Source organism: Sciurus vulgaris (assembly GCF_902686455.1).
Source record: "Sciurus vulgaris genome assembly, chromosome: 5".
In the NCBI taxonomy this organism is placed as follows: Eukaryota; Metazoa; Chordata; class Mammalia; order Rodentia; family Sciuridae; genus Sciurus; species Sciurus vulgaris.
The window spans coordinates 12,836,187-12,980,365 of NC_136465.1; the positions used below are offsets into that span (position 1 = coordinate 12,836,187).

The 144,179-nt window shown below is 38.5% G+C and overlaps 2 protein-coding genes across 5 annotated transcripts; both read right to left on the bottom strand.

The window, feature by feature from the left end:
* Nucleotides 1-19,430: 19,430 nt before the first annotated feature.
* On the bottom strand, nt 19,431-34,364 carry ADAMDEC1 (ADAM like decysin 1). The gene is made up of 14 exons (XM_079140489.1): nt 34,259-34,364; nt 31,850-31,968; nt 30,863-30,939; nt 30,042-30,120; nt 28,435-28,511; nt 27,067-27,253; nt 26,832-26,894; nt 26,012-26,083; nt 25,551-25,720; nt 25,119-25,200; nt 24,298-24,428; nt 23,284-23,461; nt 21,760-21,845; nt 19,431-20,505 (listed from the first exon to the last, which is right to left on the bottom strand). Exons 1-14 carry the CDS (start codon nt 34,305-34,307, stop codon nt 20,499-20,501), a joined length of 1,377 nt encoding a protein of 458 aa, XP_078996615.1. The 5' UTR covers nt 34,308-34,364; the 3' UTR covers nt 19,431-20,498.
* A 15,854-nt stretch (nt 34,365-50,218) lies between these two features.
* On the bottom strand, nt 50,219-107,184 carry ADAM28 (ADAM metallopeptidase domain 28). 4 transcript variants are annotated; one of them, XM_079142274.1, is made up of 23 exons: nt 107,040-107,184; nt 101,615-101,718; nt 99,270-99,346; nt 97,356-97,434; nt 96,168-96,244; nt 94,416-94,608; nt 91,497-91,568; nt 90,529-90,600; nt 85,967-86,136; nt 83,516-83,600; nt 79,397-79,527; nt 78,083-78,260; nt 76,561-76,650; nt 73,735-73,930; nt 68,930-69,032; nt 66,892-67,051; nt 63,913-63,993; nt 63,510-63,588; nt 55,323-55,431; nt 54,091-54,169; nt 53,029-53,125; nt 52,605-52,667; nt 51,507-51,626 (listed from the first exon to the last, which is right to left on the bottom strand). In XM_079142274.1, coding segments are annotated over exons 1-23 (2,349 nt in total). In that variant the 5' UTR covers nt 107,092-107,184; the 3' UTR covers nt 51,507-51,624. The 4 variants fall into 4 exon arrangements, with proteins under 4 accessions (XP_078998399.1, XP_078998401.1, XP_078998402.1 ...); XM_079142273.1 differs by lacking the exon at nt 52,605-52,667 and having other exon boundaries at nt 50,219-51,626; XM_079142275.1 differs by lacking the exon at nt 53,029-53,125 and having other exon boundaries at nt 51,460-51,626.
* Nucleotides 107,185-144,179: the final 36,995 nt, after the last annotated feature.

The following is a 144,179-nucleotide window of genomic DNA, read 5'->3' on the forward strand; positions in this document are numbered from 1 at the left end:
TAAGTCAGGATTGTTGTCATGCTTGATGTCTAATGTCTTTTCTATATCAAGATGCTTTGGTCCACGTTTTAAATTTTTTTTTCCTTTTGTTAGGCTTCCTTTATTATAGTAAAAAATTTTCACTTGAAAAATGAAAGATAAATGTAATAATGAGAAACTGAGGGCATTTTGTCACTCTCCTAGTTTTCGTTTCACAAATGGAAAACCATAAATTTATTAATTAGCATGCATCGTAAATCTCAGCTAATAAATGCAGCAAGAAGTTTTAAAAAGAAAAAAACCGAATCATGCTGTCAGGTAAAGAGATGAGCTTATTCCTGGGGAGTGGCAGGCCTTGCGTTAGCAGTGTATAATTTCACCCTTTAATTCCAGTAATCACATTCCTTAGCTAAGGACATGGAGCAGATTAGTATTTCTAGAGTTTGGGTGGCCTCGTTGTAATGTAGGTATAACAGTGATTTCTACACAGGATCACTAAGTAAACTAAATACAATAATCAACAAAAAGAGCATGCATATGTATAACTATCAATTTTGTCAAAGAGTGGATGTTATTCTGTACCTTCAAGTTAATTCTGTTTCACTACCACCTTGAGGAACGCACTGTCCTCAGAGAGAGCCAAGTGACTTCCCAGTGTGGACTAAAAGCCTCATGGTGACAGAGTGTGAAATAGTCTGATCAGATTTCAGGCTGCCCCTGTGGATGAGCAGGCCCAGGGAGAGCATTCCCGTGTCCCTCCGCCACACATTCCTGCAGGACTGAGCCATCTCCCCCTCTCTCCTGCACCCTCCCACATCCCTCCCAGGATCTAGTGTCAGTGATGAACTCGTTCTGATTCACTGAAAAAACAGAAGATCAGAAGAAGATCAGAAGAGCTTCTGCAAGCTCCCACCACGTCCACCCACCTTCCTGTGCCCAGATCCCCTGATGGCTGGGCCTTGCTCTCAGTGAGCACCAGCATCTCTACCAGAACCTGAGGCCCCAGTCCCTGTCCCCTCCTGAAGGACCTGTCAGCAGCAGGCAGGTCCCTCCTTCATCTTCCCTTCCCCTCAGTCCTAGAGAATGTCCCCAGGCAAAGAATCAAGGTCTCACTTTCTTCATCTCCAAAAGTGTCATAGTAAATCTCTTCAGTTCAAATTCCCTGCCAGCAACAGCGGTTCTCAAAATGTTCTCCCAGAGTCAACGCTGACCACCGTCCCTGTTCTTCTCATCATTATCTCTAAGTCACCCCATCAGAGTTACATTGCTCATGTATTTATGTGATACTAGTGTGAAGAAGCCCCCATCCCACCAGTCACATCAAAGTACAGCATATCATTCATGTACACTAATAATACTTGATAAGGATAATAAATGGCGATCTCACTCTCTTACAGATTTACTGTGTAATGAAGGCAAGGCACTATTTCTAGGGTTCTGTGAACTTGGCAAGGCATATGGTTTTATCGTTATTTTAGAGTGTGCTCCTTGATGAAAAAGAGTTTTCTGTAAAACAGTCACCTGGTCACGCCAGCAGCAATCTCGCACACTTCCTGTTTGTGGAAGGGCACTCTGTGGTGTTTGTATCATGACCAGGTAGCCTGTGGAGGCTTCCTCAGGTGTCCTGTTAAGACATGGTCCATCTACCTGTGTAGCATGCAATGCAGAGAGTTTTGCCTGTTATCAAGTACTACATCTCCAATGTCCAGAATTGTCCCTCATATGGTAGACATTCAGTAGATACTTGTAGCAAAAGTTATTCATGGACTGTTGTTCATGTCCTTTTAGTCTATATATTTTTTTCAAGAATCCAAGTATCATGAACGAGTTTCTGAGACTAGATTCCTCTGCACTTCTGCAGATGATTTTCTAGCAGCATGTTCAGCCAAATATAAGACTTAAGTTCCCATGTCCAGCTGCTAGTTGCAAACTATTTTATAACCATCCACTAAAAGGGACTAGGGACCTCACCATTAGTCCACTGACCTTGTGATGATTGGCCCAGTCTTGGCACCGTGGACTCTTTTATTGTCACACTGTGCCGGTTCTCCTACACGACTCTTTCATCCTCCTACGGTTTCAGCTGAAACAACTTTTTCAAAGCTGACTGAGCAGAACTCAGGAAGCACTTGTTATTCCATGGTGGCTTCATGACAGTCCTTGCTCCATGTCCTTCTCCGTCAACTTGATGATATGATCAGCCCCTCTAGAACACGGGGCTCCCCAGTCTGGCTCCGTATTCTCCATGACACCATTCCTCTTCCCTGACCGTGAACACGGTGCCCACCTCTGCCCAGCTGTCTGTAGCTAGGTGTGGTGAGCAGCTTGGGGAGAGTTTCCCCTTTTCTCTTTGCTTGTTAGGGTGGTCTAGTCACAGAAAGCTCTGAGGTGCTAAGTTTATTTGTTGGTTTAGATCTTAAAGTAACATCCACAGGGCTGGGGAGCTAGCTCAGTCGGTAGAGCGCTTCCTTGCAAGCACAAGGCCCTGGGTTCCACCCCCAGCACTGCAAAAAAAAAAAAAAAAAAAGTAACAGCCACAAAAAGAAGTCACGAGTCCTCTGCCTATGACTACCTCAAAATATTTGCAAATGATGAGCAAAATTAGGAATCATTAGTAAAATTTTCATTTTATCTTCAGACATATGTGAAAGTTTCTTGAAAACAGAAACTGTGACTCATATCCGTATGCCCTTTGCTCGGTCTAACACCACGAGTCGAGTCCAAGCGTACCGAGTCTCCTGTAGGAGACTCAAATAGGAGCTTAATAATTTGATTATTTTACCTTAACTTTATTGCTACCAATTGTGACTGCAAAAAGGAAGGTGTTCACTGCAGCCTTCCTTTTTCTCTAGTAAAATCTGGAACACTCTTGGTCTCTGTAGAGTAAGCCCAAGACTGCTTAAAAGCCCCAGAATTAGCTGATTATTTGTGGGCTGTCAAGTGCTGGGAGCCAAAGTCATATTCCAATTTCTAATAACGCGGACATCCATCGTGCTCTTCTGGAAACAGAAGAGAAGACCATGGCATCTCCGTGATCTGCCCTTTCAAGGCCGCAGATTGCTCTCACCCACAACGGTACCTTCCGGCACTGCGAGATCTCTGTGTGCCTGGAGTAGCAGCACGCCACTGATCAAGGGTCAGAGGCTGAGTATGCCCACAAACCTGTGCCAGGAACCCCCCACTGCTAAGGTCGTCACCCGAGAAAGCTTTGGAGGGCACTTGGGCACCCAGAGGTTCCTTAGGTCAGAATGCACACATTTGATTCAGGTTCAAATTAACCCCTCCAGCAAGGATGAAATAAAACTGATATGCTGAGCTTCCCCTCTGTAAGGCACCTGCTCATTCAGTGTGAACAATAATTGTTAGCTATTACTGAGACATTGTGCACATGGAAACCTGAGGCTCGAGAGAGAAATTCAAAGACAAGCAGCAAACAGTGGAGCTTTCTGCAAGCCCAGGTCTCTAGGACAATTAGTTTATAAGGTTTCTACTATTCTATTCTGTCTCTCAGTGCCAAGTATCATAGAAAATTCCTTTAATTAAGGCATCGATTTCTAGAATATACAAAGAACTCAAAAAACTTAACACCAAAAAAAAACCCAATAAATCAATGGGCAAAGGAACTGAACAGACCCTTCTCAAAAAAAGAAATACAAGGTTAACAAATACATGAAAAACTGTTCAACACTTCAGCAATTAGGGAAATGCACATTAAAACCACACTGAGATTTCATCCCACTCCAGTCAGAATGACAATTATCAAGAATACAAGTAACAATAAATGGTGAGGATGTGGGGAGAAGGGTACGTTCACACACTGCAGATGGGAATGCAAATTAGCACAACCACTCTGGAAAGCAGTATGGAGAGTCCTCAGAAAACTTGCAGTGGAACCACAATATGACCCAGTTATCCCAGTCTTTGGTATATACACAAAGGACTTAAAAATCACCATACTACAGTGGTACAGCCACATCAATGTTTATAGCAGCCCAATTCACAATAGCCAAGCTATGGAACCAACCTATGTGCCCTTCAACAGATGAACTGATAAAGAAAATGTGGTATATATCCACAATATAATACTACTCAGTCATAAAAAAGAATGAAATTATGCATTTGCCGGTAAATGGATAGAACTGGAGACTATCATGCTAAGTGAAATAAGCCAATCCCCAAAAAAACCAAAGGCTGAATGTTTTCTCTGATATGCAGATGATAACACACAATAAGGGAGGGTGGGGAGGGTAAGAAAAGAAATTTCTTGGATCAGACAAAGGGAAGGAAGGGAAGGGAAGGGAGGGGGAATGGGAATAGGAAATAGAGTAGAACGAATCAGACATAACTTTCCTATGTTCATGTATGAATACAGAACAAGTGTAACTCCACATCATATGCAACCACAAGAATGGGGAGTTATATTCCATGTGTGTATAATATGTCAAAATACATTCTACTGTCCTATAAAAAGAACAAATAAAAATAATAAATCTCAAACTTATGTTAAAAAAATTAGTGCTAGGCAGATTAAACTCCAAGGAAATAAACATCAGACTTAAATGCATAGCCATGAAATGCTTTGCTTCAGGAGAGGCCTTCTAGAGTGGACTTTCTATAATTACACACCTGCATCCACAAGTCACTATTTTATTACATGGACGGCATAAAAGAGAAAAAGAGGAATCATTTTCCCAAGAATATATTTCTGTCTTGAATTATTTTTTGTCCCTAGAAGTTTCTTGTATTACATTTTAATTATGAAGAGCTGAAAGAAGAATTTGGAGAACAGAAGGAGCAGAAGACCTCTCCGACAGCCATGTAACAGCACTGCAGGAATGATCAATGGGAGACACACACACACACACACACACACACACAAACATATACATAACATATATACACACATATATACATAAATGAAAAGAGCAAGGAAAAGAATAATGTCACTATGAAAAAATAAATAAAAAATCTAGACATCACTCCTGAGCCTGGACAGAATGAAAATAACCTCTCTCAGTGACATTTACTAACATCGTCTTTCACTGATGGAGCACTGACTGGATCTTACACACACAGCTAGACAATAAATCTCTGTTCAGTCCTCCAAAGATCACAACATAGAATTATGCTTCCTCCCGTGCTTGTGACCGTGTTCCCCTCTGTGTGGTGGGCTTGGTGTTGGTGGGGATTTCACAGAGGAGCAAACACATGCAACAGTCCAGTCCCACCCAGGTACTAAGTGAGCAGGAGGGTTCCAACTCAAGCCTCTCCTGCAAAGTCAGAGTTTGGTCAGAAGACCACGTTAACTCTTTCAAAGGTAGATAACTTCGTAAAACCCAAATATCTTTCTCCTGCCAAAACTTCTGATTCATAGCAATTAGAAATTTCATGTGAGTAATGGAAAACAAAAAGGTAACTGGAAACATACACTTCTGAAGAAGCATAAACCTCATCAGCCCAAGGATCGATATGTGTCCTAGACATGCATTTTTCTAAAATTAGCTCCAAATCCATTAAGGTTGTTAGGTAGTGAAGGTTTTTTCCTAGCTCTAAAATGTTCTGTTCCTAATAAAAAATCTGACTCCAACCACGTGCTCTGGAAAAAGCACTTTCAAAGAGTAGAATTACTGAAAGAGTGAGTGTTTTTAAGTCAACCCAATGAGGTTTTCTCTCTAATCTACAGACAGAATATTTTGGTTCTCTGTTTCTAGAAGCTTTTTTTTTTTTTTTTTTTTTTTTTTTTTTTTTACTTCCCAAGTAAATGCAAAACAAAAACAAAACCAACAAACAAGGTAGTTACTTTTTTTTTTTTTTTTGGAATAAAAATAATGAATTAGCTTTATACCTTTGTTTTCTGTGTGAACATATGCAGGTCTATATGTAGACACATTTTATCCTAGAGAAACAGTTAGCTAAGAAACTAAGTTGATTTCTGGGATTTCCTCAAAAAGAGAATTTCAAGGACTTTACCAGAAGTACTTAGGTTTACTTTTCTCATTAATATTTATTTTACAGGTTTGCTGTTAGATTTCTGTGGAATGCAGAAAAAATACTTCTGAATTTCTGAAAATTTGGAATTTTCTGAATAAAATTCACGCGTATTTCGTATCCTAGGCTAAGAGCAAGGCTTGGGAGCCTGATTTGCAATAGGGTGGTAGTGGAGGAATTCAGAGGAGTACCTGGCTGGAGGTTGGAGTCCCAGGACCTTGGAGACTTACCCAGCCCCTGGATGCTGGGCATTTCTGGCCCTCAGAATGTATTTTCAAAATATCAAAAGATTATGGTGAAAATCCAAGGTCTTTCCCATTCTATGTGAGAGAAGGGAAGTTGTTCTCCCTTCTTTGGGATGAGGTCAAGGAAGCCCCGAGAAGACCCAGGTCTCTGGGTTCCTTGCCTAGGGACTGTTTGGCCCTCACATGAGAGGTCTTCCCATCTGGCTGTCATTGGGTCCTCCCAGGTAAGGACTGCAGCAAGAAGCAATGTTATTATTATGTAAACGCTGATAACCAACCTCACTCCCACCTACACCTCTATGCACATTGAGAATAAAGATAAGAATGAATATTAAATACCTGAGGTTCACTTTTCTTCTTTACTTCTTTCCCATTTATGTTTTCATATGCCATTGTGAGCTACTTTAAACTCTTTTTTAAAAACTAGGAGTAAGCAGGTTGGTGTAGATAAGAAAAGAACTTGGATAAAGAGATGAAATAGAGATGGAAAGACAAAGACAGAAAGAGATCCAGAAGTTAAGAAGCAAGATCTGATATTTATTTTTACTAGTTCTGCACTGAGGGATTTTGACTAAGTGTTATATGTAGGATAAATAAAGCTAATTTAAGTTTGCAAGTGATAAGTTAAATATTTGACTATATTAATTGGAGATCTCATTAATCTTTTAAAATTAAATGCATGAAAATTTTCCAATCTCCACAGATTTCAGGAAGAATCATTGAAGATATACATTAACAAACCAGCTTCCTAGTATAATCAAATATTTTCACATAAATGAGAATTACTATAATTTTAATTCATTACTCCAGTTTTTTTTGTTTATGGGATTTAAAAGTGAAAAGCATAAAATAATTATCAATCTCTGATAGTGTACTTACTGTGCATAATGATATAATTTGTGACATAAATTATATACAATGAGAGAAGGGCAGAAATAGAAAGTTGGTATTAATTTAAATTAGGCTATTATGACCTTAGAATATTATATATGTAATCTCCAGGGTAAACCAAAAGAAAATTGCTCTAGATTATACACACAAGAGAGTAACAGGGAATTAAAATACTTAACTACAAAAAAAAAAAAAAAATCAACTTAACTCAAACACAGGCAGTAAAGAAGGAAATCATGAACAAAATGAATTAGACCAAAAAAAATTACAAAATGATAACAGTAAGTCTATTCCTTTCAGTCATCATTTTCAGTGTAAATGGGATAAAGTCCTCAATCATAGATAGGTAACTAATAATTTTTAAAAAAACAGTGTCCAACTGTATGCTCTCCACAGGAAACTCCTTTATCTAAGAATCAGGTTGAATGTGGAAGGATAGAAAGACAGCATATGTAGCCATCGAGTACCAACAAGAGATTCAAGTCAAGAACTTACGAAAACAAGCAAGGACAATGGAAGTATCCAATCTCTAGGATAATATGACAACTGTAAACATCCACACAGCAGGGCCAGGAAATACGTGAAACATTAATGAAATTTCAGAGAGAAATGGATTGCTCAGCAGTAATAGCAGGAGACTTCTGCACCCAACTTTTCACAATGAAGAGACCAACAGGAAACAGGGGAACTGAGCATCACTATAGACCAGCTGGATCTAATATGCATATGGAAAACTCCATCCAATTACATATGAACACTCAAGTGCACATGAACACTCTCCAGGATAAACCACGTATTGGCGGCAAAACAAATCTTATAAAATTAAAAAAAAAAAAAAAAAAACCAACAACAACTGAATCATACCAAGTATCTTCACATGTCACAACACAATGAAAACTAGAAAAACAATAGCAGAAAATAAATTGGAAAACCCATAATTGTACGAACATTTAGTCACACACTCTTGAACAACCAACACAAAGGGAATTAGAGATGGGTGAGGAGGTGCACACCTGTAACCCCAGCAGATCGGGAGGCTGAGACAGGAGGATCTCAAGTTCAAAGCCAGCCTCAGCAAAAGCCAGGCGCTAAGCAACTCAATGAGACCCTGTCTCTAAATAAAATACAAAATAGGGATATGGATGTGGCTCAGTAGTTGAGTGTCCCTGGGTTCAATCCCTGGTAAACTGCCCCCACCCAAATAAAAAGAGGAATCAGAAAATGTACTGAGACCAATGCAAAGGAAAACCCATACCCAAACTTACAGGACACAAGAAAGACAGTCCCAAGAGAGAAATTTATAATTGTAAATACATAAAAAAGGAAGAAAGATCCAAAATTGGAAACCTAAATTTACACCTAAATAACTAGAAAAAGAATAAACTAAGTTGCAAGCTATCAGAGGGTTGTGGGACCCTGGTCTTTTCTTTTTTTTTTACAAGAAGTGAATGGTTTTGCTTTCCACATGTCCCTGTCTTGATGCGCCGCCACAGACCTGAAGCCACAGGGTCATTCAGTTATAAACTGGAACCTCCACAACCATGGGAAAAAAACAAACATTTTCTTTTTATAAGTGATCATCTCACGTATTTGTTATAGTAACAGAAAACTGACCAACACAAGTTTCGAAGCAACTAGTTATAAAGAAATAGTCACTGCAGCAATATATGACTCTCTCCAACAATGTGAGTGAAATAAACTGGGCACAGAGCATATGATTTCCTTTGTTTACCTAGAAAAGATCAACTTAATTGATGGTCATGGATAAGGGATCAGTCATGCACGATTGGTTCCTGGGGTGAGACGGAGGCTGAAAGGGAAGAGACGTGAAGAATGGATAATGGAAGCGTGTCATGTGTTGATTGGGAGAGTGGTTACATTTTGTCAAAGTTTTTTGAACTATGCTGTTCAAGTAATTGCATTTTATTATGTGTAAATTATAACTCAAAGAAGTTGATTAAAACTACGTGTGTGTGTGCGCACATGTGTGTGTGAGCACCTGTGGAAGGAGCTAGAAACTAGGGGAGAATTCTGTCTTCTAGTCCAAATGTTGGGTGAATGGATGCAAATGTTGGTCTATCTAGTGGTCACTCCATGGCTTGTCCTCAACCTCAGGAAAAATCAGGGACGAAAGGTAGAGAGAGAAGCCTTGAACTATTTACAGCGTTCCAACACAAAACACTACCTGCTTAAAACTGGGTTTTTAATAACCAGGGCAAATTTGTGATCTTCCCATCTTTGCCTAGAAATCTTCAAGTTCTGGTAATTCTTAGGCCTGTTCCTCAAGAAAATCCTGCTTCCTGACAGGAGGGGAAGTTCTTTATTTCCGACAGCAGGGGTCAGAATTGCCTAATAAAAGAGAAGCACGCTGCGTGTTTCAGTACAAAAGAGAAAGGCACTAACCACCTCCTAATGGAGCTTTAAAATTCATTCCCAACACCCATTGCTTCTGCTCACAGGTAACATGCTAATGAGCTGCAGTATTAATTTAGTAGTTGTTGAAAGAAAAAAAGGGACACTATCTGCCTCATAGTGTTTGTGTGTGTGTGTGTGTGTGTGTGTGTGTGTGTGTGTGTGTGTGTAATACACCGCAAGCTGCATCCCAACTTGAGGTTAAAATGTGGAAGTGTTCCATGGAAGAAACATGAGGACTAACCCTCTGCTGTTTGAAGGTCTCAGTGAGTCCCACACCCTCTGCCCTCGCTTCCTAGCTTGTCAACATTCCTGTGCCCACGTCTGCCTTCCTCCAACAGAGGCTCCCGGGCACAGAGCCAATGCCAGCTGGTGGGTGCCTGAGACAATGGTGCAGCCTGTGGAGGCAGCAGGGCCCGCGATGGCGGATGGTGCTGGGCACTGAGCTGCTCGCTGATTGGACAGGCGACACTGTTCCCTTCAGCTTGCGCATGCGAGGCAGTCAGGAGGGCAAGAAGCATTTCTCCCTGCCCTCTGTTCTCGGTGCTGGCGGGCCTGCCACTTGGCCCATAGTAGGAATTCAGGGAAAACCGCCAGCTACCCACCTCTGGATGATGATCCACAGCCAACAGGACCTTCACCTGCCACAGTCCACAGAAGAGCCCACCTTTCTGTGCCTTCACTATAAATCCTGTTTGCGTGGGATTTTTCTTTTACAAAAGGAAACGAGTACTTCAGTTGGCAGGGGAGTCGCGCACTCGATCCAGAGCCCCCATTTAGCTCAGTCTTTCCGTTGGTGGTGTTCTTTTGCTGGACAGCAGCTGCACATCTAGAAAGATGCTCTCAGGGTGGCCCTGGTGTGTTCCAGGCACAAGGGCGTTTTCTGTAAATCTATTGTTTCTTTTATTCTTCTGTTTATCTCGTGAGGGGAAGAAGTAGTACCCTAAACAGATATGTAAGAAATAATAAAATAAATCAGAAAAATAGTGATCCTGTAAATTGTCTATCAATGAACTTGGGATTTAATGTTTTCTCCATGAAAGCTGCTCTCTCCCAGATAAGAGCTGGAAGGTCCATTCTCCAAACTTAAACACTGGGCTAAAATCGATGCCTAAGCAAACTACAGATGATGTCTCTGACTTGGAAGAAGGAGAAGAGAGGACGGACCATACACTTGTCGACCTGGGTGGGAGGTAGTGTGTGTGGTCCAGAGGGTTGTCGCATGGTGACATTAGGGTAGAGCGGGATGCCAGGGCGTGGAACAAGGCTCCCAGGCCTGGCCCAGACCCGATAAGGGCTGGTGGTAACTGAACTGGCTGCACAAGCTGCTTCAGGATTTGTCATTGGTGTCAAAATAATGGGACATGTCAATGGAGGACAATAAGCTAACTTAACAAGGTCACAGGATGGAGTCATAAATCAAGGAACAGGACAGAGAGGCCAGAAATGGGTTCTCACACATTTGCTCATTGATTTTTTTTTTTTTTTTTTTTTTCTGTCTTGACAAATGTTCTAGGGTAATTCAGTGGGAACAATACTATTTTTCAACAAATGCTTCTAGAACAACTGGTTATATTTGGAAGAAATGAACACTGGACTTTACCAAGCAACACACGAGAACGTGTACCTCTGTGTAGAGGCCAAAAGAATGTAAGTACTGAAAGAAAACCTAAGAAAATCTGAGCAAGCAAGGGGGGAGGACGAAGTGTTAGTTCAGAGCAGAGAAGAAGTATAAAAGGGGGCAAGGGATAAATCAGATTTCATCAAAATTAAAAAAAACTTTCAGCCTTGCAGAGACAACATAAAAAAAATGAAAAAGTGGCCCTAGCCAGGGAGAAATATTCGCATACATATTTCTGATCGATGTGGTATGTTTGCAGTACACATATGAAATAGGGGACTTGGGTCTGGAGTGCTGGTTCCACAGACCTTCACAGGTAGGTGGAAGGTAATCATCGTGAGCCCTGAGGTTCGACCTGGGCGAGAAATCAGGCAGGCTCGAGCTCCCCGGAAAAGCCACCCAAGAAGTCATTCTGCTTTTCTGGCTTGAGGCTGAGGTTGAGGAGAATGTGTAGGATGTAAAAACTAACTTATTCATAACTTTGCCTCCGACTATAGGGGAGGAAGGAAAATTTAAAGAACCTTAAAATTTAAAATCGTAAATTAAAAAAAATCAGTAGTGCATTATAGTTATACATAATATTGGGGTTCATTTTGACATAATTATATAAACATGGAATATAATTCACTCTAATTTAGTCCCAGGACCAATTTTAATTCTCAGGAAGAACAGATAATGTGCCACCTTGCCAGTTATGTCCCTAATAACTAAACTCAGGAAGGCTGACTAATGCAAGTCTGTTTGGCGGGGCTGGGCAGACTTCTGTGGGACTGCTGAGCTGAAGGAAGCTCCGGGCGGGGCCAGGCACACTGGGGGGAAGTGACATGCTCTGTCACTGCAGAAAGAAACTGTCCCCAAGGTCTTTAACACAGGCCTCTGGTGCCTCTAATCCATTTCCCTTCTGTTTATATCCCTGGGCAATGCATGGTCTTCTCTTTCTGGACTCCTGGCCAGGGACAAAATACCAGTCCTCTGGAGTGTATCTATCTCTGGACAGGGATCACTGACAACCATTTCCAGCGTAGGTAGTGCTGCTGTTGCCAAAAGCTCCATCCTTGTCCCCGATGCCAATTCAACAATGAGGGCACGGTTTTGAGAAAAAGGAAGAAGAAGGTTTATTGCTTTGGAACTCCTGTCCCGGAGACTGTGTGGTTCTCTCCATCAGGAGGGACAGGGGCGTTTTAAAGGAACTCTGCAGGATTACATTCCAGGTGCACTCTGGTAGGGGGGCCCAGGGTGACCGGAACTGTGTTAACATTCACTTGTTACTTTTGAAGATATTCACATGCTAGATCCTCTGGCAGGCATCTCCTTCCTGCGGGGCACAGATAGCTCAGGGTCATCTTGTCCCCTGCCCCCAGGTTAGGGAGAGGGAGAGGGAGAAGAGGAAAGAGAAAATTGGTCCCGTTAAAAAATAAGCCTCAGAGTTAAATTGAAAAGGTGAAGTGGACCACTGTTAAGTTTCTCTCTTAATAACACACCCTGAGTAATGAAAAATAAATCTCCTTTCTTTGGTTTCCCTTAGCAAACTAAAGGAAAGGCAAAGCTATTTCAGGAAAAACAAAACAAAACAAAAAAACTTTACACCTAATAACAAGAAGGGTCGTATCGTTGTGGAGGATTTAACGGGGATGCAGACGAGGACTCTGCTGCAGTAAGCATCATGACCACAGGAGGGCGCACAAAGCTCTAGATTTTGTGAACAAAGGTCTGAGTTGGCTTGGAGTTCACAAAAAGAGGCTTGCCCTGAGGCTCTGCTTAGCTTCCAGAACCAAGGTGCGCCCACCCATCTGCATTCTGGGGGACTATGCATTGCTCGCAACACTGCACTGGTCACTGCCTCCCTGATGCAAGAAAAGGCAAGGTAGAGAGCATGCGAATGCAGGGAAAGATCAGAAGTCCCTGGTCCAGAAGTCCCTGCAGCTCAGCGGGACAAGCTGGAGAAGCGCTCCCTCTGCGCTGGGGGCACAGCGGCCCCTGGCGGGGAAACCCCTGTCACTGGCTAATTGGCTCCAAACGGAAAGCATTCATGAAAGAGAACTGCCTACAGGGAAGTGAGCCTATAAATTCCCTGAGAGCTGATGGGAATGGCTCATAAATAAGATTTTTAGGAATAAAGGGGATCAGAAGCCGAGGAAGAAAGATTAGGTAATCAGTAATAAGATGGAATTCCCCACTTGGAAATCAAGAGGAGAGAGGGTGCTGGGCGCCCTACATAGTTACCAGTCCTTTGGGCTAAAGTTTGTCCTAAGAGCTGATTGGCGTACTTTGGAAAGATACCTCCAGGTTTGTGTTTTCTAACACTATTGATTTTGTATTTTTCTTAAGTATAGTGATTTTTTTTTTCCTGCGAAAGCCCTTTATTTGATTTAGCTTCATAGTTTTCCTCTAAGATGTGTGCGTAAAAAGAAGCAATACCTATCTCGAGTCCCAGAAGGTGGTTCTGCAGAAGAAAGCGGGCGGGCCCCAGCCAGAGGCCGCCTTCTCCCGGGGGCAGGCCTGCCTCGCTGCACGTTGGAGGTGGAGGTGCGGGGTGAGCGAGGCGCTGGTCGGCCGCTTTGTCAATGCGCAAGCACCAAGGCGTGCTTGGAACCACCACCGCGGCCTAGCACCAGGCGGAGAATCTTATGGGCCGCAGTCACGTCGCTGCTCATTTTTTATGGAAATGTCCTCGTGCCGCGCCTGGCTGGATTTGAGGTGCGAAACATGTTTCTTCTAACTGCCTGGTTCCAAAGTGATTGATGAGTACTGAATTCTCGTGCTTTCTGTCTCCTCTCAGCTCCTCTCCACCTGCCCTTGAACTTATTGCCTACCCTTTGCCCTGATTCCTTGTTGCTTTATGTCCGTGGTCCTTAGCGTACCTGGGACGGAGGGCTCTCTCTCTCTCTGTCTCTCAACCTCCAAGCTCTGTGGGGACTCTTTCTTCCTGTGGGCTTATCTTTTCTTGCCTGTCCTCCTGTGTCTATGAACATACCAAAACCCAGATTAATATGATTTCAAATGAAAAAATTCTGCCCTTCTAGGCAGTGGTGGGATCAGGAAGGGATAAACTAAAAAACTGTAACTCTTCCATCGTTTGATATTGTTATGATACCCCTGTTTACCGGTGAGGAGTTCTGCTTCCTCAGGTGTTGAAGTATAACATCAGAGAAGCACGCCAAGGCAAGCAAACTAAGCAGGTTTTACTTAAAAGTACTAATAATACAGACTTCTCCCAGGAGGGAGAAGGAGGCCATGGCCCATGTTCTAGAATCCCAAGAAGTGAGCTTGCCCTACATCTTTATAGGTTAAGTTCTCTTGTTCTCCAGTTCTCTCACCCCTTATCTCTCCTTCCTGCCTGTGTGACTAGGCCAGGTTTTGCAGGAGAGATGCATAAAGTGAGAAGGGGATGGGGCAGGGGGAGGGCCAAAGTGATTCAGCCAGGCAAGGGCCCAGGGGGCATTAATTAGCAGCTCCTTGCCTGCAGTCCCACACAACACATGCTCTGCTCAGCTGGGCCAAGTCAATTTGATCATGTGAAGCTGTGTAGTTTAGAAGGTTCAGAATTTATTTTCCAGAGTGAAAGTAGTGATATCGCCATTTACTGGTGACAAGTTCTTCTTCCTCAAATGTTGAAGTTTGAACACTAGAGAAGCACGCCAAGGCAAGCATATTAAGCAGGTTTTATTTAAAAGTAGTAACAATTCAGACTTCTCCCTGGAGGGAGAAGGGGGCCATGGCTGATATTCGAGAGTCTCAAGAAGTGAGTGTGCCCTGCAACTCTTATAGATTAGGGTCTTCTTTGTTCTGTTCTCTCCCCCCTTATCTCTCCTCCCTGTCCTTTCTGGGTTTTATGGAGACTTTAATAGTAGGCATGACTGATAGCACCTTTGGTCATTGGTGATCAGTCTTCAGCTCCTCTCTCCTGGGAGAGCAGTGCTGACTAGGTCCAGGAGTTGCCAGTGACATACCAAAAAAGGTGAGCAGCAGGGGGAAGGGTCACAGGGAGGATTCAGGCAGGTAGGGGCCCAGGGAGCATTAATTAGCAATTCCCTGTCTGCAGCATTTTGGGAGGGGTATTTACGCAGGTAACCTTGGTGATCAAAAGGGGCCTGGAGACACTGACATTCCAATCTCCCAGGGGCAGTCTCCAACCTCCAAATGCAGATGGCTTTCCTGGCCCCCATTTCCTGGATTTGACTCAATCCCCTATTTTTACACTAACTGTCTGTCCCCAATTCTGGCTTCCGTAGGAAGAGCATCCTGGAATATAAGGAGAAGTGGTATCAAGGGGGAATAAGGGATCAAAAGAGTCCACAGACACAGAAAGTAAGCCAGAGGTCAGAAAAAGCCACCAGCTCTGGCAGAGAGAAGGCTATGGAGGAGATTTAGCAGTGGAGTGAGTTAGAGACACATTTTCAAGGAGCTAAGGAAGGACAATGTGGTAAGGAAATGCAGGGGACTAAAAATAGCTCTCTCCTCCACCCTCAAAGAGTACTTGACTGGGACTCCCTGTAACACATGGCAGACTAACAGGAGAAAAACAAACACACGTTTAACAACATGTATGACTCCTGTGCACGTGGACAATGACTCAGAAATGGGTTGTCTTCAGAGAGGCCTGAAAAGAAGGCTCTGATGTCCGCCCAGTCCTCTCTTTTCTGGAGCTGTCTGTGGAGAGGGTTCCTCCCACGATTCTCTAGGAGGCCTTTTTTTCCATATTAGAACAGGAAGTGGAGGCAGAGAGAGGCCAGGGGAAGTAAGAAGGGACAAGGGAAAGCAAAAGAGCAGCTGAGGAGGATTTGAGGAGAAGGTTTTAGGAAAAGGGAGGGGAGGAGTGACCAAAGAGAGAGGTGAGAATAGAAAAAGAAGATGCTGATTGCTGAAGTCAGTAAAGAGAAAGAGTTCTCCAGTGGAGGGAGTCAACGCCAGAGCAGTCAAGCTGGAAATGAGCAGGAAAATACGGTGAAAGAGTTTGCATTGAAATGAAAAACTCACCCTCTTAGAGGCAGCCCCAGGGAAAGAGCACATGGCCCAGTTGTCAGGGATATTTGGTCCTGGTAGAGATGAGGACTCAGCAAGGCCCGGTGCCAACAAAGGAAGACATTGGGTCTGGGAGAGCTTCGGTGCATCTCCACAGGAAGAGCAGTCAGTCTGTGAGAAGAGGAGGGAGAGGATGAGCCAACACAGCCAATGTGGGGGGCATTTCAGAAGCCCAACAGGAGCTTGATTAAAGAAACCCTGAAGAACAATGGAAACCTTGCTGAATTTATCCAAATGAATGGCAGTGCAGCCAGACAGGTCTAAGTAGCGGAAGGTGGTGCTACCAAGATCAGGTGAGGTTAGAGCATCAGAGCCTACCTGGAAAGGCAGGGGTGGACCAGGGAGACAGGGATTATGGGATTCCAGGCAGGCAACAGCCAAGACAGGGCAAAGGTAGAGACAGCAAGACAAAGATCAGTAAAATGGAACACGTTATATCTCAGGAATGGACACAAGTGGGAGAGTTGTAGGACTTGAGAGAGAAACCACCATAGAAAGAAATTCCAGTTTTATAATCTTGGAATTAATTTCTAATTGGCAGCACTCAAGGTTTTCAAGGATTGCTGAAAGAGGCGAGGTCAAATTGATCTCACTGGTCTTCCAGAAGGTCTGAAATTTATGAGGCTAAAAATATGTTAGAGGTTATTTTTGTTGTTCTTCAGATATCACACCTTAACTTATAATAGAAGTAACATATTTGGTCTCTTCCCCTTTTGCTGGAAAAATCAGCAAAACCGTGTGATTGGAAGGTTGGAACTTCCAGCACTGTCCTCCAAGGAGAGAGGAGCTGAAGACTGATCAATGGCCAAAGGTGCTATCAGTCATGCCTACTATTAAAGTCTCCATAAAAACCAGAAAGGACAGGGTTTGTAGAGTTTCTCGATTACCGAACACTCAGCAGTTCCTAAAAGATGCTGGGCCTGAAGGGGGCATGAAAACTTTGACCCTTCCCTATGCCTCCCCCTAAGCATCTCTTCCATCTAACTGTTCTTCTGTATCCTTTGTAACATCCTCTGAAATAAACCAGTAAATGTGTTTCCTTGGTTCTGTGAGCTTCTCTAGCAATTAATTGAACCCATGGAAGGGGTGGTGGGAATCTTGATATAGAGCTGATTGAGCATAAGGCAGGTCACAGCCTGGGCCTCACACCATATTCTTATGTCTATAGATGAGGTCAGCATGCTCCTCTGAGCTCTTCTCACACACAACTCTCTCTCTCTCTCCCTCCCATCCTTACTATCCCCTATTATCTTTTTCTCAGTTCTCAGGATTAACTGGGCATTCAATAGACCAGCAAAATGGTACCACACTAAGCGAAAGAGTCTGGGTTATTGGGCTGACTTGGCTTTTTCATTAAATAAGTATGTGCTTTTCACAGTAGTTCTCTTATGGATTGGAAAGAATACTTCCACAGGAATGTAAATTATTTCATTTTCATGAATCTTAACATTTGTTTGCATATTGTCAAAATTCCAAGTTTGAATTTGCTAATGCAATTATGGTTGTTGCTGTACTTTGTTCTTGCTGTTGGATGTGGACTTCAGATTATTTCCTTCCTAAAGCAAATATACATATTTTTTTCCCCGCAGGAGAATGCGTCACACAATCTGTTCTCTCATCTTCATTTTTAAAATTTTTCTCCACTCTCAGTAAAGCTCAATAATCACGCTTCTGACTCATTTTTTTTTAGATAGACTACTTTGAAATTTGAGAGAATTATAAATGTGTACGGAACTTAAAATTACCTGTCACCTAAGGCTTTGTTTCTTTCTATTATTATCCTGAAAATATTTCATGTGCAGACAACTGTTTTCTTCAAATAAAAATTCTGTGGGAGAAAAAAAAATACTCTTTGCCTATCTTATCTGTTCATTACTTAGTCATGTGCTGGGTATGCGGTATAGATTGAAAAGCTTCCATCTAGAACACACCTATTATGGAACAGTATGTGTAATTGAAAAATGTGCTTTTCGGTTAGCAAAGAAGGGTAAATTGGTTTATCCTTATGTGAACTCAGTTTTCTTCTGCTAAATTATACTTTCGATTTCACATGTATATTATAGGGCTGAGTACTGTTCACTTTAACAATAAACTTCTAGTGTCAGGCACTTTGGCCACGGAGCAAGTTTAGCACTTTCAATTTTACCTTTAGAAAGCAAATTACTGAACACTATCCATGGACACCAGTGCTTTGAGCTCATGTGTACTTTCCAGCATCATCCTGGATTCTTTTGGGATTTACAACAGGTAAGTCTCAATATATAAAGTTCCTCCTGGGAGCATCCATCTCAGGGGATACTCCCATCTGATTCCAGGATAAAACGGTGGACACCCAGCAGGAGAACTTGAGATGTGAATCTGAGTTCTATGCTTGTCATAAGCTTTCTTATAGAACCTTAGATAAGTCACTTATTAACCCCTTTGGCCAAATTTTCTCCAATAAAATAAATTAATGCACATCTCATCCATTTCATTATCAAACTTGATAAAAGAAGTTAAAATACTTTGAAAATTCATGCACTGAACAGATGCAAGATGTGTTTTGCTTTTGCTATGGTTGAAAAAAGAACTATACCTACGAAACTTGTGAGTTGTTAAAATGCATGCTGTGTAAGAGTTAGATGGTATGCACACTGCCAGACTTCAAAGCAAACCATCCAGATGTTTGGGCTACCAACATGCCAATCATCTGCAAGTTTTCAAAATAGTGTTTAATTCTTTATCTTAGTAATGCATTCTTTTTTCCTGAATAATTTCCTGACCCCCTGAGAAATTCAATGGGAATATTTTATTTAAATTGGTTATTTGATGATATATCAATAATGCCCAAACTTTTAAAATTGCCCAAATCTCTAATTCAGCTTCCTGGGGGGGAAAAAAGGAGGGGAATATTTCATGGCAAATATGGAATCATTACAAAGTTGAAATTCATATGAGAGAACTTTTTAATTAGGTAAGGACTTAGGACTTAGACTTTAAAAACACTTAAAATTACGAGCTATCCTTCCTCCAAAATATCCACCAGCTTTCAGTACATGCATATGATTAGGCAGAATTGGAAAGGCCTTCCCTACTCCAGCCCCTCTCCAGCCACCCAGATCTACACTGTGTTTAGCAATTGAGGCAGAATGTTGTTTAAGGTAGGCAATAACTAGGGGCTTGACTACTACAAAAATCCCCCCTTTTTAAATGACCATACAGAAAAACCTCAGAAAACTGTATTTTTATTGGTACTATCATTTATGAGATGAATAGATGAACGAAGCCGTCCTTCTACCCTCCATTGACATGCAAGCAAGGTGGTCTTCTCCAATTAAACTTTGTATCTGATAGTTAAAGAGATGCATGAAAGATTATGCTTCACAAAAATAAGAAAATGTTTATGTTTAATTAATCTTCACATGAAATAGCAAAACATCATACTGACAAGACACAGCAAGGTGCATGCTGAGCAGTGTCAAGACACCTGAGCTCTGCTCTGCCTTCTGCTACTGAAGCCTGCACCCACCAGGTGGTACGGCTTCTTCATAGGTTATACTAATAAAAAGAAAGTAAGGTTAAGTACAAGTCACTTGCAATTTTTTACAATTTTGTATTGACTGAATAATTCAGTAGTACGTTTTGAAGTACCTTGGTCAAAGGATCATTTTGTTTTGCTCTCCAAAGAGCAAGGCGAAGCCACAGATTCGTGGTCCTTGGAAATGCATGGAAGTAGGCAACTTCTCTAAGTACATCCATTTATTGGATGACTGAATGGGTAAGCATACAGAAAGCAGAATCACAGAAGAAAAGCAAATCCTCTGGGGAGTGATCCTAAGACTTCCAGGGACACCAGAATCCATGGGTGCTGAAGTTCCTTATAAAAAAGGGCACAGTGTTTGCACATGACCTGCACAGATTCTCTGTGCATTCCTTTTTTTTTTTTTTTTTTTTTTTTTTTTTTTTTGTGGTGCCGGGGATTGAACCCAGGGCCTTATGCATAGGAGGCAAGCACTCTACCAACTGAGCTATATCCCCAACCCTCCCATAAACTTTAAATGACCTCTAGATTACTTTCATGCCTCATAGAACATTGATGCTATGTCAATAGTTATATTTATACCGTATAGCTCAGGGAATAACGACAAGAACAACAGTCTATATGCTCAGTATAGATGCAACTGTTTTTTCCAAATATTTTTTATCTGTGGTTAATTGAATCTATGAATGCAGAACCCAGAATCCAGAAGCTGCCCGTATATCAAGGTACAAAGGTGAAAATATACAAGACTCCTGGCATGGTTAGAGTTCTCGATTCTTGTCCTGGCAAAGCAAACTGTCAATGAAGTAGACTCTTTGATTCATGTTCTGATTTAAAAAAAAAGAAAGAAAGAAAAAAGTTTTGAGGCCATCATTATTGTAAATTATAATTTTTTTATAATTTAACATTGAAAATGGAAAGTTTTAGAGTTTAAATAATACTGACAACCCTAATGAGATATAATATCATTTGCTCCAATTAACAGGTGAGAAAACAAATTAAGTAACTTGGCTTACAGTCTCAAGTTAGTACTTGATAGAATTAAAAGGCTAGAATTTAACTGTCTTAAATCCATCTTCAAATATTTTTCAGGGTAATAAACAGCCTATCTTACACAATGAGAGACATGCCAACCTGTCATTCCAAACCACTAAAGAGTTGGGTGGATTTTCTTTTCTTTCTTTCTTTTTTGTTTCTCTCTCCTGCTCCACTCCTCCTTTTTTGATATGCCGGGTTTCTGACCCAGGCACAATTTCCAGAATTCCCTGTAGAGCAGACCCACTAGAGTTCACAGGGGTGATATTTCATGGGGCTTGGTGAGTAAAGGAAGGACAGTCTTTGGCTTTTGACCTTGCTGGTTCTTTCCTGAGGAAGTGGTCATCAATGTTATTTGAGTCAATTGTTTTCTTTATGCTTTTCTCTGCAGTTGAAGTTTCAAAAGAGATTATGGAAAAGGAGTAATTTTTTCTATATAATGTATCCTGAATCTTTCCTTCTTTAAGATTTTTATTATTCTTGCTGCCATTTTTGAATTCAGAGACATTTTGTACTGAAGCAAATACCAAGTACCAAATTCCAAGCAAATGGACTCTATAAGACACGAAATTGAATATCTGGGTTTTGGCTCATTGAGACACTTTAAAGGGAATAAAATTGCCAAGTCTTACATCATGTTCTCAAATGCTATTGACTTTCTGCCTACCTTGCAAATTAGAGCCATGAACTCTTAACCAAGAATAAAATGTGCTCATCCATCAAGTCTTTAAAAAAAACACACTTTTCTTCTCCTCATCTTAGCTTGTATTAAACTCATCATCATCCATCAGAAAATCCTACAGTTTCTGGTGCGGACTTCAGCAGCCCTGACTTCACTTCGAAGTGGTCCCTTTTCTCATTTTCTTGATGCCCACCCGCACAGTCCTACGTATTTATAACACCTATTTCTCCTCTCCAAAATTGAGTCATTTTCAAACTACAAAATAAGTTGTGTTCTAGTGTATTACAGTGTCAGTGAAGCATTGTCCTCAAACCTGAAATAATAGTGAGAAAATATTTGGGAACAATGGAGCAGAAGGCCTCACGTGTTGTGGTTCAGAGTCTCTTCCCCACACTCAGGTCCAGGTGTCAGGTGGCAGGTGGTGGCCTCACAACAGGGGTCCGTGCATTCCTTCAAAGCACACACAGACAGGGACAATGGTTCAGTGTGTTCTTCCCCCAGAATAGGTGCACAGGATTTAGGGGCAAGATGGCAATGAAGCGAAATTTCACAATTCATACTAAACAACTCTGTTACACCAATTCCAGTGGGAATGACCATGGAAAGGTAATGATAGGAAAAAATATTAGAAACAATGAAAACTGTCTCTTCAAAAACCAAAAATAGAATGATCTAAGAATTTCCTAAATCAGTTTGGTTGGGGTGATATTACATGTACATTAATTGAAATCTTCAAGGGAGACAATTTCTGCACTACTCAAATAGTTTGAAATTGGAAAAAAAAAATTAAATCCTGAACTCATTTTACCTAGCCCACAACATTCTGACAATGAGGCTGAGGGGGTCACGTATACTATTCTCATCGAAGAATATAAATGCAAAAACTTAAATATGATATTAGTAAAATAAAACCCCATTTTATTAAGGAAACAACTCTCCATCACAACTGTGGGTTTTCTTCACTACAAGGGCAGCTGTCTGCACAGAAAAGACAATATAATCCATCCTATTAAGACACTGAGTGGAGAAAACCACTATAGTTCTCTTCAGTGGTCAATGGCAGATAGCTGACAAGCTTCAGCAGCCATTACTCAACCTCTTAAGTATTATCTATCACACAGGAAAGCTGTAGCCAACACGATGCATAGTTACCGTGAAGAAAATCTAGGTGACAACTTGTAAAAGAACATTCCATAAATGAAGGACAAGGAGGACTTATGTTCTGTGCTCTTATGGAAATTCTAAGAAATAGCTCAAGACAGGGAAAATATATAAAGGAATAGGAATTGAAAAGTACAGATCATATTTCCATTGTTTGTATGGGGCACAATTCTTTATCTGGAGGAAAATGGAGGGTCAACTTAAAAATGTTTGATGAGTCATTAAGAGAGCATCAAAATTAGTAATAAAGTAGAACCTAAATAAAAAAATATTGCACATCCAGCAAAAAAGAAAAATCATTTAGAACAAACTTTTAAAATGTGCAAGCACTACATGAACAAGATGCTTCCTGAGAAACTTTGAAGTCAGTTCTTTCTTTTAAGACAATAGTTAATAGTGTGGAAATATCAGTGACCTTGAGATCAAAGCCAGGATTTTATGGGAATATGTCTGTGAAGATCATAGACAACATATTAGTGTTAGCAATTTACTACTTTACCCTTAACTTCACATGATAATGTCATAACTTTAGCCTGGGATTTGAAGTGCTTTTTGAAAGAAAACTAAAATGAATAGCAAAATAAAGTCAACTTTTTGCTCTGATATCAAGTTTATCTTTAGAATTTCTAAAAGATCATTATAAAAAGAAAAGAAAAAATGACACTGCATAATTGGATTACCCTAGTAGACCTCTAAGATTTTTTTTAGACCTCATGTATGTTCATACCTTAGGAGAGCCACAATCACAATCTTCTCCCGTTTCCAGAAGTTGGTTCCTACACACAGGTTCTGTTATTATATTTTTAGGTAGAGGTGCTTGCAGTATGCACTTTGGTTTTTGAGATAAAAGGTATTTTTGAAAATTTGAGCGGCAGGATGTACTGAAATCCTTTGGAAATTTTGAACTGCAACCAGAAAAATACTCAGAAGTAACATGATATACAATGTAATGGTTTTTTTGTGATAAGTGAATATGAAAATCTAACATATTTAACTACATTATCTGGTTCAATGGAAATTGCAAATTTAGTAACTGTTAAGGACTGACTGCATGGTATTGTATCTGGTGAGTAGTGGAGCTAACTGCAATTTTTTTTTTTTTCCTAGAGACTCAGACAAAGAGGTAGAAGAATTTAATTTCCCATGTAGATTGAGCACTTTCCTAAACAACAACAGCAACTTCTCTTTTTGTTACCATCCTCTCATCTCAGGCCGAGGAATGAGTGTAAGAGATACTAACAATGGCCCAGTGAAAGAAAATATCTGTAGGCTTCAAGATTCCAACACATTTCTTCCTCTTTGTGAACATCTCAGGAACAAGGCATGATTTATTCATTTTTTTTCTATCCCAAGTCCTTGCAAAGTGACTGGCCTTAATAAGTAATTCATAAATGTTGCAAAAGTGGATTGCTAGATTAATTGATTAATTGATGATCTGTCTATATGCAGGTACAGTTATCATCTTGGTTAGGCTAATGTTTTCAGAAGCTATGGGATTACTTTAAGTTAAAGTAATTTTAAGTTAAAATAATGCAGTCATCATAATTAGATGCTTTATCTTTGTATATGTAGAAATCTTAAGGAATGAGATGTGATATTGTGCCTAAAGAGACTGGAGTTTGAATTAACAGGATACGGAGCCTTTGGGGGGAAAAATACCCATCCAACACATGCAGAGTGCATATGAATTCTTTAAGATTTGGAAAAAAAAAATTTTGACTTTAGGGTGACATGATCTTACCTCAGATATTGACACATCACACAACTGTCAGAGGGGCACTTGGTGGTGTACGGAATATCAGGCATGCCGAGAACATGGCCTAGCTCATGTGACATTACTCCTACAAGAGCGACATTATTTTTTCTTTTAGCCTGGAAAAAAAAAAATAGAAACATCTGTCACTTCTTATTTTAAGTACTTTTTTCTCAATTGTTGTCAATATGCAGCACTTAAAAGAATAGCTTGAGGGATGGAAAAGATTGTCATCAAGCCCCTCTCCCACCGTTGCCCGCTGCCTAAGGCTGAATGAACCTGAAATGGTTGGATCGTAGGAATCCTGTCACTGAGTCGGTCAGTACTCCATTAGTGTTTGTGTAAGTTCTTAGTAATCAGTTACCAAAGTAATTACATTGTCCACAGAAAGTCAAAATAGGTGTCCTAATTGGACTCAAAGTTCTATAAAAACTGTTACCGTGATGACATCACAGGCAGGCTTGGCTACAGGACACCTGCATGCACCTTCCTTCCCTGGATGTCCTCTTTGGTCACAGATACCAAATGACTAATTTAGAGTAATATCTGGCCACAGAGGGCACCTGGCTCCCATTTCGGTCTCAACACTCCTGCTGTATCCCTTAACACCAACGTCAGCGTGACCCCCTCCGTCAGGACTGATGTTTCATAATCCAGGGACTCTTCAGGGCAAAGATCCACCAGGAGTTTCCGTTCTACTTGTGCTGATTGGTTCAGCAAATGTTCCCTGTGCCTACTTTGAGCAAAGCATCCTAGGCATCTTCACAGAGATACAGAACCACAGGGGACGTTGGTGTAAGTTTACAAACCTCAATGACAGCAACTGAAGATGAGGAGCACAGGGAGTTGGAGGCTGCCATCCCCACACGGCGGTTGTTGAAGCCAATTCCACTGTGTGAAAGGCACAGAAACACCATCACAGCCTGCTTTTGGTAACCACGAGCTTTTGTTACTGAGGTTATAGATTTCCCTGGCTGCCTAGCCTTTTTAAGGGCCTCAGTGCAGCTTGTACTACCCCAGAGCTGTATAATGGCCAAGCATGATCATCTCACGGCCAAGAGCCCACGTATCCATTGCACGGGGACCTCCAGAATCTCACAGGTGAATTGTTAATGGCAGGAGGTCAGGACTTCTCACAACTGATTGGGAAAATATGAGTGAGCACGAATCTCTGCCATGGCACCTTGGGGATGACTATCCACTCTGCCCACGTTCACCTGCCCTGGCCAGCACGCACTCACCTGAGAAGCTGCGCGTGGTCGTGGATCTTCTTCTTGCCCAGGGTAGAACGATGCCACTTCAGGAAGCTGTTGAAGGTGGTGCTTATGTCGGGGACCACCTTTATCTTGTCAGCATCCGACCAGACCTCCATACCAACCAAGGCCACATGGACATCGATAGTATTATAGATCTGTGGAAAGAACAGTTCGGATTCCTTTAGTGTTTCAGAGCTTTTGCTGACCACACATGATGGATCGAGAGATGCACCATGATTGATGGGTTTTCAATTTGTAAAGAGAAACATGAAAAGTTGCCTTTGCTGCAGTGTGTGCGATTTTACCTTGATGTGGGCTGTTGCTTTGCTAAAATGTCTCCAAACTGCTGCTCTTAAAGCACTGTGACTCGCCTGATTGCTTAAAAGCAGTTGCAGAAGCCCCAGGCCCACACGTGGAAACACAAGCTTACATGGCAGGTGTCTTACCACATTGAGTAGGTTCAGCACGTCGAACACAAAGCTCCTCATCACAGTCAGATTCCCCTGGTACATCTTATACTGCAAAATGCAAAGCACAAGGTACAATTGAAAAGCAAATTAAGGTGAAGTGGCTGATGGGGGACAGGGTCTCACATTTATGGAAAAATTACCTGTTTTAACATAATTGACAGGTATTCACATTATGGCTACTTAGGACAATCTTACATAGGGCTGTTTCAACAAATTCTATCTCAAATGTGAGAGTTTGGGGATAAGATGAAAGTGAGGCATTCAGGAAATTGCAGTGCTGTTCATCTTTAAGTAGAATGTGTCAAATTAATAACTTAAGATGTTTTGAAACCAATTCGATATTAATTAAAATTTGAACACAAAGTAATATTTACTAGGTAAGAATGTAATCCCAGTAATTTTTCCTCTATATAAGTAAAATTTGTAAGTTATGTGTAGTTTTGTATCTAATTTATATTTATAGGCTATATTAAACATATTTATATGTTATTTTAATAGATTAAAGTACATTAATCTAAATTACTTAAATTACCTTCATTTAATCTTTTAATAACCTGTATTTTATGTTATTTTTGCTTTTGTGGTTGATGGCCAGGAGTTACATGGTATTAAGGATCTGTAGTGTCAGGTGTATTAAAGGGGAAGGTGATTCAAACCTACTGCTGACAAGGCAGGTAGGGAAGCCAAGAAGACCAGGTGCGTATCAGGCACTGTTAGCAGAAATGGGAGACTTTTGCTTAATAGCTAAGCTTACCGTGGAACATGGTGTCCAAAAGCCACAACATTTCATACTCACAAAGGCATTGTCCAGCACCAAAAAGAGATCGATGAACTTCCGTGCCTGAAGAATGTCTTCTTGCTTTACAAAGAACAAAAGAACATGGTCAATCATTATCTTTATCCTACAAGATTCGAATGCTTACATCACACATTTCTTATCTTGGAAAGAAATGAAGGATAAGTAATAAATGACAGCATGCCAGTACATCACGTGTGACAGCTGAGATAATCGACTGGCAGAAAATACTCACCCCTGGGCTTTTGAGGGACCGAGAAGTTCGAATATGCCCTTGTCTCCTGCCAATAGTTCTTGTGCCACAGGTGTGATTTGCTGTGTCTAATTCTTCCTGGTTGTATGTAAAAATGGCATGTTCTCTCTGGTCTGTGCTCCTCTGAGGTTTGATCAGGTATCTTTGACCGTGATGGGTGAAGTATCCCCTGTGAAGCACAGAGACCGTATTTCAGAATCTCCTCACACACACACTGCTCAGAACACATGGATACCTCTCCCCCATCTCAATTCGACACACACAGTTGTCACCCACACATCTTTCAGCTAACTTTTGTTGATTTAAATTGTAATCAGCATTTGTCCATATTTAAATGAAGCCCATGCTATTTACCCAGAAAAGTCTGAAGAATTACTAAAATGAAGCAATCTCAAAGAATTTGGAATTTACACCATGAGCTCAATAAGTTATTTCCATAGTTTGTTTATTAATTTAACAATTATTTCTTAATAGAGAAATATAATAGGGAATGGAGTAAAGGAATATAATGGGGAATGGAGTAAAAGAATGTTTAGAAACCAAGAGCCCCAGAGGGGAGAAAGAGGATTTGTAGACCAGCCAGAGTAACATTTTGGGATTAGCAGTAGCTTAAAGAATTTCTCTTTCTAGAAAGCCAATTAGTTCAGAAAGAGAAAGTGAGTCCATGTTGTGTAATATTATAAATTATAATATTATAAAATATAATATTATAAACCCAATGCAAAAGTCATGAAAATGTATTTATGAAAATATGATATGGGAAAAACAGGTTAAGTATGAACCATATTGGTAAAGCAATTATGTGTTTTATTCATCTCAATCATGTGTGAAAGGTATACTTGTCCATATGCATAAAAAGCTACAGAAATGAAAAATGTTAGTAATAGTGATCATTCAGAGGTAAAATTTTGCAGTAGCTACTGTTTTCTTATTTGTGCTTTTTCTTACTCTGTATTTTTCCTAATTGGCAAGAATTACTAGTGCAGACAGAAATACAGATGCATACGCATTAAAAAAATTAAGTTTAGCAGAGAAAATTGCAGGTTAGAATCTTAAAGAAAGAAGACAAGATTGCTTCAGAGTTTAGATGAACTTGGAAGTGGACCCAGATATCACCAAGATCCAGAGTGTAGGTCTCTTGCTTAAACAGAGCTGGGCCTGACTTCTAGAGCATCAGTTATGAAACTATTGTGTGTTGCTTCATTTTTCACTTCAACCACATATATTCAGCAATTAGTGATGAAGAAAATAAGTCACCAAAATAGAAAAGAAGACATAATGTCTAGGAAGACTCAATTCTGTATAACAAAAATGTTACTTAATATTTAATATTTTTAATATGCTTCTCACCTCAACCCATCACAGGTACTAATGCTGGCAACGGAATCCTTTTCATTGAGGATGTGACCTTCATAGTAACAGTGTTTCTGGAGTGGAAAAGACATATGCTTTAGATATAGACATAAACGAAGAAAGTTCATGAACCATAGTGATGGGAACAGCCGCCATCTTGAATATGTGGGAAAGTACAAGTAGCAGTTCCCAGAAACAAAAACAGTGAGAACATCAGAAATTTTCTGAATTGCTCCACAACCGACCCTGGAAACTCTCCATATTTGGTGTCTGGTGTCTGACACTAATTTACACTAAGGCAAATTTGAGGAGATTGCACTTAAGAGGATTCATGATGAAAGCGAATGTTGCCCCTAAGTGGCCAGTCCCCTGGGTGGGGGAAATTGTGGTACTGCTGGTAGGCCCTCAGGTCATGGGTCCTTAGGAAATAGTTTCCCTGTGTTGAGTCCCCAAAGACACTGTGCATCAACCTGTTAGCAAAACAAGGCATATTGTTTTCAAGACATTGGAATCCTCAAGAGGTCACGCCACCATCTTGAGATCCTCAAACCGACAGGTTTAATTCAGCAACTTTAATTGGTCTTTTAGTGGAATTCCTTTAATAGACTTCAATCTCCAGAACATTGGTCTTCAATGAGAAATTCACATGATTGATGGTTCACATCAGCCAAGTAGGGGGCCACTAAACATGGAGTGATTTTTGTAAGCTAATGAATAATCTGTGGTTCAAAATAAATGGTCTTTTTGCACAGTATGAAATTCCATGTGTGTGTGTGTGTGTGTGTGTGTGTGTGTGTGTGTGTGTCCCATCCTTTGGAAGAAACCATTGTCAATGTTTTCTGATAGAAGACAGAAAATGTGCTACATTAACATATCCTCAGTCATTAATATTTGAGCTTGGATGATTTTTCAGATACTCCCTTATGAGAACAAATGTTAGCAAACATCCAGATATCCATGAAATGAGAGCTTTGATTAAAGAAGGGAACAAAGAGCCTTTTGATCACAAATGTCGCATCTGATTCTGGGGGTTCTTTTTGCTTGTTTTTTTCTTTACAGAGACACGTGTTCAGGGTGCCGTGGAAAATGGCTCTGAGAAACTCTCTCAGCTTTCAGTACTTCTGGAAAGAACCTTTTGTATATTCTTTCTGCTCTTCTCTGATTCTCCATATAGTGGATCTCTACGTCTGAGCTGGACCTTAGCACTGGTATGTAGGATGGTATTTTAACTAGATATAAGCATATTAATTCAATAATTAAAATTCCATCACTGACCCTAGGATAAATGAATGTATCTTCAGGAAATAGTAAACAGTGACTCAAGGATTCAATTACCTAAAGGGGAGACTATTTCTATCCTACAGTTAAATTGATCTAGGGACAAGTGGACTTGTGGTTGCTCCTAAAAATAAAATATAGAAACCTCTTATTACTCCTACCATCTAAAAAGTGACTGTGATTTTCCACCTATTGTCTCACTGGTCACAGATGAGCATCTTGATTTTACATCATTTGATTTTTTTTAAAAAAGAGTTATCCATGGACCTATTCATTTTCCAAGCCAGGGGCAGATCCCAGGAATCCCAGGAAGCAGGAGACCTTACCACGCTCTGAGAGCTTCTGGTGATTTTCTCGCCTGCAGAGGAATAGTATGTCTCCGAGTAGTCTGGCCCCAGGAGATGCCTTTAGGGAGCAAAAAGCTGCATGACATACTCAGCATGGTAACAAAGGTGTTTTAGCTGACATGATCTTCAACACTAAGGGTATAATGATGTCTCTGATAGGAAATCATTGACCTTTGACCATTGGTCCTTTTCCATCATTGGAACTCTGCTACCGAAGCCAATCAGAGCATTAGTTATATCTAATAAATCTAAGGGGAGAAATGCCCTCAAACTGCTTCTCAGCTATAGATTCTTTACCTTAAATGAGTCAGTTTAGGATTTTTTTTTTTTTTTTTTTTTCACCAAGGACACAGCCATTAGGAATTTCTACAGGGTTCTGGGTCACAAGTGTGGGTAAAGAACCACTGCTTCCCTGAAGAACTTCACTTCCTGCTATGGAAGTTGGGGGAGCCCCATCTCCTGGAATCTATCTCAAGTGTGTGCACCCTGATTCAGACTCGGACATAACGTTCTTACAAAAGTACTGACAAATCACATCAAAGGTTGGAGCTGACCTGAGCAGAAAAGATTTTCAGTACATTTTGGAAAATTCCAAGAAGAAAGTCATTTATATGTGTGGCTCTTTTATACTTTGCATATCATTTTCTAAGAAAGTATCAACCCTCCTAGATAACATTAATCCAAATTAATATCACCTAAAGCTCAACGTGCTTCATGTCTTCCATTTCCACCCGCAAGACTTGTTCCCCACATTCTTGTAATATGATCTAGTGATTTGACCGTCTGGAAGTACAACTTACTTGGTTTTTTGCAGGTGAAGGATGATTTCTTCTCCATTTAAGATAATCTGATACTGAACTTCAGATGCATGTATGTCCTGAAAATATTTAATGTATAAACATTTCATACAATTTGTATTTCTGAGTCTACTTAAAAAATAATAATATAAGTGATATATACAGTCTATGTCAAGAGAACAATCATAAATATATAGAAGCTAAATGTAGTTCTTTTATGCCTTCAAAATACCTAAAATACAACACAACTTGCATATTAAGGCAGATTGCCTGAAAGTTCAGTTATATGGCAGTCAAACTAACCAATGAAATTAGCCCTAATATGTGAGATAGGATCTTTTTGTTTTCACTAATGTACAGTAGGCTTTCCTGTGTACTGTAATAGATCACCAATAAGATGCTAATAAGGCATGCATTTTTACTTCAAAATCAATTCGAACATACTAAAGGTAACCAATCAAATGCTAAAAATAAATAAATAAATAAATAGGATGAAAATTACAAAATGAGGGGAAAATTACAAAATGAGGGGAAAATTTGCAAGAATGTAATAATCAAAGAGTTCATAACTTTAATAAGTAAAGTGATAACATTACAAACTATTGAGATAAAGTTAAATTATCCAATATAGACAAAATGTCTGAGGAAAAGGGGAGCCACTGGGAAAAGGGGAGATGGTGAGGTTGGAGAGTCTCATTTCTTTCTAGAAATGGCTGCCCTTCCGAGGACCTTTTCTTTCTCTCCTATGAATTTGCAGAACGGTTCAGGCATCTTTATCCTTTTCTATCAAGTGAGGCAGTTAACTCCTGTGACTCAACTGTAAAGGCATGCTAGAAGTCAGATGCTGTGTCTCGGACAAGGGCAGCTGGACATGTGGACTTGAAGCCAGAATAGCTGGAGTTAACTGTGACGTCACTTCTCCTGGTAAAAAGGCTCTTTCCTGGTCTCCCTGGGTGACTGTGCAATCCACCAGTCCTTCACACCACTTACCTCTTTGCCTCGCCTCTCGGTGTGGTTGTTTTCCATCCTTCCTTTGTGTGAAATGTGTAGTAGTTTGGGATAAACTATCTCATGGAGGGTTATTCCAGGAGTTTGCTTTATGACCATGGCTAGAGAAAGAGAGAACATTGATTTAAGAAACTGAAAGCTTTGTATTCTGTTTTCTTTTGATTTGGTTGGTTGCCTTGTTGAAAGGACAGGGAAGACTGGAGTGTCAACATGAAGAACAAGTTGATTCTCTTGTTTTAGCTTTGATTATAGAGTCCCCTGCCCCAACTCTAAGAAAATCTAAATACGATGAGAATTCCTTGGGTGACCTCTGTATGTGCAAGCTCTGGACCACATGACCAGGGAAGTCAGCCTTGGACTAAGAACAGGCTGTGAACCAGGAGGGCTGCTGCTGCCTCTTGTAATTCAGTCCCTTCTTCCTCTACAATCCCCTTCAAAACTGTGATATCTTTTTCCTTCCAAAGTTCTCAGGGACCTCCGCTTTCCTTTTCTATGTCTCTGTCTCACAGCAGTTTAATGCCTGAGTACTTACTCCAAAAATCAAATTTTTCTTTGGCAGGTAGAACCTGATTCTTAGGAGGGACTCTAGCAGCAGTGATTTTGCTCCCTGGGTGACAATAAACTATGATGCGCTTTGCCTCATTAGCATTTCCTCTCAAGACTGCAGATTCTGCAGGAAATAAGGTTTTTGTAGAGTGCTGTTGGAGGAATTTGAAAGTCCCAAGGAGCACGTAGCAACATTGTTTATAAACAAAGGCTCCTCCTTGATGGACTCCAATTTACACCACATAATTTCCCATTGTTTACAAACAGTAGGAAAAACCCTCATATTGGAACCAAAAGATGCTGTCTTATACTCTAAATAAATGACCTCGCTTTGTCTTATCACTTCTTATCTAGGAGATTTTCATAAAACTTGAGTGAGATAAAATGCATAAAATCATTTAGCACTGTGTTGGGGAAATGGCAGTACACCTTGTGTACCTTTTCTGTACCTTTTGATCATTCAATCATTCATATCAAGTCAGTCTTATTTTCTAATGCTCACGTTTTCACACATTAGTGTCTGGGTTCAAAGCCAGATTCTCTTGCCCTGTGACAGCAGGTGTGACTTAGGGACACCAAGTAGTCTACACCTGGCTGATGTGGAGGAACACGTTCCCTGTTCCCTGGAGGGAACAGTAAAGGAAGAATTCCCTTCTAGATAACTCCCAATTATCTTCCATGATACTTTCCTGAGAATAGTTCGTTATGTGCTAAAAGGAGAAAATAAAACGAAGACTGGGTTAGAGCTCAGTGGTGGTAAAACAAAGCTTTTATGAGGCCCTGGGTTCAATCAGCAGCGAAACAATAACAAAAAAGAACGACGGAATTAGCAGAATTATTCAGCAAGTGACACCATTTCAGAACATTCTTGCTAAGTTATTAAGCAAAACATAAACTCATTGTCAACTAGGAACACCAAGTTTCTAGCACTTGACTAAACGAACTTGAAAAATCTTCAATGATCTGTATGAATGTGAAGTATAATTATTAGTTTAATAATGATTGTATTTTATCTTTTCTTTGTGTTTACAGCTGAGCAATGTGAGAAACACATCTGGAATATCAGCTATTTCTTCTTATGGTGCTAGCCCTGTGTAAGCAGCCTTTCAGAGCACCATTAAGCAAGTGATAATTTTGTGGTGAGTTTGTAGAAGTCCTTATTAGGTCCTTTAACTCTTCTAGGGTGAGATTTGCATCAAATGTGTTTATATATGGAAATGTGCAGGTTTGCAGCACTTGACTTTCGACATGATCGTCACATAACCATTAGTGAAATAATGATCAATGGCAAAGTGAGCTTCATTTGTATGTGGCATAGTAAGGGTGTATATAATGGCCACCAAGTCAGCTGCTCTGTCAATAATTAACCTCAAAGAGAGAGTTTTATCTCAGAAACTGGTCCTTTTGACTTGTTGTTCTACTTTTGAGAACGTTTCTTGTGAAAATTTCCAGAAAATGCCAAAAAACAGCCTGATTCATGAAGATATTAATAAAATTTGTTTACTAGTATAAAGATATAAACAGAGAAAGAAGTAAATTTTTGCTTCTTATAACTTAGAACATATTGTGCAAACATGAATTTCATTTACCAAAATATTTGATAATTTGACAAAATTTGATAAGATTTAGAATATATGTTTTATATAGTAATTTAAAACATCTTTACCCAAAAAGTTATTTTAAAATACATATATAGATGCAGTTTGCTTTTGTAAAGAAAGAGGTAGGAAGTGTACTAAAACAAAACAGTATTGATCTTTGAATCATGAGAACATATCAAGGGTACTTTAAACATTCCTCAAATAATTATGGTTTTATATAAGATGCCAATATAATTGTGCTTACCTTGTGTTTGAACCATGAGCCAGAGTATAGAAAGCAGGACCTGAGACATGCTGGCTATCACAGGTAGCTGAGGACAAAATGTGGTCTCCTCAACTGACTGTTTATCTTCCTCTGGTTCTCTTTATAATCCGAGAAAGAAAATAAGACCCAGAACTTTTCTCCTGAGAATGAGGAATGTTTCCTCACTGTGTTGGGAAATTGCCAAGAAACACTGTCAGATCTTGAGAATGTTCCTCATTTTTGAGAGGTATTTATGTCTGGGGCTCTTGCTCATTAAGCACACACATCTGGATAGCAGCTAGCCTTGGGTCCTCTTGGAATGACGGAAATAGGCATACCCAGAGGGAGGCACCCAAGAGAACACTTACACACTTATTCACACATCTACAAATAGAGAAAATGTATCAATGTTCTGTATACATTTCAAAAGATTGGCACAAAGAACTGAGAATCTAAAATACAAGCACCTAGCAAAGTCTTGCAGCCAGGATATTGTATATCTCTCTGATTCTCATTTTTCTTAATGTGAAAAAGAGATACTGGTAGTACAACTACTCTAAGTTTGTTACAAAAATCTCATCTGGCATTATACATACACACATGCATGTGCAGTACATGGGACTATAAACAAATGTGCAAAAGTAAATTATTTTGGAAATGTCAGCATCAATCATCCTATATCCTGCTTAGGAAGTATGTCTCAGGTGTACTGTGAGTTTTATCTCAGAAAAATAATATTTGCATAGTCATAAATAGTCAAAAATATATTGAGGGAAAAATGCTGATCATCCCTTGGTCTTACATCAAGAAATGACTTCTGTTACCATTTTGACAATTAATTTTCATCTATTTTTATGCAATAATTAAAAGAAAAGAAACAAAGGAAAATTAATCTTATGATACAAAGGGTTTAGCAACCTGATGTTTTTGGCATAGTACTTTAACATAAGAATTTTTGTCATATTAAATATTGATTTTTCAATGCAATATTTTATTGCACAGTGTGCATAGGTTATGTGTGGTTGTGTGTATTTCTTTGATTTCTGGGATAAATTCCTACAGGTGGTGTTATCTAGTTAAAAATGGTAAATCAGTTAGAGGTTGTTGGAATACATTGACCCAGTGCTTTCCAGAGAGTTAATCCCAAATTAAATTTTCATTTTAAAGGTGTCTGAAAACCTATGTTCACTAACTGCTGAACTATACTTTTTGCTGGTACATTTGGAAGGTTCCTAGCATTCAATTGTAAGTTTTGATGTCACTGTCCTTTTTATTGTGCTTTTGTTCCTCTATCTTCCTTTGAAGTAATAGCTTTTTCTCTTTATTTTTAAATTTCTTTTGCTTATCTAAAAGATAGACATTCCACTTATATCCTTTTCCAGTTACCATTAACATTTTAGGAAAGTATAGTATTAATTAGTATATTTAACATCAAATATTTAAAAAGAGAGCCTGGAACTGTTCTGCACTTATAAGCACCCTGTTCTCTACCACTTTCCTGTGGTTGTGAAATATTTTTACATTGACCATGATTTTTCACCCCCATGTAAATCATCATTTTTTTGTATATTTTATACAGACCAGGCTTCTGGAAATCACATATTTTCCAACTTCTTTGTTCAACGGTTCATGTAGCATCCTTTTTAAAAAATTAGACTTTCTTCTTTGCGAAACATATTCTTTAATAATATGCTAAATTATTTTTATATATTTTGTTAATTAAAATTTTAGTAAATTAAAGTTTTTTGGAGTAGCTACCTTCACGGTTTTTAACAATTTTTCTGAGAGTGTATTTCTTCATTTTATTCTTTAATGGTAGCTTAGTTGGGAGTTTTAGGATAACGAGTCTCTCTGAACTTTGAAGATATTATTTAACCCATGTTTGATAACTATCACTGTTGATCATTCTGATTTCAGTCTTGGTAATGGATATTAATTTTTGTTTACCAATGATACAACTAGGATTATTTGCTAGGTTAGTTAAACATTTATTGGAATCATGCTAAATTTAAGTTTATATTAAGTTACAACTACCTTTCTGTGTATTCCAAGATGTCTCTGTTAGAATCCCTGCTATTGAGATTTTCCTGCAACAAATCTAAAAATGGAGACACCTACAAACACATACACATGGGAAGTCCTGTGTTTGAGGTCTGGAAATTGTGTTCAGATAGACATCAGGTGGTGAATGAAAGAATGAAATAATATTAGAGAAGGAACAGAGGAGTTGGGTATAAAAGATAAGATGTGGTGTGTAGAAAATCATAAAGTTTATTGAACTCCAGTATGTTTCCCAGGATTGGGACATAACTTAAAAGGTAATAGGTATATAGTATAAAGCTTATGGTATATGCAGGGGCCAAGTTACAAGAAGAAAATGTCAGTGACCTTAAAAGAGAAGATGCATACTTGAGAAATACTTAGTTCATAAATCTGTCAGACTTGCTGATTAATTGAAGGTAGTAAGTGAGGGAGACAGAGGAATTTGGAATGAGTTCGAGGGTTCTGCTTGAGCAAAATATGACTTTCACAGAAGACATCTTCCAATTGGTGGGTTGATGGGAGTTGCACTTTGTCAACTCTTTAAAGACTGAAAGTAAATCTCCATGTGTGCTCTTGAGCACGGCATTTTCAAGATAATAAATGTTTAAAAATATTCAGTGAACATATACACTATGAAAGAAGTTTGAAAATACTCTCTGGGATTCTGATGTTTATTAGATAACCTTATATCATTCAATAAATTAAGACAGTAGAAATAACAGTGAGGAAATTGTTTACTCGGTGTGTCTGGAGGGAATGAGAAATGGCGCATATACAAACCATTATTGATTATAATATTCAAGGATTGACTAAACACTGGACTTAATTTGTGACCATAAAACTAAGAAGTCATGACCAACATCCTGATTACGAGAATTTTGTTCCCATAAAACTTATAACTTAACATTTTGGAATATTTTGTAATAAAGTATTTTTGATGATTTGTGAAAGATGTTTAAATATGGTCTACCTAGAAAGGAAAATAAATAGAAACATTCAAGAAAGTTACCATTATCCCTGGTGCATTTAAAGACTTTTGCATACATTATTTTAAATTAAGCATCATAACAATAGTTATAAATAGTTCTAATAGTAATTCTCACATTGTCGATGACTCAGAGATGTTCAGTGATTAACTTTAAATTACCTAGAAGGTCTTTAATGCACATTTCCTAAGTCATTAGGTGGAAAAAGAAGTGCTTGATATAAGAACTAAAGAATTTCAAGAATTTTTAGCAAATGATCTCCATGATGGCTTCAATTGTCTCAAGAGGCCTAGTCCAAGACAACAAGTGGGCAGGAGTCAGAGGGTTGGGTGAGTGGTTCGAGATGGGAAGTAATGCTGTACCCTTGCTCTGAACTACTCTTTTCTGACCAGGAATCTAATTTTTTTTTTTTTTTCAGTACTGGGGATCTCCCATTTATTTTTGACCCAATAGGGTAGGGGTCATGTCCCTGCCTTAGTTGGTATATCAGCATATTGGAATTACCTAATCGATTTTCCAACCTGGACTTGTCCAGACCCTCAAACCTTCTGGAAATCCCTGGTAGATTACCAGTATTGACCAGTTACACAGTCTTAATTTGGCAATTGTGAATAGTGCTGCAGGAAACATGGATCTGGAGGTAGCATTGTGTGTGTGTGTGTGTGTGTGTGTGTGTATGTGTATGTGTGTGTGTGTGTGTGTGTGTGTGCATTTGGTGGCCATTTGTATTTCTTCCTTTGTGAAGTGTCTATTCAAATCACTTGTCCATTTTTAAATTGGATTCCTTGCTTTTTCTGTTACAGTTTTTTGAGTTCCTGGATAGACTCTGGATACTAATCCTTTCTCAGATGAATATTTGGCAAACATCTTCTCCCATTCTGCAGGTCGTCTGTTCACTCTGATGAGTGTTCCCTGTGCTCTACAGAAGCTTTTTAGTGTAATGTAATCCCATTTGTCTATTTTTGCCTTCCTGTTTTTACAGTCATGTCCAAAAAATCATTGCCTATACCAATGTCTTGAAGGGTTTTTCTTATGTCTTCTTCTAGTGGTTTGATAATTTTAATTCTTTTGCTTGAGTTTTAATCCATAGTGAGTTGAATATTGTGCAGGGTGAATGGTAGTGGTCAAGATTCAATCTTCCACCTGTGGACAAGTAGTTTTCCAGCACTATTCATTGAAGAGGTTCTCCTTATCCAATATGTTTTGGTGCCTTTCTCCAGAATCAGTTGGCTATAGATGTGTGGGTTTACTTCTGGCATCTTTGTTTCTGTTTCTCTGATTTATGTACCAGTTTCAATGCTGGCGTCATGCTTTGATTACTATAGCTCTGTAATATGCTTTGAAATTCAGTATTTTGATACCTCCTACTTTGTTTTGTTCAAGATTGCTTTGGCCATTTTGGGTCTTTAGTGTTTCCATATTTCCTTTAGTATTGTTTTTCCTATTTCTGTGAAAAATGCTATTGGTATTTTCATGGAGACTGCATTGAATCTGCGAATTGCTTTGTGGAGTGTGATCATTTTAACCGTATTGACTACACTGAATCCATGAACATGGGAGAATCCTTCCAAACCAATTGTGTGAGGCCAGCATGACCTGGATACCAAACCAGATCACAACACAATAAGAAAAAACAGCAAAAAGTAAACAAAAGAGAAAATTAAAGACCAACATCCTTAATAAACAGAGACTTAAAAAATCCCCAGTGAAATGCTAGCAAATTGAATGCAACAGCACATTAAGAAGATTATTCTCCATGACCAAGAGTGATGTATTCCAGGAACGCAAAAGTGGTTCCCTATTTGCAAATCAACAAATGTAATACCTCACATCACAGAATGAAGGATAAAAAAAAAATGTTCCTTTGAATAGATGCAGAAAAAAAAACTTAATAAAATTTATCATTCCTTCATGACTAAAAACCCTGAACAAATTGTGGATCAAAGATTATACCCCAACATAATGCAGACTCTATGACAAACCAATAACCAAGGTTTACTAAATGGGGAAAATCTGAAAGCATTTCCTTTAAGATCTAAGCAAGATGAGGATGATCACTCTCACACTCTCTTTCAATGCATTATTGCAAGTTTTAACCAGAGCAGTTAAGAAAGAGAAAGATATAAAAGGTAATAAATAGGAAGGGAGAAAATTAAATTATTCTAATTTGTGGATGATATGACTCTTTATATAGAAAAAACTAAAGACGTCACTGAAAGCGTATTAGAGCTGATAAACCAGTTCAGTAAAGTTGCAGGACAAAAATCAACAGACAAAAACCTGGAGCATTTTATACACATTTAAGAACTTGCTGAGTAAATGAAAGAAATTCCATTTGTGATAGTTGAAAAAAAAATACCTTGGAATAGATTAAATCAGGAAATGAAAGAATTCTACAATGAAAATCATAAAACATGGATAAAAGAAATTGGGTGGCAAAGCTACTTGAGGTGTCAGGCTCATTTCTCTGGCATGGTGCTGCACAGCTTCCCTACCACCCTGGTTTCATTCCTGAGTCCAGTGGAACTGGTCCATGTGGCTGTAGGTAGACACACAGCCCTATGTGATCAATACATTCTTTTCCTCCTTGACCCTCTCACAAAATTGTCAAGCTGCCTCATATTTCAAGTGAAATATGCATGTGTAGGTACAATTATTATTTATTAATATTTTTTTGGTACCAGGGATTGAACTCAGGGGCACTCAACCTCTGAGCCACAATCCCAGCCCTATTTTATATTTTATTTAGAGACAGGGTCTCACTGAGTTGCTTAGTGCCTCACCGTTGCTGAGGCTGACTTTGAACTCACGATCTTCCTGCCTCTGCCTCCCCAGCTGATGGGATTACAGATGTGCGACACTGCGCCTGGCAGGCAGTTGCAATATTAAACCCGCTCCCACTCGCACATTTCCCCAAGGAATTCTTTCAGTTTTTAAGATTTCTTCTGGGACCAAAACAAACAAACAAAATGTGCCCCACCAGCAATTTTCTTGAAAGCCCTGACTTTTATTCTTAAAGGAAGGTGAAGATACCCTGTTTTCTATTCCCATTAATTTTACATAGAACTAGATTGTTCAGTTGACTGGGCCCTTAGAAGTTCCATTTCAGTATAAAACCTCAAGTTTTCAGCCTAGCTATCTTTCTTCCCCTTCACCTCTCCATTCTGTGTGTTCAGAAAGAAGTGGAAGTCTAACCCAAACAGTTCCTGTGGCTTTTGTGGTGAGACGCTTTTGCACGAAGCGCCACGCTTGCTGTTCTGTTGCAGGATGCAGGTCATCTGAGTCAGTCCCAGGGGGACTTGCCATCCAAAGGGAAGCTAGAGGACTCAAAGCTAATTTCTATTTGTGGCATTATCTCCAGTTTTTCCAGGAAAAAAGGAAATTGGATCTGTCAAAAGGTGAGGTCTGACAAATAAGCTTGTGAAAATGTTCCACCTAACGTGTCATTAGGGATTTCACAGGAAACAACCGTGAGATCCTCCTGCACTTCTCTTAGAATGGCCCAAATCCGGAACCCTGATAGCACCAAAGGCAGATGTTGGTGAAGTTACGTAGTCCATTCTGATGTTCACTTTTGACCAGGAACCTTTATTCCATGAAGAACGCTTTCTGCGTTGAATTCTGGAAATGAAGAAAATCATGCATTCCTTTACTGCTATTTATTTTACTCTAAACATAATGAATTACAAATAAAATAACTACAGAGTAAAGAGAAAAATATAACACTCTGTATATATGTCCGTGACTTAAAAAGGTCAATAAGTCTGAGAATGAGTCCATAGAAAGATAGATTTCATTCTCTCATGTATTTCTTTAGTTTCATTTTTTAAAAAAAATCCTATTATCTAGATTTTAGCATTTCCACATCTATCTTCTATAATTTCTGGAGATAATCAAATAGTTGAGATTTGGAAAGACATTTGTAAATGTGCAATGATGCAGAATGTCACTAAAATCACCGTGTTTTCAAACATGAAGTCCTTCAATGGCAAATTTATTGACTTTGGGATATATTTTTTAAAAATACTTTACTCTAAAAATAGGAGAAAGTATTGTTTGTTTGGTGATGGTATGAATAACGGCTTCCCAAAGCATGGTAGGCACTTCAGTTGGGAAATACTGACTCTGTTCCCCGGGGCAGTGCTCAGAGTCTCTGCTGAAGTGTTGGAAGGATGACCTAATTCAAGCTATCTCTTGCTCTCTGTTGGGGTGATTTTCTGAATGGGTCTGACAGCATGTGCGTCGAGAAAGCAGCTAATTATCTGCATGTATGGCAAGCACAGGGGTTCCCAGGTGAGTCTAGGCACAAGATGCAGCCAGGTTCTCTGGATAAAAACTTCCTTCAGGTCCCAGAAACAGGAAGAGCTGTGCTCCCTCCGATCCAATGATTAAACTATATTTGGCTGGGTGGTTTTGCTTTGTTTATGTGATTTTACTGTCCTTGGTTGTGGTGTGTTTATTCTAACTTTATGGACACTGTAAATCTTATGTCAGTCCTGTTTACTTCTCTTGTCTGTTTACTTTTTTATTCATTTTTGAGTAGTTTGGAGTAAAAGTTGGAGCTCATACTTAAACATGCAGCATGGTGTTACTTTATACTTCATGTGTCTCATCTGACCTATGGCTTTGTGACCTCTGTAATTTCATGTTTCCTAATTTTCTTAACTGTTGCTTTCCCTTTTGTGTTATGCTTTCTTGAGTTTCCTAAATTTGTGCACACATAAATGTGTGGGTATTTTTAATGAAGATGGTATATGTAAATAAATAAGGCATTAAAAATAAATTAAAATGTTTGATTCACTGTGCTCTTGATATTCTGATTTGCAATTCCCCTAGTCATTTTGTCCCTTTTCCAGAATTAAGAGCAGTTAGTCACATTATCTCGCTAGAATTCTGGTTTTCTCTTTTTCCGTTATAGGTCTAATAAATCATCTATAACTCAAGATTTAAATGACACATCTTAAACAAGACTCTCATGCTTCTCCTGATGAACGTTTCCTCTGTACGTCCGTATTTTACTTCCATATTTCTTAGAACTAGGCTGGACGACAGGGAGAGACATTAATCTTTTTACCCCCAGTCTGGACTTAGTAAATGGAGACTTTGTAAATGTTTTTATTAAAGAGCTAAAGAAAACAACCAGATAGGCATAAATTGCACAATGAATCAAACTCATAATCTAAACAGAACACATTTTATTACTTTATTTATTGAATATTTATCATTTTCCAGGATTGTGCTGATCATGAGTAACAGAATCGTGGGCAGGGAGGATGGAAATGATTTTCAAGAGTGGGTCGTCAAATCGAATACAGATCATAATATACGCCTGTATATTTTTGTTACCACCTTATGCTACCCTGATTATTTGCATCATTGAATTTATAATTGTGATTATTTTATTCTTAGAAGCTTTGCAAATTCTGTGCTTATTGATTTGACCAAAATATAACTTCAAAGGCATCACAAAATGCAGCCTCAAATCTAGGACTTCTCAAATTTGTTCGAGAAGTTCTAGCTGAGCTTGGACTTCATATAAGGGGAGGAAACTGATAAGGCACATGGAGGAAAATGCTAAAAGCACATCAGAGGGAGACTAGAAGTCCAATGAAGTAAAGGATCACAGATGAAATATGCACAAATAATGAGTAAGTCTTCCCCCACATCTACTTCCTGCTCAAAGATGAAGAGCCTGTAGAGAGAAGCTTTTGTCACTGGAAAACTCAATGTCAGTCATTCTCCAGACAGTCGTTGATAAATGCATGTCATCAAGGACTTGGACCTCTTATCTCTGTTTAGCTTTATATTTTTATACTGCCCTTACATGTTTCTTAGAATTGCTCTATGCTACTCAGCTATTCATCACAATAACAATACCTGAGATAATCAGCCTCTAAAGAGAAAGGCTCATTTTGGCTCACCATTTTGGAGGTTTCAGTCCATGGCCACTTGGCCTGTTGCTTTGGACTTGGGTGAGAGGCAGCACATCATGGCAGGGTGAGAGACAAAGCAAAGCAGCTCACCTTATGACTGTGTGCAGAAGAGACCACAAGAAGAGACTAGGGTCCTGCAGTCACCTTCAAGAACCCTCCCTGGTGCCCTGAAGACCTGAAGACCTCTCACTAGGCCCACCTGTTCAGGGTTCCACCAAATCCCCATAGCTCTACGCCGAGGACCAACCATTTACTGCATGGACCTTTGGGAACTACTTGGCATCCAAACCACAGCATGCTCTGTGGAAATTGGCAAGTCACGAACTCCTAATTCCATTTTACAGATGGAAAACTGTATACTCAAAGAAATTAAATTATTTGCATAAGGATGGAAAGGTAGTTACTGGCAGAGCCTGAAGATTTCATTTCTGTTCATGTTCATTCTGCTGTGATTTCATTTCTGTCCACCTCGTCCCCTCCCACACCAAAAATTTATTTTCCTGTGATTTCTTGCTTTCTCTTCTTTGTATTTCCACTACATCTTCTTTTAGACTTCAGTTTTATAGTGGATCTGCTAAGTCTTCCTATTAGCATGAAAAACTAAAACATTTTGTCTGGACTTAGCTGCAAATTCCATGTCAATTGTAGTTACATGTCCCCAAAGACACACAAGTCTCTGTGAGCTATGTCACAGCAGTTTAAGGGTTTAGAAGGTTAATTTGGTGAAAGGCATTGACTTATAAGGGAAAAGTACTATCTGCTGAGTCGTAACACAGCCTACGAATTGAGGCCTTCTCATGAGAAATGCAACAACTTTTACAGTTAAGTGACTCATACCTTCTTTCATCAAAGTAATTGGGACATCAGGACAAGACTGTTAAGTACGGTCACATTTGTGTCACTTTATTTTCCACTCAGATAAGTTTCTGAACTTCCTTAAGGTTTGCACATCTTGTATTTCAACATTGAACCGACCCAGACGCAACAACAGCAACTTTGGACGTGGCTCTTATTAACAAGAAGGAAATACCCCAATTGAAAGTGAGGTTCTAAAATACTAGCAATATTGTGTATAATATGATCAACTTAAAAATGTTTTCCATACAAGAAGTCCAGATTAAAATAAAAAATTGATCAAACTATGTTATATGCATGCATGAATAAACCACAGTGAACTCACTGTTCTGTATAATTATTATGTACCAATAAAAAAGAACTATAAAGCACTATTTCAGCTAGAAAATGAACAAAGATAAAAATGCTAATGGGCTCAATGTTAATGAGGTTGTGGAGCCACAGAAATAGTCTCCAGTTGTCTTAAGGGGGAAGTAAATCGATGAAAATATAAATATATGAAAGAGAATTAGCTCATTCAACCTTAAAAAGGAATAAAATCCTGACACACATCACAACATATATGAACCTTGAAGTATTATACCGAGGGAAATATGCCTGATGTGTAAAAAAAATATATTGTATAATTCCACTTATACGAGGCACCCAGAATAGGCAAATTCACAGAGACAGAAAGTAGAATGGAGGCTACCAGGGACTGGGAAAGGACTAATAAAAAGTTATTTTTAATGGGAAAAGATAAAAACTGGAGAGGATGTGGGGTAAAAGATTCACTCATACATTCAGTGGGACTGCAAATGAGTTAATCACTTTGGAAGACAGTATGGCAATTCCTCAGAAGACAAGGAAGGGAACCAACATATGATCCAGCTATTCCACACCTTGGTGTTTATCCAAAAGAACTAAAATCAACATATTATAGTGTTACAGGTACATCAACTTTTATAGCAATGCAATCAATAATAGCCAAGTTATGGAACCAGCCTAGGTGCCTGATAATAGATGAATGGAATAAGAAAATGTCATATATATACACTCAGCCATAGAGAAGAATGAAATTATGTGTGTCATTTGCTGATAAATGGATGGATCTGGAGAACATCATGTTAAGTGAAATAAGCCAGACTCCGAAATTCAAGGTCTCCTCTCATATGTGAAAACTAGAGCAAAATAAGGTATAACATAAAGACCAGTAGGGGTGGGAGGACAGGAACCCATGAAAACAGAAGGGAGATCACTGAAGTAGAGCAAGGAGATGAGGAGGAGGGAGGAGGAGGGACAGTAAAGAAAGGAACCGTTGAATGAAATTGACCAAACTATGCTATGTACACCTGTGAATGAATCACAGTGAATTTTACTTTCATGGGCATTTATAAAGCACCAATTAGAAAAATGAATAAGTAGAAGATCAGTAGAGTAGAGGAAGGGGAAGAGGGTGAGAGAGGAGGGGAGGGGAAGAGAGCGGAGGTGCAGGAGACTGAAATTGAGCAAAATATTCCATGCATGTATGGTTATGTCAAAATGAAGCCCACTATTATGTATAACCATAAGGCACTAATATAAACATGTTTAAAAATAGAGGCCATAGAATAATTGTAACTTTCCCCCTTGATTATGATTACTTCACAAGGTTTCAGGTTGCACGGTCATTTGTAGAGCATTGTACTGCTATGCAAAGTGTCTGCATTAAATAAAACGCAGTACACACAAAAATGATATTCTGTTCCAGAAATCGATAATGGTCATGGCTGCACAACATTATGAATGTACAGAAGGCTACTGAATGGCTACTGAAAACTGGCAAAAATGCTAAATTTCATGTGTATTTTACCAGAGTAAGAAATGTTTAGGGGAAAAACAGAATTTTATGTGACTGAAGCAAGAGAACGTGGATCGAGGGTGGGTGGTTGTGCAATCAGGAATTCCAGCTCATGTCATTCAGAATAACTGAATCACAGACACGGAACATGTGTCTCACCTCCCGGCTATCATTCATCTCATGCTGATACTACCATTTTCACCAAACCAAATTCGAGCCAGCAACTGGTCCCACTGCCGTGGCTTCCTGACCCACTCACCCTTACTGCAGTGTCCACCAATGCTCCACCTTTCCCTCATTATATTATAAACTCCTGATTCAAAGCTCTGGGAAGGTGTGTCTGAAAAGTAGATTCTCCATCCCAACTAGGCTGTCACAGCAAGGAAGCAGGAAAAGAGCACGCAGAATTCTTTTGGTGGCTGCCATTTCAAGGGAACCCTATTTCCACCTACACTTTCATTGTGGGAATTTTGCAGGCATGGGTGTGCTAAAACAGGTAGATCTTAAGAATGAGAATATTTATTGCTGTGATTTGTGTTTCACTCTTATGAGTCTTGTGAAATAATAATTGTTGTTTTAATTAAGGTTAATATGACTACCCTTTGACAGCAATAAATCCATTTTGAGCTTTCTCTTGAAAGCTCTAACTGACCCACGTTGATGGCTGATAGTCACCCTTGACTAATTTTGCCCCAGTATGCTAAGGTGAGAGTTGATGTCCAGTAGTCCTCCTTCTAAAATGGACTGCTTGAACCTGAGATAATACACCTTCCAGGACTATAGAAAACCAGACTTCATACTGCCATTTAAACACATCTCACTGTTACACTACTCTTTTCTATTCTGTCTGGAAAAGCATTGTCAATTACAAGCCCTGCCCAAGTGAATAGTCCTTTGACTTTATCTTGGGCAACTTGAGGACATTGCAAGCCTGGATGAGTGCCACCTTGGCAAGAATGGTCTCTCCAGACCAACGGGACAATTTCTTCTGCACAGTGTTTGTTATTAGCACTCTGTGCTTGACTAATTTTCTTTTACCTGTTTCTTCCTATATTTTCATATATATTCCTTTGTTTTTTTTTATGTAGGCTGCTTTTTGTGTGCATTACAATAAACTGATTCATTTGGAAACTATCTTTACCTCACTTGGCTTGACTAAAGGATGAAAGGACCTGCTCTTCCTGGAGAAAGCACAATTCTCCAGGTTAAAATTGTCATCAGCTACTGTGAAATGGACCACCCTGGCTGGTGCATCATTCCCAAAGGAACACTTTCATAAATTACCAATTAAAATTTAAATTCAAATAAACTTTCTAGAGGAAAAAAAAATTACAATAATTACAAAGTGTAGCCAAAACCTGGGAAACTTTCAAGGCAACCATGAAGCAGATAAAATAGTATCTGGAGAAAATAAGTAGAAGTAGTGGACCTTGTGTTGGGCTGCCCAGATCCCCAATTAACATGGAAGAAGTAATTTCCCAATTGTCATCTGGGTTTCCAACAGGCAGCATTCAGTCTTCCTTGGAAATACTTTAGCTAAATAAAATCATCTTTCCCAAGGTCACATCCCTTTTGGTTGTAGCTTGTACCTGAGACAGACTGATCTTAGAAAATAAAAGCTTTTCCTCTTTGTCTCAGCCTAGCTCCATTCTAAAGGACCAACCCAGGATCAGGCATGAAGTGGTATCACCCAAAAGCTCATGTGTAAGACAATGCAAGAATGTTCAGAGGTGAAAAGATCAGGTTATGAGAGCTGTGACCTAATCAAAGTCTTAATCCACTGATATGGATTGAAGGTCACTGGGGGTGTGCCCTTGGAGTATATAATTTGTCCCTGGTGAGTGGAGCTCTTTCTCTGCCACCTGATTGCCACACCCTGAGCTGCTTTTCTCCTTCACATCCTTCCACCAGGATGCTCTGCCTCACCTTGGGCCTGAAGCTCTGGAGTCAGACCTCTATGGACTGAGACCTCTGAAACTGTGAGTTGAATAAACTTTTCCTCCTCTAATTGTTTTTGCCAGGTCTTTTGGTCACAGCCATGAAAAAGCCTGACTAAAACAGCGGGATTTGCTAAGGCCTTGATTGGGACACATGAATTCCAAGTTCTTCCTTTGCCTTTCCTGCTTCCTCCACTCCATTACACACATGGTGTGCCTGAAAATGTCTCCTAATCAACTTCTTGCATGCTAAAATCTATCTGAAAATCTGTATCCCCAGAAACTCAAACTGCAGTACAGAGAACTGCTGGAAAATGACATGGACATGGTTGTCCACCACTACACGATTTTAGCTGTAAACATTTTGGAGATGGCTTCAAGGTTGAATATGCAAATAGCACAATTATAGAATACTTTAAAATCAGCAAAGAGGAAGACTGAGCATATAAAACGTAAACTCAGAAATGTGGAAGATAAACTTAAGGAATTTTCCAAAAACATCAAGGAAACACGAACAAAGTGAGAGGAAAACGTGAGAAATGAGAAGAATGGCATTCAGAGATTTCCAGCAGCTAATGGGAGCTCCTACAGAACAGAAAACAAACGAAGGAGAACAGAGAAGGAGAAAGAAAATAAAAAAGTTTGCAATGATGACAGCCTTTTACATCCAGTAGCTAATTTCCCCTAACTCTCTCTGGAGCATTTGCATCATTTGATCCTACTGCTTTGGATCAATTGCCTGTTGCTACATGTCAAATTACTCCTAAACCATAGCAGCTTGAAAGAACACAGATTTATTATTCCACAGTGTCTGTGGTGTGGAATCAAGGAAAAATCTATCCCAGTCTTCAGCCCTGAGTCCCTCACAAGGTTGTAGTCAAGATGCGTCTAGGAAGGAATCGGCTTTGAGCTCATTTAGCGTTTTTTTTTTTTTTTTTTTCCAAATTTAGTTCCTCAAGCCTGCTGAACTGAGAGGACCTGTTCCTCACCGTTGGCCCAAAGTCAACCTCAGACCCTTATCCTGCGGGAGTGATTGTTGATAATGTGAATACATATCAATAATAATAAAAGCCTCTTCCATTTCTGATTGCCATCAACTAAAATTTGCTTTGCTTTCCTTATGCATACTTCATTACTTTGTTCAAAGTTAAAAGCACTCCCAAAAGTCACAAGAGAAGTGTTAACAATTTGATAAGGTGCTAAGCAGTGGAGAGAAATTTCATGGTGCCTCAGTGCACCTGAATAAGAACATAAGTCATACTGTTTAGAAAAACAAATACAGATGGTTAAAACAGCTGATGAGAACAGGTTTGGTGGAATATCAACATCCGTTCAATGCGAATTGAGTGGAATTTCCACAAGTTAGTCAGCTGCAGATCTCGGTTTGGAAACAGGCCCGTGAGTCAGCACTTGCTTTAACTGTTTGAACTGCTGTCAGCTGTCATCAGCTCCCAAGGTGGCTTTGCAGAGCAAGCTTATGGTAAGGAAAGGCTTTCCTGTTATCGTCCTAGGGTTGCCTATCTCCAAAAGGGACCTAGCGTGCTTCTGCTCCATGGACACTGTGGCATCATTTAAGGAACATCCGGGAAAGGTCAAACATCTCTCCCTGTGATTTATTTCTAGCGTTGGCCATGATAGATGATGGCTACTTGAAAATTTGTGGGTTTAAGATTTCCATTTCATCAATTTTAAAAAGGATAAAGTGAATCTATGGCTGGGAGCAGGTATTAAAGCGAAGAACAAACAGAAAACCAGTCAAGATTCAGAGGCTGCTCATGAGTAGATTGTGGCTTTATCGGAAATGGGGATTTAGTTTGGGGTCAGGACAGGGTATTCTGAAGTTTTAAACTGCCGACTCAGCTAGCTGTTTAAAGTTGTCTTGTGTAAACTCCCGGATGGAAAGAAAGGTTCCAACAAGGGTTTTTTTGGTGAGCTGTGCACTTGCAGGGGATCGAACTTCACTCTTTCATGGTTGTTCTTCTTTTTAGAGATACATAGCAGTAAAGTGTATTTTGACATATTATACATACATGGAGTATCACTTATTCTAATTAAGACATATTCTTGTGGCTGTACCTGATGTGGTGTCTCACTCAAGGGGATTTATCCAGATCCCCATACTAGAAGAGTACGTGGACTTCTCATGCGCAAAGTTCCTCCTGAAAAGAAAAGCCGGTAGGGGCCAGGTGGGTGAGGGGAATGGATGAAACAGACAGAGTGTAGGAGAAAAAGAGGCACCCTGATGAAGGACACAGCTGCTTTGTTAGTCTGGATGACTCGTCTTGCAGGTGAGAGAAAACCCAACTCAAAATGCTTCAAACAATAAAGAAAATTTATTAGAAATATAGCCTGAAGCCCCAGTAAAGTATGGGGTGACTCCAGCAGGTATTAGTCTACCAATTCAGGAACATCAGTAATAAGACCAAGTTTTCTTCTTTGAATCTTTCTTTCCATCTTCTTCAGCATAACATCTTGTCTTCACAATCACAGGCCAGCTGCAGCAGTAGCAGATGCCACCATCCCAAAGAGAAAATGAGGACGCGGTTCCCAGAAATCCCCAACACACCTCCTCTATCATCTCACTGGGGGATAAGGGAGAGTTGAATGTCCCCCTCCAGATCAACCACTGGCATGAAAATTAGGATCATTTCAACTGAGTTAAAGTGACAAGAACTTATCCAGGGGATGGTTAGGATCATCTTATCTAAAAATGAACGGTGGATAAAATTGGGGTTCTGAAAGCAAAGAAGGGGAGATATTAGCCATTCAACCAGGGATATTTGCTCCACCATCTGTCCACTAAGCTATATCTGATCGGTGCCATGTGATTCCAGCATTCACAAACTGATTACTTTTTAAAAACTTGGAATTTTAATGTTTACATAAGGTCTCCCACTTTTTAAAATGTTGGTAATAAATTCAAAACATTTTAAAACACTGTGTGGTCAACATCTTTCAGGCCAAATAAAAGACATCTGTAGTCCAAACATAGTCCGCAGGTCACTAGTTTGTAAACACTGGTTTATGCTACTGGTTTATTTGACTGAAACTTTCTCTATTTTAGAAAGTAAAGTTCAGTTTTACCATGTTAGTAACCGAATTATACAAATATCAATGGCAGTTTTTCTTAATTAGGAAGGTTTTACTCAACTCCAGAAAATCTCAAATGACACAGTTAATAAATATTTCAGAAAATAATGTAGGCAGGAGACACATCACATGGAAGAGACAACATTTGCAGAATTTTCACCTTAACTGAGGGTTTTAATTTGACAAGTTAACTATTAAAACAATCGAGAAATCACGATTCATTTCACAATGAATGTGCATTTTCCCCTTCCCTTCCGGTCGGTCCCCCATGATTTTTGTTTGTTTTCAGTAAAGGATGCATTAATTACCATCAAAGGAGCAAATTAAGGTGTTTAAAGAACACTCAAGCAACTAGTTAGCATAATAGTAAAAAGAGAAGATGTCTAGGAAAAAAAATCAACTAGAGACTTAAAGTTCATACACATTTCTTTAAAATCATCTTCCTTTCCGTGACTACATATAAAATTTTTGCAATTGATACATGTGCTCTCAGGAGGAAGGCTTTCTTGAGAAATTTTACTTAATTTTACTTATCTCTTCAAAGGTAGAGCAGGAGTCAGGAAACTTTAACTTCCTTGAGTGTAAGGGGCACATAGTGAGAAAGTAAGTGTGTTTCTCTGTCCTCCAGAGTTTCAAGACTTCCCATTTCATTATGGGTCCATTGATTCTTCTTTAGCTGTTGCTTCACACTTTTGGAGTTGAGTTCTAAAAAAGATAAAACTGTTAATTAACTTTTCATAAAAATTTAAATCTCTTATGCATACATGTAACTTGGAACAATTAGGAAGCTAAAACCAATTCTCTGAAATCCTGCTTCCTAATTTGTAGATTACTGGAAACATCAACAGTGAAGAAATGGACACATGGGAGGGAATGAACAAAAGAGGAGGGAAATATCATCCTGGGGTCCAAAGATTCATCTGGACAGTTAGCATAATATGGAAAGGATAGGTGACCAGGTGAAGTTATGGGATGTGGGCCATTATTTTCTGGGAGGCTGAGTCCATTCTTGCTGTCCTTAGGGACTATTCCTGAGAACATGGGGAAATTGGGGTCACCATAGCTTTCTAGCTCAGACACGTCCATCTTCTTCTTGGTTATTGGCCAAACTCAGAAGCACGATTTTCATGTTAGCACTCACCTGACAATCAACAAGTACTTCTTAGTGAGCTTCTAAGAACACATGGTTGGAACTTTTTCCCTTGTTAGTAAGAATGACACAATATTATAATAATTTGACCATGGATATCTTATGCTAGGTACAGATATTGGCTTATCATTGAAAACAGTAGTGACTGTGAGCTAAATTAGATGCACAAAATAATGGTATTATTTCATTAGAAATGCAATGCTTTTTCCATCTTAGCAGAATTATTTTCCTTCATTAATTTATTCTTTACCCCTCTTCACTCATTAAATTCTACCCAACCTCAGGGGCCAGTCAAATTCCAACTACTCAGTCAATGTATCCTCCTCTTCCTTAATCACTTTAAACCCATTCATTTTCTCCTCTTTGTGTTTTCACACTAATATTTATAGAAACCCCAGGACAAAGGTGCTAGGATGTGTTAGGTCACCCTGCAATGTACATGCCCCAGTAAGGAACCCAAAAATTTAGACCCCATATTCCCAATGAGTTCAAGAGACATTTAAAAAAATCACCAGTGACCACCTGATACTCACAAGGAACAAAGAAGTTACAGAGGTAGGAATTGGTGGTGGTGGAAAATCCGGCTTTGTGATTAGCTAGTAAGAAGACAAAAAATAATAATAATAATAATAATTCAGCGATAAGGTCTTGAAAACAGAAGTCTTAATGAAAAGGTTTAAATTGTTTTCAGAAATGGAGACTATTCTAAACCCGTGCATTGCTTTCACATTGGGGCACACATGTAATTCAGGCATAGTCAATGACAATGGAAGACAGTTACAATGGACTGAGTATTTGTGTCTCCTCACAATTTCATATGTTGAAGCCCTAATCCCTATGTGACGGTGCATGGAGGTGGGGCCTTTGGGAGGTACATAGGATTTCAGGGTGGAGTTCTCAGGTAGGATTAATGCCTTTACAAGAGAAGACACAAAGAGACCATCTCTCTTTGCCTACCATGTGAGGACAGTGGGAAAGCAGCTGTCTCCAAGTCAGGAAGTAGACTCTTGCCAAGTACCAAATCTGCCAGCATCTCCATCTTGGACTTTCCATCCTCCAGAACAGTGACAAATGTTGTTTAAGTCACTTTTTGTTATAGCAACCCAAAGTGACCAAGAATGGTGCTTTACAAAACAGATGGGTGCTGTTCTTGTAAAGATTAATCCATTTTCCAATCCTTGCATTCAGGTCTAATGCTTAAATTAGGAATATAGTGAAGAGGTGCACATTCTCATACTTTTCATTTTCAAAAAGTTTTGCAGAAGAATTTGTATTTTATATTATATTCCACAAGTTTCAACATTCTTCTGAAGAAATAATTGGGCATCATGGATTGTGTCTTTCACTAGTATCTCTTTGAGGTTGAACTGGGTGGTACAGAGAAGCTGTTAACTCTATAGGCAGAGCAAATACATGCAGCTTCATCTGACTCATCCAAAAATAAACAAGCATATTTTGAAATGAAACCATTGGCTTCTTAAGTACAGCTTCCAGTAAGTGGTCTTCTCAAGGTCTGGTAGCTAAGAGCCAAATTGACACTAAGAGACCAGAGAGGAAGTCACAATCCCCAGTGGTGCCCAGAGTGACGAAGGCAAGTTTTAATCAGAAACACAAATACCAATGTTATTATCACTAACCAACATCAGCTAAAACCTCTAGCCATGTAGAACATGACCAGGGCATTAAGGGTTATACATATTGCATATATTATTACACAAATGTATAAATCACCTTATCTATTGGGACATTTGTCCAACGAATAGGGAATCAACCCAGAGTACAGAGGAGAAAGAGACAGGAAGAGACAACTGTTCTCATTGTTCTTTACTCTCTAAATTCCATGAACCTAACCAAATAACTCCCGCCTTTTCAGGATTCTTTTGCATTAACAAAAGGCAGATTTGGGTTGACTTGAGAAAACACTGCAGGGCAGAAGTGGTAAGTATGGGTCAGGACAGGAGAGTGCAAAAAAAATCACAAACTGGGGTCTCGGCAAGCAGAGCGCAAACTAGAATTCACCTCTTGGGGTTGAATGGCCTTCACCATCTGAGGTTTACTCTTCTGCATGTGTGGCCCCATGTCAGGGGGAGAGAGTGGCCTGAAAGCAAAGACACGGTATTAATCCACAGCACTTCCTGTGGCATGCTGGGGAAGTAATGGAAGATAACCCACCGTGTCATGCCCGGTTATTGACTGGGTTTTTATTTGCTTCCTAGAACATTCTTCAGCTTCTAGTTCCCTGTTGTACAGTTGTTCTGTAATTCATAACCATCCTTAATACTTTTATTTTTCATTTCCCACAGAGTCCATTAGTAATGGTGTTAAAGCCAATTTTTAAATCTGAATTATGTCATTTCATTATTTTTATTCATTCAATTTATTTATTTATTTATTTATTTATTTATTTATTTATTTATTTATTTATTTATTTGAGGGGTATCAGGGTTTGAACTCAGGGGCACTCAAACACTGAGCCACATCCTCAGACCTCTTCTTATTTAATTTAGAGACAGGATCTCACTGAGTTGCTTAGCACCTCACTGTTGCTGAGGCTGGCTTTGAATTTGCAATTCTCCTGTCTCAGCCTCCTGAGCCACTGGGATTACAGGCATGAGCCACGGTGCCCAGCTCATTTAATACATATTGAAGATTTATTATGATTGAATAAATTAGTCTTTAAAAATGTTAAAAAGATTCTATTTGGTCAAGACCATGTTTAGAAGACAGATCTAGATGCAAATCAAAGCTCTATCATTGACTTGGCAAGACTGTAAATTCATTATCCTCTCTGAGCTTGTTTCCACATCAGTAAAAACAATCCTTGCAGAATTTTAAGGATTCATAGTTGTCATCTTTTCATCTCTAAAATGGAAGTAATAGTAGTGACTTCATGAAGCTCTTGTGAGGATTAAATGAGATAGTGGATCTAAAAGGGCTTGACACTATGTTTATCCTATAGTTAGTGATGAATAATTGCTAGATGCTGAATTCTTTTAATAAATGCAACAGCTTTTAATAATGAAAGTTAATTCCACTCTTATTATTCATTATAAATATAGTGACTAACAAAAGACTAAAATACTTCTTGCTATGAAGGATTTCCTAGGAAAAGGGATACCCAAACTCTGGTCCAAAATGAATGTGTATTTGTGCATGTATGAAAAAAACCAAAATTAAACTTGAGAGTTTGGGTCAGATGCTTAACTTGAAAGTGCAGTAGGGATTAAAGCCACAGAAGAATAAAGGTTTACCTCTGGACTTTCTTCTCCTTTCTTCTGGCACTTTGGTGCCGGATTGCTATGGCAACCACCACAAATATGACTGCCACTGGGAATAGCACTCCCACCACAATGGAAAAATCTGCAACAGAAGGGACAGGTGGAAACTGCATCTGCACACCACGCCGGTGAGTGCTTCGCCTGTGCAAAAGCCATCTCCCCCTCCCCAGATAAACCTGCGTTCCCTGGAGAATCTCTCACAGCCAATGGAATGAAACGTACTTTGACCATGACTATTGTGTTAATATCTATAAAGAGAAAATAAAGGGGAAATCGGTAGGGAGCATTTAATTTGAGATAGGAAAAGCATCACACCACTGAGGATTCTTTGAAGGGTGATGTTGACATGATAGGTAAATGAGGGCCTGGAGATGAGAAGAAAATGCAAAGTCAGGAGGAAGTCAGAGAGGAATGAGATGCTTTTGAAACTCCACCTTGGAAGGAAACCAGCAAAAGAAAACGAAGCCTTCAAATTATATTTCTCTCAGCCACAAATAAGGAGCTGAGGTATTAGTCAGAAAACTGATACAGACCTAACTGTTTTCCTGATATTTGTTGTTTATTGGAATTCCTGGTCAGAAAATAAATTACATGACCCTGGCAACTAGGGAGTGGTTTGAACAAATATTCCTGTGTCTATATGGTGTTTTCTCTTTTACAATGTCTGCAAGGTCAAGTATTCGTTTCTCTTACAGTAATTAGAAACCACAAGAGACCAGGAGGTACAAGTCTGAAGAGCAAGGCAAAGAGATGCCGCTCTCATTGCAGAGATCCGCAAACCTGTCACAAGATAACTTGTTATAACTGGATTCAGGGGTGCACACCTGTAATCCCAGCTACTCTGGAGGCTGAGGCCAGAGGATGGCAAGTTCAAAGCCAGCCTCAGCAACTTAGTGAGATCCTGTTTCAAATAAATAATAAATAACCAGGGATGTAGCACAGTGGTAAAGCACTCCTGGGTTCAGTCCCCAACATAAAAAAAAAAAAAGTTAATTGTTGTATAAAAGTAAGAAAAATTCACAATTGTGAGCATACAGGCAGATGGAAGTAGATATATCAAAAGTAAAATTTTAGGCAAGATAATGATGGCAGTTCAAATCTCCCCATCTTCCATAAAAATTACTTTTTAATAAAGTAAAAAGAAAATAAAGCTTGTAGGCTTTTACGTTAGATACGATATAGACACCTTCAGAATGTATTTGAACTAAAAATGGGATTGTAATTTTACTTTCAGAATAGCAACATATCAGAGGAACTAAAGAGGAAGTTGGCAGGGCTTCACGAACATCCCTAATTTGAAGGCACTTGGTCTGGAGGTAAAGTTGGGGTGTAGACAGTTAGGAGTATAGTAACAGAAACTGGGTGCTCAGTTTAAAATGGAAATAATTGAAGAGGATATCTAGTCTCCTTTATTCTGATAATGGTAGTCTAGAAAATTTGGATCAATCTTCTCACTAAAAAGAATAAAAAAAGAGCAAACAAAATGCTTCGTAAGATGCGGGAAATGCTGAAAAAAATTAATTAAAAAAACTGGAGAAATGCTAGAGATGAAGGAGAGGGCAGGAATCTAGAGACAGAAATGAAAATGATTCTGTACAGAGTTTAGAAATGCAGAAATGAATGAAGAGCAAATGAGACCCCGTATGTAAACTGTGGACTTTGGGTGATAATGAAGTCAGTTAATTGACTGTAATAAATGCACCACTCTGGTGCTGGATGTGATAGTGGGAGTGGCTGTGTGTGCCAGGAGGCAGGGGGCATGAAGGGGTCTCTGCACTTTCTGTTCGATTTTGATGTGAACCTAAAATTGTTCTAAAAATAAAATCTATTTTTAAAAATCAGATGAAGAAGAACTTTTTAGGATAAGCACTAAAAGAGCATAAAAGAAAGGCATAACCAAGTTAAGAAAATGAAATGATTACAGTACAGTACATAAGAAAGAAAAAGAAAAAAAAACAGAAAAGGCAAGACAAATAGAAACTATATAATTATGGATTTATATCTAAATATATCAGCACACATATATATATATAAAATCAGTACCCCAGATAAATTGAAAAAAGAAAAATTAAGACTACAAAGAAAAAGCCAGGAAGGTCTGAGACTAAAACCTGAAGAGAAATATTTGCATGCTTTTTTCCTTTTAATAAAAGACAGAAATAAAGAGAATTGAGAAAAAAATGAAAGTAAAAGTATGGAAAAATGTCATACTATATACAAACACAAAAAGAAATATGGTTTAGTTAAATTAGTTTGCAGGAGATTTTGACTTTTAAATGCAAGAAATGCTGCAGATGTACACAGAATAATTTCACAATGATGAAGTTGCTAATTCACCCGGAAGACATGAAATCTAAACTTGCATGCGATGATAATATGGTCACTAACAGAACTAGAAGGAGCATTAACCAAATTCGCAATTATGCCCTGCACTGTAATTGGTAGAAGAAATATAATATCAGTAGGGATGAACGTATGTGCAACGCAGTCAAGCATCTTGGCACACAAATATCCAGAAAGCACTGCAAAACACAAGTTCAGAATGCACAACCTCTCTGTGCACAGATTTTTACAAACAAGAACACGAGGAGCCACAAAGCCAGCCTCAACACTCAACATAGTCTCCACACAATATGTTCTCTGATCAATACATAATGTGAAGTATTAACAGTAACAACAATATCCCCACATTCATGCATATTTAGAAGTATACATCTATTTCAAGAGTCAAAGAAGAAAGCCAGTGAGAAATAGAAAATAATTTGAACTGAATAATAATGAAAATATCTGTACTATGTGGACTACAACCCAAGGGATCCTTAGAGGAAAATACTTATATTTGTAATCTTAAAAGGATGGATTTTAAAGGAAGTCTGAAAATAATCAGTCAACAACAATCTCAAGAAATTTTTCTAAAAGATGAAATAAACTTAAGGAATTCAAATGGAATAGTATGAAGTAGAAATTAATGAAGTAGCAAACAAATAAAAAATAAAACATAAAGCAAAATATTAAACTTTTAAAAGATTCTGTTTTCATATATACATATTGAAAAATAATGCTTTAATGATATTCAAAAGTTAAGTGGGCATTAGGAGCAACCTCATGCCAAAATGTTTTAATTTTGATAAAACAAGAAAATATTTAAACTAATAAATGAATTTAGCAATGCTGTAGGATATGAAATTGATACATAATAATTAGTGGCTTTTCTATACACCAGTTGCAAAATACCTGAAATAGAAATTGGGAAAGCAATTCCATTTACAATAGCTCTAAATAATACCAAGGAATAAATTTAATCAAAGAGGTAAAAGATCTTCACAATAAGAACTAAAAAGCATTTATGAAAGAAACTGAAGAGGTCCCCCCAAATAGAAAGATATTCTATGTTCATTGGTTGAAAGAATCGATATTGTTAAAATGTCCATACTACCCAAAGTGGTCTACAGATACAATGCAGTCCCTATCAAAATACCTATTGCATTATTCACAGAATAAGAAGAAAACTCTTAAAATTCGTATAGAACCACACACACACACACACACACACACACACACCACACCACACACAAAATACCCAAGTAGTAAAATAATGTAGAATAAAAAGAACAGAGTTGGAGGCACTACATTATGTGACTTCAAAATATCCTATAAAGTCATAATAATCAAAACAGCATGGGAGAAATAGTAAAGATAAGAGCAGAATTAATTTGAATAGAGACAAATAATACAAAGATCAATGAAATTAAATATTGTTTCTTTGAAAAGATAAAAGAAAATTGACAAAACTTTAGCCAAAATAACCCAAATAAAGAGAGAGAAGACTCAAATAAATAAAATTAAAATTGAAAAAGTAGAGGTTACAGCAGATATCACTGAAATTCAAAAGGTCATTGGGACATATTTTGAAAATATATTGGAAGATATAGTAGAAATGGAAAAAAAGAAGATCCAGACACATATGATCTACTATATTGAAACAGGAGGATTTTTAAAAACTAACAAGATCAATAAAAAGTAATAAAATTTAAGCAAAAATAAAAAGTCTCCCAACAAAGATGAGAACCAAATGGATTCACTGCTAAATTTTAACAAATTGTTAAAGAAGAACTGATATCAAGACTACTTAAATTACACCATACAGTAGAAAAGAAAGGAGCCCTTTCAAACTCACTCTAAGAAGACAGTATTATCCTGCTAAAAATCACCTGATAAAGGCACATTAAAAAATGAACTCTATAGACTAATATCCCTGATAAACATAGATGCAAAAATCCACCGTAAAAGGCTTGTGAATCAAAGTCATCCATTAAACAGATCATAGGCCATGATCAAGTTTGCTTCATTTCAGGCTGCAAGGATGGTTCAATATATGCAAATCAATAAGTGTAATATTCAATATACATAGACTCAAGGATACAATCTCATGGTCATCTTAACAGGCTCTGGAAAAGCCTTTGACAAAATTCAACATCTCCTCCTGATGAAAACCAGAATAAGTTAGGTATGGGAGGATCATACTTCATTTTAATAAAGTCTACCTACAACAAACCCTTAGATAACGTATTACCGAATGGGGAAAAATAAACGACATTTCCTCTAAAATCAGAAACAAGACAAGGCTATCCACTCTCACCATTCATATTAAATATACTATCAGAAATTTTAGTTAGAACAATCTGGAAAGGGAAAGAAATAAAAGGTCTAGAAATAGGATAGGAGGAAGTCAAATTATACCTGTGGCAGATGAGAAAATTCTATGCATGATCCTAAAGACCCCACCACAAGACTTTAAGCACTGATAAAAATAATTCAGTATAGTAGAAGGACACAAAATCAACGTCAATAGCTTTTCTACTCATCCATGATGAACTCCCTGTGAAAGAAATCAAGAACACAATCCCATTCACAATACTGCACAAAATAGTAAGATTCCTAGAAATAAACCTAACTAAGGATGTGGAAGACCTCTATAAATATAAACTACAAAACACTGGAGAAAGAAATTGAAGAAAACATGAGAAGATGGAAAGTCCTCTCATGTTGACAAATCGGGAGAATTAATGTCAAAATTCCATGCTACCACAAGCAATCTACCAATTGAATCCCCACCACAATACCAATGACATTCTTCAGAAAACTGGAAAAAGAATCTTAAAATTCCTAAGGAATCACAGAAGTCTCAAAGAAACCAAAGCAATCCTGAACAAAATAAACAAAGCAATGGCATAAAAACAGACATGTAGACCAATGGAATAGAACAGAGAACCCAGAAATAAATCCACACACCTTTACCCAACTGATCCTCTAATAAGGTGCCAAAAATGCACCTTGCAGAAAGGACAGCCTTTTCAACAAATGGTGCTGGTGAAACTGGATATTCACAAAAAATTAAAACTACAGCCCTGCCTCTTACCCTGAATCAAAATCAACTCAAAATGAATCAAAGACCTTTGAAACTGAAACTTTGAAACCACTAGAAGAAAACTTTGAAACTATTAGAAGAAAACACTTCACGATTTTGGCACAGGAAATGCTTTCCTGAAAATTACTCAAATAGCTCAGGACACAGGTAAGAACTGACCAGTGGGATTACATCAAATTAAAAAACTCCTGTACAGCACAGGAAACAACAGAGTGAAGAGACAGCCAGCAGAATGCGGGAAATGTTTGCCAGCTATTTATTTATCTGCCAGGGGATTAATTTCTAAGAACTCAAAAAACTTAAAAAAAAACCCAAATAGTCCAGTCAATCAAAGGCAAATGATCTGAATAGACGTGTCATAAAAGAGCAAGTAAAAATGCTAAGAAATATGTGGAAAAAATGTTCAGTATTTTTATCCCTCAAGGACAAATGCAAATCAAAATTACATTGAGATTACATTGAGATTTCCTCTTATCACAGTTAGAAAGGCTAGTATTTTTAAAATACAAAAACAAACAAACAAATGCTGGCAAGCTTAAAAATCTGAAAGCAGAACTACTGTTTGATCAGTTATACCACTCCTGAGTATATACCCTAAGGAAATGAAGTCAGTATACAAAAGAGATCTGCCTACCCGCATTATAGCAACACTAAAAGCCGAGGTATGGAATCAGTCTAGATCCCTTTCACAGATGAAGGGTCAAAGAAAATGCAGTGTATACACATTCAGTCACAAAGAAGAAGAAAATCCTGTCATTTGCAGGAAAATGGGTGGAACTGGAGGATGCTACATTAAGCACAATAAGCCACATACGGAAAGACAGTTTCACATGTTTTCTGTCATAGTTGGAAACTAAAATAAAACAACATTAAAAGAAAAAAAGAAAAACCAAAGATGCCCTGAGTGTATAAGAAAATTAGGAAGCAGAAAGGAGGTCAGAGGAGGGGGAAGGTAGGAGAAGAGAGAGTGGACATGGTCACAGCACAATGTATACATATATGGAAACACCACAGTGAAACCCTTTATGCTGTACAATTAACACCTGTGGGTGATTTTTGTATAATAATAAAAATAACCAAAAAACAAAAACAAAGGTATTGCCATTTCAGGTTTCACATATATCCAAAACAGAAAAATAGGGAATGAAAACTTAGCTTTGCTATGTTTAAATTCTATGTCCCCTCAAACACTTTATGAATATTTAGTGAGATAAAGACTATAAAGGAACATGTTGGTTTGGGTGGGGTGTCATTTTTTTTACCCCAAAAGATAAGGTAGATTTTCTGAGCTGCTTTGACCTCTGACTTGTGAATAAGCACTTTGTACTAAACAGCAGCAAAGGAATGGAATCCAGTCCTCTCCAACAGCATGGATGGAAGTGAAGATCAGTTGGGAAATAAGTCAGGGACAGAGAGGCACGTACTGCATGATCTCACTCATGTGGGAATGTAAGGAAGTTCGTCTCCCAGAGGGCTGGGAGAGTAGAGGGGAGAGGGCCACTGCGGGCAGGGCCAAGCAGTAGGGACCAGGTCTCAGTTAGGAGGAAGTTCTGGGTGCGATTGCACACAAGGGTGACCGTAGATATCAATCAGGAATTGCACATTTCAAAACGCTACCAGAGAGAACTCTAAATGTTTTCACCCTAAAGAAATGATAAATTTAGATATGTTTAATCTGATTTAAACATTATATGTCTACAGGTATATGTAAACCATAGAACACTAGAAAAAATAATGAATTTTTAGAAGCTCCTGAAAGATAGGAATTCAGGGGACTTGAGTAGGCAGAAACAGTCAATTATCGACTGAACTTCAGAAGGAAATGCTGTTCTTTTAGGGACAGATAGTCCATTCAGGTGCATTCCCATCCATGTCTCTGCTCCCATGTGTACAAAGAAGACCCGTCCATGTTCCTAGCCAAAGCCCCAAGGACAGCTCCCTAGAGGGGGTGGGGCCTGGAGGAACCCCAGAAGCAGGACAGAGGCTGGCTCTGGACACGGTTCTAGATCAGACGAGAAAGGGGCACTGAGAAAAAGCAGCTGTGTCCAGAGGGAAATGCAAGGAAGAGCAGTCTCCTCAGGGCACAGCTGTCCTCAGTGTGGCAGCTGGAGGCCAGGGTCCCCACCCTGAAGTCTGTAGGGAGAGCTGTCTGCCTGTGAGCAGAACTCACAACCAGATGGGTCAAGAGTGGTTTCAGTAGGTATAACACACACACACACACACACACACACACACACACACACAGAACCCATGTGAACCAATTCAAATCAATCCAATGCCTGATGCAGTCAGGGTCACAGATCCTGAAAGAAAAAGAGCAGGCAACCTGGTGACAGAGGACGGCCAGCCTCAAAGGGCTGGGGAGAATACAGAGGGCGGGACTGAACCTACAAAAAATAGCATAGACCATATTCTCAGAGAGTGTTATGAGGTCATTTTACCTATGCGTTAAGTCATGGCTGCTATGACAGTCGAATAATCATAGAGCAAGATAATTTGGTAGATTAAAATAATACAGACATAAACTTTGAGATTTCTTTGTATGAAGAATAAAAACAAAGGTTATAGAAAATATGATTTAAGTAGTTAGAGAAACTCTGAGGACTAATACTGTGGATTCAGTGACTGTGGAAAAGGAATTCCAAAGGAGAGGAAAGAGGCAGTGAAGTCCTGCGTAACACAAAGCCAAAGCTTGGAGGAGAGAGCGGTCTCCCAGGCGGGAGGTCACCTACGGAAGACTGTGGAGGAGTCGTCGCAGTCGGGAGGGGCCCATCCTTCTTCACACTGACACTGGAGCTCGTGGTCACACACCTGGAGGGGCAAGCGCACTGTGAGCCTCCTCACTAGACTGAGCACACTCTCCCAAACCCCCTCAGCCACCACAGAGCCCCCTGGGGAACCCCAGTCACACCCACTCTGCATGCATTCACCTGCCCAAGTAAGGTCTGAGTGAATTGCAGGCATGGCAGTAATGAATGGCCTTCAGAAGAGACGACTCACAGTCTGTGCTGCTAAGGGGTCGAATATTCTCAACTGTGATCCCTGAATGCTGAAAGCATCCTTCAGCTCTATTGCAACTGACTTAAAATTACCTATGACTCAGCAAGCTCAGGGACACATTTTTTCAAAACTTACCGCATGTCCTTTGCACTTGGAGGAGCAATTCGTGGACTTGTAGGCTCTCTCCACATCCACACATTCTGCATTAATGCACACCTGAAAGAAACATGGAAATGTGAGCCCGGTGGCTTCAGCTCTGCAAATGGCTGACCGTGTGGCATTTGTTCTTCTGTTAGTCACTATTATTGTTATCAAACTTGCCTTTCTATTAAGGAAATCACAGTAGATTTCTGAAAGAGGAAGATGGAACCTGAAAATTTTTTTTTATAATGAAGTGTGTGGAAAGTCGCCTTCACGATAACTTCCTTCCTTTGCTTAATTCCTAATGGATCTTTCCCTCAATCTACAGCTTCAGTCCCACACTTAAGATGAGTAACACTGAACTAAGCCCTTCACATAATAACAGCTGCCCATTCCAAATCAAACGATTATGGAAAAATACATGCGAGATCCCAATACATGCCGTGTTGTAACAGCTATCCTTTATGTAAAAAAGCAAACATCATTCTTATTTCTCTCTGTGTGATTTTCAGAGTTGCTATCATGCATTAAGCACTTATCAGTTTGGGAACACAAAAATTCATGAAGTTTGAAAACCTAGTCCCAAGTACCTAACAGGTACTTCTTGAATGCTTTAGGAGGACTGAATGCAGACAGGAGCTGGTGAAGGGCAAGAGCCTTATTCTGAACACGGTGCTCCCTGGAACACTAGGAGACGCTGCAGGAGCGGAGTTTGGTACCTGTTTTCCCTAGAGCAGCTCTGCTCTCATTTATTTTGTGCATCTGGTTTTCCTCATGTGATTCCATTTGAATAAAGCATTCTACTGTGAAAAGCAAGTGGGAAATTTTCAACATAAAAAAATTCTCAATATGTTGAAGCTGCTGCTCCTAATTTGAATAGTTTAACGTGCACATAGCAGATGGAGGTGTTTGCTGCAGATATCTAAATTTCTTAATATATGGGGTCCTCATGTGCTTCCTGGGGTGACTGAGGCCTTCCCTAGTTCCAAGGGTGGATTTAAGTGAACACAAGTCAACCATGGTTATTCCTGGTCCCTTGTCAAGTGTTAGTTTAAGAATGGGTAATAAAATTACAGGCAATAAAGAAGGGTGATATCAAGCCTGTGGGAAAGGTGCTTCTAAGAAAGATTTCTGCACTCCTAAGAAAGGTTGCACAAGGAAACCCTTGTTTTCTGCCTCTGCGCTCCTTCCTGGAGAATGGGCATCGCATTCTGGAGACAGCAGGGGCCAAGGAGAAAAGGACCTGGATCCGCAATGGTGCCCATGTACCACCAAATCGCCATGTGGCATCCTGGACTTAAGGTTGCTTGAATTAAAAACTACCCTGATTGTTGAAGTCCATTTTAGCCTCAAGCAGCCTGATACGGTATGGGAACTGATATTACAGTGCAGCAGGAACTGTAAGACCAGCACTATTGTAAAGTCAAAAGCCAATTACGTGCCTGTGATCACGATTCAGGGGAGACATGTTGTAACGGAGAGGAAAAAAGGGAAGAGGTGTGACGGGCAGAAGTCATGTTATCCAACAAAGTGCAGAGTGGACAAACACAGGCCTTGGGAGGGACGTTGCTCTGTAAGACGGTGAGAAAGGTGAGCGTGTGCAATGAGGCTCTCAGTCACTGTCTAAAGTGGCTCTGCGTGCCACTGTCACAGGAGAAGGTAAGGACGTACACAGTGTTCTTTCCTCTGCCAATGCAGGTGGGCAGGTACGGGGTGCAGGTGAGGGGAAATGGAGACGACCCCTGTTGCTCATGCTCTTTTCTTAGTTGAGCCAATTCCAAAAGATTGGTAAAATTTACCTGAAAAGTTACCTATTTTTTAAAAATCCAAACCACTCTATATCTCAGAAACAGTGACTGTAGTAGGAGACCTTCAGGGTTGAACACTAATGCTAAGATGATCTTACTGGCAGGGAAGCCAGGGACACCTAAATTCTGCCTTAGTCTACATGTCCCTCGTCCCTTAAGGCCAAGCATTGCGACTCCTTCCAGCTGTCTTAAGGCCTTAAAAAGTTTCTAGAAATCCTAAAGGAACCAGCATCTGAAAGCTGCAATTAAAGAGCGCCTGTTTCATGTGGTATTTCTTGCCCTTGATGATGATTCATATTTTAAGAAACTCAGTGCAAAGGAAAGTTAGATGCTATGAGGATCTCTTAGAATCTAGCACTAAGATTTCCTTTCAAATCAGCAAAATTTAAAACTTTCTAAATTTATATTTTTGACTCCAAGACTCAAAGGCCATGTCTTTTTATATTTGTTTTCTTTAAAATTTTTATAAACCATACCAACACTGAACCACAAAGATAATTTTAGACTCATTTGCAAATAAATTTACATTTAAATAGCTCAAGCAGGTTGGCAAATAAGAGAATATTTTTAGGATTGGCTTTACAACAATAGAAAAACAGGGCAACTCTTGGGTCCTGTAGCTATATGAACGCAATAAATAGGTTAACTCCAATCTCCTATGGGAGATGAACCTCATTATCCAAGCTCAGGGTTGGCCCCAGTCAAGTAGTCCCTCTGCCTGAGATTGTGAGGTTATTATACTTTCAATGAATGTACAGATTGTTAACTGAGGAGCATTATCCCACACCCTGGTGTTTTCCACGGTGACCAAACTTAACCTAGGAAAGTGAAACGTGCTGTCCATGTATAGCCAGCACGACAATATTACACCTTTCCTGAAATCATGTCTATAATTTCATATTTCACCACAATGTTTGGAATATTAACAACAGTCTCTGTTCTTGCTATCTGCTAGGTTCTCTACCATTCTCATTTCTTAAATTTCTTATAGTATTCCAATTTGAAATTCCCAGCTATTGTATAAAAACATGGTGAATCCAATAATGGGGAAAAAGGCCAGTGGTTAACAACTGAGAAACAAAAACACAGCCCAAGCCCAACATACCAAAAACAAACAAACAAATAAACAAATAACATTTTGAGTGACAGCACAATTTCAACTTGCCTTGTTCTTCCCACACTTGGTTCCATTGGCTACCATGTCTATTCCTTGACTTGTGTCTTCAGGATCAAATAGCTTACATGTCTCGAAAGAGATTATAAATCCTTTCCAGGGCAAAACACCTGACCCGCCTTGACAGAACAACTTGCCACACATGACGTCTCTGAGGAAAACGCGACAATTATTGAAGGGTTCAAATTGTAGTTTTATACAAATGCAAGTCAGTTCTGTGGCTGTAAATAATAAATAATGCTTCTCTTTGTAGCAGAGACATCTAGTTTGTACTTCATATGCATTTACCTTCATTCCTCAGTAATAGAAACCCTCAAAATTAGGAAAATTCATTGTTGCTCAAATAAACACCTTTTACAGATCCCAGGAGAGCTAGTTTCTGCCAGTTGCCTAAGTTCTAGTCAGTGGGAAAGAAGCAGAATCGTAAGCCTAGATTCTAGGAGATCGGCTGAAATAAGGGGGTATGTCCAACCCCTGAGTGTTCTTTCCCTTCTGCCGATTGGGAGGTGATAGCTGCAGAAGCCCTCACAGACCAAGAGAAGCACTTGGGGACAGAGGAGGTCAGTGTGAGGATGCCAGGGGACGCACAGAGGATGATTCCAAACATCGTGGAGGGCAGCTAAGAAAATAATACACTTGTTTTTATGACTTTGAGCAGAACAATTCTAACACATAAAACCCTTAATTCTCAACTAGAGTTTGGTGCAAACAAAACTGAACCTCCCTTGATTTTCAAGGCATTAGTGGGATTACAAAAAGAACAGTCTCCCTGCATCTGCAGATTAAACTGCTCAACACTCAATAAAGTCATTGATTTATCACCAATAAATGTAAGCAAAGACAAAGACAATAAAACTGGAGTCAATTTCTTTGTGCAGAATTCAGAGGATTGTGAAAAAAGTATTCTGAAAGTGATTCCACCCGATTTTTCCAAAGTCTCTGTGTGGCTGCCAAAAGTATGAAGAAGTGGATGAAGTCATGCATTCTCTCTAAACTTGAGGGTGTTTTTCATGAATCATTTAGGTACACCAGATGAGGACAGCCATGGGCAAAGGAATTCCAGGCTGATTCTCCACTGTGGATAAATGACTAGGAGGGCAAGCTGTGGGGTGATGAGCCTTGTGCTGCAGAAACTACCCCCAGGATATTGGAGGGTGCACAGGCTGCAGAGGAGACATGGAACGACTCAGCTTCCTTCTCACTCACCTCCTATGTATCGCCCTCTGACTCCCATACGTTGCCTTTCACATAATTTTTCCTCTTTTGAATCTGCCCTGAGTTCCTTCTGAGGAGAGACCCCACACCATGATTGGTTATTTAGGCCAAGATTCCCCTAAAAGATGGCCCTGTATTCAAACTCTATTTTGTTTGGTAATATTTGTCATCCAACAGCATTGGTGTTCAGTGGAACAATTTGGGGAAATGCTGATCTTGTTCAAGCCTCTTGTTATAAATGACTTTGTAAAATTTGAAGCTGGTACAAAGAATTTGGTATACTTTGAATTCTAAGCCGTCTTAAAATTGCAGAATCAAAAAAATAAAAGAAAGGAAAATCTCAGCTGCATCTGCTGAAATATTCTAAAAATCTTTTTTGCAGGATATAATAATAAAAATAAAATGAATTCTTCAGGCAAATTGTCAATGACTCTTTTCTTCATGTCATTCCATGGCCAAATTAAATTAAATGGTACTTGTCCCATATTGGTTATTCCTCAAGGCAGATGAATATTTCTACCCACAGACTCATACTAAAAAGCAGTAAATTGAAAAGTAGCTCAAGTATACTGGGAAGTTCATGGACAAATTTCCAACCAGCACCACTCACTTTTACCATGACATCTGTGCTTGGTGCCATCTGCAGAAAGAGACTCAGCACCTAGCCCCAGACAGGCACACAGTAGTCACCCAGTGAAAGTGTGTCAAAATTCTTGGTTCTGGGTTTCCTTTTCCTGGAGTGAATCAGAGTGTGGGCTGGAAGTGTGCCATTGCCCTAGTCTTGAAGCAGGAAAGTTCAAACAAGGCCACCTACTTTGCTTTACAGGGAACGCGGGTGTCGTTCTCTATGTGACAGTATCCATACTTGGACCCAGCTTCGTTCTTGTGGTAACAAGACTCATCTGCAGCCTTGGTGCCTGGGTGCAGGTGGGGAGACATAGGGAAAGAAAGGATGCATGAAATTTAGTTCTGCCAAGGATTAACAAAACACAAAACTAGAATGAAAAGTACACATTAAGTAACACATAGCCAAAGTTTTGGGGACCAGACTGGGATTTCAATCTGGGATGTGGGTGGAATTTTTCACATACATAATGAGAGGGTTTGGGGATGGGACCCACATCTAAACACATGATTCATTTATGTTTCATGTGTATCTGATACACATACCCTGAAGGTAATTTTATACAGTATTTTTAGTGTACCTGTTTTGATTGTGACTTGTCACATGAGTTAGATGTGGAATTTTCCACTCCTGGAGTCATGTTGGTGATCAAAATAATTGTGGATCTGGGAGCATTTTGGATTTCAGATTTTCAGATTAGGGACACTCAGCCTGTCCTATTACCACATCATTCCCTTGACCATTCTCAGAAATACAAATTGCAATAATTTGATATCAGAGGATCTGGTTAGAATTTAAAATAATCTTTTAACTCTTCCACTATTGAATATGGCTAATAAATTTTGGAAGCATCTGAATGACTGACTGAAGGTTGAAAACCCATCTAAATATGGAAACTTAGCCAGAAGAGATGATATCTTTTTGTCAACAGCCTACAAGCTTTGATACTTGAATGCTATCTTGTTCTTTTAGATCAATGCTAAATTTTATTTCAAAAGTATGACATTTTACGAGTTTTATGAGAAAATATTGTGGTTATTCATGTTTGAAAAAGACATGAAATAGTAGATAAGAATTCTAATGAAGACTTTAAAATGTCTTTTTTAGCTTATATAATAAGGATTTTATCAAGAAAATCAACGTAAAACACAGTTAACAAAGTATTTGATTATAGTTATTCATCAACTAAATATAGAGCTCCCAAAATGTACCTATTCGAATATAATAGAAAATATTAGGACTAAAAGTGTGTAGTGTGGATAAAATAATTTTGAAAATTTTCTTACGCACTTCTTCCATATAAAAGAGAAAAACTTTCATAAAATATCGTGTTGATATGTGCCGCCATGGCGACTACTATTTATGTTCAAACTCCTACTATGTGCCAGGCAAGAGATAGATGTATTTTATTCTCATGTAATCTTCCGCAGACCCCCATCGGACAAGCACAAAACAATGGTTAGGAGCGCAGGCTCCAAGCAAAGCTGGGCAACTCTGGGAACCTGGGCAAGTCCTGGATCTCCCTGGGTTTGCTTCTCGGTAAAACGAGGACATATGCTAAAGGAGTGAGTAAATGTCAGCCAAGAGAAAGGGGACTGGTGAGTAGCACGTGGCCAAGAACGAGAGCTTTTCTTATTGTCATTCTCAAGTGATCAGTAAGGAAACTAAGAACCATATTAAGTCACAGAGATGAAAAACCAACCTCACGCAAATTCTGAGTCGAAGACCTATGTGCTTTCCTGAGCTAGGCTGTCCTTATGAAAGATCAATAAATGACTCTTTCTTAGACACTGGGCAATTTTAAAGAAATCTGTGACAACCAACAAACAAGGTTAAAATAAGCAAAAGCCTATGAGGATATTGTGTCATTTCCAAGAAAAAAAAAAAAAAAAAAACTATTAAACGTATCGTATTGCTTTGTAAACTCAAAACATTATAAATGAATTTCATGTTTCAATATTCAAGACAACGAGTTTTGTTACTATACTTTCATGATTATTTGAATATTAGTAACATCAGTTGCTTATTATAGTAATAAAATAGTTACAGTGGAAAAAAAAGAATAATTAGGTGTGAGTAAGCTTATTCCTAATCCTTAACCTTTAAGTTCCTGTTGCTAATATTATTACAGAAAGTGTCATTCATATACTGGTATTGTGCTGCATTTTAAATTGCTTTATCCCAATTAATAATATGCTAATCCATTTCCAGACTTTAAATATGCTACAGAATCACAGCTGCAAGAATTTCATTGGATTAAACACTATAATTTACTTCACCAATCTTTAAATTTTTGGATTTGGAAATATTTCACTATTACTCACTATCATTACAAAAAAGGTAGAAGAAAAATTATTGTTCATACATATTTCTTGGTATGATTGCTAGGGAGTACAAAAACTATTTTTAAGGTTGTGTAAGGGTTTTTCCACATTCTCTCTAAAGATTGTACTAACCCTTATTTTTACAGTGATGTATGGAAATTAAGTGTGTTGTCATATCTTTGCCAACACTGAGCATTAACACCTACGATGAATCTTTGCCAGGATACAAATATAAAAGTTTAACTTGTTTTCATTCATAATTCTTATACTGCTGGTGAGTTAAAATGATTTTAATTTTCATTGCATTTTTTCATTATATGAACTGTCTGCTTGTGTCTTGACCATGTTTCTAGTACTTTGAGTTCCTACTGATTTGTAGTTATGATTTGGTGCTCAAAAGTGATTTTTCATTATGTATCTATGTTATGATACTTTTCAGATTAAGAAAAATCCATTATTATTATGAATTGTAAAATTTGAAATTTTGGAACAAATTAACTTCTGTAGTATTTGTTAATACTTTTAATGTGAGATATCAGATAAGAATATGCAATGTTAATTCAATAGATACTTTTGAATATTTACTAAAGCCAGGCACTGTGGTAGGAGGAAGAAGAGGGATACTATCCCTATACTAGGAAGTTTCCAGGCTTCAGTGGAGATAGAGAAAAGAGTCAGGCACACTAAGGCGGTAGGTGACATCTATCATATATATATATCTATGACATCTATCATATATGTACATCTATCATATATAAATGTGTATATATATGTAAATATATATATATATATATTTAACCAGGTCATAAAGGAGATGCTCAGAGCTTTGCTTCTGTGCTGAAGATTTTCTTTCCCCAAGTTTTCCCATATAACCAGGTTAGTCAGGGAAACATGAAGTCTTAATCAGCAAACCAGTTTCATTTCCACCTTTATTGAGGCATAGCCAGCTGCAGGAAGCACAAAGGAGATCGCCGAGGCCGGAATCCAGTGCATCTGGACACTTTTCGATGCGACAGGCACTAAGCTTTGCTCTTCAAATTGAGTCTCTTGTTTAACACAGAAGGTTTTATTTGCAGATTTTTAATTTTATTTATTTTATTTTTATTTAGGAATTTATTTAGGGATTTTTATAGGATCCTGACGTCGCTTGTTTTTCTAGGTATTTTGTGCACCAGGGTTGCCTTATTCTTTCCTCAGTCTTGACTTATTTTCAGTAATTGGGAAAAGTTCTTGGCCTGCAATGGCCCTTTTCAGATATTTTTAGGAATGTGTAGATTTTTCCTTTTTTGAATAAGAATTTCCTCGGTCACTTAAGTAGAAATCTGAAAGTGTGGTGGGAAGGGTTATGAAAATTAAATCCATGGACGCACGCAGATCATATTCAGGAAGTCCAAATAATCGCTTTTTAAAGAAAAATCTGCCTTTCTTTCTTTCTTTTTTTTAAAAACAGACTTTTGTAACTTTAGACAGCATCTTTTTGCCCCCTCCCTGAGCCCTCAGTAATCAACCTTCTATTCTCTAGTTCTATGACTTCCACTGTTTTTAGATTTTACATGTGAGATCACTTGTTAGCACAGAAAGACAGGGCAGGATGCAAACCTCACGCGTCATCTCAGCTCTTTATTCAGGGGGATGAAATTGTGCCCGTGGACCCACTCTCCTGATGGAAAATGAGCCATTGAACAACAACAACAAAAAAAAGACTGAATTTATATAGGTTATTTTGAGGGGTGATCAAATAGTGAACATATGTCAATTTTGCTTAGTCAGGAATGTGTGCCTTTCGGACAAGGTCTGTGGACAGTGCCTAAAAAGGATTTTGCTTTGGAGGAGATAACACCTCCTAGAGACTGTTTTCTTTTCAGGATGATAAAACATCCTCTTTGCCTGCAACCAGCACCTGGAAAACATTCGTCTTGGGAGATGAAAGCTGTCAATGTCTGATCTTCATTTTTACTCCCTTTTCTTCTCTCCAGGTTTCACTATTTGGGAATTTTTATTCTCCATATCCATTATTTCTAACCAAGCTATTTAATAAAACTTAAATTTTAAAGTTTTTGGAGAGCTTTAAATCACACTTACATTTTTGAAGTTTTTATTGTGGTGTGATCAGAGTCGGGTCTCTAAAATTCCAGGGAACAAAGCGTGCACTCAAGTTTTCACGTCTCCTTTGTGCTTCTGCACTCCAGCGTCCTCTTTCTCTTCTGTCCCCATTTCTTTGCTCTTGGCCCATTCCCCTGTACTCCTGCCCGTCCAGCAGGTGGGCACCCGTGTGCGCCTGCGCTCCAGTGTCCGCAACCTCTAAGGTTTACTCGTCTGCCGAGCATCTTAGGGTCGCCAGACAAACCTGGATATCCAGTTGAATTTGAATTTCAAAAGATTTTTTTTTTTTTTTTTTTTTTTTTTAGCATATCTCAAATACTGCATGGGGCATAGTGATACTAAAACACAAAGATGTAGTTCATCTGAAATTAAAATTTGACTGGGCGGTCATTATCTTTATGGGCCAAATCTAACAACTCTAATCGTTCAGTCTTAAAATGCACTCATCCATGGTTTTAGTAGTGACAGTTTCAAAAAGGTGGAAAAGAACTGTCCTTGGGTCATGATCACTTTGTCATCCTAACGATTTTTTCTCTGCATGTGCATAGAGAGAGGTCGGTCCCCTACCTGGGCCCCACATCTGGGTGCACTGCTGCTGCAGCGTGGGGCACCGCCCATTCAAGCAGTAGCCCCGCCCATTTTGGCAAGGGAAGCCGTTGACGCGGAATCTGTCACTGGAGCAGCTACTGGATTTACCATCGCACATCTCAGGCAGGTCGCACTCATTGTTTGCAGGTCTGCACACAGTCCCAGCCTTTTTAAGCTGCAGAGGGTTAAAAAAAAAAAAAAAAAAAAAAAGAAAGAAAGAAAAGAAAAAGAAAAAAGGTAGAGAAAGGCTTTTCTTTCCATCTCCTTTACCCTAATACCTCAAATTAACACAAATAGTATTTTCCATTTGACCTTTTCGGGCATAACTAGAAGCATAATTTTCCTTCAGTTTATTTTTGCTGGGTATACTTTAAAACCATCTCTTATTCTGTTGATGTCGGTCAACGCCCTAAGTCTTTAAGCAATCAATAATTTGAATTTGTAGTGTAACTCCTAAGGAATTATAGAGAAGAAAAGTTCAAAAGAAAACCAAGCAACATCTCAGATGCAGAGAAGGAAATTATTTCTCCCTTTGTTTAATGCACCTACGTGGAGATTTTCAAGACTTAAATCTGCAGCTCCGGAGGTTTATTGAATCTTTTGTATTGAGGAAGGTAGGTTTACAAGCAGCAGATCAGCACGACCTGAGACTTTCCCAGGCATCAGGTTTCCTTAGTCTTAATTCCTTTTATTATATGTTTAGATATTTCTTTTCAATTCACTTTTTCTTCTGAAACAATTCATCATAAGAAAAAAAATAACCAAAAGTTAACTTGATGTATTAACTCCATGGCAATCTAATGCTGCAAATCTTGCTCTTAGTTCCTCGCAGGAACCTCAGCAGAACTACTTCTGCCATTTCTGTGCATCTGAGGGAGCAGGCCAGCCCCCAGCCGTGTGCGTGCGCACATTCTCTTTGCACTCAACAGCTTCCGCCACCCTAACGCCAGTTACAGATCAAATCCACTTTTCAATCCCAGCATGCCGGATTCTTCACGTTCAAGCCCCACTGGCCCAGCTGGACGGACTAGCTTTCTTACCAGCTGCCACACAAAGAGGCTCTTCATTTCTCCTTATTTGTAGATTCTTTCCCTTCTTGTATAAATCTAAATCTAAAATCTAAAATCAATTCTTTTTTCTTTCCAGACAAGTTGAAAGCCCCCTTCCTTCCCTATGAAGGTTTACCTGACTTCTTCAGTACAAATTGCTATTCTTGTTCTCTGCACCTGGTGGTAAGAACGCTGAATTTTGATTTGGATGATAAGGTTTTCAGTCTTTTCTCTACCTATTTTTTAGGTTCTTAACATAAGAAAATGGATATAATCTTACTGTAGATCCATTTCTTCAGCATCTACAAGATCATTGTGAAAATACACATGGAAAGTCTCATATTATCAATATGGGATCTAATTATGCCTTATATTTTCATCTGGTTCATGTGTGTATATGCTTTCCCAAACGGAATAAATAAGAAGTTCCTTGAGATGAAAGACTGATGTTTTAATCTTATCTCTAACAAATAACAATTAATAAACATTTGTTGAATACTAAGTTCTCAAATTTGCTTCCTTTTGATCTCTTTTAATTGTACTCTCCCTCTGACAATATATCAAACACTATATATCAAACACTATAACCTGATATGTCATTTACAAATTAATTCTGTGAACAGTTCTTGTGCATTCAAAATGTATGAAAGTCCACACTAGGTGGAAGTGAATCAGTTCTCCTGCCCTTAGGGATCAATCTAACCAAGAAGAAAAATATACAGAGGAATGAGCACAATACAGAGTTATATGCAACAGTAGAATGTAAACTACTAAACTCCACCTTCGAGGAAAAGTCAAAAAGCCCCACAGAAAATAATGTGTCTTATTTCTAAGAATTTCATACTGAAGTGACTTCAAAGATTGAGGATAGAAGCACTGCCACACTATTCAAATTATGAAACTTTTTCACCAAACACTTGCCAAAGGCAGAAACAATCAATTTTACAAAACTCAGTCCAAAAGGACTCATGAATCATGAGATAAAGCAAGGATGGAAGCAACTAGCTTGGTTTTGAAGCAGGGGTCATGATTGGGATTTGCCCACCAGCTAGTGACCATATTATTTATTTTTGAATATTTTTAATTGTATGTCTTTAAGGTGTACAACATGTTTTAAAGTGCATATTCAGGGTGAAAGGATGACTACAATTAAGGAAATTAGCATGTCCATTTCCTCATGTAGTTTACATGTGCACAGTAAGAATACATGAAATCTCTTCTCTTAGCAAATATCACACATTCACAATTACCTACAGTGAGCGTGACACACATTAGATCTTTGATTTCATTCATCCTATATAACTGAGACTGTGTACCTTTTACCCAGCATCTCCCCCGTTCCCCCACCTCCCTACTCCTGGTAACCACTGTTCTACTCTCTGTGTCTATATTTGAACTTGTTCGGATTCCACGTGTGTATGAGATCAGATGATATTTCTCTTTCTGTGCCTAGCTTTTTCACTTGCTAATGATAATCACTCCAAGATTTTTCCAGTTGTCACAGTACAGAGTGGCCATATTACATTTCACATTTTCTGTCCTGAGCCTCCATTCTTTCCAAAACAAAATGAGATAATACCACTTTCTTCGCATTGTTGGAAAATTATTTCCTTGCATGTAAATCATTCAGGGCAAATATGGTACTTGATAAATTTTACAGAAAGGAAACCATTGCTTTGCTTGTTTCACTTAACAGAATCACTGAGATGTTAATATAGAAAAAAGTAATTATTAAAATAGAGTAAGTTGATCTTACTTGGCATCTTCCACAGCATTCTCCTGATGAACACTGAAAGCCTGCTTTGGTTTTACATGTTTCAGCATCACAGCAAATGTTGGTACATTCCTAAGATGTAACAGAAACAGAGGAAAAATGATGGATTGCTTTTTGGTCCCATTTCAACACAAGTCATACAATTTATTTATCACACAGATAGTACTTTAAGAATAATTTTTTATTTGAAAAATAAAACAACACTTTGTGTGTGTGTGTATGTCTGTGTGTGTGTCTGTGTGTGTGGTTGGTTGGTCTCAAACTTGGGCCGTACCCAAGCTGGGTGAGTATTCTACCACCACTGAGTGACACCCCAGCCCTAAACAAAGCCAAACGTTAGAAAAACAGATTCTGGAGTGAATGGTGGTTTGCATTCGTCTGAATTCTACTTACCCTCCCCCTCTCTTTTTTACTTAAATGTCTTTTCTATTTTTTTTTTAATCTAACTTAAATATCTTTTCCCTCATGTTCCATATCAATACCAAAAAATAAAAAGACCTATTCTTCTTGGTGAAAGATAAAGGAAAAAAGAAAATAAGGAATAGTTATGATGGCTTTTTAAATAAAATAGTTGTAGAACATAATTAGTTCAACTCATCAGTTATGTACCTCTTCAGCAGCCAATGCAGTCTCTAGAATATGAACTAAAAAGCTGCCTCTAGTCCTTTATCCAATTGTGACTTTTCAGTCAACTGTATAAGCCACATACTTTGTCTTGCTCTCCCTGTCTTGTCCCAAGAAATCAGAAGCCTGCCTGCCCAAGACCCTTTGGGCAAGGTCCTTTGCAGCTGTCTGGATTCCTAGACAACAGTGATACTTTTAGAGTTATAATGTTTTAAAGTTAAAACTATAGCTATTACTTGACAGATGAGCAACATTTGGAAAAATTGTTGTTGCTCATGGGAAGAACACATTCATAACTTCATTTGGGAGACGGTGCACATCCAGCCCCCTGGGAGTCGATGCATAACTTCCATCAGGGTTAATAAAATGGGGCAAAGGCCCCATTCAGGAGCATGGCTGCCCTGTGAGCAGGGCGAGGCCCGTGAGAATTCCTAATGGTAGCGTCTGAGTCCTGAAGCCGACGGGATGACTGGTGCTGGGACTCCAGAGACAACCCCAAATTCAGACCCTGGTTTCTCCACCGGCCAGCTCTGTGACCTTGGGCAAGCCAGCTACTGACACTCTCTCAGCGCTGTCCCAGCTCCATGCCGTAAGTGATGCTCAGTGAGTCACAGTCACATGAGAAACTTGAAATATTTCAGCCACACAGGGCGAGGTGGGGACCCAAAGCCCAAGTTGGTGAGGGATGGGAAGGGACCCTGGGAGTGAAATCATCAAGGTCTACCAAGATATGCCAGCTCCTGTCAGGAAGGCTGGCCTGGCAAATCCCCACCGCGAACCTATCCAAAATGGTGACAGACAGTTTCACCCCATGCTACTCTACCTTTGCTTCTTAGCCATGATAACAAACTAGAACCTCTTAGAAAGGGCTTGGTCGTACCTCGGGGGCCCCACAGTCACAGTCCTCTCCCGCTTCTATCAACTGGTTCCCACAGATCGGGGTGGATATGATATCAGCAGGCAACGGGGTATTAAAGAGGCAATTTGGTAATTTATCTTCAAGGAACTTGTGATAGTTGACACGGCTGCAGGAACTGAAGTCTGTGGGTATATAGAAGCTGCGAAGATAAAGAGAGAAAATGGAACACAGTCATGCTTAGCATATGGGGAGCCATAGCTGATACCCGGTACGATTATACCTCCGACCCTCCCCACAAGACCAAATCTAATCCTCTGATCAATGGATGAATCATGAGCTCATTGGTATGCCTGAATTAACCCACCAGGGTGGACATAAACACCTCCAGCTTAGTGAGACTTGACCACATCTCAAAGCACAGCATTGGGCATTTCCCATAAAAATTGTGTCTGCCTTCCCCAGATGTTCTCATTTAGTCTTAGATCAACTTGTGGTTATGAAGTCCTAAAGGTAGCAAAATCTTATTTGTGTACATGTCTAAGGATTCAGTTTCCTTCAAGTAAATTTCAACTGACAATCCCTTCATTCAACAAATAAAGATGAGGCTTAAAATGCAATAATATCTGGGCATATCATAAATCATGTAACTGGCATGGAGTCACATCCTATTTTGTGAAAGGGCATGGATGAGAAAATAACCCTGGTTTGAGTGAGCTAGGGGATGAGAAAGTGGGAAATGAACCCCTAAAAGAGGTTGAGAGAGCTTAAAAGATAAGACTGCCTGAAGTTTGGCACAAGGCAAGGCAGGGATATGTCATCTCTTCAGAGACCATCTTCATCCTCCCGTGAGGAACTTCTCCTTTAACTAGACTTTTCTTCAGAGCTGGATAAAAGACGAGAGGCATCTTTTTAGTTCAATGCTCCAGCATTGACTGCTGGAGAGGTACATAACTGAGGAGTTGAACTAATTATGTTCTACAACTATTTAGATAAATTTTACTTAAAAAACTATCATAACTTTTCTTTTCCATACCACCAACCATTCTGAATTCTTGGGAATTTTGATCAATGCTAATGATTTTCTGGAGCCATGTTTGTATACATCAGGAAAAAATGATGAGATGCCCCAAGAGCAGAAAGATTTGTCAAACTACGTTTTAGTGGACAAAAATATTATTTTCCGATGAAGGGTAAGGTAGTGTGGCACAGATATAACAATGAATACTGCAATTATCAAATTATTAAATTCAAAAACTGAGCACGTTGTTACAAACCTAAAGAGCAGCCCAGAGAGGGTCAAACTCGGGGACACTGGGCTCACTCCCAGAGGCTCACCTTACTCTCTGCTCCATCACGCATACTGTGGAGGGGCACTTGCAACCATAGGAGTCATGAATCATCCCGAGGTTGTGGCCCATTTCATGGGCCATTGTCCCTGCGACTCTATGAAGATTGCTACTGTGGTCCTAAGGAGAAGAATGGGGAAATGGAATCTCTCGTTTTCAAAATGATTTATAACTTGAAGGATTGCTTCTCAATAAAACTCTTCCTGTTGTCTAGGGGAACAAAGAGATTGATTCCAGCTTCAGCCTTCTCTCTTCTCTCTTACACACACACACACACACACACACACACACACCCCACAGAGCTCTTTGGTAGTAAATGCCCATCACTATATATAACTGGGCCAATTTCTTTTCCAATTTTATGGCAAGTTCTTTCAGGGAAGACAATATGTATTTTACTTCTATTCATCCCATGAAAACTATCACAAATCCTGATTCGTAGATAGTCACTGAAAGTATTTTGTTCCATTTCCACCTGGGATGTGGAAAGCTGGAGAGATCATTATTCTTCCACTAATCAGGGCAAAGCTCATAAACAACTATAACTTCCCTAGAACCCACCAGTAAGTTGGGGTTACAGGAAACCAAGGAGTCTAAAAATACATTAATGATGAAAAGATAAAGTCTCAGGTAAACAAGACTGAAAGAACTGATTGGATTAAAAGAAACTTTTCTTTTTAAAGTTCCCCTGGAAATCTCCAACTTGTTGGCTTAGGATCAGACTTCCTTAACAGGACTCCCATAGCACAAGAAATAAAAGCAAGAATCAGTAACTGGGATAGATTCAAACTAAATAGTTTTCTCTCAGCAAAGGAAACTATCAGCAATGTGAAGAGAGAGCATACAGAGTGGGAGAATATCTTTGCCACTCATACTTCAGATAGAGCACTAATTTCCAGAGTATATAAAGAACTCAAAAAACTCTACACGAAGAATACAAATAACCCAATCCACAAATGGGCTAAGGATATGAACAGACACTTCACAGAAGAAGATGTACAAGCATTCAACAAAAAATGTTCACCATCTCTAGTAATAAGAGAAATGCAAATCAAAACTACACTAAGATTCCATCTCACCCCAATTAGAATGGCGATTATCAAGAATACAAGCAACAATAGGTGTTGGACAGGATGTGGGGAAAAAGGTCTAATCATACATTGCTGGTGGGGCTGCAAATTAGTGCAGCCACTCTGGAAAGCAGTGTGGAGATTCCTTAGAAAACTTGGAATGGACCCACCATTTGACCCAGCTATCCCACTCCTCGGCCTATACCCAAAGGACTTAAAATCAGCATACTGCAGAGATGCAACCAAATCAATGTTCATAGTTGCTCAATTCACAATAGCCAGACTGTGGAACCAACCTAAATGTCCTTCAATTGATGAATGGATAAAGAAACTGTGGTATATATATATATATATATATATACATATATATATATATATATATATACACACAATGGAATATTACTCAGCTATAAAGAATAATAAAATTATGGCATTTGCAGGCAAATGGATGAAATTGGAGAGTATCATGCTAAGTGAGATAAGCCAATCTCAAAAATCCAAAGGACGAATGATGTCGCTGATAAGCGGATGATGACACATAATGGGGGGTGGGAGGAGTGCAAGAATGGAGGAAGGAGGGACTGTATAGAGGGAAAAGAGGGGTGGGAGGGGTGGGGGGAAAGGAAAAAAATAACAGAATGAACCAAACATCATTACCCTATGTAAATGTATGATTCTGCAAATGGTATGCTGTTACTCCATGTACAAACAGAAACAACATGTATCCCATTTGTTTACAATAAAAAAAATAATAAAAATAAAGTTCCCCTGGAAGGAAAAAAAATACAATATTGGATAAAAACTGGATCTTTACCAAAAAACTGAAGAGTGTTGGGGATGTGATGGAGTGACTGTGAACTTAAAGCTAACTTTCCTTACTTCAAATTGCAACATCAGACGACTCTTTACAGCAATAGTAGCAGCAGTGCATGTGAATTCATAGGTGACTTAAAGCTAAACATGGTAGCAATAGCACAGTGGATGGGAGGGAGAATTAAATGTATTCTCTTAAAAGTTCTTAAACTCCATATGAAGCAGTGTAATGTTAATTTCAAGGTAAACTGAAAAATGTATGATAAGCCTCAGGCAAACATGAAAACAAATAAAGTTATCAACAAAACGCTTAAGATGGAGATAAATACAATTATTATTAAAAATATTCAACCTTAAAGAAGGCAATAAAAATGGAAACAAACCAAACATTAGATGGAATAGAAAACAGCTAGCAAGGTGAAAGATTTTAGCCCAAGAATGTATATAAATGATCTCAGTTGCTAAGCAAAACATGCACTTTCATATTAAAGACAAAATTCAGTGACATGCTGTCCACCAGAAACCCCTCCTAAGTATAAAGAAACATGTAGGTTAAATAATGTAAGTAAGGAAAAAGATTTGCCATGCAAACATGAGCTGCCCAAGAGTAGTTACACTAAAATCAGGCAAAATCAACCCCAGAACAAATAATATTTTAAGTATATATGTTTCAGGATGATAGCACGATGACATGGGGTCAATTCTTTAAGAAAACATGACTACTATACTTATGTATATACCTAACAGAGCATTACAATTCATGAAACAAAAAACTTAAAGAGGTAAAGTAAGAAATAGAAAAATCAACAATTAAACTTAGGTACTTTAATACTCTCTCTCTCTTCATTAGAATTTGAAAGACCTGAACAATACTAAGAATTAACTTGACATCATTGATAATTACAGAGCAATAATAGCAGAAGACATAGTATTTTCGAGTTTATGTGGAGCATTGGCTAAGAACGAACCTCAAAAAATTAAAAACATTGAAATTCTGCAAAGTGTGTTTTAGTCCATTAAAAAAAATAAAATAAAAATCAACAGTGGGTCGGGCAGAGTGGCGCACACCTGTAATCCCAGCAGCCTGGGAGCCTGAAGCAGGAGGATTGAAAGTTCAAAGACAGCCTCAACAACTTAGCAAAGTCCTAAGCAACTTAGAGAGACCCTGTCTCAAAATAAAAAGGGGCTGGACTTGTGGCTCAGTGGCTAAGGGCCCCTGAGTTCAATCCCTGGAATAAAAAAAAAAAAAAGTTATTAGTGAATAATATTACAGCTTACTTGTAATGTGAGTCAAAGAACCTCCCCCCAAAATAAGAAAATATTTTGAACTGAATAAAAATAGAAGCACACATATCCAAATATCTTGGAGGCAATTAAAGCAGGAGAGAATGAGAAGTTTACTGCATTAAAGAACAAACTAAATGCAGTGTAATCAGAAGGAAGGGAATGAATGTCCAAGGCAGCAGAAATCAATGAGGTCAAAGCAAAATGATAGCATCAGTGAAACCAAAAGTTGCTCATTTGAGAAGATAAATAAAATGATAATAGCCGACCCAGATTACCCACCAAAACAAGACAACACAAATATTAATATCATAAATAAGAGAGGGCCATTACTTTTAAATTCTATATTGAAAAGACAATAAGGGATATTATCAATAGATCTTTGCCAACTGAAAAAAAATGAATGGCTTTCTTTAAAGACAAAACTACCAGGCTTGCAAGTAAAGAGAGATAACCTGAATAGCCCTGATAGTCTTTTGAAGAAAGTCAATTTGTAGTCAAAACTCTCTCCACCACATAGTCTTACAGATGAATGGTATCACACATTTTGGAAGGAATGATAGCAGCTCTAGTTTGAAATTCCAGAGAATCTAGGAGGTGAGAACATATTCCAACTCATTCTGTGTGACTAACTTTACAATGATAACATAGAAGAAAAAGAAAAAGAAGAAGAAAGAAAGAAATATACACGGAAATTATAAGAAAAGAAAACTACACACTAATTCCTCATAAATATTGCTGCAACAACGCTGAGGACAAACCAGCACTTTGAATCAAAGTAAATACATTATGACTAAGTCGGTTTATCCTGGAATGCAAGGTTAGCTCACCATTTACAATTCAACCAAAGGCGTTTAGTGATAGTGATCTCCCTAGTTTCAGTGAGAAGAGGCATTTGGCAAATATAAATCATGGGACCATCAGCTCCATTTCAAACAGACCTGAACGATGCCAACAGAATGATAAGGGGAGCAGGTCGAGGACATGAAGGCAAGACCCACCATGGCTCCAGACAAGTCTGTTGAGCTGCAAGGAAGGAATCGATTGACATAGAAATTATGATTCTACATGATATTTTCTATAGACAGTTCATTCAGAACTTTAAATGGCTAGCAGAGAACTGCATATCACTTTTCATTGGTCCTCCAGCTTTCAAAATTGCATGAGGTGTTTTTTTTTTTCTATAATGTCTTTCAGATCACTTGAAATCCAAGTGCTAGAATGTAATCACCTTTAATATTTTAGATGCAGGCCCTTCTTATACTTTCCATTTTGAAATTTATCTCTTGTCAAGCTTTTTCTTTTTCATCCAAATATATCTGATTTTGATATTGCATCGCCACAATACTGGTTTAGTTTATATTTTTCTCATTTATTTTTATAACCAGTTACTTTAGTTTTCCTTTAGCACTGCTTCAGCTACTTATGCTATTGAAGTATCAGTCCTGCTGAAAGAGGTTCGGACCAGTTGCACTTATTTACAAGGATGATCCATTTGATCTTGAGTAATTTTAATTTTGGGGGGATTTCTTTGAATTTTCCAATTAATTAGTAAAGATAACACGCTTATTTTTTTGTTTATATTTTTTGCTATCTGTACAATGCTCTGGCCTTTGTCTATCTCTAGAAAATTTTCAAATATTAGTTCCCCTGCATTTACAAGAAAAACGGAACCTCTATTTTTCCACAAACATCAAGAATGGAGAGTACTGATTCCGCCATGCACAATAAAAGATTTAATACTCCCTCCCACTGTTCCTTCCCTGAAGGTTTTATCCCTGTTTTAAATACTTTTGACATTTATATTCTCTTTTAAATTTATATTGTAGTTAATTATGCCTAATTCTACATCTGTGTGGCTTTAATGATCACCACAAATACATTTATAAAAATGACACCTTCCCCCCTTCTGGAGTTACCTATTTTGGTTTCTGTGTTCCATGTGGAGTGTGTCTAGCCTCTCATATCTTTACCTGGTTGTATTTAGATATAGGTGTCTTTTGCTAATTTGTCTGGCAAATTGTTAAGTCCTACTATTTGTAAATGGAAGGAAAGATATATACTTCACCCTATCTTTAATCAAGGCTTTTATCCTGTTTATTCTGGTCTCTATTCAAGAAATTTCTCTCAACGTCGCATTGCCATTTATTACCCACATTTATCCTCTTGCCAATGATTTTTTTTTTTTTTTTTTATCCTTCTACTCTATTACTCTACATGGAAATTTGGCTCTTGAATCGGCCTGGTAAGAGTTCAAGTCCCTTTTATTTACTATCTTCAAGACCTTGGAAATCATTAATCCTTTTTACAGAGTGGGGTCTGTCCCAAGGTGTGTCCTTGAGCCTAGAGCTCACCTATCTAGAATAAGGATTTGTCAGCTGTTCTCCAAATGCTGTCCAATGAGCCAGCCAGGCACTGTGAGCAGTGCCGTCCCCTTAAATCTGGGTTGGTCTTACCACGTGCCCTTGATCAAGAGAACACACAGCAGTGACACTGTGGACTTTTTAGGTTGGCCATAAGAAGCCCTGATGGTTCCTCCTGGGCTTCTTGGATTGCTCATTATGAGGGAAGCTGGTCACCTTCATAGAAGTCAGCTACCCCAAGTTGGGGAAGTCTAAGTCACGTGAAAGGCTAACAGAGATCCAACCCACCAGTACCCCTGCTCCAACCACACCAGTCCAGACATCCAACACATAAGTGAAGAAGGCTTATTTTAAGCTCAGGAGTTTTGATTTGTTGCATAGTAATAGATAACCAGCACAGACAGCTTAATTGATTCTGATAGGCTGTAGTCCGCTAATCTCACATGATGTTCACTGTTTTCTTAGTGAGTGGACTCTCTAGTAATATCAAGTCAATCTTTGCTATTTCCTTCTGTCTGATTCCACTGAAAACTATCCAGCTATCCAGCAACATTTTCTCCATTTCTTTGAAAGGATATGCTCTGGTCTTATGCAATTTGTAGCCATTAGATTTATTTCCTCTATTGTCTTTAGTTCGTCATTTTAGCAGGATAGGGGAGGTGTGGAAATAGAATATGACATTCAATTTTCCTTTGATTCTAAGTAGAGACTAAAGCTAATCAGTTCTTTTTAAACACTGAGTGTGAATCCTTTTTGTTATCTTAACTGGTCCATCTTTTCTATAAATCCAGTAAAAACAAACTTATGAATTACTACTAAATTATTGACTTCTTTATAAAAAAAAATACTTGGATCAAAAGTAAGAGTGCATTCAATACGATCCAAGTGAGTGATTTTTAAACTTTTAATTCCCATTGTGTCAACCCCTCATCTTCCTTATATCCTGAGATAGCTCTTGCTTTGCTAAGGCTGTAAAAAGCTTTAAGGATAAATATCACATGAACTGCAATGAAGAAAATCCATACATACGTGATTAACTGCGCAAGATCATGGCGCTTTCTTCTGAGTAGGCTCCTCCCCCTCCATTTAGAAAAGTTGTCCAAGGTGAGGGTTGCATTTGGGGTTATCTCTATTTTATCCTTGTCCGTCCAGATTTCTATCCCAACTAAGGCCACATGAACATTGAGCTTTTTATAAAGCTGTGCAAAGAGAATATATGGCCAAACAATGAGCTGTCATCAGACATTATCTTTTAATACTTCCAAGGAATTTTATTTTGTAAAACATTCATAACAGCACTGTAAAACCTTTTTACAAATACACTTGTGAAAACAGAAATAACCTTCTTTTTTTGCAAATGCAAAAATCCCCATACAAAAGGAAAGGCAGATGACCTTACCTCTTTGGGGCCTATAGACTTCCTTTTGGAGAGCAAAGGCTCTATGGATACAAACTTTTCCTGCTGTGACCAAAAGAAATGCTACTCACAAATTGGGAAATTTTAATATGTTGTTCATAGAGTTGATAAGTTATTTATATAAAATGAATTCTATACAATTCTTTGCTAACACAAAAATATCAGCATAATTTATATTTTGCCAGCTTTACTTGGTAAGATTGTCTTCTAACTTTAAGCATATATAGAAATACAGAAGCATGAAACTATTCTCAAATTATTAAACTTTCCCAATTTGTGAGTAACTTTTAAAAATATTGTCACAAACCAATTTTATAGCTTTTCTTCTTAATTCCCATTCATTCCATTCATACGATCTCACAATTGTTGGTGGCAATATATGTGTATCCATCTGTGTACTACTTTCACTTTTGTAATTGGTTTTATGTAAAGTTTGTCAACATCTCTCACCTAAAGAAAGAGTTTTGTAATTAGTACTGATGAAAAATAAAACTTTTATAGATAACTAGACAAAATAAATAAATAAGTAAATTGGAAATGTGGCTTCATGGTTAAAAAAAAAAAAAGAGAAATACTACCATGTTTGTTAACAGCTTACCACTCTGGCTTCCCTTTAAGTATATTTGTTCATATGTTTTTCAATATTCTTAGAGTGATCATATTTAGAAATTGGCCACATTGGCTCAACCCTGGTGTGAGCACTAGTGAAGCAACATGTTACATGAAAAGTGATTGCTGCGGTCTGAATGTTTGTGCCCCTCTCCACACCCCCAGATTCACACGTTGAAGTCCTGTCTTCCAAAGTGACTGCATTAGGAGGCCAGGCCAGTGGGAGGAGAGCCGATGTGAAAGTAGCTGCCTCTCACATGGGCTTAGGGTTCTTCCAAAATGAGCCTCATTGAGCTGCCTTGCTTCTCCTTCCAGCTTAGGACACAGCAAGAAGGGACCATCTATGAGCCAGAAAGCAGGCCATGCCAGTCACCGAAGCTGCTGCCACCTCCATCTTGAACTTCCCAGCCTCCAGAAGTGTGAGAAATTAGTTTCTGTTGTTTATAAGCTACCTGGTCTATGGCATTTTGTGAGAGCAGCTTGAATGGTTTATGGTAGTGATCCTCTACTCCTTAGGCCGACACTGAATCAAATCATCCACAATTCAGGTGGGATAAATTTGAGAAGAGGTTTCAAAACCAATATGATTACTCTAAAGAGAAAGCCTAAATTGCTAAAAGAGTTTTTAGAAGTTCACAGTGACAGAACTTCTCATGGGCAACTTTTGGAACCAAGAAATTGGAACCAAGTTTTGTTTTGCTTTTTTCTTCATAAAGTTGTTTGGAAAACCAGAAAATAATTGAAGAATGCAGTTATTAAAAGAGAAGCAAAAGAAGAAAAAAAACCTAGGTTATAATCCTTCCTGGATCTATATATATGTGAAGATATAAGTTTATATCTCCACCCAGACCTTGTCTCTGAACTTGGATCTCATAAATCCAAACCATTGGCATTTCCACTTAGACACATTAGAGATCTCTCTTGTTTCCAGGTCAGAATCCCAAACTTTCCCCTATTCAAGAAGTCAACTATCCCATCAAATCCACTGTCCCTACTTTTTCCCAAGCCACCATCCCCTCCTGCCCTGAATTGTGTCACGATCCCCCTGCTGGCCTTCTTGCTTCTGCCTCGACATCCGTTCAGTTTATTTTCAACATAAGGCCAAAGCAGTCTTTCAACTGTGTGCACCCCGGACACCACACCTCAGCCCAGGCTCTTCAGCGCTGTCCTCACTCCGATGAGTCATGCAAAGTCCTTGTCGAAAGTAAACCATCAAGAATATGAAGAGAGAGCCTACGGGAGAAAATCTTTGCTACCTGCACCTCAGATAGAGCACTAATCTCCAGAATATATAAAGAACTCAAAAAACACCCAAACCCCAAATAACCCAATCAATAAATGGGCAAAGGAACTGAACAGATACCTCACAGAAGAAGATATACAAGCAATTGGTCAGCAAATATACGAAAAAATGTTCAACATCACTAGCAATTGGAGAAATGCAAATTAAAACTGCAATGAATTTTCTTCTTACTCCAGTAAGAATGGCAATTATCACGAAGACAATTAACAAATGTTGGTGAGGATGTGGAGAAAACTGTACACTCATATATTGTTGGTGAGACTGCAAATTGGTCCAACCACTGTGGAAAGCAGTATGGAGAGTCTTCAGAAAACTTGGACTGGAACCACCATTTGACCCAGCTATCCCACTCCTTGGCATATACTCAGAGGACTTATCATCAGCGTATACAGTGACACAGTCACAGCAATGTTCATAGCAACTCAATTCACAGTAGCTAAGCTATGGAACCAACCTAAGTGACCGTCAACAGATGAATGGATAAAGAAAAAGTGGTGCATGTACACAGTCATTATATCTAGTAATAATGCTAGTACTCAGCCATAAAGAAGAATAAAATTATGGCATTTGCCAGTAAATGGATGGAACTAGAGACTATCATGCTAAGGGAATAAGTCAATCCCCTAAACCCAAAGGCTGAATGTTCTCTCTGATATGCAGATGCTAACTCAGAATGGGCAGGGTCGGGGGATGTAGATTCACTGAATTGGACAGGGGGTTGGGGAAAGAAAGGGGAAGGGGAATGAGAAAGATAATAGAATGAATCAGACAAAAACTTTCCTATGATCGTATGTGAATATACAACCAGCGTGACCTCACATCATGTACAACCATAAGAATGGGAAGTTACACTCCATGTGTGCATAATATGTCAAAATGCATTCTACCATCATGTATCACTAAAGAGAACAAATAAAAAAATAATAATTGAAAAAGAAAACAGCAAAGTCCTTGCCAAGGCCCACAGGGTGCTCGGTTACCCTGACCTGTCAGATGCCTGCTCTCATCCTGCCCCACAGTACAGCACCCCAGCACCCTGGCTTTCTGCCCTTCCTCCCACCTGACAGGCTTGCTTCTGCCCTCAGGGCCTTTCCTCTGCCTGGCACACTCTCCCTGGGGCCACACACGTCTCTCCCTTCCCCCAGGTCCCTGCTTGAATGCCACCTTATTAGAGAGGCATCCTTATTCAGCGTACCCCCATGATGGACGCCCCCCTTCTTTTCATTCTGTTGTACTTTTCTTTCTGTCACCTGTCACCATCCAACATCCTATTACTTATTTACATTTGTCTCCCTGATAAGCAGGTGAACTCCTGGAAGGAAGGGACCCTTGTCCTTTCTGTCCTCCACTCTATTTCTGCAACAGAGAAAAGTACCCGGCACACATTAGGTGCTCAATAAATGTGCCCAGCTCTTGGGGTTCCTCCAGAGGAGTCAGGGTGATTCTTTCAGTGAAAAGATTCGGCCTGACTGTGGTTACTGAATCCACGCTCACCTCTCTCCATCGTTAGAGGAATTGCAGGACACCCACCACTCAGAGACTTGTTATTTCACACTGAGGATGTCAGCCAACTACTTATTCAACTAACAAGAAACAAACGGCATTGAACTCACAGGAACATTCCAGCATTTTTAAGATTTGGAAATCGGATGATAGGATTATGTCTAAAGAACATAACTGACAGTCATTCCACTGAAATGGGCTCTGAAATGACAGATCTTTAAGCTGTCTACTTAAATCCTAATTGTTGTTTTCTTTGTGACCTTAAGGGAGTTACTGTGCACTTGGGGATATAATCCCTTGGCTATGTGGTAAGCTTTAGTAATGTCTTATTTAGGTTGTTTTGAGGATTAAATGAGATAATATGTAGAAAAGGTGCTATTGTGCCAGAGATAGGTCTATTTTTGGTTTTGATTTTCTTTTTTCCCTGTATCAGCTTTCCATTGGGATTTAGTTTTCTGTGTTTTCCTGGTGAATTTCAGGCTAATAAAAAGCACCCTATTTATCCCCTTAATTATAAAAAAAAGTTTCATATCTTTATGAACTTAAGAATAGTGTGGTTCCTGGATGAGAAAAGTCTCTAACGTGTGATACTGATATTCAACTAAGTAGCAAAAGTTATGGTTCTCCCTCAGAAGCCAGTGAGCAGCTGCAATCTTGGGGTCTTGGCCTTCCTTCTTGGATTGTTTCACATCCATAGAAAAATCCAATGATACCTTCTAGCAAGATGTTTAAAAATTTAGTTAATAAAATATATCATACCATGTTGATGTGATTGGCCATCTCAAATACCCTCTTCCTTATTTCATCCAGATTCTCATTGTACTTCTTAAACTGAGAACAATCAAGACAGAAATAGGCATTACTAGAAATAAATATAATTGAAAGGTAAGAAAGGTAGCCGAACACATTGTCAGTAATTGGAAGTAACAATCAGTTATTGATGCTAACACTTAATGTTGGAAATGAATTTATTCCTTATTTCTCTAAGCTCTTGAGAATTTTCAAAATGTATTTTTGATTTAATTTCATGGTTTCCTTACTTAGCTGTGCAGAATCAGCATGAGGCATAGCTCATAGCTCATTCATTTCTTTTTTTTTTTTAATATGTGAGCAGTAAATTAATTCAATACAAGAGAAGCTAAAGCTGAACTAGGTAATTTACTCATATTTTGTAACCTCAGACTTTTGTTTTTGGTATTAAACACATGGGCCTCTTATTTAGAAAACCTATTATAAGAAAATGCATTCTTCTAAAAGAAGATAGTGACTGTTGCCAATCATTTGCCTTTTACCGAAGATCCCATTCGTTGGAGTATTAGATTTACTGCTCTTTGAGGCACATGTATTCTAATTTACAAATGTTACTACTTCACAGAAGATGTGCCAAAAGAATTTAACTGGAAACCAAGTTTTGGAGCTTTAAGATAGCGAGAAAGGAGCATTATAAGGCCAAGAATTTAATTTATGCACACAGTATCAGTCTCCTGCTTCTGAAAGAAGAAATCATATCACCATAATTACAAATATCAAATTTTGGAGGTTCAGAATAATTTGTAACTATGGCTCACATCCATGTGTTTTTCAAATTTTGGAAGTTCATAATAATTTGTAACTATAACTCATATTCATGATTTTTCAAAACTGATCCTGACATTTACTCTTTCACATAACAAATAAAATTAATGTAAAGAAAGGTTTTAAAAGATATATTTATCTGATATAATTACCTCACCATTATCCAGGACCACATAATATTCTATGTATTTCTTATGTTCCTGAAACTTCTGGTCATTCAACTTCTGAAATATAAGAACAATTACTAAGACACCATCTTTTTCTGAATGGCTTTCTTTCATTTGACTTGTGTTATTTTACAAGAAGTTGCGTGATAACTGGGAACAAAGAGAGGCAATGTTACCATTTTAACTACCTCAGCCACCAGGATTATCCACAGAGAAGGCTTACAATGTTCAGCTAGAAAAGACATCAGTAATATTCTAGTATGACCCCTTCATTTTACCACCTACTTTAAATGATTGTATAACTGATTTAAAGGTGAGCTGGAACTAGTCTCTGGTTATTCTGTACAGTGAATTTTCCCCATTATCTTGTCATGAAATAAACAAACTTTGACTTTGACATTTTGCAGTGGTTTTTTTTTTTTTTTTTTTTTTTTTTTTTCTCTTGTAAGCTTTGATTCCTATCTTGGTTAATACCAATTACCATTGCCTATGGTGTAATGCCCAAGTCTACTATAACATATACCCTGGTCTCTTCTCTTCATGCAGAGATGAATCTTTTTCCTTTCTAAGAAAAATGCAAAACTTTTATAGTGGATTGTGACATTGAAAAGTGGCAGATGCAGTATTCCTACTAAATAATAAACCACAAAAGTTTATTAGCTTGTTTTTCTGCAAGTACTTATCTTTTATTAGGCGATTAAGTTTCCATTACCAAGAACAAATTACTCAAGGTAGACTTGGTATTATGTAATGAGATTTGTACTTACCTCCCACTCTCCACAGGAACAAAATATTTAGTAGTAATTACTATGCCCTGACAGTGTTCTGGGAACTAGAAATACAACAGGGAAATAGACGTGGTTCATCTGCTTAGGGAGCTCACAAGAGACAGACAGACAGACATGTATCAGATGGTAATTAGAGCATGGGGTAGACTAAATGAATGACATGATGTTGAGTGATTAGGTAATTATTTCAGAATAGATGGTTAGAAAAAGCACCTCTAAAGAGCTGGCCTATATGAAGACATATTAACAAAAATGAGAAGCCAGGGAAAGGAAGATAAAGAGGAAGATGATTCCAGCAATGAAAAAATATTAGTAAAAAAGCTCTTAAGGTGAATTTGATATTGGTATGTTTAAAACATAAAGAAAGAAGTTCATGCTTTTCAGAACACAGTGGGGAAGATCATCAATAGATGGGGAATGTGGAATAAGATTTGGGATAGGGAGACTGGGCCCTAAGTATATGAGGATCTGGAACCCATGATCCGCGCTTTGATTTGTATACTAAATCAATGGGAAGCCAATGAGCTTTAACCAGATATGGAATGCAATGTGGTTTACAATCAAAAAAATTCATCTGACCTAGTGTTTGGAGAGTGGATTCTGTTAAGGCAGGAATGGATGCAGAAGGTCAGGCTCTGTTGCCATGGTGATTGTGGGATGGTACCTGGGGGCAGTCAGAAAAGGTAGGAGAGTAAAGATCTGGAACAGGTGGAGAAGCACTTGCTGACAGACACTGTCTGAGGAGGGATGCAGGAAAGAGGAATCGAGGATCATCTCCAGATATGGCCTTGAATAGTGACGAGCGGTGGGAGGTGGGAAGGGTGAGAGAGAAGCAGGTTTGGTTTGGGGTTTAGAACTCAGTAGTTCTGCTTTACCATACTAAGTTTGTGATACTCATTATTTAAATGGCTATATTAAGTAGGTCATTAATTTTAACAATCTGCTCCTTAGGGGAGTGGCTAAGACTGGAAACACATCTACTACCAATGAGCACAAAGCTTATAATTTTGATTTTTTAAATTTATTTTTTGGGACCAGGGATTGAATTCAGGGGCATCTGACCACTGAGCCACATTCCCAGCCCTATTTTGTATTTTATTTAGAGACAGGGTCTCACTGAGTTGATTAGTGCCTCACTTTTGCTGAGGCTGGCTTTGAACTCGGGATCCTCCTGCCTTAGCCTCCCGAGCTGCTGGGATTACAGGCTTGCGCCACTGCTCCATGCACAAGGCTTCTATTTTAAGAAGGCTCAGGGCAGGAGGAGGTGACCCAGGAAGAACATGAGATGAAGCAAAGAGAGGGAGCCAGGACTGAGGTCCTCTCATATTTGGAGGTCAATCAAAGAAGGGGTAGCAGAGAGGATCTTAGAAAGAAGACCTCATGGTTGCCAAGCCAGTGAGACAAGAGGATGAAAGGCCTGTCAAGGACCAGGAGGGTGACATTCACAGAGACATGGTTCTTCCGGGTTCTTAGCACTGGCATAACAACCCACAGCAGAGTGCACACGCATGAAATTTTAACTCGGAACAAATTTGCCCAATGCTGACAGATTCTGAGAACATTGAGAAGAAATGAGTAGATGGGAAGTAAATCCTGAGGGAAATGTAAGTAACAATGACAAAAGATATTTTAACACCCACTTCACAATTTAAAATACAAGCTGTGTTCATTTCTCCTCTGTGAGTGGAAGTCCAAGTTCATGGAGGAAAGAAGATGCTGAGTTCCCGCAGGCAGGGCCTGCACCTGTCTTGATTCCTTCCCTCCTCCTAGCACCCATGGAAGTCCTTGGGGAGAGATGTGTTGCCAGCATTCATGAAGAGAGCGGGCTATGGCATCTCCAAGACAAGAATTCGCTTTACACCTTTCTGGGTTATAGATCTAGAGGCAGGTATTCTATTTCGGACTTCTTTCTAATCCTTGAATATTTTATTCATAATAAGAGTTGATCCATAGTACTTGTCAAATGAATCATAAATGCACAACGTTTTATGATTCGTGTCTCTATAATCTACTAATTTCAACGAAGACTAAAATTTTAAGTCATTTGCGCTGCTCAGACTGGAACCCAGGACAGAATACATTATGCAGCACAATTAAAATGCAGAGTTATACATACAACCAGCCTGGTGTTGGGCAGGCTCACATTCTGCTGCAATCCCGGTGGCCATGACACATCATCCATGCCACAGGAGCCGTTGACCTTGTCTTCCTCAGCATCGTACTTGAAGAGTGCGTGCTCCTGTTCGTCCTGATTTGTGGGGTTTAAAGGTTCAATGAAGTACCTTTGGTCTCCCAGGCTGAAGTAGCCCCTGCACAACATGAGAATTCAAGATGCTTAATAAAATATTCTTGCACTGGAAAGCACAGACTTAGAGGCTCCAAAAAGGGACCTCACAAAATTCTTAGCCAGTTCCAAAAGAGTTTGATCTCATGACTATAAAATACAATGAAACTTACAGTTGAAGAAGTTTCTACTTATTGCCTACACTTATTTTCTCTATGTGGGGATAGGACCCATTAGGGAGAAGGGACTACAGTGATGTCATATAGTCAACCATGTCAGTTTTGGATTAGGAGGGACATTTCCTGACTCATCCTGTGTTCTTCTGAAGACTTTGAAGTCTTACAGATAAAGCATTAAAATCCTAGGTCTGTCACTTATTATCTAGGATACCATGAAAAGATCATGTCAACTCACTCAGCCTCAATTTCTTCATCTACAATATGCAAATGACAATACTGACCTAATAGGATGATGCTAAAGATCAACAGGGAAAATGAACAGCATGTGGCCAATATTATCAATTTCTTCTCAATTTCTGCACTGAAGGTCTGAGCTAAGATACATTTGGCCAATATTTAATGAGTGCTCATTATTTATTAGGCATTGGTCATGGTCTGTTCCTTCCTGGAATTTTTATTCAAATGAGGAAAATGGGTGTGTATCAAATGACCAAAGTGTGTGTGTGTGTGTGTGTGTGTGTGTGTGTACACATATTTATGTGGCAATAAGTAACATATATAATTACTTTGTATGAAGATACTTTGTATGAAGAAAAGGCATAAGAGCATATAATAGGGAGACTGAATTAAGTGTACCTAGAACTGAAAGATACCAAGAGTGGCTATGGGGAGATGAGTTATGTCTTTTGCAATGGTTTGGATAAAGAAGCACAGTAGCTGGGTGGTCTTGAATGTTGCAGCTGAGACATAGTGAACATCAGGAAATATTTAAAAGATGTAATCAATCAGGGTTGAGAAGAGATTTTTGAGGCAAGAAGTCCTTAAGGGATTTGGGGTTCTGGATTGGCAATTAATTATTTGATTTGACCACTGATTCAGATAGAGAACTCAGAGAAAATATCAGATTTGTGAGTCAATCATTAGTTCGGTTTAGGGCACATTGAGATTGAGTTTCTTTAAGATATACAGTTGGAGATATGGAAGAGAAAATTAGATAATCAAGTCTGAGCATCAGAAGAGATGTCTTGTTGTAGACCGAGGCACCGGGGCCATCCTCAGACAGAAAGGGGTGGATGTTGTAGTCTTGCACACGACTAGCTGGAGGGGATTCAGAGCAGGAGAGAGGGTGGAGAGGTGTCCTGGTGCCTTAAAGATTCTGACTCTGAAACTGAGTCTCAAAACCCACATTTTAAAAACAAAGAAGCAAACAAACTCTGAAAACAATTCAGATGTGTAATTTACAAAGCACTATAAAGAGAAATGGGGTTTCCTTCAAGTTTCAACATTTTAGAGCACTCAGGACGCACACCCAACTCGGGTAGCTGACTGTACTTGGGCACCTTCCGATTTATTAAACACACACAGCATGACCACAGGTTCACTCAAAACATTCACAAAGTCTTACTTTAGACCCCTACACGTGCTGATGCTAGCGTCAGACTCTGTCTCATTAAGGATGTGTCCTTGATAGTAACAGTCATCCTAAAGGAAAGGAAAAGGGTCTTGTGAAGAAAAGTAGTCATGGGTTTTGTACCTCCTGATAAATTTGAATTTGAAATCTTGAAATAGAACCTATAATACTATCAAACTAGTTCTGCTGGACAATAGTCAACTTAGCAATATTAAAAATTAATTAAATAAAAGCTTTTTATGTATTCAAATCCTTAAAGTTAGTTAATAATCCCAGAATACTGATAAAGTATTGGTTTCATATTAGTGAAAAAATGAAGATATTTAAGGTATGTAATGTGATGGTTTGATTGGTATTGCTAAATTAGGAATACTCTTCAGAAGAAAAAAATATATATAGCTATATATCATAAATTAAAAACATGAAGCCTCCAAGTAGCAGACATTTATTCTTCCCGTTAATGGCAGATTGTTTATTAAATGTTTTCTAAGACCTACCAGTTTCCCCCAAATGATGGATTATTCAGAACACATTTTTATTTCTTAATCTCTTCAGAGTTGCACCACGTTTAAATGAATCCTCACAATATCCTAACATCTTTCCAGGTGGCTGTGCCATGAAGGAACTCTCTATCTGGGGACAGATGAGAGGCTGGCCCATGTAAACACTTGTGCTTTTGGTCTAATCAGGAATATTTGAAGGTTTGCAACAGAAAAGGGAACTCCGAAAGAAGGCACCACCCCAGGCCGGCAGGTGCCCGGTCTGAGCAAAGAGAGGCTGTGAGAGGCCTCAACAGTGGAATTCTGCAGCTGCCCTGGAGAAAGCAGCCATGTGTTTGTGAGAGCACCTAACACAGGAAGTGACAGGGAACACACCAGGATACTACTGGAGTCTGACTCCACGCTGCTCAGATGACGCTGAAGAAAACAATTCTAAAAAAATAAATACATAAATAACACTCCTGCCACCTCCCCTTGAAAGCTGGAAAAGATGATCAGAGTTGTCATGTCTTTGTTCTTAGCGAAACAGGAAAACATTGGAAGATCATTTAAGTAGCTACTACTACTCCTGAAAAGAAGGCATCGCAGCTGTGGACACAGTGCCACTTCCTGGCAGGGACACTGTATTTAGGTGTGTGGGTTACATCTCTACTCAGAACGAATTCAGGAAACTCTGTCCTACCATGATTTGAGGACTTGATGTGACCTCCTTTCCTGTGGCATTATAAGATGTTTCTGTGTAGCCTGGTGCAGGGAGATTCCTAGAGGAAAAAAGGAAAGAAATAAAGAGACAGTGGGGTTACTCCCGCTGATTGTGAAGTCAAGCTCAAATAAGTGTTCAGTCCTTGGGTCCTCCTTCTGACCCCTTAAGACAAGCCCAAGCATGAAAAAACTGCCTAAATTGGAATAAATGGGAAGAACAGGGACATTTGAGTAGTGTAGAATAATACCTGCTTCTTTATGGGACTTCACAAGCTTTGAGGAGAGGCTTCAGGAAGAAGCAGAACTGAGGTCAGAATTGATAAAAATGAATGACATGAGTAATGCATTGCTTCTCAGGTGTGCAATGCAATGGTTTGATATACATATACACTGTGAAATGATTAGCACAATCTAGCTATTTAGCATTTCTCACCTCATGTAGTTACCATTTATGAGTGCGCATGCACATGGGGGCAGTGAGAACATTTAAGATCTACTCTCAGCAAATTCCAAGTATAAAATGCATCATCAACTATAGTCACTATGCATGTACATTAGATGTCCAGAATTCATTCACATTACAACTGAAAGTTTGTAACCTTTGACCCACATCTTCCTGTTTCCTCTCTCCTCCCTCTACCCTTCCTAACCGCCATATACTCCTTGCTCCTAGGAGTTGAGTTCATTTAGATTCCATATGTGAGTGAGAATATGTTGCACATGTCTATCTTTCTGTGCCTGGCTTTCTTCACTATGCATAATGTCACCCAAAATATTGCAAATGGTAGGATTTCTTTTTGGGGCTAAATAATATACGGCTGCATATGTGTGAGTAATTTGTTAATCCGTTTTATCAATGGAGACTTAGGTTGACTCCGTATCATATCCTTATTCTGAATTACTGTGAATAATGACTCTATTTTAAAAAGAGAGGCATCTCTCTAGCAGGCACTGTGTTAGAATGCAATACACATTATTCAATGTAATTCTTTGAATAATTCTGTGAGATGCATATTTCTTTTCTTATTTTTAGATTAGAATAAAGAGTTTAAAATGTAAAGAACCATATCCAGTGAGCCTGAATCCACAGTTGGTGCAATTTCCATGATACCACACAGATGCCAGACTTGAAGTGATCGTGAATTTTTTTTTTTTTTCCAAAAGTAACAGTCTATTGGGGTGGGAAAAGAAATGTTGCTGTCTTACACAGAGTGATCTGGAGATTGAAAGAGATTGAAAGCACAGATTTAGAAAAAATTACTTTTGAAATAGTCCAGCTATTGGATGAGCAAGATCTGGGGAACAGAGAGGCAGTGAAATTTGTAAAGGAAAGTTGAATTCAAATAGACCAAATGAAGAGAATGGGGACAAAGGACAATATGATGAATAAAAAACAAGGGCAGGGAGTGCACAGTGGGTAAGAGGAACCCTGATTCTGGACTGAGGAGAGCCCACTTCTGGTTTCAACTCTGACTTTTCATTTAGCCCTGGAGTTGAATTTTACCTTTATATATATTATTCTTTTCTGAGTTGTAAAAAATTTTGAAATAAAATCTTTTAATGCTAGAATAATAATTGTAGTAATATAGAGGGAAAGTTTTAAATTATAGCCCAGTACATTGGAACTGCTCCCTCTGCTATTTCATAGAATAGATAAAATATATTTCCCCATACCTCATTGTGTTTTATTTCTAAAAACAGAAATGCTAGAGAAATTTTGCCCACTGAATTTCTATTACTTTAGCAGAAAGAAATATTCACTGGACCTCTTGAGTCAGTTCAGAGGAAAAAAATGATTAGTCAAGGTTTGTGAGAGGCAGGAGGAGTAACAGACTCAAAGAGCACTTTTCCACACCCCATTGGGGAGGACAACATTAGATATAAAAGTCCTTACTTGTTCTTCTTCAAATAAAGCACTGCAATTTTTCCATTAACTGTCATTTCATACTTTAATTCCGTTTCAAATGTTTCCTACAAAAAAATGCAAAAACATTTACCAGTAATTAATAAGTGCATATAAACATTTATTTGGCTATTTCTCTGTTTAAACATTTGCAAGCAATATTTGCTTTTATTTAGACATAGACTGCATGATATCAAATGTCTACCTCTTCCACTTTAAATAACTCAAGTCACTCTGGCTACTAAATGGACAAATTTTTCTTTGAAAAGCACACCAATGTGTGCTTTTCAAAGATATATTTGAATTGACAAATATTTATGTGACAGATATTTATATCTCAGAACAGGGGTTAGAAGATGAGGGTAAAGGGAGTGGTCAAGGAACTTGTCAAAAGAATTAAAAAGGAAATGCCTTTATTGGATCAACTGAGACAGTTCAAAACCAAAAAGAATATTGCATTATGCTCTCATAGACATGCATGCACACAATACATATGCACATATACATACAAGTGCATGCACATTAACATTACTCATATAAAATCAATATATTTTTGAAAATCAAGAGCTAAATTGTGTAACACTACTCAATATATTTTGTGTAACATTACTCAATATATTTTTGAGAATCAAGAGCTAAATTGTGTAACACTGCCTGTGACTGTAGCATGAATTCAGGAAAGGGACCTGGCTTCACAAATAATGCAAGATGGCTGCTCTTCAAATACAAGCAGTTTAGGTAGCAAGACATCCATAAAAAAGGGCACAGAGGTAGAAATAAGTACATTATTAAGGAAAGGAAAAACAATGTCGAGATTGATTTAGCAAGCTTGTTATATTAAGGAGCAAAAGTGGAAAAAAAAAAAAGTCTTGTTAATGGCTCGTTAAAGTTAAAAGTCTGGTTAAGCCAAAAAAGCCTTAGAAATTAGTCCTAAGAAGTGTAAGATAATGGGTTCCATAAGGCAGTGTCAGCCTAATCTTGAACATGGAGTTAATGTTTTCATTGATTACATCTCAAAACATCCATGCAATACATGTGTCGTCATTATCATCTCCACTTTAAGACAAAGAATTTCAGGTTTCTGTATATCTGAGCTTACATGGGGAGAACTGACAAAGCCAAGATGTGAACACAAGCTAGTCCTCTGAATTTAGATCCCGTCCACCATCCTGATGGATCAGGAAAACACAAGTCTGTGTAGCAACTCACCCTGCTGGTGAACTTCACAAGTAAGAGGTCTCTACACTAAACATCTGCCACATTCTTCAACCATGTCCATCTAGTCAAAGCTCCTAAAATTAACATTGATCATCTATCGTGTACCTGTAAATGAGACTATGATTTTGTATCAAAATAAAGTTTTCCAAATACAAACATTTATTTTTACAGTGATGTGGAAATTGCTCTACAGCTGTGATAGAAAATTCATCATCTGTTCCAAATTTTCCTCAAAATATTCAGGGAAAAATGTATCTGATAATTTTAAGAGACTGCAAGAAAGCATTTGAAGAAAGCCATACTGAAGGAGAATCCAATGCATATGGATTCCACCAAACTTAGTGGACGCAATTTTTATAGATAGCTAGTTTTAGAAGTAGGGCTTATTTTGGGCTCTGCTCTCCTATAATTGCTTTGGAAGAAATACAGTGAGGAGCCCTGTTTAGGAGGGGCACATGTTATCCCACTAGTTGCATTTCAGAATACTTCTGTGAGTCATCAGCCAAGTCTCATTCATCTGTTTTCCAGGGAGGAAAACTTCAGGGAGCAGGTAATTAGAACTTCGTTGTAGAATGAATCAAGGCTTTCCTTTGCCGCCTTCTTGCAACGACTAAAAGTTTGTTGAGTGAATGTTGACTAAGAATGTGTTGTTTCCTTTAGTAAGAATTATCCAAATTTTAATGCCATTTTTAAAAGGCATGAATTTCAAGTTAAAATACAAATACTCATTCTCCTGTTTTAATGGCCGTAGTTGTATGTGTGTGGATGGATAGATAGAAGGAAACAAAATAGATAAAATGAATCGTATCTAAATTTTTGGAATTACACAGAACATATTATAAAATTAAAGTTCACACTCTGTTATTTGGAATAATTTGTTTTATTTCTTAGAACTTCATTTGCAAAATAAGGTTAAAGGTAAAATTCTGGACTGTAGTGAAGACTAAAAGGTTTAAAAACAAACACAAATATAACCATTAATGTTAGTTACCTCTAAGGCATGAAGCTGAAGAATTCATAAAGTCCAGTTGATACATTAAACAAGATGTATTTGTATGAGATGTATGTATGATACATGTATCTCAAATGAAAATTCTTTGATATTTCGGAAACCGTACCTTTGGCTCTGGCTTTTCCACATCTCTTTTCCGGAGTGGATGAAGTCTTATGGGATAAACCACTTCATACTCTTTTGCCTCAGGGAATTGCTTTAAAGCACTTACTAAGGAAAAATAAAAGGGGGAACCGAAGATTTAGCTAGGCAGAACAGAAATGAGCTGGTCAGTATTGGCTGTCCTTATGGTGTCACCAAGTGAATGATGTCACACAGAGAAGGTGTGTGATCTAGGTCAGCTACACCAGGAGAGAGATGAAACCGAAAACACACGCTGCCTCTCAAATCTTTACTAGAACCTGCAATTTCAAATGGTTTCCCATCACAAGTCTACCTGTGTCTCTCTGCTGAGTAACGGCATTTCTTTTGAACTTCCTGCTTCTCTTTGCTGTCTTGGAAGTCTGCAGTGGTTCCCTGGGCAGAGGTAGAGCAGTCGGGCAAGACAAAAGGAAAAGGCAGAGGCCACACTGATCTCAGAAGCTAACTGGTCTCAGAATAAGGCACTTCGAAAAACGTGTTATGAAAATGAAATAACGAATGTGCACCACTTCTGATCCTAATATTTTTTCCCTTGGGTTTGCCAATAGCAATATCTGAAACTAAGTCACAGAAACAAAAGGTTCCATCACAAGGTTGGTTCATGGCATGGTCTGGGCTGACCTTAGAAATACAGATAAACTCTTTATATAGAGAGAGGATGTTTTATATATACATATGTACATAAAACATGAAAAGTACAGAAACAGACAATTTGAATAGAAAGGGATTGGGAAGTGATTTCCTACCACCTGTTTGTATCTTACATGTCCATCCCCTTGTTGTCTCCAGAAGTCATTGCAGAGAGAAATTTAGAGCTTTCCCAAAGCTATCCCTGGATTTTCTACTTTCTTTTTTATTTCTTCACATGGCCTAACTCCTGGGGAAATGTCAACAGACACACTCTTTGGTGGTTATAGGTAGCTGGAAGTCCAACCCAGGATGTAGAGAGCAGTAGGACTCAAAGCAGAAGGCAGCCCAGTGACACAATGTACTAAACCTGGAACAGAAAGGCTTTCTTTTCTTCTTCCTGCACTAATCAGGAGGCCCTCTGAAGGTAATCCATGCTCATTAAAGGACTCAAACCAAACTTCTGTGTCCATATAAATTCAAGCTGCTGTGGTTAGCCTTTTAATAATGGTAAAGGTAAATATTTGTTTATTAGTCACCCAAGAGGTTTGTACTTCTATATCTTATCTAAAATGACTTCCCACAGAATGAAACATTCATTCCTTAACATTTTCTTCTAAAACTAGAGTAGAAATTCAAAAATTCCTAGTGATGACAAATTTTAATCATATTAGGGTGGGTTTAATTCATTTGATCCCTCAAGAACCATTTACATTTAACTTGAAAGATTAGAAAAAATTATTAAGTTCACTAAAATCTCTTGTAGTAAAAAATGGGGTCTTAAAATAATGAAAGAGCTTTTCTTTTAGTGGCTTGAGATTTGCTCTTAATAAGCATTTCAAAAACACTTAAATCTACAGTACTGACATAAGAATATCTTAATCTGGGGTTCTATTAAAGTGGTTTTAAATTGTTTGAAAAGAGGGTGCAGATTAAATGGTATTTAAAGCCTGTTCAAGTAGTCTATAATTTTATGCAAATAAACAGACTCCCCTGTGAGGTCTTTGAAGAGATCATTATGATTCCGGTAGGTCAACTGTGATCAGTCGTGATAAATTAAGCCTTTTCATGTTGTCCTACTTCAAAAACAACATCACCAGGTTCTCCAGTTACTCATTTCACGGAAGCAATCACCAGGCATCTTTTATTTTTATTTAATTAATTTTTGGAAAAGAAATAATAGCATTAGTTAAAGTTTTTTTTTTCAAAATGAACATACAAAAATGTGAAGAAATATTAAATGATCATTTTCTCTCCATTGGGTTCAATTTCCACAATTATTTCAGAACAACAAGAAGTCAACAAGTAAGAAGATAACCCTTGTCGGGAACTAGCTGACAGTATTAACACACCTCCCGGCTGCCTCCTTTAATCGATGACACACAATGAGCATGTCATAAGGAGCCAGCAAGCATGCTGCAGTGCCTCCTGCTGCAATTGGTTCCTTTGATAATGAGTTCATGAACCTGTGCTTCACCAATGTCACAACCTCAGTGACTTCTTAAAACCTGTTAAAATCTGCATTTGTGGTTTTATCCATAACACTTAAGATTCTAACAGGAATTATCAGAGCAGGCTCCCTTTGGGTCAAAAAGTGATAACTGCCCACCTGACCCTTTGCATAAAATCAGAAAGTGATAACACACACCTTCTGTTCAATCAGTCTATCCCACACCAGTTTTCTCTGCTGTGCATGCTGAACCCCAGGCTTCTGGCTAGCCTTGGCATCTTACCAACGTGAAACTACCGACAGGCTCTTAAATACAGACTCAGAATGGCCAGATTCATTATACAATTTCTTTGAACACTTCCAAATGGAAACCAAAAACAAACAAAGCAAACATAAACAAAAAAGATTTTTTAAGACATGTTCTCATTTTTTTTTTGTATGAACTAAATGAATTTCGAATTCATTCCAAACTCTTGCAACACAGTAAATTCTCTAACAAACAGATAAAATTTCCCTGAAAGGCTCTTGTTTTCTGAAAGCTGAAAGGTCCCTGAAATAATGAGATCTGAGATACAACAATTTTCACAGCAGATATAGGGATATAATTGACCTAAATATTCATCCCCGAGCTTAGTGGAGATAGTGCAGCCTCCTCCCAGCAGAATAACATCAAGTTAATTATCTGGAAGGCTGGAGAACAAACACAGTTAACTGTCATCCAGGGATTACACACACCCAAGGTGTAACCCAATATGTTTCCACTAATTTATTTTAATACTTGCTTTCTCCCTTCCACAGAACTCATATATTGGATTAGTTGGGCCACAAAACTGGATTGAGAAAAATAAAATTGTTATTTTGGTTTCAGTTGGTAATATCTATATCTATTTCTATATCTATATCTCTATATCTATATTCATTAGTTTTAGAAAAAGCAAAGCTCATTTACAAGATTAATATTGCAACAACAACAAAAAGATTACACTATCAGACCTTAGTCTGGATTGCTACTTTATTTGTTAAAGCACTTCAGGCCATTTTTGGAGATTAGAAAATTTGGACATAATATTGATATTTTTAATTTTTTGTTCAAATTTGTCTGAAACTTTTTAAAGCAGTGTCTTTCTAAACTGAACAGATGACATCAAGCACTGAATGACATTGACTTTAGGTAATGACATTGACTTTAGTTCTGAGATTTTTGTTATCTCCTCAAAACACTCTGTCATTTTAAACTTCAAGCAACAAAAATGAGGGCACACTGTAAGATAAACACACCCTAATGAAGCATATTATTTTGTCTATTGAGGTTAAATTGGATACATTGTTTTGTGTCTTCCAGTCACCTTATAAAGACAACAAAGAACTGACAGTTAAAATACTAAAATAATATCAAAATAAAATAAAATAATAAAATAATTTTGAAAATCAGTGTGTCCCCAGGAAATTCTTCTGGAATACAATCAACACCTTCTCCTCTGTCGGTGTAACTCATTTACCCCCTCACCCACAATTGCCTGTCATGTCCTTTTAAAGATTTGTTTTTTTTTTTTTTCTTTTCCTATGATGAAATCCCACGTTATTTTCTCAGGGGATTGTGAGGCTCCTTACAAGCATCTGGTCCTATTTTACATCTCATTCTTTCATTTTAAGTATACAGGAACCAGACAAAGTCATCCTGTAGGGGCACATATGCATGGTATTGAAGGTGGGAACACAGAAACAAAGAGATGAGGGGCAAAAATTGCTTAAGTTCTTATATTCAGGCAAGAAAATAAACCCCCAAGAGAAAGACGGCCTGAATATTTCAGTGACCCAGAGGACACCTTTGAAAAGACACGCTGGGTGGTAAAAGAAGGGAGCAACTTCCTGTTCGAAATGGAAGGTGAGAGGGTACAGATGCTCATTCTCACAGGGGAAACTTCAGCCCCATCCCTACCTGGGATGTCCCACTCTGGGGCATGACTTCCAAGGACATTGTGTCTCTCTGTGCTATGCTGTGAAGGTGCACTCAGGAGGAGCAGAAACAGTGGGGGTCCCTAATTTCACTGTAAAAGTTGTAATATGTATGGGCCCCAGAGTCAGGCATGAGATTCTTATCAGTGGATCATCCTGATCTTTACCCTCTTCACCAAAGCTGGAACCCAGGCAGTTCTTTTGTTTTGACTGAGAATGGGTTCCCCAAGAGTCGGGGCTGATAGCATTTCAGGAAAATGTGAAGAATGAAGATTCCTATGGATTTTGACTCAGAGAGTAGGAATTTCAAGTCAAGTACATAAACACCTAACATCATTCCTTTATTCAAGGATATTAAGTAAAATTTTTACAGGTGTGAAAAACAAATTGGAAAACTACTTTAGTTTTAGTGGTTTTGTTTTGGTGGTTTTAGTGCAGAATGGGTGCATAGGAGAGAAGCATCTTTCCCTCCTACCTCCATACCTTTTGTGGATAATTGGTTCCATTCCCAGGTCCCAGCAGAGACCCCAGAAAAGGTTGACTAGAAAGACTCTAGACACTGCAACAAGTGTGCTGACTTAAGATCTGGAAATAGAAATGAGCTGGAGGAATGTGTTTCCAAATCTCATTGATTCATATGCTAATAGAGAATTTACCAGAATGGCAAGACTGGGTAGATGTAACATATCATTAAGTACTAGTATTTCTCCACATTTAAAATCTTAACCATTTGACACAACCAGCAACGTGGAAGTGAACCATCAACTTCTACTTAACCTCAACACCTTTTTATCAAGTAAAATCGCAATGCTTTATAAACCTAAAATTGGTGTACAGTTTATTTCTAATAGTTATATTTATTATTGTTAGTAACAAATGTACTGACTACAAAAACGTGCAGTTCAAAGGAACATAAAGAGCCAACCAAGACCCAATAATAGTAACAGATATTTTCTACAATCATTATGCAGACATAACCTGGCAAATCTGCTGCATCTTTAATGCACTGAAAACATCAAGATGAGTTTTGAGAAATCCCACTTTTTGACTCAGAGATCATATTCCTTATTTGAGTTATGCTGTAAGAAATCTATGCTTTCACTTCTAAATATTCTCACATCTGACATGCAAATGTCGGTTTCAGAACTCTTCATTGCTCTTCTTGGCATTCAATCTTTGTCAGTCACAGCCCCCAAATGATAGGTTAAAACTAGACCTATTGATTAGTAAAACTGGTTGAGGGGAAAAAAACCACAACTGGTCAAAATATTACATATGAAAAGGTAATTGGGAGTGGATAAAAAACAAGCAGTTTTCTGATGCACTTAACAGAAACTGAAAAAGAGTTACCACCTACCTGGGGCTGTAGAAAGGAGGCAAGTGAGGACCAGAAGGCTCCCTGGCAGCATGCTGAGTGACTCCAGGAGCCAGCACCTGCTCCGCTCACACCTGCACACCTGCGCTGCCAGCTCCCTCCTTGCCTCCTAAGTGAGACAGAATGAAACTCCCGGATCATTGTGTCCCCTGCAGGAAGTATTTACTGAAGGTGTTGCACAACCTCCACTGTGGTCCTGCAACAACGGCTCAGGAGGAAGTTCTGGCCGCCTCCCTCCTGGCAGGTTCCAAGACTCCCTCATCATAAGCTATTGTTTCTCTCCCCTTCTTCTCCCTGTTCCCTGTGCAAAAGAAGCACATTACCTGTACCTTGCTACAGTCCAGTGGTCACAAGGAGGTAACTGCCTTCATATATGTTGATAAATGTGCCAGTCGTTTATCATATGCATATTGTTCTGTATATAACATACGTATGCATATATGCATCACATATATAGTATATACTGTATATATGTATATTTATATTTAAACATGTAGATGTATCTTTGAATATATATTCGATATATGATTTTTAGATATATTGGCAAAAAGTTATTCATAATGTTATCCTTCCCTCACATACCTATGTGGTTCTGAAGAGCAATCTTCAAGTCAATCAAAGTATTATGTAAATTATTCCTTTCCCATCTGCCTGGGTTCTATTTTACATGATGGTGCCCCCAAGGGAGCTGGAACCACCCTGAAATAAGAATGCGTGACAGCACAAGCACAGAGTTCTCCGGATTCTGGGGTGTCTCGTAACTGCAGCAGGAAACTCTGAAGCACAGAGGATATATTTCAGGGCCTGTGTTGGTGAGACTACATTGGGCACAAACAGAAATCATACTATGTAACTGATAAAGTAACTAATTTAATTGAGTTTCTTATTAAGTTCCACGTACTCTCCAAAATCCATTATACTTGTTATATGTTTTAGTCAACTTTTTCACTGCTGTGACAGAAAGACCTGACCAGCACAATTGTAAAGGAGGAAATGTTTATTTGAGGGCTCACAGATTCAGAGGTCTCAGTCCATAGAAGGCCAGCTCCATTCCTTGGGGCTCAAGGTGAGGCAGAACATCATGGAGGAAGAGTGTGGCAGAGGGAAACAGCTTATATGATGATCAGGAAGCAGAGAGACTCCACTCTCCAGATACAAAATATGTATACCCCAAAGTCACATCCCCAGTTCCCACCTCCAGCCACATCCTCAGTTAATTCTTATCAGGGGATTAATTCACTGATTGGGTCGAGACTCTCACAACCCAATCATTTCTCCTCTGAACCTTCTTACATTGTCTCACATGTGAGTTTTTGGGTGACACTTCACATCAAAACCATAACATTATATAATCCTAATGATACTCATTTATTATAAATACCATTTACCTCCATTTCATATATGAAAAAATTGGAGTTTAAACACATGAATGGTTTCAACAGATTAAGACTCAGTCATCTTCACTGTAAAGACTAAGAAGATTAAGCAGTCTGCTCAGGTTACTCACATAGAAAGTGGCAGAGGTGCTATCTGAGTTCTTAACCATATACTTCAATGTTTCTCAATTGCTTAACTGACTTATGTACACAGTCTTATTTCTATTGATAACATTCCTAAGAAATATAAAACCCTGGGAACAATTTATTACTACAAACCCCATACCTAGGCCACTAAAATTATGCATTACTTTGTGGATGCAGAAGCATATTATCATCATCCTAGAATGATCTCATGGAAAATGAATTCCTTTACATCATCATAAAAGCATCAAACAACAATCATAGGGAATTTTAAATTATTATAATTTAATGTTTATTATTATTTTTCTAGCATGCCATAGTTATCGTACATTTTAACCACCAGGATTAAGAATCTGCCTCTACAACCCAAGTTCTATAGCTTTGTGTTTTGTAGGGAAGAGATGGGATGCATCCATTTTGAATTATTATGCATTTTTTTCCATTAATTCAATACACATTTATTAGTACCCACTGTGTGTCAGATGCTGAGATCACAACTGAAAAAAATCAGTCACTCGTTTGGGATGCTCACAGTCTGCTGAAGGAGACAGAAGATCATTACCATGGATCTGCGTGCAAGGTTACCACACTCATCTCGGCACCTTCTTCTAGTGGATGACTGACAGGTGTGGACAGAGGTCAGAGGCTATCCCCCAGCAGGGCAGGGAAGGCTTCCTGGAGGTAGGAGCACTGTGGTCAATGAAGAATGAAGTGGGCAAGAGTGGAGAGGACTTACTTTATCATGTTAGTTTACGATTGGGGATATTTGGTACTGTTGGAGCAAAGAATTCCTAGGGGAATGGGAAGAGGTCCCACCAAGCCTGACAAGTCTCATGCTGGACTCTGACCCAGGCATAGCACTATCTCTGGTAAATGGCTATGGATGAACAAATACACAGGGAATCTTGAGCTGTCATTTCACATATCAAAATGTGTCTCTTCTTCAGTTAGATTTCAAAATCCCTGAGGCCAGTACCCATGTCATATTCTCTTTCAGAAAGCTTTTGGGGCTATTTCCAAAGATTCATACTTTTGGCTGTGATTAAATATATGTAATTGTGGTGCTGTGTTCTCTGTATATTTATATTATTCAAGGGCCTCAAAATACTTTCAAAAATAATTTCTTAGAACCAGGTGCAGTGGCGCATGCCTGTAATCCCAGCAACTCTACAGGCCGAGGCAGGAGTTTTGCAAGTTTAAGGTCAACTTCAATAACTTAGTGAAACCCTGTTTCAAAATAAAAATAAACAAATAAAAAGGGTTTGAGATGCAGTTCAGTGGCAAAGTGTCCCTGGATCCAGTTCTCAGAATAGTGATAATAATAATAATAATAATAATAAATTAGAACTATCATTTTATATAAATGAGAGACCTTATCTTGAACTCTGCCTAAGGGGGGTTATGTCTGAATCACCAGAAGAACCTCACTATAACTCTGTTTTGTCCCCAGGACCCAAATAGCTACACTCCCAGTTACTCTATTCACTAAGTTAGGAGAGGAATTGCACATGTCAAAGATATATCTTACTGGTTTATTTGTTTCTATTTGCCCTTTGGTGAGGGAGAAATTTTCATCCCAGTGTTATGAGGATGGCTGAATTCAAAATGATCTACACAGGTGTTATTATTTAGATCTAAAAATATCCCCAAAGAGCTCGTGTGTTAGGCAATGTCCCAATGTTCAGATGTGAAAAGGTAGGGTCACGAGAGCCGCAACCTCGTGAATGGACCACCAGCTGGTAACTGTGGGAAAGTGAGGCACAGCAGGAACGAGTGGGTCAATGAGAGTGTACCTTTAGGGGTTACATCTTGTCCCTGGTCCGCCCCCCCCCCCGCTCTTTTTCTCTCTCTTCCTGGCTGTTATGAGCTGAGAAGCTTTTCTCTCCCACACCCTTCTGCCATGATGTCTGTCTCGCTTCATGCCCAGATCAGTGGAGTTGGCCCGCCATGGACTGAGACCTCTGAAACTCAGTCCAAATGAACTCTTCCTCCTCTAAGTTGTTCTTGTCTGGTACGTCGGTCGGTCACAGCAAAAAGAAGCTGACTGACACAAGTGCCCGAAGCGATCGACAACAGTTCACCACATGTACTCACAGCATAGGGAGAAGGGCCACGTGCGGAACAGGGCCAAACCAAGGCTGCACGGCCAACAACAAGGGCTGTGAGAAGCAGGATTTGTGGTGTCAACCAGGCAGGTGGCTCCTGGTTCCCTTGGGAGCATGTGAGTGGCTCACATCAGTAATTCTGCATATGGCAGGCTACTGAAGCTCACCACTCAGGAACAAGTAGAAAATGGCCTGATCCCTGATGAGGAGAGTTATTTGATTGGGAACCGGATCTGTGGGAGCAGAGTAGGGAGCAGAACTGGTGGGTAGGTCATCCCAGTCTCTTCTGATTTTCCTCAGATGCCAAGACCCCCATAATATCGAGCCTTACTTCCTATCCTCATACCCCATGGTGGGCGGGTACAGAAAGAGCAAGGAAAAGTAGAATATCGGCTCTAAATAGGTCGCATCTACCTCATCCTAGTCGGCAGAGCTCTGCCAATCCCGCTCACTCACTAGGTCCATCAGGTTGTGCCCGTGTGGTGTCGACTTGATTAGATACAACATACCTTTGTGGCTTACCTGCTACTATTTAACTTAGATATTGTATGATGAGAGGAAAGCCTGTTTCCTTTTACAATGGACATAATGGAACATACCAAATACCTGGCTTGCTAATTTAGGGCCTGAGGGGTTATTCACTTATTAGAACCTAAGCAAGAACCTAGCACCACCTGTTAATATGGTATCTGAAAGGTTGTAACAAAAGCTCTTGGCTTTTCTTTTCTAAAAAATGTATTTACTCAGCTTAAAAGTGAATAGCTTTCTCTTCTTTGGTCATACCACTTACCACATAGTAAGTAACAGTAGGGAACCTTAAGACTTCAAATTGATTTTGCTGATAAAAGACTTATAACCTTTTTTTCTCTTTCCTTCTAATACTCAGTAGCTCACAACTTTCAGGCTCTGCTTGGTTTTTGAGATTGACCCTCCTTCAGTCATAACTCCCACATGCAAATATTTATTCAGTTGCTACTATGTTTTGTCCATGTTTGCTTCTGTGGTCTGTGCTTCTGGGATGGATGAGTCAATCAGTAAAGTTGAGAGAATAACAATATAAGAAAAGCCAAATCTTTCTATTTTTTCTGTCAACTTTCAACTGTGTAAAATTTTTAGCTTTAACTCTGATCAACATATGACCATTTGTGGACATGTCTGAATGACAACCATTCAGATATTCACAGATTCTACTAATTTTGCTTAGCAGATGGATTGGCTTAGCAGGTCAAGAGTAAATTTATTTCTAAAAGGAACTTAAGGAGATAGAAAATAAATGCAACTGAACATCAAAGATCTGAGAGAAGAGTCTGAAGAAATTAAGGTTTGGAATTTCTTATAAATATGCTGTGGTCAATTTTATACAAAAACTTGACTGAGTCATAATGTCCAGATATTTAGTCAAACCCTATTCTGGATATTTCTGTGAAGGAATTTTTGGATAAGGTTAACTTTTAAATCAGTGGACTATGATTATAACAGATGACCCTCCATAATGTGAGTGGATCTCATCTGACTAGTCAAAGGCCTTAAACAGCAAAACAGAACTTGCCTGAACAAGATACACTTCTGCCAACAAACTGACTTTGAACTCAAAGTGAAACTTCACTCTGGGTCTGCAGCCAGCCTGCCTACCCTGTGGAATTTTGCATTTACTGAGTGCATGTGCACGCATGTCCACGCACACTTCATTTTCTCTGGAGAACCTTGATTGATAGAGAATGTACCTTAGATGTATTCTTTGTATAGCTTTGCAAATTCTTCTTTCTACCACTTAAGATATAACAGAGGAAGAGATGATTGAAACAGGTGTGCAGATACATTCTCCAAACTGGGTGTGGTAGTGCAGGACTATAATCCCAGATATCTTCAGAGGCTGAGGCAGAAGGACTGCAAGTTCAAGGCCAGCACCAGCAACTTATCAAGACCCTGTCTCAAAACAAAAAATAAAATAAAATAAAATAAAGTAAAATAAAATAAAATAAAAAGGGTTGGGGATATAGCTGGGTGGTTAAGCACCCCTGGGTTCAATCCCTGGTACCAAGAAAAAAAAAATTCTGAGAACAGGAACATCAGCTTTCTTCTTCCACTGGCTGTGTTTAGTAGTCTACAAGGCATGGAGGAAAGAAGACCAGCCTAGTGTAACTCAGGAGATGACAGGGGACACTTGTACAGTGACTGCAAGAAGGGGAAAGGGAGCTTGAACAGGTAACTAAGGATAAGTCAGAGTGATGGACAGTCGGGGAGCTGGGGTTGCAGAATGGAATTTCTAAATAAGTCAAGGGACCAGCAGCACCAAATCAAAAGCAAATAAAAAGTGAACTTTGAACGTGGCAATGAGGTCACAGATGTCTTCACCAGGGCAGTGTTAGTGGAGCAGTTAAGACAGAGTTGACTGGACAGACTGCATGAGAACATTATTTGTAAGCCTACTTTTTGAGGAAAAGAGAAATATTAGGCTAATTTTTTCCCCAGGATAAAACAGGCTGTTTATATTTGGAAGAAATGGGTTCAGGAAGAAAAAAAAAAAAAAAAAAAAAAGTCCACAGTGAAAGTGTAGAACTAATCTCACTGGGTTTGAGATGAGCTGGGATTAAGATTATTTCATAGATCTTGTTTCCTTCTCTATTCCTCCAAAGATATTAAAAGTTCTTCTTCTATTGAACAGTTTTTGAATAGATGACACATGCACATGGTATGGATTTTAAAAGTAAGTCTCCTTCTAAGTCCTGCCTAAACTGTTTGGTTGCCCTCTGAAACTCACTTCTTCCAATCTTTTAAAAAATCAGAGAAAATTCATATAGAAACGAGCAAATTAAAATATGTTTCAGTTGAACTCTTTCTAGAATTACGTTCTTTGATTATAGTTTCATATAGTTGATGTAGGATTCTAAGAACTTAATATTACTTAATCTATATTAAATTTTACTCTGCTGCTCTTAACTCCATGTGTTAAGTCTACCAAGATTATTTCTTCAGTATTTTATCCTGAAGATTTTCAAACAAATAAATTACTACAATAATTTTAGGTGCCCACTTCCCAAATGCTACTATTAACATTTCTCTACCAGTGCCTGTCCATCTACTATTCATCCCTCTGTCATGACAGTTACAAGACAAATTGAGTTATCCAATACATCAGTCATCCATCACCAATTTCATATTACATGTATTTTAAATGTATTTTTTTCTGTCAATGCTTATGTCATTGACAAAGTTTTTGCTCAGGGTAGACTTTCCTGAGACATTAGAAGAGATTGATCTTCTTAAAGGAAATGGGAGGAGGTGGATGTTGATTTCAAGGAGAAGTTAAAAGATGGAGCAGAGTGAGTTTGATCCAGTCTCACTTCAGTATCACCACATATTTTGATTCTTCTCCTGGCTGGCTCGACTTTCTTCCCCAAGCTGCTGCCCAACAACGTAAACTTGTTCCTGACCCTCTTCTATATCACAATGGCTACTTTCCAATGGGAAAGTTTCTTTGGGGCTGGGCTTCATCTTTTTATATTTTACCTCCACCCTCAGCTTCTAATGCAAGGTCATTTGCAGGTAGCATCTCTCTATCTGGATTCTTGCCATGATTCCTCTCCTTTTCCTTTCAGGTCATAGTGATAAAGCTCCTCTATTTTCACTAGACACAGGAGGGGGTGCATGAACCTTCACTGGTTTCCATAAAAGACAACCCACACTTTTGTGAACAGTCTCCTTGTTAAATTCTTCCCAACTGACCATTTCAGCCTGCCATCTTTCTTGGTGGGAACTTAACAGATACATCTTTTTTTCCCAGTGTCTTTTTATTCGCTTGCATTTTTCCTCACTTGCAAAGCAAAGGTCAGACTCTCCTTTTGTCCCATTCAAGGATACCTGAGCTCCCACAATATCCATCAACTGATGCCACATTTAGCTGCCCTCATCCTCCGGCTCGGTATGGTGAACAAACTCTCTATACACCTATTGCTCCCTCAGACGAAGCTCCATGTTGTATAGAAGTTTAAATGGACAAAAAATAAATCACTGCTGAAATCCTGAAAGTTGGCCTAGCCAGAGAGATGGCAAGAGTCAAGTCACTTGAGAAGTCCTCTCATTACCAAATCAGAAAGTGCTTCCTGCACCTCAAACTCCCATCTGAACTCAACGGGAAGAGCCGGTGTACAATTGCCTCATCAGTCATATACAGCTCAGCTGGGACTACAATTTCCAGAATTTTCCTTCTTGAAGCTGAGCATCGAAGAAAAAGAAAAAGACAACACTGATTATCTGAAATGAGAGGGAATTATGGGAATAAAAAATAACTAATGAAGGCAAAATATTACAGAGAGACCAGAAACACTAAAGATACAAATACCAACTTCAGTTTTTTAACAGGATTCACTTCCTCCTAAAGTCTAGATCAGTGATATTGAGATCTTCTTTGGCTCATACAATCCTTTAAAAATCTGAGGAAAGTTATGGACTTTACCTCAGAAGAATGCGAAAACAAAAATAAGAATAAAATAAACAAAATGCTGCATAAACTTTCAAGTGGAAGGTACTAATCTCCAGAAGTCCACTTGTTGATCCAGTTCCAAAATCTGTGTTCTGGAACAGTCACTGGTTTCTGGTATCAAAGGCAAGCAATGCAGTGGTGACCAGGAGGCTCCAAGTCACCCCCTCTAACTAACCAGCCAGGACAGAGTGTGGCCTTGCCTCCAACAAGCCTCCTACCTCTGTTCTCTTTGTCAGGAAGGTCTGCCAGGCTAGGGACCTGGTCTTGGAACATTTCACTCATTTCCTAGAACACCATCTTCCTAAAGTGTGGTTACTTAGTAATTTTCAAAGCTTGAGGAGTTCACTACAGACAGTGAGGAAGTCAGGAAATTGGAGCAGATTTTGACTTGAAGATTTGGGTTTTGGCCTCAGCACAACATGACCGTGTGACTACTTAGTCTTACAACTACTCTATGTCTTAGTTTTTTCTCCTCTGTTAATTATAGAGTCAGAAAAGATGATTTAAAATTCTCCTATTTGCACTGTTGGAGATCTCCAGCAAAAGGTGAAATTAGAGGGTCTGGTAAAATTATCAAACAGGGGAGAGCCAGTTCTACATTTTTGATGAACATTTATTGAATCTCAAAAGCCCATTAGGAGCTAGTTTCAAATTTTTCCATAAACAGACTGATGAACTTAGCTTTCAGAGAGTTGTGGTCATGATATTTTAAATTATAAATTCCTTCCATTTGAGATACACCATAGAATGTACAATATCTACTAAAAATAGACTGTCACCAGCATATTTTCCTCATCATAATGCTTTTGAAGGGGTGTACGCTTGGGTGAGATATATCAATCCACAGACATTTCTGTTCTGCCGGAGTACTTTTCTGAATTTAATATTTATAATTCCACAGAACAAGAGACACATCTGTCTTTGACAATTAGCTTATCTGATGACAAAATAAGCTTGCAAAGGTAGTACTGCTTCTTAGAAAATAATAAACACACACACAGAAGACATGTCACCCTTCTGAAATAGGTATAAAGATGAAGGAGAGAGACATCTCTCCTGGCACTAAAGAGCTTTTTCTGTCATAGAACTTATTTATTATTTCCTGAACCAATCTGATTCATTTTATCCAACATTACTATACATTATACTGCAATATAATCATATTATCTAACATGCACACTTACACACCACAATTTTAGAGTTTTGTGGCTAACAGTTTTTCACCTAATTTGACTTAACTTTATATAATACATGTGATAGTGAATTCTAAACTTTGTATTACCTGAATAGACTAAAAGAGGCAGTGAAATTCTGGAAAACGTCTTCTCACATCTTTACTTTGTCCTTATTTCTTCCCTGGTAAGTATTCCTTATCATGTGTGGATCTAAGAAATTTCAAACTGTCAATTTAAAACCTTTTCAAGATTTTAATTAAGATTAAAAACTCTTCATATTCAATAGCTTCTTGTAATGTATTTATAATTTCATACTTTGCTGCTGTAAGTAGTGACCAATAGCAGCACACTGATTTTCAGCAAATGGTTGTATTGAAAACCAGTTGAGTCCTCTTCCCATGATGAATGGAGGGCATCTATACCAGGGGGACATTCCATGAGGGTACACTGTGTCAGCACTGGGAACAGGAGGTTGGATTTTCTTCATGGGCCCACAATTTTTAGGCATGTGTCTAGAGTTAGCACCAGTCAAATAAATATCAAGGTAGTATGAAACCAACCATAAAAATTATACAAGAGCTGAGTGGGTAGTTAAGTGTGATTGGAGCATCAGTATTAAACAGCTAATTAATAAAAAGAATAAATACTGGAAAATGTGCTTTAGGGAAATAATAATTTCAGTTCTAAAGATGTGTTTGTTGGAAGGGACCACCAGACAATTAAAAACACAAGAACAGAGCTAGAGACTGGTATTGAACATACCTATCAGAGGTTGACTTACATACCTATCAGAGGTTGTAGAATGGATCATAGCCTTGAGGGAGAAACTACAAACAGAGAGGATGGCCATGGAATGGATTTAGTGTAGAACTTCTTGGAGGTCACTCTAGAAAAATGTGTCAATGAAAGAGTGTGGGGGGAGCACGAGATTGAGGACAGCCATTGTCACAGAGACGGAGGTAGTGCTAGGGTCATGAAGATAGGAATGTGAATAGCAAATTTAGCAAAGAGGTCACAGAAAATGAGGTTTAAGAGAGGGAGGTAGAGGGAGATGAAAAGAGGTTACAGACCAAAAGGATATGAGGAGCCACCAATCACTTAAATGATTTAAGACACATGGAGAGAGAGTATGTCAATATGAAATAGAAGCAGGGTGGGAGAGTTTGTATTAAGATGGTGAGACCCTAATACACCTCAGAGCAACTGGTCAACACACAGGGTGAATGTGAGGATGCTGGGCAGAGAGTGTACAGTGGCAGAACATGTTTCATAGGTGAAGGAGATAGGGTTTAGTAAAGGAAGTCATTAGGGGAAATTCTTGACAGGAGCAAAGCGAATAGGGAGGATGAAAATCCAGGAAATTAGCCTGTCAAACTATAGAAAAGTGAAGTCCATCTTCCACTGAATGGACTTGTGGATAGAGAAGATTGCCTGTTCACTTGTGGATAGAGAAGATTGAAATGGGGAAGAAGTAGATTTGAAGGGAGTGGAAAAGGTAGGAATCAGCTACTTTGAATAATGCAACAGGGAGGTCACCAAAGTTGAATACAGGATTATGGAAAACCGATGAGTTACCACCTGCCATTAAAATTTTGGTAGGATGAGCATATATGCAGTAGTTATCATAGTGATATTTGACAGCAAAATAAATAAATAAATAAATAATAAAAAACAAAGTTAAATAATGGAAATTTTCCTAGATTGAGCTTTGGAAAATTTCAGTAGCAAAAGTTGACAGCACACTTTTTCCATAAATTATGCTAAATTTTACTCTAAAACCATAGGACAAGTAATAAGCATAAAAGAAAATGAGATTGGCAAAGGTTATGTAAGTATCAATCAGTTGAGGAGAATTTCAGTAGAAATTTTGGTGGGTACCCTGACCAATGGCCAAAAGAGATTCAATAAAATGGAAGGAGAGACCAAAGAAGAGATTACAACCTCAGGTGATAATGAGATCCAGAGAATAGAAAATTGTGAAGTCCATTAATGTTAATAATTGGGGAGGAGAAAACCATGTAGAAAGAATTGGGGTAAGTCTCCACAATGGCCTCCAATATGTTTGTGGAACAAGTGGTTTACCCTCTGCTACCTGTTCAATATTCTATACTTTTCAGAGATGACTTTGACTAATTCCTTAAAGGTGTGTTAAATTAATAGTATAATCCAAAAAAACATAAGAAATTACTATAAGTATATGTGCATTTTTTGAAGATTGAGACCCACCTTCCTCATCATGTTGAATTATATCATTATTCTCCCTATCAATTTTCAGTTGTAGAGTTAATAGACTTATACCCCAGGGGCTTTTAACCACACTGGTCCAACCACTTTGAACTTTGTCAACATGGAGGGCTGATGGGGGCTTCACCCCATCCTACTATCCTCTGTTCGCTCTTAGCACGTTACCACTTTTACCTGCAAGGTAATGAATAAAAGAACATTGGGCAACTCTTTCCAAAGAATCGGTCAATTCCTATCTATAGTCTGTGGTTAAGAACTTTGACTAGTATTTGCTGTTTTAGTTAGCTTTTCCTTGCTGTGACCAAAATACCTGATAAGAACAACTTTAAGGTAGAAAGGTTTATTTTGGCTCGTGGTTTCAGAGGTTCAGTCCATGGCTGGCCATTTCATAGTTCTGGGTCCAAGGTGAGGCAGAATGTGGAGGAAGGGTATGGCACAAGAAAGCAGCTCAGGACATGACTGCCAGGAAGCAGAGAGAAAGCTCTTCTCACTGGGGACAAAGTATTCCCCTAGTGACCCACCTCCTCCAGCCACACCCATCTTCCTACAGTTACCACCAAGTTTATCCCTATCAGTGGATTAATCCACCGATTTGGTTACAGCTTTCATGATCCAACGCTTCCACTCCATCTCCTAACATTACTGCATTGTCTCACATCTGAGCTTTGGGGGACAACATATATCCAAACTATAACATTTATTCTTAGAAGAGCACACTGTACAATTCTATTTTTTATTAAAGACTGGTGGTCTTTACTGCAAGGTATTCCCATTTGGAGAATTTGAGCAAAGGATCCTGTTAAAGACCAAATCCTTTCAATCACTGTGAAAATCTGACTTACGATGGATTTTTAGTGTTCTAACTAAAGCTCTAACACTAGTTTTAGTGTTTTAAAAGTGTTTAGTTTCTAACTACAACATTTATTGTAACTGAAAAAAGTTAAAGATCAATTAATCTACACTTTCAGTGAAATCACAAATAAAATGCAGGTTTCATTACATTGTCTATGTATTTCATATGGTCAGTAGAGACCATTTTAAAGGTCAGTAGTTTTCATGCTGGTTGCACATCAGAATCACCTGAAGAGCTAGTCAAAAACATCAATGCCCAGCTTAATTAAATAGGGGCCTCCAGGGCTGAGATTTACATATTTGGTAAAATCTCCCTAAGTGATTCTAATACTCAGCCAGGTTTGAGAGCCACTGACCTCAGCCTTTGAGTCTATAAGTTCACTTGGTTAAAATAACTAGGTTCCAAAAACCTATCTTTTTGGATAGCTATCTTAGTCCACTTACAACTTCTCCTGTCTCGTGAATAAACAGCTTTCATTTCTTGTTTCACCATTATAACTCTTCTGAGTATTGCTGAAGAGTTTATCCTGGGAGATGACTTGTAAATGTTGAAATAAAACAAAAGCCTACTCTTTAAGCCCATCTGAGAAAACCACCCACTAAAAATTGAAAACTAAACTGTAAGGCCTTCTGGTTTAAAGTGGATGAAGAGCAAGCTGTCAGAAAGGAAGAGTTCAGCAATGGTTTGAGAAGGATCTGGGGAGGTTCACGCACTGCCTTCTCTGATACTGCCCAAGTCCACAGTATCAGAGCTAGGATTACCATGGGGAGAACTTGGCAGTGTTCACTTGGCACCTGGCCTGCCCCACCCACCGTGGTCTTAGTTAAGGAGAAACCTCAGCTCCTCAAAAAGGACAGGGTGGTTCAAAATGGCGGACTAGAGGGTAACTGCATTTCATGTGGCTCCGTGACTCAGGATTCACGAAGAGGAGGTACTGAGAAACTTGGGACCAACTCAGAGACGCCGGGTGAGTCTCTCCCAGTGGGTGAGGCTCCCCGGATGGGGCAGTAGTCTCGGAACTCAGGGAACTTCGTGGAGTAGAATTGCCCAGTGAGACTCCCCCACTGGAGCTGTGAACCCGGACAACCGGGAGGATTATAGAGGCTATGTAAATGTATGATTACACAAATGGTACGCCTCTACTTCATGTACAAACAGAGAAACCAGATGTACCCCATTTGTTCACTATAAAAATTAAAAAAAAAAAAGGACAGGGCAAAGCTAGCTCAGATTTATGTAGACTCTTCGAGAAAATGAAGGGAAACAGAACAATTGATACTTATAGACCATTTTCCCAAAATCAACCTGAATCTATTTCACCTTGATCCTGTTTTAAGTTTGTGTTTTCCTCAAAATCATCAACAAAACAGACAGTTGTCTTTAAAAACAAACAACAACGAGAAAACTAGGAAGGACAGGAAATACAGGCAGTGACCACAGGCTCCTAATCGTCCCCCTACTGCCCTCTGCCACCCAGTTGTGTTTGAACTCATGCCACACATCAGTGGTTAGGAAAAGGGCAGAGCTTCTCATTGTCCAGTTCAATTATGCTTCAGTAAGTTCTTATTATGTTGAAAAGACATTTTCTACCTGTCAAGATCCTACTTACCAGGCGCATTCCCTGACTGTACAAAACTGACTCATTCTTTCTTCTGATGAATACCTGTGGTGCTTAATGCCTCCAACAATCTTAAGGCATTTACTGTAAATCGTTTTTAACATCAATCACCTTTCTGCATATGCATTTATTGCAGTTCCCATATATTAGTTATAGTGTAACTTTCCTTTGCCACAATTTTCTCATGGGGGTAATCATGGTAGTTGTCTCATTAAATTATTGTGAAAATTCAGTGAGTTAATATATATATGAAGTTCCTAGAACAGTGCTTAGTGCACAGTACCTGAAACAAGTTATAGAAGTGATCGTAACATTCTCAGTTCGACTGAGGGGTCCTCAAGAGATCCGATTCCTCCATAGAGGTTATCACAGTGTGAATAATTGGTATATATTTGTTGATTTGCATTGTGTGTGAATGCTCACATACATATTCTTAGCTTTTAGGATCCTAAAAAGAATTAATGCATAGCATCATCTTAAACCTTGCTATAAATAAAGCACCCTTCAAGAGAGGTAACTTCATGGAGAATGGCTGTATCTCACCAAAGTAATAAATCCAGTTACAACCACTATAGCTGACAAATTTAAAAACTGCATACATCAGTCTCTGGCTGGAATACCTGGTCCAAGGCAAAAGGGTAACAAGCAAATGACACAGCAAAGTACTAGTTAATACATATAACTAAGAGCTCAGTTTTTGATCTATGGTATGACAATCACTGTTTTGTCACCTGATACCAAGTTAAAAACAAAAACATGGGGCTAGGGTTGTGGTTCAGTGGTAGAGTGCTTGCCTGGCACTCCTGAGGCCCTGGGTTCGATCGCCAGCCCCACATAAAAATAAAATAAAGGTGTTGTGTCCACCTACAACTAAAAAAAAAATTTAAAAAAATAAACTAACTTCTGGCAATAAGTACATATGTCTTTGGAAAACTTCATAACAAAATCAAACTTTCATTTTACTACAGCTTATTCCTGATGTATAATTGATGCATAATATAAATACAAACTCTTCTCTGCCTATGCCTGGCCTCTTTCTCTTTAGCTTTTCAGAATACAATGAATTATATAAAAACAGAAAAGTGAAATAAAAGACAAAGGAAGAATATTGTGTTCAAAATCTTCATGAGATACAATCATATATTATGAGAAATTCTTAAGTGTGTCCTATAAACAGTATTTACATACTAAACAAGCATCAATCAGGAGATTCAAAGATGCACTTTAAATTGAGCTGTGAGAAATAAGTAGTGTGGGTGAAATCTGCAAAGGAGCAGAAGTGGAACTGAGCACCAGGAGAGAGCTTGGGTCCTGCTCCCGTGTTTTGCAGGGTGGATGGATGAAACATGCCAGCTAAGAAGTCACATGTTAATACTGGGAATCTTGGTCATCCAGGAAATTCCACCGACATGCTGGGTGGTTTAGACAAGGCCCTCCCATTCTCTGGCTCCATTTACTAAATGTTTATGACATTATTTACTTATACCCCATATAATAGAGGAAAAGGAAGATTTTAAAGTCTAATGGGTAGATAAAGATGGTCTATAAAGTAAGAACTTCTAAGTGTTTATCAAAATAGGAACAAAATACCTCATTTTGTGTATGTGTTTGTTGCCATACAGCTGCTTTTAAGACCAATGTAATAACTGGAACTGAAAAAAAAATTGGTAGGAAGCATGAATTATTTATTATCTCTTGGATAGGAAGGGAAAGCATCTTCAGGCACTTTGGTGAACATTTTCTAAATCCTGATGTATGATATATTGTCAGAACTCAAATTCAACAAAATGCCTTGGATGATCTAGCTACTCCTTTAAAATATAATTTACCATTGGTCATATTTTCATAACTTAATCCTGTGTAGTCCACTTAGTGTAAAACTAACAGGTAGCAGACAACTCAGTGTCTACTGTCTCTAACAAAACAAATTGACTCATCACTGAGTAAGGGAACACATTACTTGGATGCGACCAATGCAGTAGCTTTTACTTGGTGGTTTCCTCAGTTGCTGAGAAACACATACACTTTATTCTAATAATTGAAAAACTTTTTGTACATTTTTGTAATATGTCAGAGGTAGAGGTAATGTAGGTTTTTCTCAAATGAATTTTAATAAAACTAGATGAGATTCTTGTGGTTAGTAGGCCATGAACTATTTCTAGCAATGCAGGGCCGTGGTGTAACTGGCTCTTCAGCTGCATGCATTACGCGCATCTTCCCCAGAGTGTGGTACGTTGGAAGGTATTTGCTGCTCCATTGGTTTTGCGATTGTTAGCTGAGTTACTTCTTGCTCTCCTCCATTTTACCTTAAATGCTACCATTCCCATGATATCAATATGAAAACCCGTCTCTTATTAGCCTCTCTAACTAGAATTTCTCTGACCAAGTCTCTCCCCCTGCCACCCCTGCCTCTCTCTTCTGTTTATTCCTTCCTTTCCATCCTGAAATTATGGAAGAACACAGTCTCATAAACACATCCCTGAAACTTGTCTCCTCAAATAGAAAAAAAAAAAAAATCTCCAGAAGTTTGGGGCTAATGAGAAATTAGACATTAATAGATTTTCCAAAACCATCTTTACCTGGGCTGGGGCTGTAACTAACTCAGTGGTAGAGCACGTGCCTAGTGTGCACAAAGCCCTGAATTGTACTACACTGTAATAACATCCCCAGCACCGGAATAACAAACAAAGCACTTCACCAAGTGTCAGAATTAAAAATTAAAAAACAAAAAAACAACACAACAAAACAGTTGAATGTCTTGAGATTAAAGTAACCTCAAACTGAGACTGGAAAAGGGGTTCTAAAATGAAATCAATTTCTTACTTCTATAAGAAGTTTCTGACTGTTGAGACCCATCTGTGATACTGTATTTATAAGCCAAATTAATGAAAGACCTCACAAAATCTGCTTAGATATTTAGTCACATTTAGGAATAATTGTTCTTATTTACTTCAGTGATGTCATCTGTAAATGAACTACACATGAAAGGAGTAAGCTATAACATCAACAGATAGCCCTCCATAAAACAGATATATAGGAAGACATAGGAAAAAAAAAGTTCAAATAATTAATTTTTGTTTATCAAGTCATCTGAGAAAATATTATATTGGCATATTTCTGGGAGAGAGGAAATGCTAGATCATGTCTTTCTGGAAGAGGAGAAGAGCTCAAACAAAGAAATTTCTGTAGATGAAAGATATAATCTCCCCTGACGTGTGTAGGAGGCTAAGGCAGAGGCATGAGACTGGATCCCAGAGGGAGTTGGCAAACAAGCTTGAGAAGTCCTCCTGGAGTCTAGAAGAAAACTATACACACAGAATAAAAGTAAAGGGGAACAAAATACATCTCTATTTCATGTAATATGATTATTATATAGGAAATTATCATCATGTAGTAAAAGAAAAAGTGTTGTTGTAAAAGTGTATGGAGGAGGAATGGAAGCATAAATATTCATTATTAAAAATTAGCTAAAATGATAATGAGATAATGGACTATTACATAAATGTTTAAGTGGTATTATAGGAAATCATGTAATAAATTACATGATGTAATATACAAGATGTATTATCAAATTTTAAGGCAAATTCAAAAGTATCATTGTATGATCTCAATTGTATATAAAAAGAATATTTTGTATATTCCAGAAAAACTAGAAATACAATAAAATATTTATTAATAGCAGTTTATTACAGATGGATGGAAATATGAAAGTCGTTCTTTCTTTCTTTCTTTCTTTCTTTCTTCTTTCTTTCTTTCTTTCTTTCTTTCTTCTTTCTTTCTTTCTTTCTTTCTGTATTGTTAGGATGGAACCCAGGGTCTCTCACACATGTGAGCAAAACATTCTACCACTGAGCTGAACTCCTGACCCCAAGTTCTTTCTCTTTTTATTTATTCTTTTGCTTACAAATGATCTTTTATGAGTTCTTACTACATTTCGATTAAAAATATATACTTTTCTTTCTATTTTAGAGAGTAGAATTCTGAGAGTGAAACAACTTAAAATAAATGCAGCATTGCTCTCTGACAACCCAGAGTGGGAAGGCCAAGTGCCTGTATTTCTGTCTGGTTCTCTCAGGATATTTAGGGCGGTTATAAACAGCTGGAAAATACCACCTTGGTGACTGTCTGTGTCTTAAGTTAGAGATGGATGTAATGGCTTCAAGGTTGTAACTGAGTCTGAAGCAGAATGTGTTAGGGTGCTTGGCCCTAATACAGTATGCATTGGAGCCATCATGGAAGTGAGCGCTTTATCGCTTTCCAACTGGGTAATGGAATATTAGAGAACAGATGTCTATTAGCAATGGGAGAAAATAACAAAATTATGCTAAGCATAAAGAAATGTGGAAGAAATGACCACAATTACATGCTCTGCTCATTGCCTTGATTGTCTCATTAAAGCCAGAATTGCCTGGGAACCTCTATATCCTGGAAAACTCAGTGCACATTTATCCTGTGGTCATTTAAACTCATTATCTGACATCCTGCTTACCTGACAAATATGTTTCTTTGATTTTTTTTGGCTCCTAGGCAAACAAATTTGACTGGGATGTGCTTCACAGCTCTGGAAGTGTTTATTATACTTTTAACAAGAAACACTGGGAAAAATATTGATTTTTTTTTCCTTTCAAAATTCAGTCCAAGGACTGGCACAATCAACAAAGGCTATTTTAACCAGAATTGCCATTTTACACCTTAAAAAGTTGTGGTTGAACAGGAAAATGAGTGGCTGTTGAAATATACTGAAAAAATAACTCATGTTAATCAAAAAAATAATGTGAAAATGAAAAGAATAATACTTGCCTGGGATAAATACCAACATGTTTTTCTTCATGTGTAAAAATGCTGTTATCAATAAACAGAAATTCTGTGCATATACTGTATCTACTTGTGTAGGATGCATCTATCTATTTCGTACTTACTTGAATGGGTGAGAGGTGGTTCTCTGCTTGGGAGAACGCAAAGGGAATTGTGCTGCTCTCTAAGCTCAGGGGTTCTCAACAGAGCTGAGAGGAGAAGATGTTGGACAGCATGGACAGCAGGTCAGGAGTGAAAAGACAGGAAGGGTCCTGCAGTGCTGAAGAAATTTTGGGAAAGAACTTCTTGGTCTTGAGAGTCCAGAAAGGTCTGGGTTGAGGTCTCATGTAAACAGGTATTAGATGATAATGAGGACTCAGCCATAAGAAAAGGAGGTTGGTTCCCCTTTCTGAACAGAGGAGAATCTTGAAGCAAAGCTGTTTTCCTTGGGGAATAAGGAGACTGTGAATCTGGGTGAGCCAGGGAGTCATAGCAGGCTGGAGAAAAATAAGGCTGGAAAGAGCCATGAAGCAGTGGGGCTGAGAATGTCCAGCTCGGCCATCTCAGCTGTTGTCACATGGACACAGAGCACGTGAAGTGGAACTGGAGCAAGGTCTTGAGAGAAGACATACAGTAGGCACCAAGTATGGAATACTCTGCAAGATACAGAATACTGCTGAAGCTCCTGGATTTCTATTTTACCAGGAAGATTTCTACTTGTCATACCAAAGCCCAGGGAGGTGACCCTGAGATATTATGGGTAAGCTCATCTTGCTTGCTGGCTCATAATTGGAAACATCCATGTTATCTCAGAAGTCAGGTAGTGAAACAAGCTCACTTCAAGCCCCTTTTTACCAGGTTTGAGATCAGCTTTCGTTTTTAACTCTCCCAAGTATAAGCTTCTGTATTTGTATGTTGAAACAGATATGCACAATACACTTACTGCAGCAGGGCCCCAAAAGTACTAAAGAAAAATATTAAATTTCCCTAACTCAGAAGGGACTGTGGGAAGACTGCACTTAAAAGTCCCATTACTGTGATAATTGACTTAAAACACACACACACACACACACACACACACACACACACACAAGAATATTATTTTACAGAACCAGGGAATTATAACAAACAGAAATAAAGATGTTTACATTTTTAAAAAATACTGTGAATGAGAGATTGGATGTGCACATGCAGACTGGAGACAAGATCCTTTTTAAATACTGAAGCCTCATTGTGTAGAGTTAAGCCAATTTCCTGAAAACAATGCTACAAATGTCTTACAGCTCAAAAATCTCCAGCAGCATATGATGAGATCAGCCAAACCACTCCAAGAGGCTGTTCAAAAGCACACATGCCAACAGCGAGAAGCTTTGCAGGCCTGGAAACCAGTCCTTCCTTGCGGCACAGATTTTATGGAAAAAACTGCATGTATATATTTTATCTTGTCAAATTGAAAAGATTAATCTCTTCTCTTTTTATGCCACTAGAATAAGCCAAGGGAAATATGGTGAGGTTCCATCCAGATGGATGGGATTGATGCACTAGGTCAGCACCGTATCTAAAGCCAGGAGTTGAGGCGGTGAGGCCCTGGCTCCAGGCTGGAGTTCAGGGGAGCAAATGGATACAAATTAGTCTGGGTCCAGGCAGAGCTCAAGCGCCAACAATGTGTCTGGACCCTCTGGGGCTCTGGCAGCATATTCCTACATATGGCAGGAACCGTATCTGTGGCCTCACCTGAAATCGCCAGAGCCCAGCATCTTAAACCCCAACGATCACCAAGATCCCCTGAAACACTTCAAAATCACATCTTGCTGGACCCACTCTGAATAATTGTCATTGGTAGGTCTGTGGTGAGGCCCTGGCATCTGCATTTTAGAAACTTCCACAGGTGACCTGATGACCAGACAGAATACCCCTGAGAATACCCCTCTCAGGCCCCTCCACTCCAGATTTGCTCTTTGGACTTTCTTCTCTGCTAATGCCTCATACACCTCCCAAATCACGCTTTCCTGGCAAGCTCCTTCCTCTGAGACTCCACTCCTCAGATCTTGGTCTAGTCCAGAAATGTGATTATTCCTTACTCTCTTGTATCTATCTCATAAGGCCAGCCAGGGCCCTGCTTTTATTTCTTCCTAGGTGTCAAGGATGAACTTGAGTAGGGACCGGATGAGTAACCTGGAAAGGGAGGCCATGAAGCAAAACTGCAGCCAAGAGCTATGTGAGGAGCAGAAGTGCCAGCCAGACAGGCAAGAACCAAGAAATCAGATGCCGCTCCTGGGAGAGGCATTGTACCCAGCACTCAGGCAGGACTGGTAAGGAACTGGGCCGGGAATGAAGACGATAGATGATTAAATAACAAACAAACAGAACCAAGCATCATGCAGAAAATCAGCTCATGATGCAAGACAAATCTGACAACTAAACAACTCAATTAGTTTTATAAGTCTTCAATCAAAAAAATTTAAATTAAAATAACTTATCCTTCTGGTTCGCCTACTGTTCTGTTCTCTACGTTATCCTCTGAGCAACGCTCTAGTCCCTTAACACTGCAATCAGCTGCCATCTGTCACAGAGGGTGGGACAGGTAAGCCTATTTCTATCTTCTCTGATTGTAGATCTGTGAATATATCAGATTTTGTCAAAGGGTTAGGGAGAATTTTACAAATCCCAACAGGGCAAGACAAACATTTGTACTTGTGTTCAGTAGACTGTTTCTTCTAAATTCTGCTAAGTGACTCTCCCTACTCTTTGGGAGTCACCATCTCACCCACAATACAACCCTCTTCCCAAGATGTGCATTTTCCCAGTCTGAACTGTATCTAGAAATTCTCAAGTGACAGAGCAAGGGTAAAGTGTTGGTCGTACCTCAAACTCCTTCTATGAAAGGACTCAAAGCAGCCAATGACAGTCCAAGTCCAATTCTTTCAAAATTTTCTCTCCCAATGATTTATAAATATACCTCTTTATTTTCCTTTTTATTCAACAGGGTACACACACACACACACACACACACACACACACACCCTGAAGGACAAATATCAAATCTCATAGATTCTAGAATATAAAAATCCCCTAAAAGTAAAAATAGGGTTTTTTCCTCTCCCATAATCTACAGGGATGCTCTTGAGTAGGGACAATTCTTAGAGGATGCTCAGAGCACTGTAGAAAGGTTAGTTGTATTCCTGGTCTCAGTCCTCTAGATGACAGTAATAATGTCCCTCTCTATTTGCAAACACCAAAATAACTCTATCATATACTGCCAAGAGTCCCCTAAGGGGACAAAGTCCCCCCTCTTGAGAACTCATGGTCTGGATTTAGGACCTTACACTACTGTTATCTCAGTGTCTCAAGAATTTAGGACTATAGGATCCATTGTTTTTGCTGTTGAAACTTTGAGTCAGAGAATTTATAATGTGCCTGAGTTCCCACGGCTGGTAAATGTTGCATCCAGGAACCAAGCCAGATAGATAACTGATCAAGGGCCCTGACGCTACAGAAAAAGTCAATTCTTATAAGTTCCACAGAAAGTATCTTAATTCAAAGAGAGAAGATGAACGCTGAGTAAGTAACAAACTACATTTGTGCTTTTAATTTTAGCCAACACAATCCTATCAACGTGAAAGCCAGGGTGGCCAGGATTTTCTGTCACCTTTAATGACCCAAGAGTCCTAACCATTATAAGCATATGCCATGAATGTCACAGGTGAGTTCTTGATTTGAATACAACTTGAAGTTTATTTTTAAGGGATAGTCTTTGACGGAACAATTGGAATCATTTTACTGAAAATCAAAAAGGAGGAGAGATTGTCTAAGTCCTAGCCTCAGACATGCTGCTTGAAGCTTTGGTGCCCAATGCAGCCTTCCTTTTATTCAAACCTGCTTTCAAGAGAGTACTTAAGATTAACAAGGTAGAGAAGAAAGAATGCTAAACACGGAGTCAAACTATTTAAGTTAAATTTCTACACGGATGTAGTTTTCATGTAGTTATCTAATCCAGTTTTCACTTAATTATCTATAAAAATCTGTGAAATCAATAGACTAATGCCTGCTGTATCCAAGACTGTGGTGAAATTGCAGTAAATAGTAAATGTGTGAAAATTCTTTGAGAATTAGGATAAAATGCCATCTAGTTGATAGTTTTTGTTACAGCAACCCAAACAGACTAAGATGACATCCTACAACATCCATTATGGATAAAATATTTTCTGGAATCATTATTATTCACTCAGCCATGTGAGGAACAGTAATGGTCTCCAGGGCTACAGAGACAGGTAAAATATACTTGCCAGGAAAAAATAGGGGAAAATTTGTGTCCTATCCTTTCAACCTTCCTATAAATCTGAATTTATTCCAAAATACTTTTTGAAAATATCCCAGCTAGTTCTAAACTGTTGTTCTGACTGTTGTCTCCCATAAACAATTATAACTAAATTTAGAGAATATGGTGGTAATACATAAATGACAACAACAACAACAAAAACTAAGATGTCCAATACCCTCACCAGGGGCTCAGGATAAGACAACAGAAACAGATCAATTGAGGACAAACTCATGTGAGCCAAAAGAGAGGTAGTCCCAAGTGCATAGTTCATTCAGTAATATATTTCGCCAAAAGAAATTCCCAACAGCATGCTAACAATCCTGTTGAGGTGTCGGAAAAGGAAACCGGGGCATTGCTTCATTAGCATCCGCTGTGAGATGCATTCTGACTGCCCGGAAGTAACTCAGGCAGATAGCACCAACAGGCCAGCCCAGAGCCAGCTGCGCTTCCGCAGGACCTTCACTTGCACAAGCACATGGCGGATCTTCAGTATCCTCTCCTACATGCTGCTGCCCTCTAGTGAGCAAACCATTTATGAAACACAGAGAGAGAAAACTAGGCCTGCGTTGACAAAATGAGGACCTTTAAAAACAATACAGAGCTTGCAGCTCTATGTGAGTGCTATTCACTTTAAAGTGTCCAGCATGAAAAACTATGTCCTTCTTTAATTATGCCAAAGACATTCTGCAGTTACTCTTGGAATTTCTTAGGAATTGACTTTAGAACCAGTTTAGAAGGAAACACTGTCTTACCGTATTTAGTCATCCCTAATTTATTGCATTTTTAGAAAACACTGAACTTCACACATTTTATTTCTCTAAAAAATTCAATGGGAACGAATGGGGTCCTGGAATGAATGCCGAAATATTACTGGAAATGTTATTGACATTATCAGTAGGTAGAGAACATTCTCAGAAACAAGATGTTCTAGTTTCTTCTAAAGATAAGATAGCAAAACCTTTCATAAAAAATTCTATCAAGAAACTAGAAACTATCAAGAAAGCCAGAAAACCAAAATCTTCTCTCAAAAAATAATAAAAGATTCTATTTTGAATAGCCTAAAAGGAAACCAAAATTTCATATTATCCAAAAATAGTGATATGATGACATTATAGTTGAGAGTCTCTGGGTTTCAAAGTATAGAAAAATGTGTAGCTTTACTAAAGAAGGACAAGTAAATGAATGAAGCATACAATCCAGAAATAAAGGAAAAACAAAATCTGTTGAAGGAGAATGAAAAGTTATCCTGATCGATAAAAGCAAAAATGTGCTGGGAAACCGAAGGTATTATTAATAAAATTAAAATGTAATTCCATAACAAATTAAATAACCATCTACATCTAGTCAAGAAAAAGGGCAGAATGCACAATTATTTAAAATAAGAATAGAAAAGATTAAATGACCACAGAAAGGGAGAGAAATGAGGATATGTGGAAGATAATTTTGTTCTCCATGGAAATCAATTGAGAAATATTAATGACATAGAAAATATTTTAAAATATACCCTATACCTAAACTGACTCCAGGAGACACAGAAAATAAAGACACTGATTTTCAAAGAACAGAAAAAGTTATCAAAATGTTACAGGGCTAGGGTCTTCCAGGAAACTGAGGCAGCTCAAGAGACCCCTTTAAAACTTGATTCTTGCAATCAAGTCTGAAGGATTTCAGACATGTTGCTCAGAGTAACAGGCATGAGGGAAAGGGGACACTCTCAAGGGAGAGAGTGGCGCCTCTCAGAGAGGAGAGGGACAGCATGAGTCTCCTGCACTCAAGTTGTATTGGGGGTCCCAGAGGAGTTTCCAGAGAGTCCTGCCCAGGTCCACCTCTTGACTTTTGACTGACATAAGTGTGATATCAGACTTTCAAGTCCCCACTGCCCTAACAACTCACCTTAGCTCATACTGACCAGTTTTAACTGAATGCTTAACTGTAAATTTTTACAGATTTTATGGTTAGGCCCAATTATTCTTATCTCTCTGAGTTTGGGGATCTGGTCTGTGAAAAGGGTCACAAAGTCTCCCCCTTCAGGGTAACTTGGGTTCCTCTTATCAACTTTATTTTGGGCCTGCATTTGTCCTGCAGATAACAGGTAGTTTGCTGAGGAATATGACATATCCTGTCCACTGAGACCAGGCAGGGCTGCAGGTAAATTGCTTCTTCAAAACAAAAGCATGTGGGGGTCAGCACAGTTGGGCCAATTTATAGGATTATTCCCTTAACCTCACGTTCCCACCATTCATGTCCTGTCTGTTCCCCATCAAAAACATTACCTTCCTCCAAATGACTAAGCTTAAATGGTTCTCTAGAGAACAAACCATAATAGTTCATTCTGTAAATGAAGACTATGAGATACACATGTACTGTAGAAGAAAATGAGCATAAGTATCTGATATTTTGTGGGTGACTTATAATGTCACCATGTGTTTGTGTATTTCATATATATATTCATTTTTTATTGTTTTTATTGTTTTTTATTGTTTATTTTTTATTGTTTATTTATTTTTATTGTTTTTATTGTGGTTTTTTATTTTTATTTTTATTTTTTATTTTTTTGGTACCAGGTGTTGAACCCAGGGGCATTTAACCACTGAGCCACATCTCTGGCCCTTTACTACATTTTATTTAGAGACAGATTCACTCAGTTGCTTAGGCTTCACTAAGCATTTAAGACTGGCTTTGAACTTTGGATCCTCCTGCCTCTGCCTCCCCAGTAGCTCCCATTAGGGACCTGCACCAACATGCCTGGCATCAAACTGCTTTTATATTAACTATTGAAATAATGCTACAAGGGACATAAGGATACAGCTCTCTCTGAGATACTGATTTCGCCTCCTTTGGATATATACTCAGAAGTAGGTTGGTCAAGTCATATAGTATTTCTGTTTTTCATTTTTTAAGAAATCTCCTTACTGCTTTCTATGGTAGTGACGTGGTTCCTCGCCACCACACCTTGCAGCCAGCCCACAGGTCCCTGCTGAGAAGCAGGAGGGGAGTGGCGAAGCAGCAAAGTGGTGACCCAGGTGGGTGGCCTGTGGAGGCCACCAGGGCCAGCGTGGGCTGAGGCGAGGCAGGCCAGTGCTGAGGGGAGCCTGGGCAAGCCCACCTGTCACCCTGTGGCAGCCAGGGGGTCACACCGTGAGAATGCCACTGCCGAAGCTCACTCCACGCAGCCCCACTGAGCACTCGCAACTCAATGACCAACCTCCTGCTTCCGAAGTGGGGAGAAATTCAAAGTAAGGCAAACCTGACCAGAGTTCCCGGCTAACCAATAGCGCTAGTGCTTCTCCAAGCCCTAATTAGCATCGATCTGGACCAAGGGCAGTGACCCGAGTGCTACAGAAACTCCAGACAAGGCTGGGTGGAGAAACCCTGCGTGCGCTCCCCTTGCACGGCAAGCGTCCTGTTCTATTCCTCAAGAACTCCCACCTCCACACTCACGCAGCCTGGTCTGTGGGCTTCATTCTTCGAATTCACAGGAATCTGGAAAGAAGAAGGAATTTATGGTGGGCTTCTGGGGTCTCTGCCGTGCTGAAGGACATGGCCAGTACGCTGGACACTGGAGATGGCCACCACCAAGAGCTGCAGACGTTCCTGGCCACCTAGGCCTGCGCCTTGCGCAGACCCCACAGGCCAGTAGAAGTGGAGAAACTCCAGTGTCACCAGCCAGTGGAAATGGGAAGGCGAGTTCCATCTCAAAACTTCAGTTTCCTCTTTTGGTGACCCAGATGGGACTTCGGAAGGGAAAGTGGATCAACAAAACTGTCGCTTTTTTCTCCCTGGCGTCCTGGCCTCCTTTTAGCCATATGTCTATCCAAAAGGCCAGGCGCAGGTTGGGCAGTTACAAGCGGACAGCGCAGCACCGGTCCGGAGGCAAGGGCCACAGGCTCGCTCCATCTCCTGGGTCTCCGCGGGAGGAACGCTGGTCAAGCCGTGCTGTGCTTTGGCTTCTCGCTCTGCAGCACGAACCGGGTCCGCAGATCGGCTGGAGCATTCGCTTCTTGCACTTTCAGGCTGACTTGGCCCGACGGTGGGGGGCATCTGCGGTGGACACAGCTGGGATCCTGAGAGTTGGTGTGATTTGAGGCCTCTGGGAAAGAGGCGACCACTAATCTCCAGAGCACCAGCCAAGCAGTCTGCTTCTGTCCACTATCTCATGTGCACCACCAAACCATGGAGATCTGGGGTTCTCATGCTCCTCTGAACCCTGGATGTTTCAGTAGGACCACAGTTAGGTTTAGTGGGAATTCTTGAGACTTTGAGTGCCACCACATAGATCCAGGTTTCTTATACCCCTCTGAACCCTGGATGTTTCAGTAGGACCATAGATACACGTTTTGGGAATTTTTGAGACTTTGAGTGCCTTTTAGGACCCTAACCCCATGCTGTCCCTGGTGAGCTCTCGCCCACAGGGAAGGCTGGCCTGCTGCAGGGTGACAGGTTGGCTTGCCCCAGAGCACCTCAGCGCTGGCCCATGTCCCTCAGGTCTGATCTCCACATGGCAAACAGCCAGTGCTTGGTGCCTGTGCTTCACACCGCCCTGGCCTCCCTTTTGCTGCTTCACTGAGAAGTAGCAGGGACCAGTGGGCTGCCTGCACAGCTTGGGGGGTGAAAGCCATGTCCATTCCTCCCTCTGAAAAAGTGTCACTAAAAATTTGAGTTTCAGCAGTTGGATCTTGTGCCTTCCCATACGGATGTATCAGGATTCCCTTTTCCCCGCATCCTTGCCAGTATTTTTTAATCTTGTCTTTTTAATACTAACTGTCCCAATAGAAGTGAGGTCATACCTCTTTATAGTTTTGACTTGCATTTCCTAGATTTTTGTTATGTTGAGCACTTTTTCATATACCTATTGGTCATCTGAATGTCTTTTTAGAAAAAAAAAGCCTGTTCATCTTCTTTGTCCATTGTTAAGCATTTTGTCTGGACTTATTTTTTGCTATTGAGTTCTAGAAGTTACTTTTGCATTTTGGATATTAGCCTCCTACCAGATATAAGGAGTGTAAAAATTTTATCTCATTCCACAGGTTTCCTGTTAATTTTTGCCTTTCCCATGAAGAAGATTTTAGTTTGATACTTTTGTTTCCCTATGCTTTTAGTCTCATATTCAAGAAATAAATGCCAATCCCAATAACAAAAGATTTATCCTGTTTCTCCTGACAGTTTTATAGCTTCACATATTATATGTCTTTATATATGACATTAGATTATTTTTAGTAATGTGCATTTATTTTGGTTTGGTTTTTTTTTTTTTTTACTTTAAATCTTAATATTGGTAGGTAATAATTATATACCTTTATGGGTACAGTGTAATGCTTTAAACAGTTTTGATTTGATGGTTTTTTCAAAGTGTGGGCTAAGAGTCTAATTTCATTTTTTTGTTAGTGAACATGTAGCTTTAACAACACTACTAGTTGAATAGACTGTATTTTCCCAATTGTGCATTCTTCATGCCCTTGACCACAGATATATAGGTTTGTTATAGTTTTGATATGTGTCCCCCAAAAGCTCATGTGTGAGACAATGCAAGAAGGTTTAGAAGTGAAATGATTGGGATATGGTAGCAATTACCCTATCAGTGCATTAATCCCCTGATAGGAATTAACTAAGTGGCAACTGTAGGTAGGTTGTGGCTGGAGGAGGTCGGTCATTTGGGGCATGCCTTTGGGGTATATATTTTGTCTTTGTTGAGCAGAGTTCTCTCCCTACTCCCTGATCCTCATATCATGGGCCACTTCCCTCCACCACACCCTCCTGCCATGATGTTCTGCCTCACCTTGATCCCTGAGGAATGGAGCCTGTTGTCTATGGACTGAGACCTCTGAAACGTGAACCCCAAATAAACTGTTTCTTCCTGTCAGGTCTTTTACTCGCAGCAGTAAAAAAGCTGACTAAAATAAAGCATCTTTCTGGACTATTATTGTGTTCTATCAATGTTTGTGTTTCTATAATTGGACCATACTATTTTGATTACTGTAGCTTTATAAAATAGTTTGAAATCAGGAAATGTAATGCCATTAGCTTTGTTCTTCCTAATAAAGATTGCTTGGGTTATTCAGGTTTGTGTGTGGTGGGGGTGGGTTCATATGAAGTTTACGATCTTTTGTTTGTTTCTATGAAAACTTCCATTGGATTCTTGGTAGGGATTACATTGAATCTGTAAATCACTTTGGTTGTATGGATATTTTTAACAATATGGATTGCTCTGATCCATGAACACAGGGTATCTTTCCGTTTGTGTTTTTAAAAACGTTTCTATCACCAAGTGTTTTAAAATGTTTTCAGTGTACATATCTTTCACCTGCTTGATAAAGTTTTTTCCTAAGTGTCTTTATGCTGTTGTGAATGCTATTGCTTTCTTAATTTCTTTTTTGGATAGTTCATTGTTAATATGCACATTAACCAACAACTGATTTTTGCATGTTGATTTTGTATTTTGCTACTTTACTGGATTTCTGTGTTCTGACATTTTTTTTGTGGAATGATTTATGTGAAATCTTTATGTTTTTAACACACCCATCTGTCATCACAAACTTCCCTTCTAGAACTGCTTTTACTGCATCCCACAGGTTTTGGTGTGTTGTTGTTTCCTTTTTCACTGATTTCAAGGTATTTTAAAATCTTTCCTTTTTGTGTTTGTGGGTTGAGTATTTTTTAATGTTTTTATGTTATTTGTTCTAATTAGTTGTACATGACAGTAGAATGCATTTATACATTTTGATAGATCATACATATATGGAGTATAATCTCACTTTTCTGATTATACATATTGCAGGATCACATTGGTCATGCAGTCATATACATTATTACATAAGGTAATAATGTCTGCTTCACTCTACTATCATTCCTTCCCCCATAGTTTATTCCTTTCCCCTCCCTTCTCTCCCCTCTACCTAAAGTAACTCCATTCTGCCCAATCTTCCCCTTCCCTTTATTGTGAATTAGCATCTGCATATCAGAGAAAACATTCAGCCTTTGGTTTTGGGGTTTGGCTTACAGAATCTTTCCTATTGATCTCTTTTGACTTTGGTTGCAGGAATGTATTGCTTAATTTCCACTTAGAGCATTTTCCAGTTTCCTTCTTTTACCAATTTCTAGTTTAACAGAATTGTGGTCAGAAAAGATGTATGATATTTCAATCTTCTTACATGTGTAAATTCTCATTATGTGGCCCACATGTGATATATTCCAGAGATTTCTCAAAACACACTTAAGAAGATTATGGGTATTTTAGGACGTGTATTTTTATATGTCTGTTAGGTCCATTTGGTCTACAGGGTAGTTCAAGTCCACTATTTATTTCCTTTAGTCTGTCCATTGTTGAAAGTGATGTACTAAATTCTGCTACTAATTGTATTACTCTCTATTTCTCTGTTAGTTTTATAATATCTACTTTATATATTTAGGTGATCCGGTGTTGTATACACATATGTAGACAAGTTTTATATCCTCCTGATGAATTGAACCCTTAATTATCATATGGTGACTGTCTCTTGTGATGGATTTGAACTAGAAGTCTATCTTGTCTGACATAAAAATACAGTCATATTTTTTTCTCTTTTGGTCATTATTTTTATGGAATATCATTCCTCATCCCTTCAATTTAAACTTATTTGGGTAAAAATGAAAGTCAGTTTGTTGTAGGCAGTATATCATTGGTCTTTAAAAAAATCAACCATTTCAAAACCATTGTTTTTTAATTAGAAAATGTAGTTAATTCATTTATTTAAGTAATTATTGACAAATGACTCCCTATCTCCATTTTGTTAATTTTTAAAAACTATTTCATAGTTTATTTCTTTTCTTCTAAGCTTGACGTCTTTTTATGATACGTTTCAGTAGTACGCATCAATCCATTTCTCTGTTTCTATTGACCCTGCTAGAGATATTTTCTTTGTGGCTGCTAAGGGGTTTATATAAAACAACTTTTAGTTGTAACAGTTCATTTAAGCTGATAACTTTAGTTACAAACAAAAACTCTATTTCTCTATGTGTAGGTTGTCTCTGCCTCTCTTTCTCTTATTACATAATGTAGGCTTCATGCTGCAATTTACATCTTTTATATTACGTACCCAAATAACATAACAATTCAAGGGAGTATAACACTATTTTTGCATTTTACAAGTAAACCCAGTGATTTAGACATCTGTCTGACACTGCAAAATATATCATTTAGTGGTAGTTTACAAATTTAGCATTAGATCATGATACATTGTCTTAATAAAAACACATGGGTTTGTAGTAGTTGCTGTCTTAAAAAGCAAGTGTGAATCAGTGTACAACAAGAAATGAAGGTGATTATGTCCAACCTAATTCCGGGCTTTAAGAAGTTGTATAGGACTAAGTGACACAGAAACCTATTATAAACTGATGTGGTCATTTTTAAATTAAATGAAAATACCATTGTTTCTTTGAATAATGTTTTCAAATGGATATTAAGTTGTTAGAACATACATACATCTTATGTTTTTGAAACTCACTATTTAAAAAGCATTATTTTAAGGCCTTCTTTGGGTCTACAGTACCACAAGAAATAATTAGGTCATAAAAGATGCAATGGACCTAGAAAGGTTGAGAACCTTTAAACTAATCACAAAATCATGGACTTACAGGTAATAAACACAATCAAATCTGTACCATGTTAACACAGAACCAACAAACATTTTCTATAAGGGGTGAGATATTCAATGTTCTGACCATTGCTGCCCATATTTATTCTGTTTCCTATTGTTCTTTGTTTGCCTATTGGTTTTTGTATCCTTACAGAAGTAAAAATAATTCTTAGTTCATAGGCATTCTAAAACAGGGTGCAGAGCAAGTGGTGTTGTCCTAATTCTTGCAAAAAGCTGCTGGCTAAGTAGGAGTCATGGGAAAGCTGTCATTGTCCCCACACATGAATCTGATCACAAACATGTGTTGTCTTCACCTCAGCAAAGTTTTCCATAGTTTGAATCACAAACATTAAGCTCACATTTTAAAATATTTACAAATGTCACACTGTGATTCTGATATTAAAACAAAATATTACTTTATTATGATTATGATAATCAAATTTACCTGTATAAAGATAAATGGTATATTTCAATACAGAGAAAATAAAAACTAAATAAAAAAAACTTTCTCATTGCTTAAAATGTTTTCTTCCTCACAAATGTATTAAAAATCATACATTATAAAATTAATGGAGTGTTAGACAATGAACTCTAGTAACTGATATCAGCCACATGTGATGAGACAGCTTTATAAGCTTGTTGTCTTATTTAATGTCACATGTAGCATTTTTAGAATTAGAACAAAAGTACATTCACAGACAATATAAGCTAAACTAGAAGATATAGCATAAGTTACATCATAGTAAAAAATTACCAGACAACAGAGTAATGCTGTCAAAAATTTTGGAATTGACTAATAAGAGTGCCTGTTGAAGCAGTGACATCCAAATAAATATGAAAAGTCATGACTATCCCGAAAACCACAGAAAAGTTTTGATGTTATTAAAGTATAGCCAACACTTCAAAATATTTTGTTTGTAGAGTGGAACTAACTGAATACACTTTCTGTATTATATAGTGATTGCTGACTAATCAAATATAAAAATGTAGACGATAGATTATCTTAGGACAGTAAGAGGGTCTAACCTAAATTTGAATTTCAGGCAAAATTACAGTAAATTCTCTGATTACTAAACAAAAACAAATTAGGAGAAATGAATTAAGTATTCTTCTTAAAATGGCAGATAATAAATAAAAAAGAAATAAAGGCAAAAATGAATATAAAAATACATATGTCAGTGTTTGAGAGAAAAGAATGAAATATTAAAACATCTGGGAAAACTTTTAAGAAGACAAATATGTAAGGCTAAGAGAAGTTGTAAAAGAAAAGAAAACTCAAAATTGCATATGTATATTTACAGTCAACCATAATTTCAGATACACATGAAATTATCAGGACGTAATATAGTTTAATTGATGGTCACTCACTCATCACACACACTTTGAGTAATGTCTTTTATATTAGACATGTGCTCAAAATGTTTAGATACTTTGTTAGAAAATTAATAAGCTGCTGACTTAAACAAAGGTGAGGAAGAAATAAAATACAGAGAGAAGCTTCACAGAAAAAAACAAATGATAACATAGTAAAATATACAGAAAGGATAAATGGATAAGACAAAAGAAGTCTTTTAAATAAATAAGAGCAAATAAGTCAAATTCTCCAATAACATGAAAAGGAAAGGAATTCAGAAAGTGAAAACAAAATCCAATTGGCCATTTAAAACCTCCCCCAAATCACAGGATGATATCAATAATAAGCTATTAACCAAACCCATGAATTAAAAAATATTTTAAAATGTCAATGACATTAGCATATAATTTTAGTACAACAATAAATAAATGTATCATAATCAAATAGGATATCACCCATCTCAGGAATAAAAAATGGTTAATTTTCATGGATAATGTAAGTTTATTAGATTTTTAGATCCAAGGAGAAAACTATTTCATAATACAATTGACCAATGTCATCGAATCACTTTAATATGTCATATTTCTTTTTTTTAAAGTCAGAACACCAGGTATAGATTTCCCTAAATTTTTTTCCTTTCGGAATAAAACCTAAGGTAAAGACATGAAACTCACTAATAAAATAGAACTGCCACCTATAATTACCATCATTCAACATTTTCTGCTTCTCTCTAGGAGTCCAGGAAAAATAAAGAAAAAGAAATAAGTGATGTAAGCATTGGCGAGGAAATGAAATTAACATTGTTTGCAGATGATAGACTCAGCAACTTGGAAAACCGGATTAATGTTTATAAAAATAAAATGGCCACTTTTACAACCCACGCCAGGAACTTGACTTCTAGAATGGCAGAGTAAGCACTTCCATAAGAGCAAGCAAGGAGAACGCTGGCAAAAAAATGTTAAGTTCGACTTTTTCAAAACTTAAGGCTTGCAGCAGCCCAAATAGGTTTTATTCATGACTGTTGCTGACTCTCGGTGAGAGCGTGAAGCCTTCAGAGGCTTGTCCAGATTCAATCCCTATTTCCCAACTTCATGGTAGCCTCGAAAGCCACAGCCTCACCAATATGCAGTAGCTGTGACAATCAACAGCCCGTATCCACTGCGTGGGGCAAAGTGGGAAAAGGTCAAAATATCTTAACAGAAGTTCGGACCCCAACTTTCAGCAGCCAGCACCCAACTCAGTCAGCAACTGTGAACGTTGAGGCAAGACCCTCCACTAGCAAAAAATATTTTGACTTGATGAAGGTTCTGACAATCATTCGCAATGTTTAACAATAAAGAATTTTAAATTGAGGTTTGTACATTTTGGGACATGATGTCTTTGTATACTGTAGTATGATGTAAACATAATTTTATATGTACTGGGAAAAAATGTGTGTAAATTGCTTTATTGTTAATGTTCACTTTATGGTGGTGTTCTGGAACTAAGACCCCATCTCTGAAGTATGCCTGAAGTATTGAAATTAGTCAATATTAATCTGAAGTCGATTGTATAAGTTATCAGGCGAATCACCAGAGATATCACTAGAAAAACAACACAAAGTAAAGGAAACAACAATGATCCAAAAATGAAGCTAATAAAAGTGCTTCCATCAAGAAGAATAAGATATTTAAGAATAAATGGTAAATGTTTGAGGAGATAAATGTTTACAATGATTTAAATGTTATACAGTGTATACATATTTTGAAACGTAATACCCCATTCATATGTACAACTTTTATGTTTTAATGTATCTATTAAAAAGTAAATTTAAACAAATTTTAAAGAAAAAAATTAAAATACTGTTATTTCACGTAAATGGATGAATCTGAAAACCCCAAAAATTCCAACAAAAGCTCTTATAACAGATAAATGAATTCAGCAAAGTTGAAGGATATAAAATTAACATACAAAAATGAGTAGTGTTACAGTAGGCCAATAACAAATGATCTAAAATAAAAATCAAGAAAGCAATCTGACTCACAATAGCTATAAAAATAAAAAATAAAATACCTAGAATAAATTTAACCAGATAAATGATAGACCTGTATAATGTAAATCATCTACATTGATAAAAGAAGTAAACTATAAAACATGGGTAAAAGAAATCGGAAAGAACACAGGAAAGGTGGACTGACACCCTGCTTTCGTGGAACAGAAGAATCCGTATTATAAGAATGCCGCACTACTTATGATCTACATGCTCAGTGCCACCCCTATCAAAACCCCCAAGCCATTCTTCACAGAACTAGAAAAAGAAATTAAAAATTTATATAGAACCACACACACACACACACACACACACACACACACACACACACAAATAAAAGCAGAATAGCCAAAGCCATCTTGAGTAAAAAGAGCAAAGCAAAGAACGTGACCATACCTGTCTTCGAAACACACTACCAAGTGGTAATAATCAAAACAGTGTGGTGCTGGCCTAGACAGGCATGTAGGCAGTGGAACACGCAGAACAGCCCAGGGGTAATGCCAGGCATCTATAGTGAGCTGGTTTTCAACACCAAAAAAGAAAGCACAGAGAAAATTGCAAAATAATTGGAGATGCTGAAAATGGAAACATAACATACCCAAACTTCATGGGAAGCAGCTAAAACATGATTATAATCTTTACAAACAGGAAAACTGTGAAATCTCTAGGCTAGTGTTTCACCTTAAGAAACTATAAAAACAAGAGCATACTAACCCAACACAAGCAGAAGAAAGAACACACAGTGGTATTAAACGTAACAAAGGACAGAAAAATCAATGAAACCCAAGTCGATTCTTTCAAAATACTAACAAAACTGACAAACCTTTCGATAGAATGACCATGTAAAAAGAGAATTAAGCTGGGCGCTTTGATGCCTGTTGTAATCCCAGCTGCTTGGGAGGCTGAGGCAGGAGGATTGCAAGTTCAAATCCAGCCTCAGTAATTTAGGAAGGCCCTAAGCAACTGGGCGAGTCACCGTCTCAAAAAAATATATAAAAAGGGCTGGGGGTGTGGCTCAGTGGTTAAGCACCCCTGGGTTCAACCCCCAGTATCAAAAAAAAAAAAAAAAAAAAAAAAAAAAAAATTCACTGAAAGGAATGAAAGTGGTCATCACTGCCAACCTCACAGGAGTAGAGGGGACGCTATGAGCAGTGGTCCTAAAAATAAGAAAGCTAAGAAGAGATGGCAAATTCCTAGAGAGACACAAACTGATGAAACTGACGCAAGAAGAACGAAATCTAAACAGCGAGTCAATAGCGAATCAGTAATGAACAAAATCCTCACAAAGAAAAACCCAGCGTGGAGCAGCTTCACAGCGGCATTTTACTAAATATCGAGAGAATGTGCAATCACTTCAAAAAATATTCCAAAATCACAAAAGGGGAGGACAGTGACAATGAAGGACAGTGATCCCAGGAAGATGGGAAGCAGAGAGGCAAATCCTACACACTCCCCAGTCTTACAAATTATAAAATTATAACATATAGGTGAATGTGTGAATCTGTTGGATTGGAATTTTTTGGATGGAAATACTGATTTCAAAAAATGTGACTTTTTTTTTTTCAAATTAGCTCATTGATTTAAGTCTACTATAGTGAAAATTAGAGCTCTACTTAATTTGGTCATGTATTAGTCTTAAGATGCTTTTTGGAGACAAAAAGTAAGAAATGTAGAGAAGGGTTTGAGAAAGGAACTAAATGGCAAAGGACTTCTGGTCCTGCTGCACTTGTCCTTGTTTCTGTAGCCCAGTCACAGAACCCTCTCCTACCCTTCCTGAAGGGTCAAAGTCTACCTCCCAAAGACTTGAGAGTGCAAGATATTTGCCTTCCCAGACTCCCTAGCTCAAGCTGTGGTCACATGGTTTATGCAGTGCTAATCAGGAAATCTTACCTTGACTTGCAATGGAAAGTTAATCCTGTACTGACGTTAATCCTGTATTAATGATTGTATTAATCCTGTATTGATGTTAATCCTGTATTGATGTTAATCCTGTATTAATATTAGTGGCAGCAGC

Bases quoted from the DNA above. Each gene is read 5' to 3' on its own strand.
- ADAMDEC1 (XM_079140489.1), bottom strand. From the start codon at position 34,307: ATGTCTCAGGTCCTGCTTTCTATACTCTGGCTCATGGTTCAAACACAA. The intron at 25,721-26,011 runs GTAAGACACCTG...TTCTTTCCACAG, and splicing joins TGCTGAACCTACTCAATGTG to ATCTATAATACTATCGATGT. The intron at 24,429-25,118 runs GTTTGTAAACTT...TTTTTTTTCCAG, and splicing joins CTTCAGTTGCTGTCATTGAG to GCTAAAAGAAAAAATAATGT.
- ADAM28 (XM_079142273.1), bottom strand. From the start codon at position 107,091: ATGCTGCCAGGGAGCCTTCTGGTCCTCACTTGCCTCCTTTCTACAGCC. The intron at 73,931-76,560 runs GTAAGATCAACT...AACCCTCTGCAG, and splicing joins AATGCTGTGGAAGATGCCAA to CTTAAAAAGGCTGGGACTGT. The intron at 67,052-68,929 runs GTAGGTGGCCTT...CGTTTTCCTCAG, and splicing joins CGCGTTCCCTGTAAAGCAAA to AGACGTCATGTGTGGCAAGT.